This window comes from Dipteris shenzhenensis, chromosome 24, assembly GCF_047967505.1.
Source record: "Dipteris shenzhenensis isolate YYH24624 ecotype China chromosome 24, Dip_SZ_1.0, whole genome shotgun sequence".
Taxonomy (NCBI): domain Eukaryota; kingdom Viridiplantae; phylum Streptophyta; class Polypodiopsida; order Gleicheniales; family Dipteridaceae; genus Dipteris; species Dipteris shenzhenensis.
In genome coordinates, this window is record NC_141619.1 from 15,830,503 (window position 1) to 15,974,681 (window position 144,179).

Here is a 144,179-nt window from a genome sequence, read left to right on the forward strand (position 1 = left end):
CTGAGGATCCCTCTTCATGACATGCCGGATGATCGGCTCACACACAAAAGGCTATCATCAATGCAGTAAAGTTGAATCACGAAGATTGGACTTAAAATGCTTACTTTGTGTTTGTACTTTTGGATTGTCCTTCATGAGCTGAATCAGAATAAATGGTCGCCCTGGGCAACACCAAAAGCATGGTTAGTAAATGCGCGCATGCTTTTACGCACCATTTGCAGTGCATGTCGTTACTCGTGGTCCATCAAGTGAAACCTCTTTCCGATTCCGAATCCCCGCCGACATTAGTATGTTTCCCGACCGTTTTGCCCGTGCTTTAGGTTCAACCAATGAAGCTTTCTTTCTTTCAACGATAAACGCCCTCAAAGTTGCTTTCCCTTCCCTATATATATTTGTCTCTTATCCCAACCGTTTTCATTGCAACCGTTTTCATTGTGCTATCGGTGATTCGGTCTTATCATCACTCCCTCTTTCCTCCATTCCTCTCCCTCCCTTGGCCTGCTCACTTCAATTCGCTAGGCTTTAGTCCTTCGGTAAACCTCCTTTTGCAGGCCTCGTTAGACTATTGGTGTCTGTTTTCCACCGCTGTAGTCCTAATTTCATATACGGTAGTGCTACCCGTAGATGTTCTAGTCCTACGAAAGTCTTGCAAAGCGAGTTGCTCTGTGGTGCTTGCAGCCTCAAAATTGCTAAAAGCCATCGAACATAGAGCAGGATCCGTCACGTCGCTAACATTATTAGAATATGTGAGAGCGAGACAGAGAGAGGCGGTAACATGTGTTTCTATAAGTCGATTGAGGAAACTCCTTTAGGGCTTAATAAGATTCTTTCCGTTGAAAGATTTCTTGGCATATTGGTGAATCGAAGTTGCTGGTTGTGCTTTACATGGTAGTGCGGTTTGCTGGCTGTGAATAGGCACATCACACTCCGACATCAGATTTCCGACAGCACATTCCGAGTAGAGGCAGTCTACAAATCATTTCAATCGAACGAGAAGCCAATGGGTAACAGTAAGGCGTCGAATCCTTACACGCCGAAGAACGAATTGAACGTGCTATCAGCTGACATATCTGTCCGTGTCTGTGGGGACGACGTCTTTATCACTCTGAACGCTCCAAAAAAGAAAGGTCTTTGGCCGGGAATTATGCAAGCTCTTCTCGAAAATGATATAGAAGTTGTCAATGCCACTCTATCGTCCAATAGCGAAACTGAATTTCACTGCATCCACGCCAAGGTAAGGCATATAGTCTTGTAACAGCAAAGGTGTCTTTTAAAATGCTGAATGTGCGCTTACAAACTTTTAGTTGTACGAAGTTTAGCCTTCCTGCTTCTCACCTTCACGACTGGTCCTTGGGTAACTGTTTATACGGTGTATCGATGCAGTTGGCAGCGACATCTGCTTTGGTGAAGGACGATCTGGAGAGAATTTTCGAAGATTTGCTCATGGCTGAGCTGAGAATCAAACCCTGCAGGCTTTAAGGACAGGTATTTTACGACAAAACAGCTAATTTCTGAAGCTCTCGTGGGTCCACGCTGCACGGCCGCGAGGATTCAGGGACGGGATGTTGCACCTTCTGCAACAAAGTTTGCTTATGACGATGTTCGAACGCCTGCTAACTTTCTGAGTCCCGGTCATTTGAATACAAGTTACATTTCGCACCCAAAAAATGTCGCACTGAATCTGCCGTGAGAGTTAAAAGAAAGTGGATCTTCTTACATGTATACCACTGAGCATTCTGTATGCTCAACTTATTATCCACCCACGAGGCATCAAGACAGCGATACCCGTCTCACTAAGCACAATATATTATGCAGGTTATGTACATTTCTCTCGCGCTTCTGCTTTCAAAGGCTTTGCCAAAAAAGCTGTCGCAATGGAAAATGATGTATGAATGGCGGCTGAATGTCGGTTTAATTGCTTAGGATATAGCTCAAGCAATTGTTTGCGAATGGAAACTGAATGCGAGGCATAGATGCTCGTGTGTTGATTGCTTACTTTAGCTCTTGCTTTCCAAAGTGTTAAACAAGTCAGAGTGTATGTGAGAATCTGCATATTAGTGTGGAATAAATGTAGTCTTAAAGAATGCAATTAACAATTCACGGCGAGTTGAAAATAACTGTCTAACGATAACAGACCCGCATGTCGAAGGAGCTTTGATGCGATCCAATTAATCGATTAGGCCCTGTCTTAAGCAGCTACAAGAGATCTACCACGCCCACCCCAAATCAGTGCTTAAATTTGCTGCACACCTCTAGGCTTCATAAAAAATTCAGTGAAGTCTTTGAAAAAAATTGAAGCTTCAAAATGAAGATGACACTCCGTATAAATCCCATTTTAAGCTGAAGATGACAATTGCATAGACTCCGAGACTAATGCCAGGCCCTCGAGATTCTAGAGAAGGCAGACTCACATTATTTGTTATACATATTAGTAGTATAGTAGATAAATTCTAACTACTAACTATATGTATGTACATTATATGTTGAAGTCTTGGAGAATTGCTTGAGCTTCATGAATGCTACGCTGGTGAAATTCTTGGGAGTCATATGAAGCCCAAAATTCTAATGAAGCTCAATCTGCGCAAATTTAAGCATTGCCCCAAATCCCCTTAAGCAGTCGTTGTTTCCATTTGATTTCTAGCTCTTTCTAGCTATGCCGAAGGTTCAGACTATGAATACAACCACAAACAAGCGATGGTGTTGAAACAACGTCCGCTGTGCCACCCTTAAATGCTTCTCGCGACTAACTTACTTTACCAAAAAGCGTTTTTGTCATTAAAGAAATCTTCTCTCTCTATATCTATCTATATTCCCTTATTTCTAAAGTGCTACGTGTTGCTCACAACCAATGCCACGTGTCATATTTCATTATAGTACAAGACATTTTCAAGAGAGTTCTCTGCCATCTTCGGTTCCTCCATGGCTCCCTTTCCCCTTACTTTCGCTGTTGCTAGCGATGGCTCCAGCCATTGCATGCTCTAAAGTCTTCAACCGCATGCCATCACGCAATATTCTTAGCCTCTCCAAATACAATGTGGGTTTCATTGCATTCCAACCCCCCCCCCCCCCCTTAACTACAAAACTAGGTAGAAATGGCATCCTCAAAGTGCAATTTTTACATTATTAAATGGCACTTTCATGCCAACATTTCCACATGCTCCATTTTCTGAAAACGACAACCAAAATTGCCATATATTTTTGCCATTTTTATGTATGAAATATCAACTAAAAGTGGCATATATTTTTTTCGTTTTTAATGTATGAAATGGCGCCAAGCTTTGTTTAACTGGCCCTAGATTTGAGGTTTAAGGTGAAAGAAATGGCGAATATAGGATATAAAAGTCACAATTTCTTACATTGGAAATGGAAAATTCCACACCCTCACCCCTTCCCCCCTTCACCATTCCTCGCTCCCTCTCCCATGCACCCACACCACATGTTGCAAGAGGAGGAGGAGGGAAAAGGAGGAGGAGGGAAAAGGAGAGGAGGGGAGAGGAGAGGAGCAACGTGAGAAAGAGGAGGGGAGGGGAGAGGAGAGGTAGCATGAGAGAGAGAGAGAGAGAGAGAGAGAGAGAGAGAGAGAGAAAACAAGACTTAACCCCCACCACTGAACAAAGAGCATGTGATTAGAGATGGTTGGGTGCCTAAAATACTACCTTGCAGGTAATGAGTGATTAGAGGTGAGTACGCTTTATGATTTACGTATGTGGTAATTACTACCATCTTCATTCGGTGGTGGCCACCAGTGGTGGCATCTAAGATTACCAGCCACGGGTTGGTATTTAGTTACCAACCACCGAAGTGGCCCACAATTACTCGCCTACTAGTTAGCACCACTAGGCTACGCATGCATGATTACTATGAGTGCTGTAAACTACCAGTCTCATCAAGGTTGCATGCCTAGTACAGTGCATGGTAATGAGTGATTAGAGATGATTAGGCTTCATGATTTACTTTTGTTGTAATTACTTCCCGGTGGTGGTGGTTCTCATGAGCCCCATCTATTATGGAGGCTAAGATTCCACTGGGTTGGTACTAGATTACCAACCACCTTATTAGCCGGCAATTACTCACCTACCAATTACCACCATCGGGATTGCATGATCATTGGAGGGCAGTTAATTACCAGTCACGAGCTTGCATGCTCAGTAGAGTACTAGAGGGCATGGTAATGAGTGATTAGAGGTGATTATTTATGTTTGTGGTAATTACTACTTGGTGGTGGTGACTCTCATCAACCACATTTTTTGCGTCTAAGATTCCACCAAGCTGGCAGTTATTACCAACCACTGCAGTGGCCTACAATCACTTACATGCCGAGCACTTGCTTCATGATTACCAGCCACATCATAGTTAATTGCCATTTTTCGTTTGGGGACGTGGTGCCTAATATTCCATCTGATTGGCAGTTAATTACCAAGCAGCATGGTGTCGTGCAATGAACATCGTTCCTTCGGGTCTCCAACCACCAAGTGGCTTGAACTTTATAATATATAAGGTTCATGGAATTTGGTATTTTGCAATGTTGCTCTCATCTGCTGCTGCTCTGCTACTTTGCTCCACACACCCTCCTCCAGCTCTCTTCCGTCCCTTTGCTCCACGCTCTCTCTTCCAACTCTCATCCACTCCACCAATCATCTTCGCCATGCCTATTGTGACTACTACCACCCCTCGGGGGGTTCACCTCATAAAAATTTAGTATACCACATGCCTTCAAAAAGAGGGGTATTTTAATTTAGCTTTCAAATAACAAGATGACTTTTTTAATTCAACTTTAGAGAAAAATCATTTAGATCATAAGTAAAGAGGGGTGACTTTATTAGGGGGAAAATGTTATTGAGTGGTTTTTAAATTACCTCTTGCATGCACGTGATATAGAGGGTTTCTAAGTAGTGCACCCGAGTACCACCCCTCAATGCAACATGATCCCAATGTTATATGCCTTCTTGTATAAGGTGATTGTGTTGCACTCAGTAGGACTGGAAATGCTGGCTCTTTTGAACACCCTTTGTTCCCTTGGTCGATTCCCCCCACATCTGCATGTCACCAGCTTAGGTGAAATCTCAGCTGGTGTGGGGTTGGGGTGGTTTAGAGTCTGTACTACCGACTCCTGGGGGGTGTTTAGAGTACCCATCATGTATGTGTATAACTCCCCAGAAGTGGGAGGGTGGCCCAAAATGTTATATAACTCCCAAAAGATGGCATATCAAAGATCAGAGGAGGCTGAAGAGCTTCCTGGCCACATGATGAACTGAAGAAAAGAAAAGAATAAGATTACCATCGAGCATGCCCTCTTTCCATCATGCATGCAATGATTGGGGCAAAAAAAAAAATAGAGTGACAGCCTGACATTGAGCAAGTATTTACAGACTCCTGCATTATTTGAATTAGAGTGACAAAAGTCCATATCTGCTTTCTCAATGTGAGGCTATTGAACCTTCACGTGGGGAAAAAGAGAGAAAAAGACAGGAAAAGAGAGGGGAAAAGAGAGGAAAAGAGAGAAGGAAAGAGAGGAGAAAAGAGAGAGAGAAAAGAGAGGGGAAAAGAGAGGGGAAAAGAGAGAAAAGAGAGGGGAAAAGAGAGAAAAGAGAGGGGAAGAGAGAGAAAAAGATAGGATAAAAGAGAGAAAAAGAGAGAAGGAAAGAGGAGAAAAGAGACAAAAAGAGACGAAAAGAGAGGAGAAAAGAGAGGAGAAAAAAGAGAGAAAAAGAGAGGAAAAAAGAGAAGCAAAGAGAGGAGAAAAAAGAGAGAAAAAGAGAGAAGGAACGAGAGGAGAAAAGAGAGGGGAAAAGAGATGAAAGGAGAGAATGAAAGAGAGGAGAAAAAAGAGAGGATAAAAGAGAGAAAAAGAGAGAAGGAAAGACAGGAGAAAGGAGAGGAAAAGAGAGGAAAAGAGAGGAGAAAAGAGACTCGGGGGGGTCACTCATCATATGTAACCCTATCACGTGAGTTCAACAGAAGGATATTTTTTATTTCTAAAATTTACAGAAATAAATATACATAAGGGACTATTTTAAATAGCTTTGGGAAAAATTTAGAGATTTGTATAGAAAAGGGGTACATTTTATTAATGAAAAATTTACAGATAAGGGATTTTAGAAATAGGCCTTGAACGCACGTGGTATAGAGGGTTTATACATAGTGACCTCCCCAAGAAAAGAGAGGAGAAAAAAGAGAGAAAAAGAGAGGAGATAAGAGAGAAAAAGAGAGGAAAAAAGAGAAGGAAAGAGAGGAGAAAAAAGAGAGAAAAAGAGAGAAGAAAAAAGAGGGGCAAAGAGAGGAAAAGAGAGGGGGAAAGAGAGGAAAAGAGAGAATGAAAGAGACTCGAAGAAAAATTAGGATAAAAGAGAGAAAAAGAGAAAAGGAAAGAGAGCAGAATTGGTCCCACCTCAAGATCAATTACCTGCTTGATCCCATGCATATCTTCAAGAATGTGGCATCTACCATTTGGGAACATTTGAATGGGACACGAGATTTCATAGGCATAAGGGAGGATCTACGCACCATAGGGATGATAGCTTGGCCACAAGAGAGGCCAAATGGGCATGTCTTTTTACCCCATGCACCGTGGAGGTTATCAAAGCTAGAGATGGTGGCGGTGAAGCGAGCTATCACTACAATTCGTACTCCCACAAGATGCATGAGGTGTTTGAAGGGGGCCTTCACAAAGAGCAAGAAAAGAGGTGTAGAGCAATTATATGGCTTGAAATCTCATGATTGGCACAAGATGCTCCAAGTAAGTATTTTATGTGCATAATATCTTTTTCCTTTCAAGTTTGTGAGTGAATTAGAAGTAAGTAATCAACCATTCCTCATGTGTTTATTTCATACTACATACTAGCATTCCTCGTGGTGCATCGAAGGGATGTGAAGGATTGTCACGGGTTGGGGAGTGTGGGGAGCAGGGATGATGGGAGAGGGAAGGTGAAGGAGTGGGGAGTTGGGAGAGGGGGAAGTGTGTGTGTGTGTGTGTGTGTGTGTGGTGTGTGTGGGGGGCGTTAATGATGAAGAGAGAGAGTAGAGAGAGAGAGAGAGAGAGAGAAGGGGGTGGAAGGAGGGGAGAGGTAACATGAGAGAGATAGGACGGGAGAGGTGAGTGACGTGAGAGAGAGGAGGGGAGGGGAGAGGGGAGGGCTTTATGAGAGAGAGGAGGGGAGAGGGGAGGGGAGAGGTGAGCAATGGGAGAGAGAGGATGGGAGACTCTCAAGTGAGTGACATGAGAGATAGGGGAGAGGTGCCTGACATGATAGAGAGGAGGGGGGAGGTGAGTGATATAAGAGAGAGGAGGGGAGGAGAGGAGAGGCTGGGAGATGGGCAAGGTGACATGAGAGAGAGAAAGGAAGAGGTATGCGACGTGAGAGATGGGAGCTCGAGGGGTGCACTACCTAGAAACCCTATGTATCATGTGCATTCAAGGGGTATTTAAAAAACCCCGCAACTAAAATTTCCTCCCTAATAAAAACATCCTCTTTACTTAAGAACTAAGTGATTTTTTTCTAGAGTTGAATTTAAAAACCCCTCTTGTTATTGTAAACCTATTAAAATTTTCCAAAAAGTTAAAATTAAAGTACCCGTCCTTTTGAATGCACATGGTACAATAAAATTTAATGAGGTGAAGCCCATGCAGATGGTAGGGGACGGGGTGAGAGAGAGGAGGGGAGAGGTGTGATATTTGAGAGAGGAGCAGATAGGTGAGCGACATTAGAGAGAGAGGAAAAGTGAGCCAAGAGAGGAGAGGTGAGCCACATGAGAGAGCAAAAGGGAGGAGAGGAGGGGAGGGGAGAGGCAACGGGAGAGAGAGGAGGGGGGAGATGGGAGGAGAGGAGTAAGGGGAGTGGGAAGGAGCTACATGAGAGAGAGGAGAGAAGAGGTGAGTGATGGGAGAGGGAAGTGGAGTCAAGGAGAGGGATGGCGAGAAATTTTTGAAAAATTTCTCCTCCTCTCCGCTCCATTCTCTCCTCTATCCCGCCAAAGATTTCAATATAGGAAAGAGAGGGATTTTTGGAAAAAATTTCAAATTTCAAATTAGGAAAATGAGGAATGGCAGGAAATTTTTGTTTTACTTTTGAAATCTATATCATGAAGCCACATTTCTTTGGGGGGACACTACAAGGCACAGGCCATTTTTCACCAGAAATACCGACCTTTTTTACACTAAAAGGTTTGTTTTAATGTGCACAAAAGTCATTATTTACGGTGCTATTAACATTGGAAAAGAAATGTTGCTATATATGGATTGCTATATAGTGACTCTAATATCTATATCATGAAGCCACATTTCTTTGGGGGAACACTACAAGGCACAGGCCATTTTTCACCAGAAATACCGACCTTTTTTACACTAAAAGGTTTTTTTTAATGGGCACAAAAGTCATTATTTACAGTGCTATTAACATTGGAAAAGAAATGTTGCTATATATGGATTGCTATATAGCGACTCTAATAAACGTCGCTATATAGACACTGGTAAAGCATCGCTATATAACAACCCTTAACAGAACTTTTAAAAAAAACATTAGTGAGGCTAAACAGGGCCACAGCAAGCCCTTTTTTGCCCCACTAATGGTTTTTTTTTCCATTACAAAAGAATGTTAACAAGCACATAGGTGAGATAAAACTCTCAAAGCCTGTTTGTTACAAAATTTCCCTTGTGAAAGGGGTGATACAAAATCGCTCAAATGAGCTGAGAGACAGAAGCATATACATGACGAAGTATATACAACCTTGTTTGTTACAAAATTTTCCTTTCGAAAAGGGTGATACAAAATCACTCAAACGAGCTGACATACAAAAGTAGATACATGCCGAAGTATATACAAACTACTACTAATACTACTTATATTATTCATCTAAATTCTCATCATCATCGTCATGGTCGCGATGGCCTAATCCTTGGCCCTCGTAAGCTACACCTGATGATCCTTGGCCCTTGTCGAAGCCGTGTAAGCCAAATCCATCGAGAGTTGCCTCCTCGTCATCATTGCTCACCTCCACTGATGATGGGATGTTCAAACTGGCACCCTAAGAGTGAAACCATATTAATTGGAAATTAGATTGGAACATAAAGAATAAAACAATTTAAGAGGTGAGATGACAAGTAGGAGTAGACTTATACCGTGTGAGTAGCCACCTCAACCCAATCAACTGTCGCTCCCGCCGCCTCCATCTCAATAAACCATGACTTCGCTCCGATGCGGAATGCTTGACCTGTCTCTTTGTCTATGGGAAGGCAACCCATCACAACTTATTGTGGGCCCAATTTACAAGAGTTAGATAAAGTGCACTCAATATGTAAGAAAATAAAATAGTATAATAAATTAAATGAGAAGAAGTAGACTTACCACCCATGCCTCAAACAACAGTTTGCCTGCACCAAAGTGTGAAGCACCTACAGCGTCCAGCCATCTCATCGCATTCCTTCTCTAACCATCAAACTTTTGGGGTTGGTCCTTGTACTCCTTCTTCAAAAACTTCTAGTGAAATTTGTTTACCCAGCTAGGTTTAGTCTTTCCCTTTGCAATGGAAGTTCGCAAGGTTGACCTACAATGCTTCAAGATAGCACACATACACTCTTGCATGTAATCCTCATTGAACTTCCAATTTGTGGGGTTAGGGTATTGTCTTTTCAATCCTTTGATGATGAATTCCTTCTTCTTTTTGTCATCCTAGTACTGCCAGTCAGTAGCTGTGCTACTCTTGAAGTGGTGGCTCATCATCCATCTCATGTTGGCCAGCACTTTTGAGCCCTTTTTATTTTCTATTATCTCTCCACCCCTAGTGACTTCATAGTACAGGTCCTTCGGTGGGAAAGGAGGAGTCATGGGAGTGGCAAAGTTAGAGCACTTATGGAGTGAGGAGTAGCAGAGGGAGTGGGAGAGGGCTAGGGACTCTAGTACTAGGTCTCATGACCAAGTGGAGACCTGTAGGGATGTGGGTGTGCTGACTTGTCTACATCTCCCAAGTCACCACAATATCCTCAACCCTTCCTACTCTTCCTTCCCTTATGATGGGTATGCCCAAGTGATGACCCCTCGATCAAAGGGGCTAGAGGGGACAGCTATCGAGTAGGTCCAACCATCAGTGTAGGAAAGGGAATAATTGAGGTCCTCTAGGATAGAAAAGAGAAGAATCTTGCTGCCTCTCCATCGCTCATTTGTGCAACAAACTCATCGAGACTCTCGACGAAGCCATGGGCTGCTAGTAAATGAGTTTCCTTAGGGGTAGTCATCACAGTGCTAGGCTCGAGAGGAGTCGAGCCAAGGGGTAATCACAAGGCTAGGCCCCTTAGGAGTCGACTAAGTGGAATCAATGTCCTCTAGAGAGTACATACCATGATGTCTCCTCCTCTGAGGGTTTACATACTCATGGGACGTGCGACGTGATACCATGTCTAATTTGGGGGGATTGGACAAACATAGACATAAACACAAAAACAAAAACAAACACAAGAGCGGGTAAGAAGTGGAAAGACAATTAATTACTTCAGACAATTATGAAATTCAAACTCAAGAAATTATGAAAAGACTTTTAATTACTTAAGAAAATTAGGAAAGGACATCAACGCAGAAAAGACAATTATGAAAAGCCAAATTTGAAAGGACAAATATTTAAGAAAGACAAGTGGAACCCAGTAAGGTTTTCATATATAAAAAATATCGCCAAAAATACTATTGTTAAACAAGAGTTCTTATGTACAAAAAGAGAGTGCAAAATCTGTCTCCAAAAGTATGCTTAAGCAAAATCTGTCTCCAAAAAGACATTCTCCAAAAATGCCAAAATAGTGAAGGAGTTCTGCTGCTCTACATTATTGTCTGAGGTACTTATTTAAAAAGCCACAAGAAGACTATCTTATAAAACATTTGGATGCAAGGTTCTCCCAAATTCAAGAATTGTTCCCATTTGGCACAAAGTCCAATGCAATGGAATATGCCATGATATGATTCTGGACCCAGTATGCCAGGAAGAATCCAAGTTTATGGCTAAATTTTTCAATCATATAGGAGTGAGAAAACACCTTATGCCCATAAAAACTCCTACACTCCTTGTGAGGGTCAAAATATAGAATTGGGGTCAATAGATTACCTTGTTGCTAATAAAATATGTATCCACAACCCATAATGGTAAGAGCTACATTGCCCATCTACCATCCATTATAATTGGATATGAAATATAGCAAGAATAGGTTTCAACACCCCTCTAAACCCATGAAATGGAGTACTTTGATGCATTTATTTTATCTCCTAAATGGTAAATAGAGACCCATCTTGCACTCAATGTGGATGCCATCAATGGCATATTGAACCAGAGCTGAGTATGAGATTGACCATGTGGAGCTCAGTTAAGAATTGCTACCACATCAAGCAAAGTAGAATAACTCAAGGGGAAAATTCCATGAGGGATCCACATTTCAAATCCACCTCATTAGCCAACCGGATCATGTTCGTCTTCAAGCATCACAAGTCAATGCTATTGATAAGTCTATAGTTCCATTGCCTCAACCACATATCATCTTGAATCACACTCAGCAACATGTTTCCATATAGGATAAGGATCAAGGTACCATATGGATGCATAGAAGCCAAATATATTTTCAATATAAACAAGGCAACTCCACTTCCCAAATCATACGACATCATACTCAAAAGATGCAACAATGGTCAAAACTATTGGCTAGTATGGCCTTAGAAGAGCAATGTTGTGAAAATGAAAGGCATATGTTTCTAGCACTTCAAACCAAAGAAAGCATGGTAAATCAAATGGGACATCAAGTCCTTGTACAAAATGCTATAGTGGAAAGTAGAAATGATGCACAACAAGCAACAATTTGTCTACAAGACAAAGACCTTCAGCTTTCTAAAGCCCTAAGCCAAAATGAAGAGGCAGAGTAATCCTTACACATAATGAAAGCCTCTTGTAATGAGCTTAAAATAGAAATCGTGCTCTTAAAATGAACCCACAAGGAAAAGATGATCAACTAATTGCCACAACTGACACAAGCCATGAGTTGCAACCAAGCGTTATGGAATTCAAATGCCAAGTTTAGATACTAAAGGTTAAATTTTTCCAAAAAGTTAAATTAGAATACCACACCTTTTGAATGCACATGGTACACTAAAATGTATTGGTGAACCCCCCGAGTTCTAGCATACGTGTGTGTGTCCATTGGATATGATGCTTTTCCTAAGACTTAATGAAATTAAGATCCTTGTGCTTGAGAAGTTTTGTGTGGAATAGATGTTATTTTCATGGTTGGGACCCTTCCTTACCCTACCCTTCCCTTCCCTTCCACTTCACCTCCCCTCCCATTCCCCCTTCCTCCCCCCCCCCCCCTCTCTCTCTCTCCCCTCTTCCCTTCCCTTTATCCTTCCCTTCCCCCCCTCCTTCCCTTTCCCCTTCCTTTTCCTCTCTTTCTTACCTCCCTCTCTTTCTCTCTTTTCCCCTCCCTTGCCTCCATCAATAGTCATCACAACATGAATCCCACACCGACACGAATCAACTAAAAGCCCTACGAGCATGCCCATGCCCCATGGACAAGTGCAATGCACTAGTCCCACCATATGTATCAATGGCTTTCCATCAACAACGAGAAGTACATTCCATGCATGCATGTGTAGTGTCTTGTGTGACTCCATATCTATTGGATTTTAGAGTTTTTAAACTCTCAAAAGGTGTTTGGTAATACTGTTATGATATCTTGAAGATTTTAGAGGACTCTTATTGTAAATTAATGTTATGCATGGTCCATACATACATACAGGCATGCATGCATGCATATAATGTTTTCATACATTTAGATGTAATTAAACTATTATTTTTTATTAAATTATAAGTGCAACATTATAGAGAGATATTTTGAAATTTATTATGTGGAAATGACAATGCAAAAAAGTAAACTTTTGATTCTTGAACAACATTTTCATAAAGTAAACTTTCCATTTGGGAAGGAGTTTTAGGATTAGTCCAAATGTAGACATATGAGTCCAAAATCAATGAAATAAGTGTTTGATGCAAAAATCAACTATACCACCATAGAAAGAGAAGACCCAACAATGGTGTATAATTTTAAGAAAAATTTCCACTATTTATTGGCAAATGATTTTTTCTTCTACATAGACCATCACACATTGCTTTATCTTGTGAGCTGTCTATGTACAACATGAAGAATAACTAGATAGCTCCTCTGGTTTCAAGAATCTAGTTTCAAAATAGTGGTCTACAAAGGTTTCCAACACTACATTGCCGATCAGATGTCTTTTGTCAAGTAGGGAGAAGAAGCTACTAGAATAGAAGATGACTTGCCAAATGCCACACTATTTCAAACAGATACTATTCTAGATTGGTGTGTAGATATCATTGGATACCTAATGGCAGGTAGACCCCCGCCAGAATTGTGCCCACTTAAAGCCAAAAAACTCATAATCAAATCTACACCACATCAACTCATTGTCAACCAACTCTATAAAATGGAAAAAGATCACACCATGTACAGATGTGTCATGCCACATGAAATCCCACTCATCATATGTGAAGTGTTGCAAGATGACACTTTATAGAAGAAGAAATAGCAAGAAAAATCCTCTTAGTAGGACATTGGTGCTCAACACTTTTGGCAGATGCTTATGACTATGTCAAATGGTGTGATGTATGCCAAAGAACAATCAAACCCCACACAAGGATTTCAACCCCCTAATGATAGTTACTGCTCAACAACCATTCAAAAAATGGGCAATTTATTGAGGGAGCCATACATCTATCCCCAAAGGGAACACAAGCACGCTACATCATTGTGGCCACATACTACTTCACAAAGTGGGTTGAAGCTAAAGCAACAAGAAAAGAAGATACTAGAAACACATCAAAGTTTGTGTATGAAAATGTGATGACACAATTCAGATGCCCCATTGAAATTGTCTTAGATAGAGGAACACATTTTGTCAATGAGGTAATCTAAGAGCTTTTGTCTAGCTTCATGCTGATCCATAGAAAAATCACACATCACTATCACCAAGGCAATGGACAAGCAGAGTCCACCAACAAGATAATATACATTTTCCTTACCAAAATAGTGGAGCGAAGGGGATTCTTCAACTAGTACAAGTAGCAATGAAATGAAAATGGGAATAGTTATGCAGAAGATGTCATTTCATCTCTTCCTTTGAAACCATGTGAGTAATAGTACAATACTCGAAGTGTGCACGTATGGGCAAATTCACCCGTGCTTCTATCTTGGGTTGCTGAGGAAGAGTTCTCTTAGCATATTCTCATTGCACACCTTAAATGAGGCTCTTTCCAGGGCCACTGATGAGATGGGTCTCTTGAAGATGGGTGGGGTGGTGAGCCTTTCTAGGGATCTGGGGTAGGAGTAGTCTTCTAAGCTTGTAAGGAGGGCACAAGTTACTCATGGCAAGCAAGGGAAATGGAGGAACAAGTGGAGGTGCCACAATGGGCCTGAAGGGGGAGGGGATGAAATCATGGATATGGGCAAATGGCTGTGGTCCTTGGGGTGCCGTGATGTTTTGTTCTTGACTTTGCATCCCATCTCTTTCTTTCTCCTTGATCTCTGCAAGAGGAGAGACCTTAAGCGACAGAACACAGTGCATGGGAAAGAGTAGGCGAAGGAGGCACACTCAGCATGAGGGAGGGGGACGCCTTTGGAGGAGCGACCTCGAGCGATGGAACATAGCACATGGAAAGGGAGGAGAGGCCATGTGGAACAGGAAGGAGGGCAGCATGTGGAAAAGAGGAGAGGGCATGCAGAACAGGTAGGAGGGCGCAAGCAGAAGAAGAGGGTGTGCGGGGCTGTGTGGGAGTGAGGAAAAGGGAAGGATGGAGGAAAAGGGAAGGATGGAGGCAAGGAGAAATGGCCACAAAAAGCATGCTCCCTCCAATCCCCCAAAAAAGGATGTAGAGCCCCAAAAGAAAAAAAAAAAAAGACCTCTTTCTAATCCAACTATTGAGTGTGGAACCTATGGAATGTTTAATTGGTAATGGAAGTTTAAAATCTAGCTAGTTAATGCACATTGTTAGGACAAATATGGGATGGGGAGCCTCCCAGGACCTCTCATTTTGACATAGTTTTGAACTTTTTTGCTTGCAATTAGATAAACAAGGGTGGAGGAGTGTTTTCCAAGAACTACCCCATCTAAGACATTGTCCTAAGGCTCTCAAACCACCCTAGTTACACATTTGAGATCTAGGAAGGGAGAGAACAAGGTGAGCCTAGCACTTGATCCCCCATGAAGATGAATTCAATTCCTTCTCATAGTTTTACTTTTTATGCTTGGTTTAAAAGGTTTGTTTAGCTTTGCCTTTTAAAGTTTTGGTTTTTAAATAGTTTTAGATTTTTAGGTTTGCTTTTAAAGTAAAAGTATGATTTTAAAGTGTAATAGCATGAATCATGAAAAGCATGTATGATGCTTTTGAAAGTAGGATCTCTAGATACTAATTTCAAAATTTGAAACTTGAATTTCAAATTTCAAATTTGAATTTTGCATGTAAGATTTGGTTGCATGGCCAAAACTCCCCATATCCTAGTGCTTTGAAAGAAGCCCACAACAAATCTCCCCAAGTTTGATAGAACACCACAACCAAATCTTCTCAGTGCTTTGAAAGAAGTCACCAAGGTCTCGAAGGATTTGGCCGTGCATCCAAATCTTGCTAGCTTCTTTGAAAGCACCAAGGTCTGAGTAGATTTGGCCATGTGACCAAATCTTATTGCTTCTTTCAAAGCATTAGTGTCTTAGGAGATTTGGCCATGTGGCCAAATCTTGTTGGCTCCTTTCAAAAAACCAGGGTATGGGGAGATTTGACCATGTGGCCAAGTCTTGTGGGCTTCTTTGAAAGCACCAAGGTATGTGGATATTTGGCTTCTTTCAAACCACCAAGGTCTAAGTAGATTTGGTTGTATGGATAAATCTTGATGGTTTCTTCAAAGCACTAGCATCTTGAGAGATTTGGTTGTGTGGACAAATCTTGCTATCTCCCTTTCAAAGCACCATGGTCTATGAAGATTTGGCCATGTAGCCAGATTTTACTGGCTAAAATTCAAAGCACCAAGGTTTAGGAAGATTTGGTCATGCAATGAAATCTTGTAAAGAATTTTCATCCTAAGTCACACCATCAAATATCAATATTGAACTATAACAAATGTTATGTATGCAGGTGCCACATTGAAAGTGGGGGTTAAAGTCAAGTTGCTTGTCAATGGAAAGATTGTTGCCATTGGGACAATATTCTGACAATGTGAGGAGTCTTCTCCAATGCCATTTTTGGTAACGAAAGTCCTTGATTTCAAGAGCTATGTTGATGGATGCCTATGCGATGGGCAAGATGCTTTAGTGGGACACTCAAAGCCTCTCCAATTTTGGTTCTTTATGTGAAATGAAGTTCCTATCATGCAATATAAAGTGCATCCACGATCATTAGATTGGCAACCAAGTGAAGGTGGCATTGAGTTGTGGAAGAGACATCCGGATGGTCACCAATGCTACCAAGTGGAGAGTCACCTTGTGTACCCATGTTTGAGTATGTGAAGGATCACTCAGATACGATAGTTGGTATTAAGGAGTGTGTACACTTTTGGAAAAAATGGGCGCACCTGCAAGGTCCAGAAGCATCTTTCACAAAGTTTTACAAGCCGGTAGTGAAGTACTGGAAAAACATGATTGATGAGCTTGATAAACCAAACAATAGTGTAGAGGGCATGTACAAGAGATTTTGGCCAAAGACGCAACATATTGATTGTGTGCAAGTAGTTGATAATGAAAACGATGAGTTTCAAGGAATTGAAGAGTTGAATGATCTCTACTATGGACCTCAAAGGAAAAAGCCAAAACAATCATTTGATCCAATGGTTGATGTACAAAAAGGACACTTTCTTTTGGTCCGACCAGTAGAAAAAATTGACCCAATTTGGCTAGGCATTGCTCAAACTGATGTACAGAAGGGTAATAAATCTAAAAATTTCAAGAAGGTTCTCATACAATATTGGGCACCTATATGCAAAAGATGCAATGCACAAATTGAGGAGGTGTATGCAAATTGTTGGAACAAGATTTGGATTTGCAATAAAGGTGATCCTCCACGTTGGGAATCTGTTGATGCTATTTTATGGTCATGGGTTCCAAAAGGTAACCTCTCAAAGAAGGTTTCCTTAAAGAGCAGCAACCTCCCCATCAAGGTGAAGATACCAACCATTGCACACAAGCAAGCTTTATCTAGTTTGTCTCATAGTATAGATTCCAACTCTAATGCTGACTCCACAATGGAGTGAAGGTACTTGAAAAGCATGACTTTTTTTTTTTTTACACAACGATAATTTAATTGAATACTGACAAATATTTGGAAGGTATGACACTGATCTTTTTTCTTTATCTTTTTTTCAACGACCAAATTAAGTGTTAGTATGCAAATTTAAGCTGCCCAAATTAATCATGCATGCCAGCACAGTGGCATCTCCAAAAAATCATGCATCCAATGCATGCTACCCAGCTGGGCCAAAAAATTAAATGTGAATTGGTACTTAACTGCAAGCTTGATGATGCATGCAAGTGTGATGGTTGTCATTGTGGTCATTAAATTATTAAATTGGTGCAACCCTTACACACACTTAATTGGTTTCATTCCCAATGGTTCATTTGCCAAATTAAGTCTTAGTGAATGATTGGTAATTAAGTGCCAGCTATACATACTCTCCATGCAAGCCCAATTATTATCATTGTAATTCAATAAATTATTAAACATACTCAAAATCTAATAATCTATGCAAATCATCATTACATTCTGACATTAAGTAGTATACTTGTATCCAATTAATTGATTACTCTGCATGTCCATACATTCTTAAATTGACACCAAATTTGCACCATCCTGCACACTTCCTTACACTGACCCATCTCACTCTCGGCCTTATGCCCTTGCACACTCCCTTGCACTCAACCATCTTGAACTTCTTGTAGCTTGTATCCCCTCCCACAATGGATCCCTGTAGACACAACAAGATCCAAAACTCTCCTCAATCTCTTTTCCAATAAATCCCTTTGGCTCACCATCTAGTCCCCCTACAATGGATCCCTTTATCTTGCCATTCAGCCCCCTCTCAATGGAACCCTCTGGCTCACCATCCAGCCCCTCCCATCTTGGAATAATGAGACATAGTCCCATCTTGGAATAATTAGAGATATTCCCATCTAGCTTTCCTCCAATGTTGGAATTATGAGACACACTCCCATCCAGCTTCAGATTTTGAATACGTGTTCTCTTGCCAACTTCACAAAGATGACAAAAGAAGCAGACCTGAAGATGACATAAGAAGCAAAGGTGAAGAAGGGATATCTTGTTTATCATAATCATCAATCACAAAAATGGCTATAGTCAATCATGCATTGGCGTAAATAGAAATTTAAAAATAGCGAAAGATCTAATAAACCATATTCATGTGCATATAAATAGGAATCAAAAGTGACTAGCCGTGGTACTTCATTTTCATACAAAAAATATTTAAGTTCAAGATAAACTTGCATGCTTTATAGGCTTATTCAATTAACATACCAACATGACATGTGAGTTTCAACTCACCTAAGAATTTTGATTTAAAGATTTGAAAGGGAATTGTATTAAGATCAAGATTTAGATTATGTACATAATGAGTTTACAGCTACAAGGCCAAGACATTGATAGAGAAGTATAGCCTTTCTCCCAAGTCACTGCATGGATATAAGTGAGCGATAAAGAAAGATTGTTTATAAAAACTCTAAATTTTGAGATAGATAATTTTTCCATAAGAAACGAAAATACTTATATTAATTTAACAAGGTGACATCAAAGAGAGACAAAGAACGATAAGAAAAGTGATGAAATTGCAAGTTAGTATTGAAGAAAAAATATATTATTTGTACATTTGTCCGTGTACTTGTGAGGGGATAGTATTTTCCAATTATTATAAGATAAGAAAATTTTCTTGATATTTTAAGGGTAGCAAATGTACTAAAAGGTTTACGATAACAGTTTCATAAAAGGGGGCTTTTACTTTTATGGAGTTATAGAAAATACACATATATGAGGGGGGGTTTTAATATGAAAAGTGAAACTTTCCATACAAAAGCGGTGTTTAAATTATAAAAAGGGATATATCTAAATCTCAAAAATATGTGAGTAGGGGGTTTTATAAATAACCCTCGATGCAAGTGCTATACAATAGTTCTACTTTGAATGAATGCGAATTACAAGAATGTAATTGGAAGATAGTTCTATAGTGCTTTTATGATGCATTGATGGCATGGATTATTCAAATGTCCTTATTACGGGGATATGATTATGAATTTGATAAGTTTTATAAAGCTCTAAATACTTTAGTTTTGACATAATTAAGAGTGATAAAAATAGTTTTTTGTGATAAAATACCTCAAAGAGTAACTCGGGGGGTTCACTCATAAAATGTAGGCATAGCACATGGGTTCAACAAAAGGAATTTTTAAAATTCCCCTTTTATGCATACAACAGGGTATCATATAAAGGGGGTATTCATAGACTGAATAGAAAAAGGGCATGTTTTATTCATGATAGATTCGTAGATAAGGGGTTTTACAAATAGGCCTTCAACACACGTGATATATAGGGTTTACAGATAGTGACCCCCCCTGATAAGAAGAGTAAGGCAACTTATATTCATTGAGTATTCATCCCCCTATTTTAAAAATGATTTTTTTTGGGGCTCATTTTTTTCACTACCAGTCAAAGGGAAGTATTGCATATACATTCCTATAGAGTGCATGTCCAAGTTTATTGATTTTCTATATGGATACATGGACTATTGTACCCTCTCTACAAGATGAACACAAATGCACATAATAGTATGCATTATATGTAGACATACACACAAATTGGAAAATCGGAATTGAATAGATGGTGCGGCATCATGCTCTTTAAAACATACTAAACGAGTACCCCCATCCATTCAAGTAAATACTCTAGTGTTTCAATGTCAGGTGATGGCATATTTATTTCAAATTTGAAAATAAAATACTTTAAAACCTTCAAATTACGAGGCATTTTAGCGTATTTTTGCTTAAAACCTACAAAATGTCAACTAAAACCTTTGAAAATTTTAATAAAAACATTCAAAGGAAGAGGCCACACCAAATTGCCTACACACACCCGAGTGCAGACACATACAAGATTTGTGTTTGTGTTAAGAAAAACCTTTTAGGTGAACATCTAATTAGTGTGGAGGAGGAGAACAATGATACAAATGGACCACATGGCATTAAGTTTAAAAGCAAAATCATATGGCATTATGCATACTTCTAATCAAGTACATGGCTTCCTTGTTTGACCCCATTTTCGAAATGTTAGAGCTCTCAGCTCAGTGCTTCATATAGTAGCTCATTATCAAAAAGGCAGTTTGGATAGTTGTCATAAGCAGTAACGATGCCGCCGCTATTGCAAAAAATTGCTTCCACGCCCTAGACATGAACAAATCATGGAACTCAGCTTCATTCATATGCCACTTGGTCTCACAGTGTTCGTTGATTTCACGAGCCATTGTTTCCCATCGTTCGGAATAACTTCTAGTTACGTTCTCGCACATGCTATTTCACATTTCAACAATTTTCTTGCTATCTATAATATGATTGATCGTACACCATTTTTGGCTAAAACATCTACATCTTGTGGAATGGCTATCAAGCAGTGCATAAACAATACATACGCACATAACTCTCGCTTGGTTTCGGACTTGGACGTAAGCTCATATGCCATCAAATTCTTGAGTATGATTTTTGTTGGATCAAAGATTGTGATCTTTGGGAGTTCAAGCATAGAAGTCACTTTGATGAACTTTACTGATAACGTGGTCCCACCACTGTGAGCCCTGAGTTTGATTCCAACCTTGAGTAATTCTAATGCTCTCAAAAATGGCAGAACTGTTCGATGGGATTCATTGGAAGAGTGTTCGGCAAAGCAACATCAAGCCATTCAGGTAAATACCATTCTTGAGTCTTCACAAGCGTTAGCCTGCACCCTAAAGTTCATAGAGTGACAACCCTACCAACACCTTGTAATTTCATGCCAAAACATCACCGCTATTGCAATGACTCCTGCACTTAGGCTATCTCTCCTTTTGTTGCGTTCTATTGAAGCCCATAGACTACTCGAATTGGGATGATTAGACATTTCTTCCACTCTGCATGCATCTTTTGAGAGTTTCTATAAATAAAAAGGACATCTGTGGAAAGCAGACGGGATGCAAGATGTTTAACAAGCACATCATACACATGCTTGATACAATGCAAGTCAATGGTTGCCTAAATCATCCCAGTGGTTGCTTGTGATTGAGCTTTGGGATAGTTTACTTGTTTCATATACAATGGAAGTCATGTAAGCAGCCATGTAGGCTGCCACATGTCCTAGGTGATGCCCAGTGTGGGGAGTCCCAATCCCCCACCTCCTAGCCACATCATACCTCCTCTCCTCCCCAAAAAGTCCTAGGAGGGATTGGAGAGGAGGGTCTAATAAGCTCTTTTATATCCAAGGCCCCCAAGAGGGCTCCAATGCTTATGGGATTCTCGGGGGGGTCACTATGCATAAACCCTCTATATCACGTGCGTTCAAGGCCTATATTTAAAATCCCTTATATGTAAATTTTTCATTAATAAAATGTACCCCTTTTCTATACAAATCTGTAAATTTTTTCCAAAACTATTTAAAATAGTCCCTTATGTATATTTATTTCTGTAAATTTTAGAAATAAAAAAAATATCCTTCTGTTGAACTCACGTGATAGGGTTACATATGATGAGTGACCCCCCCGAGATGGGATTTTATATCCCCAAATCCATGTGTCACAGGTGTGAACCTCCTTCACTAAACCATGCTCCACACACTATTTGAGGGGTGAAGGCTACCACCTCCAACACCCCCCTGTGACCAAACCCCGAGGTAAACCAAACTTGGTGCTAACCAAACCCGACCATGGCCAACACAAGATCGAGTCAGGACCAGCCACCAATAAATCCCATCGGTACATCTACCAAATGCCATAAGGGAGTTTGCCACATGAGAGCATTCAGGAAGGAACAACCATCATAATGTCACACTTTTCAGCCTCCGCACGAATCGCAACAATCCGCCGCCACAAAACTTCCAATCGCCACATGCTGTCAACATGGGGGCTATTGGGATATCTCAAGGTGTATGCCTCAGGCACACCTTATGTTTCTATGTGTGAGTGCTAGAGGCACAGTTAGGTGCCCACAAGCACAGTTAGGTGGTGGAAAGCCACATAGGATGATTGAGAGAATCTAGGAGCAGATTGAGGAGATGATTGTGGAGCTCTGAGATCATCAGTGATGTCAGTGAGCATGTATGAGGTGCCTACTTAAGGACCTCACTCTTCTTCATTCTAAAAGCAAGTAATGCAAGTATTCTGAGTTTGTGTCCACTCTTTGCTTTCCTTTCAGCTTTCCAACATGGTATCAGAGCCATTTGATCCCCCTTGAGCCCATTTCTGCCACATCATCATCTTCTTCTTCATCTTCTTCTTCTCCATTTTCCTCTTTCTTCCCAAAATCTTTGAGAGCTTGATTCTCCACCTACAAACGACCATTGCCCAAACCCTCTGAGCTAAAAACTCCTCTAGTATGGGCGAACTTCCACCTGCAAGCAATTGAAAAAAAAACGTCTCTGTTGGCTGCCATTCTCCAAACAACGAATTTCTTCTATTGCTCAATACTCCCTGCCTGCTCTGCCATTGCCTGAGCCCTTTTAGGAGTAGATGGGTGACCTCAAGACAAAGATTTTGAGCCATTTTTCAGGTCATTTGGTTTAGTAACGAGGGAGAAATTGTCAAAACTCAGGTTCAGCCTGTAGCAACTCCCTCGGGCAAAAGTGCACACCATTTCGTCCAACCTCTGTGCTGGACCCTCTCTGGTATATGAGCTTTCTTTTGCTTCAAAAAGCCCTCTTTTCCTTGCTTTGAAGAGTGAGCTACAAGCCCTCCAAGTTCAGCCTTTTAGTTTTGACAGTTTTGGACAAGTTTTTGAAGATGATGCTACATAAAACGCTACTCTAGCATTTCTGGTTTTTTGAAACTTTCAATAACTTCAGTACAAGTGTGGCTTCAGTTTTGTTTTGAATTGCTAGACCTGGTTTTGATTGGAAAGTATTCAATTTAGCCACCTCTATGAAGCATGTAAGAAGAAGCATCATTGTTGAAATTTGGTCACAAGACTTTGCTACATTAAATGCTTATATTTTGAAGCATTTCAGTTGTTATTTTAAGCTCTGTAAGAGAGAAGACACTGCCCAATACTTGGGTTAGACCCTCTCATGGCTTGCTTATGCAAAATATGTGAAAAGCCAAAACGTAAAGCAATGTCTTGTTATGCTACAAAGGATGAAAATGCCAACCTGACTTCCTTGTTGAAGATTGCCAAAACAATGGTTTCCAAAAGGAAGCAACTACAAAGCCAAAGATCTACCCTCTCATGGCACTTTTATTTGACTCCAAGTACAAGAAAAAGATGAAGGTCAGATACCTAAGATATGCTTCTCTACACAACTATGGAGATGACAAGATAATTTTTCTCTTGAAGGATATGATTTTCAGATCCACTTGTTCTATCATAGTACCATCTTATAAGGCACTAGACACTGCCCATGTGGTAAGACCTTGCCTTGACATGGATATTTTGCCTCCACAAGATGAGACATCCCATGAAGATTATGCATTTTAAACACATCTCTATGTATGCTCCAGATCTCTCTTTTTATGTCAAGGTACTCAGCCTGGATAGTCCTCCAAAATGAATGAAAATAAACTATTATGTTTTGTGTGTTTTGTAAACACCTCTGGTCACCTTATGATGTAGGCCATGTGTATGTTTTGTTCCATGGTACCTCCTGCAGACATTGTGTGCATGTACATGCAGGGGAGATAACTATTGAAAGGTCTTTCTGTATCCCTTTTTGTTTACCTTACACCCAAGGGAACCCTTGCTAGCATGAGAACCTAGCCATAGATTTATCCTTGACCACCATGAGATGGCATGAGAAACTATGAGACTAGATGTATCCTTGACATAGCCTGAGGCATTTCCTTGAGGGGGGGTTTGTTGGGATATCTCAAGGTGTATGCCTCAGGCACACCTTATGTTTCTATATGTGAGTGCTAGAGGCACAGTTAGGTGCCCACAAGCACAGTTAGGTGGTGGAAAGCCACATAGGATGATTGAGAGAATCTAGGAGCAGATTGAGGAGATGATTGTGGAGCTCTGAGGTCATCAGTGATGTCAGTGAGCATGTATGAGGTGCCTACTTAAGGACCTCACTCTTCTTCATTCTAAAAGCAAGTAATGCAAGTATTCTGAGTTTGTGTCCACTCTTTGCTTTCCTTTCAGCTTTCCAACAGGGGCCGCGCCCAATAAATTCCCATAGTCCACAGGTCTAATGCTTGCTCTGATACCACTATAGGAAGCCATGTAGGCTACCACATGTCCTAGGTGACACCGAGTGCGGGGGGTCTCGATCCCCTGTCTCCTAGCCATGTCATACCTCCTCCCCTCCCCAAAAGGTCCCAGGAGGGATTAGATAGGAGGGTCTAATAAGCTCCTTTATATCCAAGGCCCCCAAGGGGGCTCCAATGCTTATGGGATTTTATATCCCCAAATCCACGTTTCGTATCCGTGAACCTCTTTCATTAAACCATGCTCCACACACTATTTGAGGGTTGAAGGCCACCACTTCCAATAGGTCAGTGGTTGCCTAAACCAGCCCGGTAGTTGTTCGTGATTGAGCTTTGGGATAGTCTACTAGGCTGTCCTAGACTTAATGTGATTGTCCTAAACTAGCCCGATGGTTGGAATATCATGCAACCATGTGGCGGATTCAGCTCAAACACTAGAACCAGGCTGGCTTGGACTTAATATGATTGTCCTAAACTAGCTCGATGGTTGGAACATCATGCAATCGTGGTTGGGTCAGCTTAAACACCAGTTATGTTATTGTCCTAATCCAACCCGATGGTTGGAATATCATGCAACCGTGTGGCTAGTTTAGCTCAAACACTAGAACCAGGATGGCTTGGACTTAATGAGATTGTCCTAAACCAACTCGGTAGTTGGAACATCATGCAATCATGATTGGGTCAACTCAAACACTAGTTAAGGCTAGAGGAAGTAGGCACTGGCCAGAGGAGGTAGGCACTAGCAACGAAATGCATTTTTGTTGGTTTAGGACTACCTGCAACCCCCACAAAATATAACCTTTAGTAAATCCCAAACAACCACCTTGTTTCAGTAAATCCCAAACAAGGAAAAATGTAAATCCCAAACAATATACTAATCCCAATCAACCACCGAGATTGTTTTAGTGAAAATGTCTATGCTTGAGGGACCATCTAATTCATAGGTTCAAATTAGCATTTAGTCAGAATTAGACTATAATAATAATGATTGTGCATGAGGGACCATCTAACTCATAGGCTCAGATTTGCGTTGAGCTCGAATCAGACAGTAATAACGATGACTTTGCATGTAATTCATAAGCTTAGATTAGAATTCAGTCGGTTTATCAGGCTATAATAACAATAGTTTAGAATGAGAACTAGCATTGAGCTCAAAGATAGACTGTGAGAACATATCACACTGTTAGAATTACCATGTAATCGCACGTCATGAGCAACCATCTAACTGCACATCATGGCTAGACGATGATGTATATGACTGCCTACTCTAGGCTGGGCTACCAGCAAAGCTATGTGTATGTGCCACCGCTCCTCCCTCCTCATCCCATTGAATTATTATGATCTTGTCTCCGATGATCGAGAAATTCTCCCATGGCAACCATCTAAGTGCTCACCATAGCTAGACGATGATGTAAATGATCGCATAGGCTAGGCTAGGCTACCAGTAAGCTGGGTGCATGTGCCACCACTGTGGGGGTTGAAGGTCACTATGCCTTAACCCCGGTTATGTACAATACTCAAACACATATATAAATGAATGAAAAAGAAGATTAGGGTGGTTTTGCACCCACCAAAGCTTGTGCTTTGTCTCTCTCTCTCCTTCTTCCATTCTTGCTTCCGTTGAGAGCACTCTCAACTGGTATCAGAGCCCGGGTGATCGAGCTGAGCGTGTGTGAATGCTTGAAGCTGAGCAGCTCTGTGGGAGGAAGGAGAAGCTCTGTGTGAAGCTTTGTGGGCGACTATACTTGCATCCGAGTGTGCAGAGACCTTGAAGGAACCTTTGTAAAAGTCACTTTGGCTTTGCGAAGTGGTTTTGAGAGCCTATTAAGTGGTTTCAAAGAAAAAGTCGTTTTTTGAGCTTTTCCCTGTTCCGTTCGATGACAGAGACTCCGTATTGACTTGTAGAGGCAACTATTGCTTGCTTTTGGTGTCCACATTACTTTAGGAGCTTGGAAACACCTTCATTCTTGAATCTAGGATCATTTCATTGGATTTCTGACTCACTGTGTCAGTTCTTGCGTTTTTTGCCCGAGTGTTGGAACTCAAGTTTGGAGCAACCATTTGCAGATCTATCAGTTTCAGTGGACTCAGGAGGTCCTAAAACTTCTATGTTGCTCATCATTCGCACTCCGGTGGAGTTTACAGATAGCTCTATTTCCAAAAACGTTTTTCAGCCCGTGTGTTGGACCCAGTGATTGAGACCACGGTTTCCAAAACCGACTATCCCATTGCGTTTCGGATGCCCAAAAACCCCTACCTATTAGTTCTTGCGTGATTTGGTGGAGGATTTTCAGAGTTATAAATCTCTGTGTATTCGATTTCGTCTCTCTGTTATGCATTTTTCATACTAAGGTTTTGAAACCTTAGATTTATGCCACATGGCAATGGATAAGTGTTGACTCCCATTTCTCACTCATCGGTTGGGATTTTGGAGTTCTGGCAGAAGAGAGATATTTGTAGATTTTCTTGCTGAGTCCGATTATGCAATGGCGCCCATGTTTTGAAGCATCTCAGGTTCTATTTTTAGTAGCGCTCATTACCGTGGGACTATGATTTCTTGAGCATACCTTATGCAGATCACTCTGGTTGCAGTTTGAGCAGTGTGCGCTCATTCGTGGTATGCATTGGGTTGCAATGGATGATTTATAGGCCATTTGGATGCATTGCGGTCCTTGTTGGATGTGCTTATAGGCCCAAATTGCCTTGTGGGATGCTATTTTTTTTAATGGACGCTTTGCACATGGATGCTATTTTATGCTGAGGGACAGCTTTGACACATTGTTGGTGATGCACTGATAGTGCTATGCTCTCTTGGATGAGATATTATTGATGCATATGCCAGTGGACGGTGTTTATGCTTGAGTCATTTGGCACTTATTGGCATTTTCTTTTGGGCCAGATTTGCTCATATGGATGCATAGTATATGCACATGAGTCAGATGCATCTTTTGATGCTTTGAGCTTTGATATTTCACACTATTGTGGCATACACATTTGGGTGCACCTGGTATTTGGTGTGATTCTCTCTTGAGGCACTAGCATTTGGGATTTTGCTTTATTTGCATCATGGCATCCTCTTCCATGTCTGAAAAGGAGTTTTTTAACATTAAAAAGTTTGATGGGACAAACTTTTCTTTATGGAAAGAACAAATAAGGGATGTGCTTATTCAAAAGAAGTAGATTAAACCCTTGGCAGGGATTGAAGCTAAGCCTACAAATATGTCTGAGGATGATTGGAATGAGTTGGATGCATTAGCAAAGTCTACTATTAGACTTCATCTTGCAGAGTCAGTTTATTTCACAGTAGTAAATGAGCAGACTATAGAAGATTTGTGGAAGAAACTGTGTGCCACTTATGAGAAGGAAACTGCCTCTAATAAAGTTTACCTCATGAAGAGGTTGTTTGAGCTGCAGATGAAGGAAGGGGTCTCCATTGCTTCTCATTTGAATGAATTCAATATTATTTTCAGCCAACTTCAGGCTCAGAAAATGAATTTCGATGCGGAGACTAAGGCAATATTTCTCTTATGTTCATTGCCATCCTCATGGGATACCTTCCGTACAGCTGTCAGTAACTCTGCACCTGGTGACGTACTGAAATTTGATGATGTTGTGGGTAGCTTGTTGGCTGAGGAGATTAGATGGAAGTCTATGGATGGCAATAAGCAAGATGCAGCCTTAAATGTGCAAAGGGGCAGATCACAGTTCAAGGGGAAGTCCCAAGAAAGAGGGAAGTCTCGTAGCAAATCCAAGGCACGGAACATTGAGTGTTACCATTGCGGCAAGAAGGACCATATGAAAAAGGATTGCTACAAGCTAAAAAGAGAGGAAAAGGATAAGAAAAAGAATGCAAATTGGGGTGCAAATCAAAAGGAAGAGAGTCCAAGGGAGGACAAAGGAAAAGTGAAGATCGAGGAGATCAATGCAGTCACACGTGATAGTGACAATGATGTTCTCTTCATGTCTAGTTTATCTGCAGAATTGCTTACCACTTCAGATGATGCATATTCCCAAGATTGGATTTTGGATTCTGGTGCTTCATTCCATGTTACTCCCCATAGGGAATGGTTCTCCACTTATGACAGTGGAAAGACAGGTTGTGTGCATCTTGGAAATGACTATGCATGTGACATAGTGGGAGCAGGTGACATAAAGTTTTCTTTTGTAAATGGGTCTGCATTTGTTTTGAAACATGTGAGACATGTGCCTAAGCTGACCAAGAGTCTTATTTCAGTGGGTCAGCTAGATGATGCTGGTTTTCACACCACTTTTGGCTTTCAGAGTTGGAAAATTCAGAAGGGCTCTATGCTTTTGGCCAGGGGTGCCAAGTGTGGGACTTTGTATCCCTTACATGTATCAGGGGTATTTGATCATGTTGTTGCAATAACCGAGCAGCCAAGCACTTCTTTGTGGCATTGCAGGTTGGGGCACATGAGCCAGAATGGAATGAAACTCTTATGCCGTTTGGGTTATGTACCGCATTTGAGTTTCTCTGATTTTGAATTTTGTGAGCATTGTCTCTATCGGGAGCAGACTAAATCAGCCCATAAAAGAAGGGGAAAGAAAGAGTTTGAAATGCTTGATTTGGTGCATTCAGACATATGTGGTCCCATGCCTACACGGTCATTAGGCGGGGCTGAATACTATGTGACATTCATTGATGATGCAACTAGGAAAGTGTGGGCTTATGCTATAGCTCAGAAGAGTGATGTGTTCCAGGTATTTCAGAAATGGCTGGCCTTGGTTGAGAATCAGTCAGGTAGAACGCTTAAATGCCTACGAACTGACAATGGTGGAGAGTATCTCTCTCATGACTTTCAGCATTTCTGTGATACATGTGGGATTAAGAGGGAGCTCACATCCCCTCGTACTCCAGAGCAAAATCTAGTTGCAGAAAAGATGAATCATACCATTCAAGAAAGGTTGCAATGCATGCTTTCCAATGCAAGTCTTTTTGGTGGTTTTTGGGCTGAGGCAATGAAGACTGTAGTGCATGTGATCAATAGATCACCTAGTAAGAGTTTGGATGGTGGTATTCCTAAAGAGGCATGGAGTGGCAAGAAGCCCTCTTACTCTCATTTGCGTATATTTGGGTGTGAGGCATATGCACATGTGCCAAAAGAGCTTCGAAAGAAGCTAGATCCTAAGTCTAGGAAATGCATCTTTCTGGGTTATGGTGAAAGTGGAGAGATGGGCCATCGTCTCTGGGGCAATGGAGAGGCCGAAGGCCATGCACATTGCCAAGACTCAGATTACGGCCCCCCCAACAAGTCGAGAGCACTTTGCTCTAAAAATACTGAGGCCTTCGTCAACATCTAGGGGGAACCCATATAGCACATAAAGAGGCCCTCTATGATCATGTCATCGAAGATGATGACATTTAGATGTGTGGGGAATCGACTGTGGGAATGAAGGGTCTCAACTAGTGCTAGCATTTCTACTCCACGTGAGTGGAATGCAATCAACTTATTTGAGAAGGTAGATAACCTTGGGATCATAGGGCATTGAGGGGGGGGTGGTAGTAGGCATGTTGAAGATGAGTGGGTGAGCAATGATCAGATGAGTGATAAGAGTAGGAGAAAGGAGCGTGGAGAAAAGTAGAGCAGGGGTAGTAAAGAGCTAGAGGAGTGGTGTGGAGCAAAGTAGCAGAGCCCATGGAGAAAAGTAGTAGAGCATGGGCAAATCAGAGCAACATAGTAAAATGCCAAATGCCACGGATCTTACTCAGGGGGTTCACTACTAAGAAACCCTATATATCACGTGCATTCAAAGGGTATTAAAAAAACCCTCAACTAAAATTTCTCCCACTTTAAAAACACTCCTCTTTACTTATGATCTAAGTGAATTTTTTCAAAAATTGAATTTAAAACCCCATCACGTTATTGTAATTCTATTAAGATTTTCCAAAAAGATGGATTGAAATACCCCTCCTTTTGAATGCACGTGGTAATTAGGTGAACCCCCCCTGAGGGATCTTATATGTATTTTAAAGTTGGAGCCACCCTAGTGGCTGAGCCCGGGGTTCCATCCATATTAATTGCAAGCCACCATGGTGAAATCTCAGGCACCACCCTAGATGAGATGGTAATCATGAAGAAGATGCCATGTGGTGCCACTTTGGTGGATGGTAATTAATTGCCAGCCCGATGGAATCTTAGCCACAACATAGGTGGTTGATAAGAGCCACCACAATCGGCTAGTAATTCCCACAAAGGTAAATCATGAGGCTCTAATCACTCTTTACCATGCACTCTAGTTCTCTATTGAGCATGCGAGCTCGGTGACTGGTAATTTTTAGTGCACTCATAGTGATCATGCATGCTTAAGTGCAGTGGTGGGTGAGCAGTGGCATGGTGGAATTTTAGCCATGACAGACGTGGCTGATGACAGCCACCACCATTGGGCAGTAATTCCCACAAAAGTAAATCATTAAGCCTAATCACCTCTAATCCCTCATTACCATGCACTCTAGTACTCTCCTTATCATGCAATACCAGTGACTGATAATTTATTGTAGTCGTAGTAATCATGCATGCAAGCTCGGTGGTGGTTACTGGAAGCTGTGTAATTGTGGGCCACTGTGGTGGCCGATAATTAACTGCCAACCCGGTGGGTCTTAGCCACCACCACAGACGTGGCTGGGAATCTTAGATGCCACCACCTCTAATCATTCATTACCATGCAAGTCACTACTGCCGCCTTGAATTATTCAAAATTGGGTCTAACCACCACAGTGGCTCTCACCTTGATAGTAGTTGGGCTACAACCACCACGGTGGTTGTCACTTTGATAGTGTAGTTGGGCTACAAACAACTATTCCATTACCTTAACCGTTTTGTCTTCTATCCCTCAATCTCAAGCCTCCACTATTCCATTTCCTTCACTACTTAATTTTCTATCCCTCTCGACCATTTCTTTCTCCCTTGCAATCAGACTACAAACTCAAGCCTCCACTATTCCATTTCCTTCACTGTTTCATCTTCTATCCCTCTCGACCATTTCTATCTCCCTTGCACTCTTCTTGCAACTTCTATCCCCTCTCATAATGGACCCTACATAGTCCGAGAGCTCCTCACACAATCTTTCTTCCCCCCCCTCTGCAACACAATGTGAGAGCCCCTCCTCCCCTGATCTTGAGATCGTGACATATGGTAGCTCCTCTCTCCTCTTCAAAATCCCAATTTGGATGCCCTCTAAAACTTCACCAGGTTGGTACAAGAGGTGAAAGTGAAGGAGGGGCAACTAGTCTATCAAGGTCAGATGATTACCATCAATGAAAGTGTGATTGAAAATGCTCTAGGAATTTCTGGAGGCATTTTGCAAGCACAGTGAAACTAGAATACATTCCATTTCTCCTATTGGCCACATAAATTTTGTTAGATCATTCACCTTGATGCAAATAACTAGCTTGCAATGTCTAAAGATATACAATCCTTTGGATTGGCATTAAGCATGGCCTTTGAAAGATATTTGACAAGCTTTATATTAGTTGATCATTGCTCATGATGTGGTAAAACAAGAAAACTTAGAATGTCCCTTTCTTCATGATAACTAACTCTACATAGCATTGACAATATCCAACCCAAGGAAAATATATTCGATGCAAATGTCCAAGGCCTTTTTGTTCTACCATCAAATAGCTTAGGAGCTAGCCAATGCTTGCTAGCTAGCTTCTCTCTTTCTTTCTCTATTTGGTTGTTGTAGTTGCATTTATTTCCTCATTTTTCTTGCTTAGAAAGTTCTTCCTTGAACTCGATGTATAGGTTGCATTCCTCCAATCATAGATAGCTATCCATACTTGGTTGTTACATCATGATCCCACAAGACATTACCGCTATGCAAATCCCACCTTGTGCATGCAAAGCTTGCAAGCCTACACACAAGGCAAAAGAAAGTTCTAACAACTTCTTGTACTTGTTCAAGACTATTTTCTAATGAATTATGTTTGGTTTTTTGGAAGAGATTATGTAGCATACCGCCATTTAAATATGTCATGAAAACCAAATGTGGTGGCCTTAGTGATATAGCAATGGGTCACACTAACACACCATACTTCACTTGCATAATTCCTTCCCTCATAAATGCTACCATCTTCATCTTTAGAATCCCTATAATTTATTTTTTTTCAACATTATGAGATAGTGGATTTATACCTTCTACTCCTCTTATTCTTGCTAAAAATAAATCTCCTTTAGAACCAAAACTAAGTTGTTTATCTAAATCCACATCATATACAGTTTCATGCAACCAATCTACATAATAATGGTTGGGAATTGAGGAGGTTCTGGATTAGATGTAGTTCCTTCATCCACTACTTCATTAGGATCCATAATCTCGTTATCATTTCCATACACTGTTTGGTCTATTTTGAGGCACTCTTTCTTTTCGCTAGCAAAGATCAGTTCAAGTGCACTATTTGCCCTTTTTTCTCTTTCCACATTTTATCCCACACTAATCATTTCTCATTTGGGAACATGGACTTATCGACTTGCTTTGCATGGTAGCTTATATTCCCTAAGATTGTTGTAATGTGCTTATTTACCTCACCTATCCAAGCTTCGTTTGTTATATTTTTCAGCTGGGATCAAAAATTAATACATCCCTATCTTGTTTATTCATTTTTTAGTTTGGGAAGCTTATTTTGGTTGCTTGTTGGTGTTTCAAGTTGATAGGAACGGAGTAAATTTGATTGCTAAGGTGTGTGTGTAGTCTAATCACCTTAAAAAAACAATAAAGCTAAGGATTTTTGTCAAGTTTTGAAGTAGTTTCGTGTTCTAGAATTTGCCTTTTTTGAGTTTTTTGCATTCTGACTCCCAAAAAGTGTATGTTTTCAAGTTTTTTTTCATTGGGTAGGTAGATTAGGTATGTAGCACCCCCCATCAAAAAAAAAAAGGAACAAAAACTGCAAAATCACCCAATCTCAACCGGCCCATCTGAACGTCCTTTGTTGTTTCTCCTCCATGTCCAAAAGCATCGTTGCATTTCGGGCATCTTCAATTTTTCCTGTCCAAAAGCAAAACCCACATTTTGGACATCTCCTATCTTTATTCTACGCGGCCATCCAACAGCCATCGCCGTAGTTCTACTCATCATTTGAGCTAGAAATATATTGAACAAGTGCATCAATGACACCCACCTTACTCAGTCCCAAATTATCGCTTTCAGGTAACTCTTTCTACAATGGTGTCGTCACTCCACTCAAACCAACATCGATAGTCTCTAGCTGCCTCTTCCGCAACCACGTTTTCAGCCTGTGATCCTGCTCCAGATCCATCAACCACTGCAAAGGATGCGGCTTGGATCTATCCACCACCTGCTGTTCAGGCCACTACTCTGTGGGCAGCACCTCATCGATCCAAGCACATGGTGGCAACTGCTGCTGCTAGCGTTCCTGTGCCGTCGGTGGTCTCTAAATCACCATTGGTTCATATGAAGGAGGATTCGACAATCCAAGAAAAGGTGTGTGCTTATTATAAAACTTCCTCAAAACCTTATCTACTTCTTTCCACCATGGAGGATGAGGAGTTAGTGACAAACTAAAGGAGTGGGCACACAATTCCAACCACAGACATAGTGAATGCCTCTACCACTTTAGCGCATCAACTCTTTTGTTGTTACAAACAACGACTTCCACAATGCCATCTGCCAACTCTTCAGACTCAGAGTAAGATCCTAAGTTATGTTTGTAATTTTTATGTGGATGGGTATCATTTGCATGGGGTTGGGCATGCATGTTCCACAATTGTTACCATGCATCATGCAAGATTGTTGAAATATGTATCCATATGCTTCCATCATATGTGCACTATGTGTCTGATGTGAATATGATCCTTTGCACAAGCCTTAATTCAAGCAAGGCCCTTGTTTTTTCCCTGAGGGGTTCACTCTTCATAAACCCCATATAGCACATTTGAGCAAGCATGTGTTAATATTATTGTAATCTTGCACTCTTGCAGTTTCTAATGTAAATAATAAACCCCCTCTTGCATGCATACATTTTTAAATCTTAAAATTTTGACACTAATCCAAAAATATAAACATATAAATTATACCTATTTGCTATTACATAAATTCCCTCATGCATGTAAATGGCATGTAAGGCCCCCTATTAAAGAAATAGCCCTTTGTGCACTAAAACTCTATGTTATGTGTTTTTAAAGTGAAACCCCCAAGGTTCTTTTAAAGTTTGATGTGGATCGGGTATAATTGCATGGTCGGGCATGCACATTTTTAAAATACTTATGATGCATAGTGCATGAGTTTTAAAAATATGCATCGGTGTGCTTCCATGATAAGTGTGTATGTCCAATGGGTATGGTATGTTTTGTAGGCCTTATGATAGTAATAACAAAATTTTAACACATTTTTTATATGCATTTGAAGTTGTGTTGGAGAGAGATATTTTTTTTACACATCAGTTAATGGGGACAATAGCATTGTTATTGTCCTTGTTGGGAGAAGGAATCCAAACCTGCATTTCCCCCCCACTTTTTTGCACTTTTGTAAGTTTTTGTGTGATTAAATCTCTCGTTGAGGGAGAACAAATCTTGTGATGTCTATTGTGATAAATTGCTCAACAAATGACTCAATTTCACTATTCAAAGATTCCATACACCTATTCTTCTTTGACCCAAAGCAAGTGATGACTATGCTAGCTTCATCTCTTTTGAAACTTTGTCACAAATAAAAAATCTTCAATCAACTCCAAGATAATATTATCCCTCTTCAGCAAGGTTTTGAGTGCTTTGAACCTGCGAATATAATATTGCACCATCGTCATAGGGTCTGACCATATCAAGTTGCATATGTGATGAATGCACTTGAGGACATGTCTGTGCTTAAATACAATGGAAGGGCTCATAAACAGTCTGTTAAGGGTTGCCATATTTTCCTAGTGGTGGGTGGAGAATGTGACAAAGAATTAGAGAGAGCCTAATTGTTTGACCATGGTAAAAACTTTCTTCTTTAGTTGGTGCTTGTAGTCAGTGAATGTGCAACGTTCTGTGAAGTCATGGTGGTACCGTATTCTAGAGTGCATCAATTTCTCAATGTTGGTTTCAAGAAATGCATTATTCACTTGAAGTGTTCTCCATCATGTTGGACCTTTTGTCATGTGTACCCATGTTGATGAAATTACTTGTGGGACCATGATGTTCATAGTTTTGAAGAAAAGATTCTTTATGCATAAAGCAAATTGTCAATCTATGTTCCTCAATTCCCACCTTGTAATATCCTAGTGGAAATTGTTGTCATATATGGTCCAGTTGTTTCAAGGGTGTTCATTGAACAATGTTGGGAAAGACATTTCCTCACAAAATTGGTGTTTGAATATTCCCAATGGGGAGAACCCTTCCGAAGGAGCAACATCTATTGTTTTGTCCTCAAAGTCAACTACTTGCTGATTAGTATATGTCGCGCATTCAAACTAGGGCCGCAAATAGGACAAGCATGGTACCTTGTGTTTTAAGTCCTACATATATGCATGGACACATAGCTCATTAGACATGCATAGATCACACCATGATAGAAACATAAAGGTATCAATAGGCATGAAAAAGCATGTACCTATGCACTCCCCAAATCCTGAATAGTCATGCATGGTCGTTGTGGGAGAGGAGAGCACACACAAAGGGATAAAGAGACACCAAAAGTGGTGGAGCAAAAGCTACTCCAGCTTATTCCTCTATCATATACATATGAGTATATATGGGCACTATAAAAGTGGGTGGGCACACTGCCCTTTACCCCAACAACCTCCCACTTAAAGGCAGTGTGCCTTTAAGGGAGTATAGTACACATATAATACAATCAGCCATAGGCTGAAAAACAAGATGACCAGACTGTCATCCTATGCCCATCGGCACTTTACAATGTGCAAAGTGCATAGAGGATAAGCTGCTAGCAGACATCAAGTTTGCAGGATAGAAAATGACAAGTTGTAGATGCCTGTCAACCAAGACCTCATGCCATATCTCACTAGGAGAGTGAACTCTCACCACCACGTGCTCCTGTGCTAAGTCCATAGCACCCGAACTATCACTGTGCAAAGAAAATGTCTCTGTACCATGTGTGACCATAAGCACATGCCCTACAATAGACCTCTGCTGGTCTACCCAACCTGCATCACCTGCATGCTGCTCCTGGAAGCATAAGGACCTAATGTCCACAACCACTTCCCTACTGCCATAATCATGCTACCAACTCCCACTGCAACGGAAGCAAGAACCGGAAGTGTAGCCCCAATGGCAAACATGTGAGAACCAAGTCTCAACACAGTCATGGATGCATGAAGTACTATGGCTGCCATATCAACCATAACTTGCTGCTCAACTGATCTGTGATTGTCAAACCTGCAGTGTTTCAAGTATGGAGCCAATACAGGCAATGGAGTACTCAGTAACTTCCCCCTCTCCATACTGAAACAACCAAGTATCTGACAAACATCATCAAGACCATGCAGCTCCCACTGCAAAGCATCCCTATCCATAAGGAACCATATGGCAAGTAACCTCAGAAGGATAGCAACCTCCTGAATACTGATACCATAACCTGTCTCACTGCGCATCACATCCTAAGCTCTCATAACAGTATCAAACCTATGAAGCCAAGCTCGAGAGGATTGCTTCTGGCCATGGAGGCACTTACGAAGAAAACATATCAATGATTCCTACCCATGCGCAATATGACCCGAGTCAATAACTGTAGAAACCACATCTGTCGTGGCATAACCAGCCAATGGATCATACCGGGCATCATTAGCCAAGGTATCCTCCTCACCATGCATAGCCTCATCCTCATCTGCAAGAGGCACTCCACATCCTGGGAGTAAATTGTAACTGTCCATAGAAGATGCATCAACAATCTCCATAGGAGTATAAACCTATGGAATACTAGAGACATCTGACCGTCTCTGACCAAAATCAGGAAGTAATCATGGCTGTCCCAAGTTTATAACCTGCTCACCGTGGGAAAACCCTCGCACTCTAAGGGATATGGGCTGTCCCTGCATAGAATTTGGAGGTATCAGTGCACTTACACCCTCCTGGAACACCACTCTCTTGCTATCCATAGTCCTGGGCTGTCTAAACATAGCATCCTCTCTGAAATAGACATTATGGCTACATATCAACTCTCTAGTTGAAGAATCCCATAACCTGTAGTCCCTACTGGACTCACTGTCTCCAAGGAAGATACACCTCCTCGATCGGGAACCATGAGCATAAGCCTTGCAGCCAAACACACGTAAATGCTCATAACATGGTGCCCTGCCTGTCAAGAAGTCAAATGGCACTTTACCATTCAGAGATCTCCTGGGTGACTTGTTAAGCAAGTATGCAGCTGTCTTACATGCCTCAGCCCAATAGCATTCAGTAAGACCTGCATATCGTAGCATGCTACCAATCCTATCTAATAGAATCCGATTTATGCCTTCTGCCAAGGCATCATGAGCAGAAAGATGAGGAGTGGTCAACACCCTCCTGATACCAAGTGTATCACATAGATGCTGAAATCTAGAAGAGGTAAACTCTGCATCACCATCAGTCATCAAGCTCAATAGCTTCTTTCCTAACTGATTTTCAGCATTACCCAAGAAGCGCTGAAATGTATCATATACATGATGCTTTTGCCGAATCGGATATACCCATATGTACTTTGTAGCAGCATCAATAAATGTCACAAAGTAAGAGGCGCCACCCAATGAAACGGTAGGCATAGGCCCGCAAACTGCACTATGAACCAACTGCAATGGTTCAACATACCTCTCACTGACTGTCTTCCTCACAAAAGAGGATCCTGACTACTGATCATCATCACAATCATGACATAAAATTTGAGAGACATCCATAACAGGAATGTATCTCAATGCTGTAAGGGCTTCCATACCTGCAGTAGACATATGTCCAAGTCTGGCATACCATAAACTAACTAATGGCTGCTTACTAATCATAAGCATCTTATCTTGGAAACCTGATACATGCAATGCATAAGAGAATCCAACCCGTGATCCCCTAGCCATAACCAGATTGCCTCTAGCAATCTTCCATGGGGATGATCACCCAAAGAGACATGATAACCTACCTCAACCAACTGTCCAGTACTGATCTTGCTTGTAGCAAGTCCTAGTATATGTCTAACCCTCTATAGAACAAGAATAGAGCCACTAGGCATAACAAGGTGGATATCCCCATAACCATAGACATCCATAGAATGATCAATGCCCATTAAACCACTCTCCATAATGCATTCCTGATATGCACTGAACCATGACCTATGAGGGGTCATATGACATGAAGCACATGGATCTAACATCCAATCACCGAGAATGGGTACATCAGTGGCCAAGAAGGAGGTGTCAGACATAGACAAAAGAATGCCTACATCACTGCTACTGTCAGTGGAAACCTTGGCATCCACGCCTTGAAGCTCAACATGCTTCTTCTCCTTCTTCCTGTCATTCTTAACCTTGCTCTTCTTCTTGTATTTTCTCAGCCATTTCCAGCAATACTTTTTCATGTGGCCATACTTTCCACAATAGAAACATCTAACACAAGTCCGAGAGCTAGACTTGCTCTTGGAATTCCCCCTTGAACATGACCTATTTTTACCAATTGATCGACCTTTGGAGTGCATATCAAGGTTGTATTTCAGCACATCAGGCATGTCAACTCATCATGTTGTAACATAACACTATCATGGTCATACATCCGGCATATATGAGTATAGAACTCATATGCATGGCAGTCTACATCCTGTACACCATCCTGTACCTGCAAGTAGACTGACTTCGAGAGTGATGACTAAATGATAGAGCATGCTTGCTCATCCATGTCATCCCAATCACTCTGTTTAATGCTATTAGGCTTGACACCTTTGCATTGAATGGGCTTATGCTGCCTCTTCTACACTAACACATCATAAATCTGCTCTTTCCAATACTGAAAGTTTGATCCATCCAACCTCTCAATATCAAAGAGGGCACTACCAGCTGTAGATGCCATATTTGTGGCACAATAGCTCACAACCAAAGAGCAGTAGAGTGCAATAGGCAACCCAAATGACCAAAAATAATAGTGTTGTCCAAACCAATCAGGTCTCCAAATAAACTGGCTGATCCAATGCTTAAAAGCACTCAGCCATAAAGAGGCATAAACAAGAATATATGCAGCCCAGTAACCTGCTAATACCTAGCAATCCAAGTAAGAAATGCACTAAACCAAATGAGCAATGCCTGCTCAACCAATAGCAATAGGAGCCCAACTCAACTATCCATAAACAATAGTGTGGCATCCACCAATGCAAATCCATAATGCATCGAAATGGCATTTACTGCATCACCAATGCATCACCTCAAGTGCGCAATCCTTTGGCGACAAAATCAAGCATTCACCACTTGCCAAATGTGCCAAAATGACTTGCCAAAATGCCAATGATGCCCTTGGACTGAAGTGAGATCCCAATCACTTTTTGTAATTTACTGTGACTTCCTAATTCACTATTGTGCAAGAGAAATTCCTACAACAATACCTCACAGCCACTTTGGGCAAGATAACACACTATCCTTGTTTTTGAACAGTGATATCTTTTCACTGGAAGACCGGATGCCAAAGTTGTAAACAGCAAAGTTGTAGCTTGTAGAAAAATCTACAACTTGTTAGTTGACCTCAAGAGCCAAATCCTTGTGGATTCTCAGATATTTTCACCTGAAAAATAGCTTCCTGCACATTGGTCACAAATAGACAGTAGACTGTAACTTTTTGTGGTCTTGTAGAGGCTGTAACTCTTGCAGCTTATACCGGATCAGCTTGCTTCCAAAAGCAGAGTTGTAGTATGTTCTGTGAACTACAACTTTCTAGTTCGGCACAAAGTGCAATTCTGCACCAGGAAAGAGATATTCAGTCCTGAAAATGACTGTTTTGTCATAAAAAACAGCAACAGCAGCAATTGTAATGTCCTGACCAATGGCAAACACAATGTCATACAATCAGCCCCGAATATGGTAATAAATCAGCCCCAAAATGCTGACAAACCAGCCTTGAAACAACTCCAAACAATGCTAATCTGACAGGATCTCAATACATCACCGTACCACCGTATGTATCCAACATAGGCAAATAACCATGCATCCAACGAACTGTTAATGCATCTCAACCAGGCATGTACCACTGTCAAAGCATGTGTCACTGCCACTCCCAAAGTGATGTACCTGCAAGAAAGATATGCAACCCACTGACTAGACAAAGAGAGCCGAGCTCTATGACGGGGGAATGAAAGAGGCCTGGGAGATGATTGTATGGTATGAATGCAGGGTGCTCGAAAAAAGGAGTGTCGATGAAGACCACTTGCTGGCCAAAACCACTCAATTCCATAGTATAACCAGTGCCAAAACCATCTGAAAACAAATGCATTAGCCTTGCAATCCACTACACTGCATGATCAATGCATACAGCATCCAAAACCGGCCCAAAACGACATCAAATTGCATCCAAAAAATGCATCAAACGGGGGCTCGAAATGCAACACTTTTGCACTCCGAAAATCAGCAAAAAATTGCTTAAAACAATGCCCGAGATGCCCTTTCTCTTCGCCAAATGTAACAAGTACAACAGCCCCAACGATTACTATAAATTCTTTAGTATTTTGAGAGGTGAGAGGGAGAGTCGCCAGCTCTACACAGAAGGCTCTCCTTCTTTGCTTGTTTTCCGTATCGCCTTCGAGTCCTCAAAATTTGTATAATGACTCCCTACATGAGGAGCATGTTTCACACTCAGGAAGCATTGCCGTGTAGCAAGATTGCTTGGACTCCATTATACAGGTGACTTTGCAGCTCAACCCTTCACAGTTGGGTACTTAGAAATTGCTACTCCGAGCAATCGCTCGTTTAGCACTGATGCCACAACAAGCAAGGCAAGCCATATGCCGTTGCCATCCTCTTCACCGTTGTACCACAGTGCCTACAACTGCTTCTACGAAGGGCTCATGATCTCCAATGAGTATGCTCCGAGCGGCTCTCTACTATGCCATACCAGCAACCTTCTACAGCCCTCGCAAGCCTCTCCTTCAGACCCATGACAACCAACGCCTCCAACAAGCACACAACGGATAGCGGTCTCCTTCACGGCTTGCAGCGCCTTCTTCAACAACAAAAGCCAAGCTTCTGAGAGCTTCTCCATGACTGAATTTCCAAGAGTCCATTGCCAAGTAGCACCCACGCCTCACGAGCTTCTCCTTGGCTCTGATACCAGTTGTGGGAGAGGAGAGCATACACAAAGGGATAAGGAGACACCAAAAGTGGTGGAGCAAAAGCTACTCCAGCTTATTCCTCTATCATATATATATGAGTATACATGGGCACTGTACAAGTGGGTGGGCACACTGCCCTTTACCCCAACAATAGTCCATATCAAAAATCCCCTGATGCACATGTCTACAACTTGCTAGAAATATCAAAGAGACGTATGCCTCTCCATAGGGTCTGCAGCTCCTCGATCAAGGGTGCAATGTACACATCCCTATTTTTGGCCTTGTACTTCCCCGGCATAAGTAGGGCAAGCATGAGGTGTCCCTTATTTATTGTTAGCCATGGCAGGATATTGTAGTTCACCAAGACTATGGGGCATGTCGACCAAAACGTGGAGCATAAGCCGAAAGGGTTCACCCCATCCATTGCGAGCTCGAGATGTAAATTGTGCGATCCCTCGTAAAGTCCAGCCACATGTTGTTTATGTGCTTCCAAGAAGCACAATTTGATGGGATCCTCAAAGTGTCATTGGTGGACTGGTGTGTAGCATGCCACATCATCAGTTGCACAATGGAGTTACATCTAAACGTGTGTTGTATTTTGGGGATGATGGAAAAATGTCTCACGACCTTCACTGGGATCGTCTCCTCCAGTAAGTCCTATCTGTAGCACTGTTCTCCACACTCCAACCAATTAACCAAATCGCCATACTTGCGATGAAACAAAATACAATCATTAGGGCAAGCGTGGATGGTGTCATAATCCATCCCAAACATCGTCAACATATTCTCTGCTTTGTCTCTGGAATTGGGAATAGTATTTGGGATAGACAACATCTTCTAGAGCAGCAACCTATTATAATTTGCATATCTAAGAAACTTGTGAATGAGATACTAACTAATTAAAACAATTAGGAACGAGATACTAAGATCAAGGTTCCAAACCTCAACAAGTTTGAGACACTTGTGTTTGACAATCCATACTTTGTGTGCAAATTCAAGATTGAGAGGCAAGCTCATAGTTTTGACATGCTCGCACCATCATACAACAATGTTGATGCCAAATATGACATCACGATCTCATGCTCAGACATCTCATCCCCATCTCCCATGGTGCCTCCAAAAAAAGAATCCATCATGTTCATGAAACCCTCATCCTTCTCTAGAGAATCATCGTCAAGATCATATTGATCAAACTATGGTGATGGTGCACGTGCTTCCTCACTGCACTCTCCTCATCTTGTATAATATAATGACGCAAGGTTAGTGTGTGCAACAAGGACAAGCAATATAAATATCTATGAATCATTAAAATATCATTTGTTTGCCAATCTCCACTACTGTGGGGAAGTACAAATTTTATAAGATTGTAAATTTACATTTGCCTCATGTAGTTCTTGAATGATGATATACATGCCTATTATATTCAGATGATTATTGTGCAAGGATTTCTCCTTTAGAGTTTTTTAGATGCTGCTCCTCCAGCACCCTCATAGCAAACTTCTATTGCTATGGTTTTAAGAAGGTTTGAATTGCTTTTAGAATGTTTCAATGTGCATCATCCTTTATCTCGGCTTCAAAATTTCTTTTTTTGTTTCACCAAGTGGAGCCACTTTGCTCAATGTTCCTCTATTATTTTGCACATCAATGGCTATTGCTCAATTATGGCAATGCTTAGTTTACATTAAAATCACTTTATCTTAGATCTCATCCAGGGTTTAAGCCTTCATTTTTAGATGTGATTTATTGTCTTACTTCATCAATCTGATCTCTTATGTTTCAACGGTGTAAGTTGATGGAATGTAAACTCACATCTGACCACCTTGCAGTAGCTAATGGATCATGGCACCAAGGGGAGGTGTTGAGATATGGTGCCATGAGCACATAACTAGAGGCTAAGATATGGTATAGGAAAGAATTAAAGTAGCCACCCTAGGATGTGGACTACATGATATGGAGATGTAGATCAAGGATATCCACAAGGAGAGATGTGTATTAGAGGATCCCACAAGTGTTGACTATTCAAAGGGCCCTCTCTATATAAGATGCCTATCATGTATTATCGAGTACACACATTTGGATTAGATTGAGTATTGCCTACCATGTGTCTCTCTCATGGAGTTTCTTCTCTGGTTTGGTCGTCCGTGACCTTTATGCTCATTGAGCGATAGATTAGGCTAAGTACGATCTGCACTTTGTCATGGTATCAAAGCTCCCTTGCCTTCCGCTGAGGCATTGCAATTCTTAAGAGTGCGAGAGAGATCGAGAGTTTGAGATATTGAGTGCTTCCATTCTTTCATTCCATTGATGAAAAAGGATTTTCGTTCACTTGTTATAAAATTTCCATCAAACAATTCCATTCATGTGAGAGAGAGGAAGAGAGATCTATTCTTCTTATTGTGAGAGTTTCACTCTTGAGAGTTCTACTTCTCTTAATCCGAGAGAGAGAGAGAGATTTCTGTCATAGATATTTGTCCATTTGATATGATTGTGAGAGAAAGTGCCTGAGAGAGTTCTGTTATTTGTTTTAGAGATTTTAAGAGAGCAATTGTGCACCTACGAGCTACAACAATCTAGCCAAGGCTTTGCTCTAGCTCTACTAGCCTCATCGAGCCTCATCGAGCCTGTACACAGTCGGCCTGCTACCTGCTCCCTCGACTCAATGCATCTAAGAAAAGGCGTCAACAGCAAGGGCAAGAAGGCAATAAGCAAGAGCTCACATAGCTCTACAGCGCAGGCCATCTCCAACAAAGCTTGCAAACAACGCAGCAAAACTAAACAACGACCTCAAAACGACCATTAACAGGCTTCATCGAGCTGGGATCGCCATTGTGATCTGACATCGAGGCTTTGAGAGCTCCCTTCTTTCCACTGGCATGATCCATGCCAAATACCACAATCACAAAGGAGGTATACAAGGCTACACATTCGGCAGCCTGCCAGAGGTAGACTTCCCCGCTCATGTAGACGAAGGAGAGGAGCGAGACTGCAACGAGGTAGAAGCAGACGTCTCTGACGAAGGGGAGAGTCTTCAAGGCAAAAGGCGAGGCAGCGAGGGCAACGAATCCAACGACAGAAGAGGTGAGGAAGAGCCCAGTGCTAAGGATGGCACCGAGGCCGATGGGGGGGTTTTATACAAGGCAACGCACAAGCTCCTACACAAGTGATTAAGCACCGCCGGCTCCGCTCTTGCAATGCCAACGACTCCAGCAGCAGAAGAAAGGCAAACTACCATGATAGCAATGATTCATGGGCGGATGATGCTCTGGGCAACGACGAGCACTACTCCAGCCGACTGCAGATCCACATCACATCCTAGCTTGTCATCGACTAGCTCTTAAACGATGCCATCTCCATTCCCTGCTTCTCCAAGGTCTCATACCTTAAGAAAAGCCACGTGGCAACCATGGTTAATTCTAGTTAGGTTTAATGGTCTGTGGTCAAAGTTTTGCCACGTGGCAAATAAGACTCAATCCTGGTCTGGTTAACTTAACCCACCATGGTTAGAGTTAGGGTTAGTTATGCATGCACAGTCAGCAGTGCCACCCAAGCACAGTCCCTATGTAAACACAATCCTGCATGCGGCATATGAACCCCTGTGCCACATCATCAAAGGCCACCTCTTCTTCACAAAAACTTGGACAAGGCATAACTTGCAATCCAAGAGGAATTTGCACACGCTCCAAGAAGGAAATGTGATCGTCTTTTCGAGCTCTACGTGCCTATCAGATTAGAAGCATTGTTAGCAATTAGACACTACCAATATTGAAAGGAATCCATTGGTAAGACCTTTGCAACAAATGACAAATCAAAGCATGAATGCACACATCACTGTCATAAGCATGCCGAAAGTAGAAGTGCATGAGATGACCATAGCACAGAACATGGAATCCACACAAAGCATTAAGGCACATGGAAGAAAAAAGCAACATTCATCAAGCTACGTCAAGAAAAGAAGTGAACGCCATCAACATAAAGCATTGAGAAGCAACAACCTTACCACCTTCAGCCCACACATTTGTAAATCAAGCCTGACCACCTGAGAGTAGCTATGAAAGCACCCAAGGGAGGTATTGACATGTAAAAGCCACACTTGATCACCTTATATAGCAAGGTATGCACTAAGGGGAGATGATGGAATGTAAACTCACATCTGACAACCTTGCGGTAGCCAATGGATCCTATCACCAAAGGGAGGTGTTGAGATATGGTGCCATGAGCACATAATTAGAGGCTAAGGTATGGTATAGGAAAGAATTAAAGTAGCCACTCTAGGATGTGGACTACATGATGTGGAGATGTGGATCAAGGATATCCATAATGAGAGATGTGGATGAGAGGATCCCACAAGTGTTGACTATTCAAAGGGCACTCTCTATATAAGAGGCCTATCATGTATTTTTTAGTACAAACATTTGAAATAGATTGAGTATTGCCTACCGTGTGTCTCTCTCATGGAGTTTCTTCTATGGCTTGATCCTCCTTGATGTTTATGCTCATTGACTGATAGATTAGGCTAAGTACAATACGCACTTTGTCATAAGCCTTATCTTTGAATTGTAATTTATTGTTCTACTACAATACCCTATTGTCTTGTACTTTACAATTTTTTGAGCAATCCCTGTGGTAGCTTACTTTGTATCCTATTCTATGAAAATTTAATGGTGCTTGAATACTAGTTTCTTTAACATGTAGCTCAACTCTAGGGAATTTAGTATTCATAGTTGGTACCAAAGGTTTAGTTCAAGAAATGTAGTCGTGCTTTGGAACATAGGTGATGTACCAACATATTGTGCATGCCCCATTCTAGCCACTATGGACTCTAGCACCTTGAGTTATGAGTCATTTTTATACCATAGTTCCATAGACTCTCTTCATGTAAATTACTTGACACATAGTCCCTTCTCAATATCCCTAGCTGTTAGGAATTCCAGTGTGAAGTAGAAACATAAATTGGTTAGCAAGGCTACGTGACCATAAAAGTGCAAATAATGACCTTTTTGTAAATAACTTGACATCCTACTCCCTTCTCAATGTACTATAACTAATAGGAATTGCACTGTATAGTAGCGATATAAATTGGTTAGCAAGGCTAGGTGACCACAAAAGTGCAAATGTTTGATAGGTCAGCTAATAGGAGGTTGACATGTGGTAGGTTAGATAGATTGAGCCAGACAAATAGGATAGACCATTATCAAGTGGAGTGTCCTAATTTGATGCTAAAAATGTTGCTTATAGAAGTCTTGTGCTTGCCTCTTACATTCCATCTCTAGAGATACACTCTTTCCATGGATAGTCCATCTCCAAAATATCTTGTTCCTTGTCCTTCAAACATTGAATAATTAATTGTGTAGCAATATCTCTTCTTTTGCTTTCCTATTCCATCCATTCTCTCCTTGGCAATTTCATTAGTAGCTTCTACATTGAATTTTCTTATTCATAATGGATGGAAACTATAATGTTTGAAAGGTTTTCCTCTATCTCTTTTGATTTTTGTTGATATGGCATTTAGTATTTCTTACTTGTTCCATAAATTTCAATCATCTATTGTGATCTCAGTGCAATGTTCATTTCTTTCTCTTCTAAGTGACTACATAAGTACTTTATGGTAGAATCATCATTTTCAATTTTCATCTTGAGAATTTTGTATTTTCCCTTGAAGAGCATTCATAAACTCCTTAAATAATTGATTTTCTTGTCGTAGAGTATGATTTTCCACCGCAAGTGATCCAAATCATTCTCCTTCTCTTAAGGCCTATCAAACAATTGCAAAATCTCTTTGCCTTTGTCTTCCTATAGCTTACATTGGATGCACAGGCCTGTTAAGAGCAAAAACTGGTGGAATTAGTTTAGGTTTGTATTTTGGAGTAGTGAAATTGGCTCTTATTTATAAATGCCACTTTATCTTTGGGGACATAAAATGTAATCGGTTTGGTAGATTGTTTTCTTCCAAGTTTTGGCTCACTACAATGAATGATGTCTGATTTCAAAAACACTTCAATGTAGTATACTAAAGCAATCAAACTAGAAGGATAAACTTTTTATCATGAAGTGTATTTTGTAACCATTGAAGGGCATGAAAGTATTTGGTGTGTTTTGTTAGTTTTATACCACATGCTTCACATGTCTATGAGTCTCCCCCTTTCCTTCACATTCTCAATGAGGTCCTTCTGGTGTTTACTTTTGGAGGATTTGTTTGTCAAGATCATAAATGGATGTGGTGTGGTAATGGATTTTGGAAGGGGTTTGGTTTCATTTTTCCCTTCCATTGGCCTTGATAATTTTAGGCCATAACTTTGCATTAGTAATAAGGTCCAAGTGTAGCATAACTAACATGTTGGTAAATATAATTTGAATGTAGTGTCATAGTGATTTTGAAGTATTTTTTGGATTGGTTCATGTGGCATTGTGCTTTTCCATTGAGTAAGATTACCCTACATGAAGAATTTTGCCATGATGGTACATCATTCTTTTTTGTCAAGAAAAGGTAGGGTAAGATATATAATCACTCATATGGAAAAATCAAGTACAAAAATTGCAATAAATTATGAAGAACCAGGGTAATACCCCTAAAAAAATAAAAAATACACCAGGCTCTATAGCAATTATTAGAGCGATAGGTACTACCCAAAAATCAAGAATATATGTCTTTCAAGACTGATATGTTGAGAGACAGAGTGGAGAGCAAGGTAGGGGAAGGAATGAGGAAGGAACTTCTATTTAGGACAACCATACTTACTAATTTTGAACATGTAATGACACTCCTAAGTGTAGAGGAATTTATTCCTCCTTTCTTGTCTCTCTCATGAAGAGTCCTAGACATGATCCTAGTGACCCCACTCTACTTGGAACTATGATAAGGACTCCATGTTGGAAAAATAAAGGTCGATTACGCACATTTGAGCCTCCATATGAGGAGGATGTGGAGGAGGATGAGATACTTTGAGAGAAAGAGGAAGGGGAAGAGATATGGATTCCATATGGGAAAAACCCAAGTCAATGGTTGGAGGTACCTTGGAGGAAGCAAGGAGGGCTTGTATGGGCTTGAATAGGTAGTTTTAGGATAGCCGACAAGGCATGCATCGTAGGTTTTAATGTGGGTTGTAGTAGGTGTAGGGTGGGAATAGGGACCAAAGGTGAGGGGTGTAAAACATTGGCCTTATATAGGCAGTAGATTGTTAAGTTTATTGCATACTAGGTCAGCAAAGTGTAGGCCTAAGTTTCTTATAAGGAACCATATTAAGTTGGTTTGTTGGAGCCATTTGGATGGCCAACCAAGTTGGTGGGTTGGTTGGTCCAATAAGCCAATATAGATCTAGGATACTGGCCTATAAAATCCAGCCCTCTTGGTCTTATTATAGTCTCCATTGAGGCATCCACTTGAAGGGGAGATTAGAGTAGCAGTTTACAAAGACTTGAGACTTAATCTAGAGGATTTGGAGCACCAAGGGAGGAATCTAAGTGCTACAAACAAAGAGATCAAAGGTGACTTGGTACTTGGTTGTCTATCAAGGTACTAAGGAGAAAGAAGAAGGCCTTCAGTATAAAGATTTCAAGAAGAAGGCATAAGATTAGGCAAATGAGGAGGACAAGTCTGAGCTAGAATTAGCCAATGTGGTAAAAGAAGAGTAAAAGAATAAGTTTTCTTACCATATCTTACTAAGATGAGTTTGTAGACCCAATAGTGATAGTGTACATGATAGGCATTGAGGAGTGGAGCACATAATGCTAATTTGTGATGGAAGACAGAAGATCTTAAGACCAATCTAGTACCACCAGCAAAGGCTGGGTGTCTCCAGCTTGGATTCACAAAAGACAACATCTGCAAAGGCAAGAATGGATATTATACTTCTAGGAGGTACATGGATTTCTTCCATAGAAAGAAATAGGAATAATCTTTAGGATGTGATTTCTAAAGTTTACTTTGGAATGCTTTTTTGTATAGGAGTTCCCCATTCCTAAGAGGATGGAGGGTGCAAGCCTCCATATAGAAAGAGGGGGAGTTCTCATTGTCGAGGCATGTGATGCATGCCACAAGATTGCCATAGAAGTTGTGATCATGAGGCTTTACCATGGATCTTCAGAGATGCTTTTCTAGAAGGATCAAGTGATTAACTGTCGATAAGAGATTCAAAGAGATTCTTCAAGGGCATAGAAGGAGCGGCTGCATCAACATGCGGGTGTGGACCCACTATGGGTCTCTGAGAGGAGGTGTTGGAAAACAAGGAAGGGTCACCTCTGCACTTGTGAGCCCCCATATGGGGAGGACATGGGGAAGGATGCAATACCGAGAGAGAGAGAGAGAGAGAGAGAGAGAGAGAGAGAGAGAGAGAGAGAGAGAGAGAGACTTCAATGCAGTATAGTGAAGCAATCATGCTAGAAGGATAAACTTGCTATCATAGAGTGTATTTTGTGTGACGGATATCAAAAAACTCTTTTCCATTGTATAACATGTTGTCTTGCTAGGTTTTTCTTATCATATTTTGAGACCTGGGATAGTAAAAGCATGAAACCATTGAAAGTATTTGGTGTGTTTTGTTAGTTTTATACCACATGCTTCACATGTCTGCGAGTCTCCCCTTTTCCTTCACATTCTAAATGAGGTCCTTTCGGTGTTGAGTTTTGGAGGTTGTGTTTGTCAAGGTCATAAATGGAAGTGGTATGGTAATGCATTTTGGAAGAAGCTTGGTTGGTTTTTCCCTTTCGTTGGCCTTAATAATTGTAGGCCATAGCTTTGCATTAGTAAGAAGGTCCAAGTGTAGCATAATTAACATGTTTGTAAATATAATTAACATGGTGTCCTAGTTATTTTGAAGTTTTTTTTGGATTGCATTGTGCTTTTTTGTTTAGCAAGATTACCTTAAGTGCCAATTTTTGCTATGAATCATTCTTTTTTGTCAAGAAAAGGTAGGTCAAGATATATAATTACTCCTATGGAAAAACCAAGTACAACAATTGCAAAAACTCTACCAATATCCTACCATCTGGTGTGATACTTTACCCCCATGCCCGTGGTCATATCCGTATTTTTTCGAGTGTTGTGCTACATCTATCATGCTGCCCATCGCTATTTTCATTATGTCAATCATCACTGTTATTATTCTACCGCCCATTGCTATTGTTATTCTGCTGATCATAGCTATTTTGATCCCCACGCCTGTCGCTATAACTATACCACTGATCGGCGCATTGGTGAGCATCTCGCCAACTCCTTATCCCACCACCCATTGTCTTAACCTTATCCCTACACCCGTAGGGATACCACTCACGTCTTATCCCGTCGAACACGTGGCAAGATTTATCTCGCCGATCACCGTAATGCACCTACTCTACCGCCCCGCACGTTTCACTCACTCCACTGCCCATCGCTATACCAATATCCTGACAGTTGGTGCGATGCCTTATCCCTATATCCATCACCATAGATCTATCCCCATGACCATCGGGATACCTCTAGGGTAGCCTAGGAATTAAAAAATTACAAAACCTCAGTTCATCCTACGTGTTTGCAAGACCACAGGCCTCTAAAGCCCCATTCACTACTGTGGCCTCTCTTAATTCCCCTGCACCTTTAGTTGCATCCAAGCTGGGAGGTACATTCTCCAACATGTTTGGAAATTTAGGTCGAATAGAGTCGATAGACATGGAGAACCCATTTGCCGACATGTCTACAGGAAGGGAAGGTCATCAACATCCAGCCCCTGAACCACAAACCGGGATGGAGACCACCTTCGCAAACCCAGGTTCCTCTGCCTATGTGAGACCTTCCCAACGGGAACACATGGATGATGAAGATCCATGGATGAGGTAATTCCAAAGGCGAGACCCCAGCCAAGGGGATGCTAGGAAACTCCAAGGAGGGGTGCCTTATGAACCCCCAACAATCTAGGTGCCACCAACCCTCATCAACTATGGGGCACCACAGTTTTCACTTTATCACCCATTGCATGGAACTAACATTCCCATGCCCCATGGCCCACCTCCGCCAGGAGTACATCCCTTCCCATCCATACCTATTGCATTGATGAATGTAGGCCTTGGCACATCTATTCCAATGCTGGTACCACAACTACATGGATAATACCACTAGGGCCAGCAGGCTTAAGGCCAGCCCTGCATCCCATCAGGCCCATAGTAGCAACACATCACCTCTACCCGCCCTAGTGTTTCCCACAAGAAGTGCAAAAGCCTTATGCATTATGTTTGCAAAAATGTCAATATTGTTTTTCATTTCCCTACGATGACCCAGAATTTGCATTATTTTGATAGCAATGAATCCATCATCTACTTTTATGAGAAGCTACAATGCCTACTCAATGAGCTTACCTTTTTCATGCGAATCCCTCGAGGAGCTAACCCATAGAAATATCCAAGTTAATGACCAAGTTCCTTGCAGAAGGAGACCCGGTCTCCCACATGGAGCAATTCGAGCAAATTTACGAAGCTTTTGGTGCTCTCAAAGACCTAGAGATGGCCAATTCAGCTTGGATGGCAAAGTAGGCTAATGGTATAGGGCTCTCACCCTAAAAGAGAAAATCAACTCGGATACATTGAGAAAGGCCTTCATTGTGGGGTTTTCCCCCAACGGCCATAAATGGAGCCCAATGAATCAATTATATGGGGTAAAGCAAAAGCATAAGGAATCCCTAAGGGATTACATTGCCAGGATTAAGCACCTCAATGAACATTATGAACTGTACAAGCGGATGAGTGACAAATGATTGTTTTCCTTCTTCCTTATCGGATTGGTAGACCCGAAGCTGCACGACCACCTAATGGTGATGAATCCTACCTCCTTCAATCTATGAGGCAAGGTGGCCATCTACATATGTGACAACATGATGGACAAGGAAAATTCAGATAAAACCCTAGATCCCTCAGAATTAGCTCCATCCATTAGGTCTTCAAGTGTAGAAACAATAAAGAAGGAGACCAACGAGCCCAAGGTCTTGGATATGAGTGTGTTGGCCTCCAATCTACTAGATCAGCTATGCCAGTAGTAGTGGAGGACAAGAACCTCCAAGGAGGTACCGAGCAACCCCCGCTTGTTTCCACAGAGAGACAATGTATGGTGTGGGATATGCAATGGCAACCACCCCTCCAATGAGTTTCCATGCTTAAGGGCAAGGCCGGCACTCTACTGCACACACTGCCATAGGTGGGGAAGCCATGATACCTCCCAATGTCAATTTTTGAGGTCCCTCCCCCAACCTTTGTTTCAATTGAGAACCCCATTAGCCCTAACAACCCCACCTAACCACCTGATCACATAGGGTGGCCCTCTAGCTAGTTTTATCCAATACAACAGCTCCATTACCACCACCCATATTGGGCCTGCAACCACCATTGCCTCTTATAACCCCAATCAATCAAGTGTTGGTAGATGAAGTGCCCAATGACTGGGAGGAGATCGATCTAGATCACAGACCTCACGATTACTACCCCTACAAGGAGGGAAGTGGCACCCTTATCCACTACCTCCCGTCAGAGGATCAATATGTTCCCGTATTCTAGACTTCCCCCGTGAGCGCAAGGGCAAGAGACCTAAACTCAATTGATCAAATAACCCCACTCCAATGTTACACCTGCCAGCGTCCCCATAGAGCAAGCGAATGCCCCTATCGAGGTACTTCAAACCCTCCGGTGTCCTGTTTCAAATGCCAGGGACCACATTTCTTGAAGGACTGTCCATACAACGATCATACCCCCACTGCTCCAACCATGACCAAACCCACACCCTTATGTGTAGGGTGTGGGACCAAGCATCTATTACAAGACTATCCCACAAGGAGATCGACAACCCCAATCATCCTGCCAAAGAGTACTAGTCTTAATCTACTTAGCATCGGACAAGGCTAGGTGGCCGTAGTGCCCCTACAAGTCATCATGAGGATGCAAGCCAAGGCATTAGGCAAGACAATGAGGAAGCTCACAAGGAAAGGTGAAGGGCCCCTATCGCCAAGTCCCAAGATCCCCTAACACCCCCTAGCCTGGTCCAAGAAGGCCATTCGGATAGGTGATGGCCCTGACCAGGTGCTCATCTAGGATGGTTATGATGAGGAGACAACTACTCTTGCCTCCTCCTCTGCTTTCAAAAATGCTTCCACCCAAAGTGACCCTTAAGTGTCTCCGAGTCCAGAGGTAAACAATATAGTATGGGACCAAGGCCTATCATCCCCCCTTGCCCTCCTATAAGGAGACCTATCCTGACCCAGTTCTAGAAAAGCAATACTTAAAAGATGCCTAGAACTTGGTACGGGACTACCAAGAGAAGTTCGAGCATCGACTTAAGGCAAGTAGAGGGTCAGATACTATTCATCCATCCCACTTGATGGGCCATCGAGGGGCTAAATCACTCAAGGTGCTCGAAAGAGTGGAGGAAGAGAAATACCTCAGCTTCAATTAGTCAAAATTCATGGATCTGATGCAAAAAATGTTCGAGGACGACCCAGTACTGCAAACCTCCAGGAGGAAGGAGGTCTATATGGCTTTGAGGACCTATTGCCCTTGGAGAAGATGCTTCACAAGAACCCCGAGATAGTGTCGTGGTGGCTGTTTTCCTATCGACAGAGGTAAAAATGCCAATCGCTTCCCTACTAAGAGGAAATTTTATCCTCTGGTGCGATCTATCCAATTGTATGAACATGCTGCTCTTTCCCCTAGCACTTACCAGCCCTAAGCCCAACCAATCGGACACTATAAAAGGGGCAAGACCTACCCAAGGTTCCCATCAATAAACTAGGCCAGTACTTTGAGGGTGATAACATGAATGCTCCTATACCAAAATGTTATAGTCTACCAGAACCAAAAGGTTGAAGCCATCCTGGATGGGGGAGAGGGAGTGAGTGTGTGCACCAAGGAATGTTGGGTTAAATGGGCAAAACCCACACTCAATCAAGCCCATCTGGTAGTAAAGTTAGCCGATGGGGAAACTGCTGAGCCCTTGGGAGTGCTTACTGGCATAAACATTAGGGTATTTGGATTCACATACCCCATTAGGTTCGTAGCCATGGACTTCACTCAGCAGCCAGGATATGAAACTATCTTAGGTAGGCCCTTCTTGTGAATGTCTGGACTCATGCACAACTGGCATAATGATAACATTTACTTGCAGCACAAGGAGCCATTCATGAGATTGGACTTGAATACCTACAAGGCCCATCCATTGTGAGGTCACTTCTTTGCCGCAGAATCTGACACCACCACCTGAACCACCTTCGTGAAGCTATTCCAACCCTGTGACAAAGAAGAGGATGAGAAGGAGTTTGATTACCTCTGGTATGCACCTCTCCCTGAGCCAAAATTCTCACAGAACTGGATGCACATCTTAGCAAATATAGATGTCCCAGAAAGAGTAGGGTTTTAGATCACCACTCCAGAGCTCGAGGGCCTGACTCTGGTGGTTCCCCTAAGAATGTTTAACATGCTCAAGCCCCGAGAGGTAAGCAAGGAAATCGTGTGGGTAAAAGTAGATCTCCACTGGCTATCATGCATGGGGGCCATGACTTCTCACCAAGAATTCTCCTCTAATTGCAGAACCAAGGTGAGTAAGATACCTTCCCCCATCGGCTCTATAAGCGCAATGGAAGAGCCCCCTTCAGGTCCCAAACCCCCTATATCCAAAAGCATGGCTAAGTCCAAAAGGACCACTACTCCAACAAAAATAAAGGAGGAGGTTGAAGAAAAAGAGGACCTACGTCATGTACCAGCCCATTACAAGGCCTACATAATTGAGGATAATAAGATCCTATACTAACAGGCCAAAAGGTATCGGGAAGACAGATGCTCTCAAGGGTATGATGCAACAGCCCCGATCAAGGAGGTAAACCTAGCCCTAGAAGGGTAGGACCCCCAACTCGTATTCATCACCGATGATCTCACCCCAATGAGGAGAATGCCTTAATAGCTCTCCTACAAGAGTACAAGGACTGCATGGCTTGGAAGTACAGCAACATGAAAGCAGTTCCTACCAAAGTAGTGTAGCACACAGTCCCCATGCTAGACAATGCCAGGCTGGTACATCAACGCTCCTACCCTATGAATCCCAAATACACACTCATAGTGAGGGAAGAAATCCAGAAGCTCATTAATGTGGGATTCATCTATGAGATTGAGCATACGGACTGGGTATCGCCCATCGTAATAGTCCTCAAGAAAAGTGGAAACATTAGAGTATGTGTGGATTTGAAAAAGGTTAATGTTGCCACTAGATGTGACCACTACCCTTTGCCATTCACGGAACATGTTATGGAAATGCTAGCCAGAAAGGAAGCTTATAACTTTCTAGACGGATTTTTGGATTACAACCAAGTGTCGATCACCTGCAAGGTCAACCTAAAACTACCTTTGTAACTGAGTGGGGCATGTATGCAGCCAAGGTGATGATATTTGGATTAACCAATGCCCCTGCCACCTTCCCATGGATGATGATCATGGTATTCAAAGAGTATCTAAGAGACTTCATGGAAGTCTTCTTGGACTACATCTGAATGAACTTGAAGTGGGATGACCACCTAAAGTACCTCAGGCTTGTCCTTGAGAAATGCCGCTTATACTGCATATCCCTAAATCACCTTAAGTGTCAGACATGGTGTCATTCTTCTGGGTCAAACATGGTGTCATTCTTGGCCACATAGTGTCCCGGAATGGAATATCTATGGACCACAATAAGATTAAACTCATCTTGAAGTTACCACCCCCCACCAACACCAAAGGAGTCCAACAATTTACTGGCCACACAAGCTATTGCAAAAGATTCATCTTGTTCTATGTGAACATAGCCCGTCCATTGTACAAACTTCTAGTATCCTTTGAGTGGACTGAGAAATGCTAGACATCCTTTGAAACCCTCAAACTAACTCTAGCCATCACACCAGTATTGAGGTCACCCGATGCGAATTTAATATTCCACGTCCATATCAATGCCTCCAACTTTACCATTGGGTGTGTGTTAGCTCAACGCGAGGAGCATAATCTGGTTTACCCAGTTTACTTTGCAAGCCACCAACTAAATGTGGCTGAGGTTAACTACACCACAACTGAGAGGGAAGTCTTGGCCATGGTCTATGCAATCAAGAAGTTCAGACACTACTGCTAAAAAGTTTGGCTTCTTAATGGACCACCAAGCATTGCTATACCTAGTCAACAAGCCCTGCATGACTGGATGCATCACCAGATGGATGTTAATCCTTTTAGAGTTTGACTTCATAATCGCTATATGTAAAGGAAAAACCCACCTCTTGGCTGACCACCTGTCGAGAATTCCAAATGGTGAAGCCCCAATGGGAGTAGAAGATGATCTCCCAGACGCTTCTCTCTTCTTCCTTGGCATCAATGGGCCGCTGAAATCGGCCACTACTTGGCAAATAGATTACCTGTGCGCCAGGTTCTTAAGATGGATAGAGCCCGCAAACTCATTAAGGATGCATCGCCATATCAACTGATAGCAGGCCAACTATACCATAAGGGCAAGGATGACATCGTATGAACATGTGTGTGCAAACATGAATACATCGATGTGCTTGAAGAAGCCCACTTAGGAATCACAAGTGGTCATTTTGCCACTGATGTTATAGCACATAAAGTGTTGCACGCTGGTATTTGGTGGCCGACACTCTTTGGAGACGTGGCCAAATTCATAAAATGATGTGACCCCTACCAGCCTATTAAAATCCCACTCAAAGCGGACATGATTCCCTTAACCGAAATCCTGACCGATCCACCCTTTGAAAAATGGGGCATCAATTTTATTGGACCCATAAGCTCTGTAGCCAAGGGAACTAGGTCTAGATACATCATCCTGGATACCGATTACTTCACCAAGTGGGTAGAAGGGAGAGCCACGGTGAAGGCCAATGCAAGATCCACCTCCAAATTCTTATATGAACAAGTCATCATGTCGTTTGGATGTCCATTGGAGTTAGTCAGCGACCAAGGAACTCACTTCCTCAACAAAAAGATAGCAATCTTGACTAGTGAGTTTATGATCATACATAGGAAGTCAATGCCATACTACCCTAGGGAAAATGGCTTGGCTCAGAGCTCCAATAAAACGTGCTATAAGATCATCACATGCACAGTAGAAGCCAGTCATACTGACAGAAAGCATAAGCTCATAGCAACATTATGGGCCTATAGAACCTCCTACAAAGTGGCCATGCATTGCACCCCCTTCAGCCTAGCCTTTGGGGTGGAGGCGGTGATGCCAATGGAGTATGTAGTGCCTAGCCTTCATCTTACCATTAAGGAAATCCTTACAGAGAATACATTAGCAGAACGGCTAGTTGACCTCGAAAGGTTAGAAGAGACAAGGTTGTGTGCAGCCTACTCTCTCTGGGTAGAAAAGGACCAGCATAAAAAGTGGCTCAACTGCAAGCTCAAGAAAAAGGACCTAGTAGAGGGAGATTTGGCACTCCTATATGGTGTCCATAATATCAAACACAAGCTAAAGTACCAAGGTATGGGTCCCTACTGTGTGGTTGAGATCACTCCCCAAGGGTCATGCCGAATAGCCACCCTTGATGGGATAGAAATGGATGGATACATTAACGGGAGCAAATTAAAAAGATACTATGGTCCACTCACTCTCTCCACCCTTCAAGCTGTGCATAGAGAAAAAGAACTCAAGGCTGAGGTGGCTAGAATGAAATGCTAGGCCATCGAGGAAGCCAAAGTCCATAACGCTAAGCTCCGAAAATGTAAGAAAATGACACTAGTTAAGGCAACGACTGAACAAATGCAACCAACGGATGAGCTAATAGTCAGCTAGGTTGCTTGTTCAACTGTAGGCTCCACGCATGCGCATCAAAGCACTCGTAGATCCAGGAGTGAGCCACAACTTTATCTCTTGAGAGGTATGGGAAAAGCTACAGGTACCCCTAACCCTCACCATTGCTTCAGTAAGAGCTATAAACAGCCAATGCCTACAAACTTTGGGTTTTGTGAACTTAACTCTAATGGTTGTTTGCCATGAAGTGGAAATACAATTTTATGTTCTCTCCACAGAAGAAACTAACAAAATATTATATTGGGAAGAACCTGGTGCTACATCATGAACTATTAAATCAACTAGTGCACCCAGACTGCTTCACTCAAAAATGGCAATAGAACGGCGGTAGTCCTACTATGTGGACCAAGTCTTACTCCTTTAGTTCCATCTCGCTGGTCCACAACAACAAAGATACATAAGAGGGCAGACCGGAAGCCCCAACCACCTCCAACACCCCAACAAAAGAACCACCTCGAAGGGAGAAGAAAGCCAACTGCAGTGGTAAACTAGTGCCATTTCCTGCTCCACCACCACTACCATCCTCCACTTGGGAAATTTGTGAACAACAAGTACAAGAGGCTATCCTCTATGTCCAACCTCACTTCAATCAGACCCGATGTCGAGAGGAAGTCCAAGCAACACAGAAGACCCCAGTCGCTCCAGGAACATCTCTTCCGAAACCATCTAGTACAAGAAGAAGGCCACACCACCAGATCGTGCTTCAAGCCTCAAGTCCAACCCACCTCATCCATCGCCACATCCCCCCAACAACTTTATAAGCGCCAAACACTTGGATGGCCAAGGCAAGAACGTTGCTTGGGTCTCAAAGATGAGGGTCCAAGCTGCGAAGGTTTTGAAGGCAGCAACACAAGAACTTGTGTCATCCCAACAAGTAGCACCATAAGGACCTACCGACAAACTGAATGCAGTAGACCAGCTCCAGAGTATCGAGTACGCACTATTACCACAAATAGTTTGACTCAACACAAATATCACAAAGGGAAGCCGCGGAGTAGCGCAACCGACCCCTCCCCTGCAAAGTGTTAACAAGAACCTCCCTCTGATTCCAAAGGAAAACCCTCGAAAGTAATTGCGATTGTACCACTTTCAATGGTACCAACCCACTCACAAAAGCAAGGGTCTACACTATGGGTGGTCTCACAAGAACCCGCTCCCCCCAAGAAAATGGACCATGCTGCAACAACAAAGCCCAATGCCAATGTGCCTCTGGCATCCAAGGTAAAACGCAAGCTGGACTCTTACTCTACTTGGCTTCTAACATGCTATGCAGCCACAGGGCATTCGCCCACATTGCATTCCTCATAGTCATCAAGTCCAAGTCTAGGTGAGTATGTATAGTAGGCATCTCACCCAATGCACCCACGTCCCACAAGTCACTGCCGAACACACGCACACACATGCATCCATGGTCAACACTAGATCATTAGGGTCAGTACATCCATTTTTGTATTTGGTGACCATTGTGCATGTTGGCCTCACAATCATTCCCACACTACACAAATGCACTCCACTCACCCCCTCTCCCCCCCCCTTACAATCAGTCTCGCACAACGCACAAATGCACTCCACTCACTCCCTCTCCCTTGCACCTTCACACCCCTCCCCCCTCTTTCACTTCTCTAGACAGTCAATATCTTGTGGACCATCACTATAGAAGTATATCGTAGACCGTCGTTGCTATCCTAGATCCCGTCGAGTGGCACCATCAAGTATTCTATCGGTCGTTGCCAAAGAAGGATACGACAGACTGTTGCCATCCTGGATTACACCGACCATTGCCATCATCAGATCACACCGACCGTTGCCATCCTATATCACACCGGTTGTGGTCTTTTTCATATTGGACCACCAGTCATCGTTACCAAAATGGTACCCCGCCAACCGTTGCCATCAAAATGATCCTGACGGCCATGGGGATGCAAAATCTATATAAATAGGCCCTATCCCATTGGGTTGTCACCATAGTAGCTTCCCCCAGACTCTTGCAAAATTTGTCCTGAATTCTCACAACTTCGTGCCCTCTTCCAAAGCCATCGAGAACAGCCTGTTTATGTCCTCTTGCTCTTCCTCATCCATCGACTCCCTCATCACTCAACTTCCATCACTCTTTTCGATGAATCCCAAACATAAGCTCTTTGAGTTTGAAATAGACTTGGGACTCCGCCCCCGCCCTATCCCACAAGCCACTCTTCCTTCAGATTCCCAAAGCACTCCTTCTGTGACACTCTTCTTGCCTTCCAAGATCCCCATAGAAGCTCTGCAAGGGGAGGAAGAGGTATCCAATAGACATGCCACCCAACAAGGTACAATAGTATCTGATACGCACCCCTCAAGATCAAGGAAGCGCGCCTTGGCTCCAACAATAGGTGAGTACAAGGTCGTGTGCTCCCAATCACACTTTCCACTTGGAGAAGGACGGCTCCAAGAATTGGATGCGTGCATTGTGTTATGGGGGTCACGACTACACCCTCCACTACCATATGCAGCCGCCTATGCAGCAGCTAGAGGTGGAGGAGGCAATCAGATTCAGAGGCTTGATTAGAGTGGCAAACCACCTTCCATGCCACCTGGACAAGAAGCTGCTGGCAAAATTCCTTCAAGCATACAAAAAAAACACCAACATTGGTATGGCTTGCTTCCATGGAAAGCAATAAGAATAACCTTCACGGTGTGATTTCAGAAGTTTACTTTGGAATACTTGTTTGTATAGGAGTTCCCCATTCCTAGGAGGATGGAGGGTGCAAGCCTCCATATAAAAGAGGGGGAGTTCTCATTGTGGAGGCATGTGATCCTTGCCACAAGATTGCCACAACAGTTGGTGATCACGAGGCTTTACCATGGATTTTCAAAGATGCATTGCTAGAAGGATAAAGCAGTTAACTAATGAGATATTCAAAGAGATTCTCCAAGGGTGTAGAAGGATTGGCTATATCAACATGTGGGTGTGGACTCACTATGGGTCTCTAAGAGGAGGTGTTGGAAAACAAGGGTCACCTCCCCACTTGTGGGCTCCCGTATGGGGAGGCATTGGGGAAGAGAGAGAGAGAGAGAGAGAGAGAGAGAGAGAGAGAGAGAGAGAGAGAGAGAGAGAGAGAGGGGGGGGGGTAGGAACACACACACGCACACACACGCACACACACACACACACATACAAGAGTTGATAGACTACCTTCATTGATGGATTGGGATTGGCCCATAATGTGTCGGTGAAAGGGGGTGTTGGAATATAGCTGGTTACCTTCCCATTTGTAAGGCCCCATGTAAGGTGAATGTGAGGGATGTGGACCAATGTAGGATGGACACACGAACATCCCATTGGCTATCATGAGGGAAGCAAACATTAAAAGAAGAGACATGAAATGTGTTTGCTACATGGGTAGCACAGAGGCTTCCATGTGGGCAACATATCCAAGAGATATATTTGGCTTGAGATATTTTGCATAGAGTCAAAGTAGCATAAAGTCATGGGAACCTATAGTAATCTATGACCATGCCACATGGCATCTTGTAGATTGTGCAAGAACTATACAGAGGTGTCGGAAGCATATCTGATGGGTAGATTAGTGAGAAATAGGAGCATGGAGGTTTGGGTTGCCACATGGTAGTTGTGCATGACTTTTAGAGGGATATTGTAGAGCAAAATAGTTTTTTTAGGGGCTATTGGAGTCCCTGGCAAAAGTGACACAATAATTGGATATGTGGTATCACCTTTGGAGTAGGTCTAGGTCTTGCATAGGGATTGGAATTTATCTATAGTAAGTCAGACTACTAGGGGCTACAAAGAGTAGGCCTAGGTGAACTAATATATGGAAAATAAGTTGACTGGTTAGGGCGGGTTGGCTAGCTCATTGGCTGGCCAACTAGATTAGTGGGTTGTTTGGTCCACTCGGCCAATTGAGGGCTAGGATACCAGCCTATAAAATAAATCCCTCTTAGGTTCATTACATCATCGGATTGGAGCAGTAGTTCAATCCAACTTGAGCCTTAATCCAGGGGATTTGGATCAACAAAGAAGGTGGTCAAATTCTATAGACAAAGTGTTGAGATATCGAGCTCCACTCGTGATATGCCAGGGTGACCGTTGTGCATTTATGTCACCGACTTGTTAGCTACAGATGCAGTTGGTACACTACCCATGAATAATAGCTGGATGACAGCTATCTTTATGTACTCTAGTTAGTGGCTCAGTTAGTATGCCACCTAGGTTAGTTGAGTTTGGTTTGAGACCCACATATAGGGTTCATCTATTCCTTTTTGTATGAGAGAGTTTTTTGGCTTTCACAACTAAGAAGAGGAAAACTGCTTTTAGTCTCCACCTTTGTGTGTATTCCCCCATTGTGTACGTGAGAAAGCTACAAGTGAGACTCCTTACCTCTCTCCCTCTATCTTCACATGGTATCAGAGCTCGGTTCGTGGTAAGGAGCTCAAGGAAGCAAACCAAGTTCGCAGTGTCTTGGTAAGAGGATCAGTGTTGCTTTCCTTTTTTGAGTTTGGGAGCAAATCTCTGTAGGTAGCACAGTCAGAAAGTGCAAGAGTGCACTGTCTCAGATTGAGACGCCCTTCGCGATGCAGCGAGAGGGTAGTATATGCTATGGGGAAGGGCAAAGCCCTGGGTTTCAAGGCTCGTTTCAGGGCTCATTTTAGTGGCGGAAGTTTTTCCCCATGCACTCAGAAAAGTGGCCTGTTTTGGTTGCGTGACCATTGTTCTGCAGGTCAGTGAAAAGTTGCCGCTGAAATTGCATCGTATGCCTATGCACAGAGATATTGGGAGTGACAATATCATTCTTATTGCCTGTTGATTCAAAATCGTCACTAGGAAGTGACTGTGTGGTCAAATACCACTTTTGTCAGTTTTGAAGATTTGCCTTGTGAGGCAGAAGTTGTGTTTTTTGCAGTGTGATGTAATGGCGTCTGACTCTCTTTCATAGATTGTCACTGAAAAGCTTGACAAGAACAACTTCCAAGCATGGAAGTTTAGAATGACAAATTTCCTTATGGGAAAAGGCTATTGGGAGTTCATTACAGGAAATGAAGAAGAACCAGTTCTTCCTAATGTTCCCAATCAACAGGAAATGCAGGCATTTAAAGGCTGGCATGAGAGAGCCAGAAAAGTTATGTACTGGCTGTCTATCAGTATTTTAGATTCTATGATTGTGCATATTCAAGATGCAAGCACGCCAAAGGAGGCATGGGATACTTTGGCAAAAATGTACAGCACAAATACACAAGCCAGGAAAATGCAGCTCAAGCAGGAGTTGCACAATGTGCACAGAGAAAATATGAGCATCAATGACTACCACATGAAGGTGAAGAAGATTGCAGATGCACTTGCTTCCATTGGGTCGCCAGTGGAAGATGATGATTTAGTTTCTGTGACCTTCAATGGTCTAGGAAAGGATTATGCACAATTCTGGACATCCATTGCCATCCGTGAAAAATTTCCTGATTTTGAGGAGTTGATTGCTCTTCTAATTTCTGAAGAGCAGAGAAATGGTGGTGCATCTTCTTCAAGAGGAACTTCAAAAGAAGCTATCTTCTAGGCAAATGCTGGAAGAGGTAGAGCAAGAGGTAGAGAAGGCTGATCTAGAGATCGTGGCAGAATATGCAGCAAATTCAAGAAAGCCAGTCCTATGGAGGAGGGCGTGGTAACCTTAGAAGCAGGGGGAGCCAAAGAGGTTGTGGTGGATGGCAGATAGGCCAAAATGCAAACAGCAATGTTGAATGCTACTATTGTGGTAAAATGGGTCATATGGCTAAAGACTGCTACAAAAAGCAAAATGACATTATGAATGGAAAATTGTAGCAAGGCAATTATGCATCCTCTAGTAGACAGGGTGATGACAGAATTCAGCATTTGTTTATGGTGTAGCACATGACCAATTCTGTGACAAGTGCAAAAGAAAGCAATGATGTGTGGTATGTTGACTCAGGTGCATCAAACCACATGACAGGTCATGCAGAATGGATGCAGGATGCAAGGAAACTGGAAAAACCACGATTTGTGGAGACTAGTGATGATACTGCACATCCTATTGTGCAGATTGGTAAAATTCCTTTGTCTATGCAGGATGGGAAAAAGAAATACCTGTCTGATGTATTTCATGTTCCGAACATCACCAAGAACCTGGTTTCTATTGGTCAAATGGTTGAGCAGGGCTTGCAGGTCAGATTTAATCCTCATGGATGCTTTGTTGAGGATATGAAAAATAAAGGTCGCTTGATAGTAAAAGGGAAGAAGAAGGGCAGGATGTTTACGTCGGATGCGGACATGCCTAAATTGAGTGCAGCAATGTTTGCACATGGTACCAGTGTATTTGCAGATATTGATATCTGGCATAAACACAGTGGTCATGTTAATGTACAACGACTTAAATTAATGCAGGCCCAAAATATTGTTGCGGGATTGCCCAAGTTCAAGGTTGTAGAAATGCATAAGATATGTGAAGCCTGTCAATTTGGAAAACAAGCAAGGAAACCATTTCCTAGACATGTTCAAGAGAGTAAGAGGCCATTGGAATTAATCCACTCTGATGTGTGGACTACTAAAGCTGCATCTATCGGCGGAGGCTGTCATTATTTTGTCACTTTTATTGATGACTACAGCAAAAAAGTTTGGGTGTATTTTATGAAAAAGAAAAGTGAAGTGCTTGGGCATTTCAAAGCCTTTAAAGCTATGGTTGAAAAAGAAACACGCTTGCAAATAAAATGCCTAAGGTCAGATAGAGGGGGAGAGTACCTCTTAAATGAGTTTGCAAGGTTCCTTCAAGAGCATGGCATAAAGCAGCAATATTCATGCAGTCATACCCCACAACAAAATGGATTAGCAGAAAGGAAAAATAGGCATATTGGAGAGGTATCTCGTGCCATGCTCAACGAAAAAGATCTGCCAAATTTTTATTGGGCTGAAGCAGTTGCTACAGCATCTACATAATGAATAGGACTCCCATTGTAGCAATACATGGCATGACACCAGAGGAGAGGTATACTGGTAAACCAGATATTTCTCATTTGAAAGTTTTTGGCTACATTGCCTATGTTCATGTGCCAGATGAGTTGAGATCCAAGTTGGATCCAAAAGCTGAGAAGTGTATCTTTATTGGTTATTCTCTACAGCAGAAAGGGTATAGATGCTATAACCCTTCTACTTGTAAGTTTACAGTAAGCAGAGATGTTGTTTTTGATGAGATGAGCAGCTGGTATAAACCAGTAAATGTGGTTGATGATGTAGATGCACAAAATGGTAATGCTGCACAAAATTCCCAGTAGCAATCACAAAATATTAGTGGACTTGTAGTGTCCTCTAGCAGTGGTTCACATACTTTGCCATGGACAGGCAGATTGAGATCAGGAGAATCTCCTCAAAGCAATACAGATAGTGGTATGCAGGTATCATGAAAAGGAAAAGAGAAAGTAGATCAGCCCATGGTTGATGTGAATGCAGGTCACTCTTATGTGGATGGTGAATCCAGTGGCTTAGAACATAGCATTGATGATGAGTTGGGTATTCCTTCTATTGTTATACCTAGAGTAAGGAAGACCAAGGATGTTTTGAGAGCATCTGGTAGAGAGCCTATTTTGCATAGGTCTATCAGAGTCAAGTATCCTGTGGATAGGCTGAAATATGATGGAATTACAGCCATTCACTATGCCTATATGGTTAAAGTGATACAAGAACTAGAACCCACTTCTTTTGAGCAAGCCATGGGAAAAGAAAAATGGGAGAAAGCCATGGATGAAGAAATGGATGCCTTGGAAGCAAATGCTACATGGGAATTGGTGCCTTTGCCTAAAGACAAGAATGCAATTGGCTGCAAGTGGGTCTATATGGTGAAGCACAATGCAGATGGTTCTGTGAGCAGATACAAGGCAAGATTAGTTGTCAAGGGGTATGCACAGACATATGGCATTGATTATGAAGAAACATTCAATCTGGTTGCAAGGATGGCAACTGTAAGAGCAGTCATTGCTATGGCTGCATCGAAGGGATGGTCTTTACATCAGATGGATGTAAAGAATGCCTTCTTGCATGGTGATTTGCAAGAAGAGGTCTATATGGAGTAGCCACCAGGTTATGTGCATGCTGTTCATCTTGAGTTTGTTTGTAGGTTGAAGAAAGCCTTGTATGGCTTGAAGCAAGCACCCAAAGCATGGTCTGACAAGATAGGACATTATCTTGTCACTATTGGCTTTTAGATTTCCACGGCAGATCTCACTTTATGTGAGAAAAATAGAGAAAGGTATTATGCTGCTTGTCATTTATGTTGATGATTTAATCATCATAGGTGATAGTGATGAAGATATCCTTCATGTGAAAATGCTATTGAAGCAAAATTTTGAGATGAAAGATTTGGGAGAGCTACATTACTTCTTGGGCATTGAGGTGATTAGATCCACAAGTTCATCATAGGTGATAGTGATGAAGATATCCTTCATGTGAAAATGCTATTGAAGCAGAAGTTTGAGATGAAGGATTTGGGAGAGCTGCGTTACTTCTTGGGCATTGAGGTGATTAGATCCACAAGTGGGATATGGCTCTTGCAGAGGCAATATGGATTGGACATGCTATCCAAATATGGGATGACAGGCTGTATGCCTATTCCAGTTCCTTTGGAGCAGAATGTGAAGCTGAGTGCAGATGCAGGTGAGCTTCTAGAAGATCCTACTATGTATAGATGCATAGTAGGAAGTTTGATTTGTATGACTATTACCAGGCCAGAATTGAGCTATGCTGTTGGGTTGGTAAGTCAGTTTATGCAGGCTCCAAGGAAACTGCATTTGGATGCGGCTAGACACATACTGAGATATGTGAAGTCCACATTGTAGTATGGACTATTTTATGAGACTAGGGTTCAGATACAATTGCATGGATACATTGATGCTGATTGGGCTGGTAGTATTTTTGATAGATGACCTACCAGTGGAGGAAGAAGGGAGGAGGAGAATGAGGGAGGAAGGAGGAGGAGGAGGGAAGAGGAAAGAGGAGGAGGGAGGAGGAAAGAGGAGAAGGGAGGATAATGGAGGATTACAAGAGAGAGAGCAGTAGGGAGGAGGTGGAGGAGGAATCAAAATGCAATTTGGAATTTCTTGCATTTGGATGCGGCTACACGTACTGAGGTATGTGAAGTTCACATTGTAGTATGGACTATTTTATGAGACTAGGGTTCAGAATCAGTTGCATGGATACATTGATGCTGATTGGGCTGGTAGTATTTTTGATAGACGATCTACCAGTGGAGGAAGAAGGGAGCAGTAAGAAATTCCAAATTGAAACTTCAAATTCAAAATGAAGCCGATGATGACACCGACCAATCAACACAAGATCTATTGCTACAAAGCACCAAAATAGTATACCAAGATCTTATTACAACACTTCAATAAGCAGATCATCTACAAGGATGAGATTGCATTCATTGCAACCACTTGCAGCTCAAAATGCTACATCTAGTCACTAGTCTTCATAGGACCAGGCCACTAAGCCATAAGACCCTCTAATAAGTATGCCAAAAAATTGATGAGGATGAGAAGAATGTATTCTATCTATCAGTACATACAAACCCTCCTATAATTAAGATCAGATACCATACTTCTATATGAATGCTTAATGGGAAGTCCTCCACTTTGAGTAGTAGCAAGGCTCTTACCCCTGCTACAACAAGCATCATGAATCTCCTTGGGATATATCCTCCCATGATTCCTACATTGAATCTGACAATGTCTTGGGATATCCTCTTGTGATTCCTATATTTAATCTAACAATGCCTTCGACAAAATTTGATAAAGATCTACCTGAGAAATATGTGGTCTAATCAATCCAACCTTCCCTATCTCACCACCTTTTGCTATGATATTCTCACCTCCCTCCCTAACCCTAGTAGCATCCTCTGTACACTTCTTGAAATCCATGCTAATGTAAGAAAACAATACGTCTGTGCTCAACAGATAATAGGATCTCGTATGCAAGAGAGAAAAGTAGATAGTATGGAGAATCAAAAATTTGATTACTATAAAACTGATACAATAGATGGTGCTACCTCCCAGCCGTGCACTCCTATGTGAGAAGATTCCACGGCATGCTAGAAACAATAGAGGACACAGGCTGGATGCTAAGGAATCAGGGTTGTTGTAGCCAATGATGATAATGGGCTTCACGGGCTTGCTCTTATATAGCCACCGGTCATAGTCGGTTAGACCCAATTGGGTGACCGCGACCCAGTCCGCCAAAAATGGCCGACTGGAGGTCGGTCCCGAAATAGACCACTGACCACACAATAGAACTGTGGCATAGAATAGAGCAACTGACCTATGGTTTTTGTTCCGCCGCCCAGAGCCATCCGGGATCATCTGGGGCTTCAAACGGGCCTTGCAACTCGAGAGTGGGCTACCTCGGGAAATGCTCCATCTACCCTTAGTGTAGTCAGTCATGGGATGTCTTCCTGCACTTGCATGTAGCCTAGTTGGCAGTGTGCCAACTCTATCTAAAGCCGTCCATCCATCATGCCACACATGGCCCCCATCTGGTGTCCAAACTAGGACCTATCGGATAACCGAGCTACTCAAATGCCTTCTCCTCATATGAGGGGCTTACAAGTAGAGTTAGCTGGTTCCCGCATAGTTACTCGAGAGTGGTGGAGCATTGATATCTAACACGCCCCCTCAATGTCCACCCGCAAGTGAACTTACTTTTTTGGCCCAATGCCAAGTCGATGAAGATGCCTCTCTAGCAAGTCTCTTCCAAGAGCCTTCGTGAAGATGTCCGCAGCATTCTTTGTAGTCAGACAGTACAGCAAGTCGACCTCTCCATCCATGATGAGCTCACGTACAAAGTGATATTGAATCTCAATGTGTTTTGTGTGAGTGTGGAACACAGGGTTCTTTGCAATTGCCATGCAACTTTGATTGTCACATGATAACTACGTAGGCTTATTTTGCACTGCACCCATGTCCCCTAAAATCCTCCTCAGCCTTACTGCCTAACAAGAAGCAAAACATGCTGATTTGTACTCAGCCTCGGTAGAAGAAAGAGCGACTATGGGTTGCTTCTTGTTGACCCATGACATAGCTCCAAATCCAAGTGAGAAACAGTAACCTATCACTGATCTCCTGCTATCCACGTCTCCTGCCCGATCTGAGTCACAAAATACGGTCAAGATGTTGTCCTTGGTATAGGTGATGCCATAAGCAAGTGTGCCTTTGATGTATTTTAGCACCTACATCCCTGCCCTCCAATGGTTCTCCCAGGGCTTATTGGAAAACCTGCTTAGTACACCAGTTGCAAAACTGATGTCTGGCTACGTGTTGCACAAGTAAATCAAATTTCCCACAAGCCTTCTATACTTCGCTTCGTCCACCAGTGGTGATGAATCCTTGTTTGAGAGCTTCACGCCAACCTCCATAGGGGTGCCAACTGTCTTGCACTCAGCCATGCCAAATGCCTTTAGTATCTCTCCAGCATACTTCAGCTATGAGATGAAGATCTGTTTTGGCTCTTGCCAAACTTCAATCCCCAAACATAAATGCATCAGTCCGAGGTCTATCATTTCAAACTCTCTTCCTAGCAACTGCTTGCCTACGAGATCTTTTCTTCATAGTTCCTTGTTATGACAAGGTCGTCCACATAAAGGACCACGATCATACACCTGCCTCCTTCTCTATGGATATACGAATTTGCATCAGGGCTCCTCTTGAACCCGTTTTGCAAAAAGTAGGCATCAATCCGCTGGTACCATGCTCGTGGGACCTGTTTTAGCTTGTAAAGTGCCTTTTTTAGTTTACAGACTTTACCTTCTGAACCAGGGATCACAAAACTAGTGGTTGTTCCACGTATACCTCCTCCTTGAGATCTCCATTCAGAAAGGCAGATTTTACATCCATCTGAAACGTGGGCCAACTTTCCTGTGCTGCTAAAGCCAAAACACTGCGAATTGTGGTTAGTCGAGCTATGGGAGCAAAAGTATCCTGATAATCAAAACCATGTACATGTGCAAATCCTTTTGCCATGAGCCAAGCCTTGTACTTATCTAACGTGTGGTCAGACTTATACTTGGTCTTGTACACCCACTTGGTGCCGATTACCTTGCATTTTGGTGGTCGATCCACAAGATCCCAAGTGTTGTTCTTCATTATGGAGCCATACTCCGACTGCATAGCCTCCATCCACCTATCATCACCTTGTGCCTCTTCAAGACACTTGGGTTCTTCAGCACGGATCACCTCTATCATCAAAGCGTAATTGACCAAGTGTTCCTGCACCCTTCTTTGCTCCTCTAATCTCTTGGACCGATGGTGTTCAGATGGTTCCTCCTCAATGGCTGGAGGTTTTCTGCCGTCCAAAAGCTACTTTACCCACTTTGGGAATGGTCAATGCCATTGTGGTTCTGCAGTCTCTTCTTCCTCTTCTTTATCTTAAATCCTCCTTGTGAAGATAGTGGGAGAGAAGGAAGAAAGCTCACTTGCGGCTTTCTCACATACACAATGGGGGAATACACACAAAGGTGGAGGCTGAAAACATTTTTCCTCTTCTTAGTTGTGAAAGCCAAAAGAACTCTAGTACAAAGAAATAGAAGAACCCTATATGTGGGTCTCAAACCAAACTCAGCTAACTAAGGTCGCATACTAATTGAGCCATGAACTAGAGTACATAAGGATAGCTGTCATCCAGCTATTATTTGTGGATGGTGTACCAACCACATTTGCAGCTAACAAGTCGGTGACATAAATGGACAACGGTCACTGGCATATCATGAGTGGAGCTCGATATCTCAACACTCCCCCTCGAGCTCAATCCCAATTCCTACACACCAAGTAGGTCTCTGAACTTGGCAGCTTCTCTGTGCCCAATGCCTTCGTGAATATGTCAGTTACCTGATCCTCTGTGCTGATATAAACTAGATAAATAAGACCTAGTAAAACCTTCTCCTGCACATAGTGATAATGCACCTCAATGTGTTTTGTTTTAGCATGATAGACTGGGTTATTTTCCAAGTGTATACTGCTCACATTGTCACAATAAATGACAACTGGCCCATCTATAGACTGATGCATATCATAGAGTAGCTTATGCAACCAAGCTACCTCACATGCAGCCATTGTTGCACCCCTATACTCAGCCTTTGTGCTCGACAAGGCAACTGTGACTGTTTCTTGCTGCTCCAAGTGACTGCAACACTCCCAAAAGAGAACACATATCCAACCCAATCAGCATCAGTGTATCCATGCAACTGTATCTGAACCTCAATCTCATAAAATAGTCCATACTACAATGTGGACTTCACATACCTGAGTATGCATCTAGCCGCATCCAAATGTGGTTTCCTTGGAGCCTGCATAAACTGACTTACCAATCCAATGGCATAGCTCAAATCTGACCTAGTAATAGTCATATAAATCAAACTTCCTACTATGTGTCTGTACATAGTAGGGTCTTCCAGAAGCTCACCTGCATCTATGCTCAGCTTCACATTCTACTCCAAAGGAACTGAAATAGGCTTACAGCCTATCATCCCATATTTGGACAGCATGTCCAATCCATACTGCCTCTGCAAGAGCTGTATCCCACTTGGTGATCTAATCACCTCAATGCCCAAGAAATAACGCAGCTCTCCCAAATCCTTCATCTCAAACTTCTGCTTCAATAGCATTTTCACATGAAGGATATCTTCATCACTATCACCTGTGATGATCAAATCATCAACATAAATGACAAGCAGCATAATTCCTTTCTCTGTTTTTCTCACATAAAGTGAGAAATCTGCCTTGGAAATCTGAAAGCCAATAGTGACAAGATACTGTCCTATCTTGTCAAACCATGCTCTAGGTGCTTGCTTCAAGCCATACAAGGCTTTCTTCAACCTGCAAACAAACTCAGGATGAACATCATGATCATAACCTGGTGGCTGCTCCATAAAGACCTCTTCTTGCAAATCACCATGCAAGAAGGCATTCTTTACATCCATCTGATGTAAAGACCATCCCTTTGATGCAGCCATAGCAATGACTGCTCTTACAGTTGCCATCCTTGCAACCGGACTGAATGTTTCTTCATAATCAATGCCATATGTCTGTGCATACCCCTTGACAACTAATCTTGCCTTGTAGCTATTCACAGAACCATCTGCATTGTGCTTCACCTTATAAACCCACTTACAACCAATTGCATTCTTGTCTTGAGGCAAAGGCACCAATTCCCATGTAGCATTTGCTTCCAAGGCATCCATTTCTTCATCCACGGCTTTCTCCCATTTTTCTTTTCCGATGGCTTGCTCAAAAGAAGTGGGTTCTGGTTTCTGTATCACTTTGACCATATAGGCATAGTGAATGGCTGTAAATCCATCATATTTCAGCCTATCCACAGGATACCTAGCTCTAGTAGACCTGCACAAAATAGGCTCACTTCCAGGTGCTCTCAAATCATCCCTGGTCTTCCTTACTCTAGGTGTAACAACAGAAGGAATACCCAACTCATTATCAATGCTTTGTTCTGAGCCACTGGATTCACCATCCACATAAGAGTGACCTACATTCACATCAAACATGGGCTGATCTACCTTCTCTTCTCCTTTTTGTGATACATGCGTACCACTATTTGCATTGCTTTGAGGAGATGCTCTGATACAATAGATGGTGCTACCTCCCAGCTGTGCGCTCCTGTGTGAGAAGTTTCGATGGCGTGCTAGAAACAGTAAAGGATGGAGGCTGGATACTAAGGAATCAGGGTTGCTATAGCCAGTGATGATAATGGGCTTCACGAGCTTGCTCTTATATAGCCACCAGCCATAGTCAGTTAGACCCAATTGGGTGACCGACCCAGTCCGCCCAAAATGGCCGACTGGAGGTCAGAGACCACCGACCACACGATAGAATCGTGGTGCAGAATAGAGCAACTAACCTACGGTCTCCGTTCTTCCCAAAGCCATCCGGGATCACATCTGGGGCTCCAAATGGGCCCTACAACTCGAGAGTGGGTTGCCTCGAGAAATGCTCCATCTACCCTTAGTGCAGTCAGTCATGGGATGTCTTCCCACACTTGCATGTAGCCTAGTTGGCAGTGTGCTAACTCTATCTAAAGCTGTCCAGCCATCAAGCCACACATGGCCCCCATCTAGTGTCCAAACCAAACCTACTGGATAACCGAGCTACTCAAATGCCTTCTCTTCATATGGGGGCTTACAGGTAGAGTTAGCTGGTTCCCGCGTAGTTACTCAAGAGTGGAGCATTGATATCTAACAGCTAACCACTATTCCTTACCATGCTCTTTGCCCATGCCTCACAACAATTCTTTCTAATCCAAGAGTCCCAATCTTATCATGCGATAACACCAAACTTGTTCCCACCACTTGAAAATCCTTCTCTTGAGGATTATCAAATTTTCAAGTCCATTTATCCTACCCTTCCTCCACCTCCTACCAACATCCCTCCTCCCTCTTTCTCTCATTCACTACTTGTTTCCACCTCCTGTATGTCCCCTATAACCTTTGCCTCTCTTCTCATGACCACATATCCCTAAGATACGGGAGTTGAATACAAAAACATATAGGATTCCACTATTGGATAATCCCATATTTGACTTGTGGAGGCAATACCTAGTCATACAGTCAATAGGAGGATGAGATCTCAACAAAATTTCCATGAGCATTCACCAAGCACCAATTACTCCAGACATAAGAAACAAATTGGAACCACTGCCAACAAGGTGTAGACCAAATTTGCTCCAATAAAAGTATTTCTTTGAGTACTTACAAGCACCATTGCTCTTTCATTCACATCCCACATTCAAACTGGTATCCCATCTCTACAAATGGGATGACAATCTACTTGATCTAGACAAGGAAGATGCACCTCGCAATTGGTCCCTCATAAATAGATACTCCAAGGTCCAATGGACAAGACAAGAAACACTAATCAGAGATTTAAACAAGGATGCATCGGAGATGCGAGGAAGCTATGACAAAACAATCAAGGAAAGTACCAAATACACTTATGCTCTCACAGTCATTTGGTCGGTGGCCCTCACTATTGATGACCATTTACCCATGACCAGTTTTAATCCAAAGGCACTGATAGATGCTCAAACAACCAAACACCTCTTTCAATGAGCCACATCTCTTGATGGATGGTATGTTTTTCTATTTGAAGAAATGATTCTTAATATATGTCTACAAATTGAGTAGAGAAACTATGGAGTTTGGTAGCTACAAGGGAAGGATCACCAAGAAGTTTGCATAATACATCATCGATAATAGTTCTAACACTATACACAGTGCCGATTGTATAATCAAACATAACCCGAGGATAAGTAATTAAATAGGTTTTGGGGAATGTTACCTCTATGGAGCCAAGGGCCAATCGTGTGGAGTAGAGACAAAGCTCCACTTGTAATATCTTGAGCTTGGAATACAGCTTGAGAAATCTAGTGAGATAAGGATAGCCAAAATACTCTCTAGAAAAGATCTCGTCATACTTGTAAAATCAATATCTAGAGAGATTAAAAGACTTCCCCCCTTGAGACATCTTCACAGGTACCTTAACAAGTGAAGGGACCAAAAGCATAAAGTTGGGGGTAATAAACTTCATGCACCTCTTCACTTCTTGCTACTTTTGAACTGAGTGACAAAGATCTTTATCACTAGGAAAGGGGAAATAAAACAAAGCTTTAATTCCAAGAGACCACACCATACTTTCCTTCCTTAAAGGAGAATGAAGATGGTAACATCCCAAGTGATGTTGTCCTCTAGCATAGGGAGAAGGAAAGGATCAACGAAGGGTGGAACAACTTACTCAACCTAGTGGCATAAACAAAACCCTCTTGAATAGAGCATCTCCTCGAGCAATGGAGAGGAGCAAAATACATAGGGGAAAGATCCCCCACACTGTGGAAGAATCTCTATCAATAGGAATACCAAGAACTGTGTCACCAAATGTAGAGGGTAAAAACTCCATCTCCGAGATCAAATAGGAGAGAGAAAGAGATCCTACAATCCAAGCATGGCACCAGAGTGCCTAGAATTTCTTCCTACTACAAAGGCAAAGAACAGGAAAGACCCATACTCTTCCTTCAATCAATGAAGGGAGACAAAAGAGCTAAGTGGAAGTGGGTTGCTTCGCTCCTTTTATGGAGATTTTGTCACCCTCCTTCACCCATTACAATTGCTGCCTATAAATTCCTTTCCCCATCAATCACATAAGCCCGTATGTCACCATCCATGTCCTTTTTAAATAATCTTGCCATGTGTCCCATCAAAAGATGCTCAAGACTCTTAAAATATTGAGAAAGTCAAGAGTCTCTCCACATGGAGCCCATAGGGACCCTCTCTTTTCCAAATGTCCACATCCTCGTTATTCCACATAGGAATTCTAGAAGGATTCCTCTTGACTCCACATGCTTCCATACTCCCCCACATGCCTTCCAAACACTTGGCATGTGATCTCTCTTACATTATTAGAATACATGGACATGAGACCCACTCTTTATATGACTCACTCTTCCTATTTTTGAAAAACCCCACAATATCCCATACACAAATAACTATCATCCCATACCAAGGTATTTATCATTCATACATATGGTGTTTACAATGATCCATTCCACTCATCCTCTCAATCCCATTCAATGTCTTAGAAAATAGAAATAAGTGAGAGCCACTAGGCTATACTTGATAATCATGCTCTTATCAAACATAGAGAAAATCAATACCAATGCCCAATCAAACATATCAATTTTTGGCGTCACATCTTTCCCCCATAGTAGATCCTCTCTAGTAACAGAGAGGGTCTGCTGGCCCTTAAGGAGTTCGAGCATAGAAGAATTGAAGGTGATACTCAATGGTACATCCAGGTATCACCATGCCATCAACATCCTCAAGCTGATCGCTTCCATTGGTAAACTTCTTCTTGACTCGATATGGTCCCTCCCATCGGCCGATAAAGTTTTTGTCTAGCTGTTTGTCCAAACGGCTATTAGATCTCATGACCAAATCTCCTTCTGCAATATCCTTCTTCTTGTATAATTCATGGGCCTTGTGCCATTTTGAGAAGCTTCAAAGTTTTTTAAGGCCTGTAATCTACATTCATCCAAGGCTTCTAGCTATACCAAGCATAGAGCATAGGCATCCTTTTGTCCTTCTACTCTTGCAACAGTAGTGCAAAGACTATGTATCTCCAATTCAATGGGCAAAATTTCCTCTCCCATACACTAGTTGGAATGGTGTAAATCCAATAGCTAGATTGTGTGTGGTTCTTAAAGCCCGTAAAACTTCTGCCAAGTGCCTATCCCAATGCCTTTTCTTGGTGTCTACAAGCTTTCCCATTGAATTGCACAATAATCCATTTGTATTCTCAACCAAGCCATTACATTAGGGATAGTATGGAGTGGACATGCTATGATTTATCTTTAGCTTATGCACCACATCTTTAATTAGTTCATTTCTAAAAGAGGTTCCTCCATCACTGAGAATTTCCAAGGGACAACCAAAGTGTGAACAAATTTGATCAAAGAGAAATTTCGCACCTATATTTGCCTTGCTATTGATTGTGGCTTTGGCCTCAACCCACTAAGTCGCATAATGTGTGGCCACTAATAAATAATGCTTGCCTTGATATGAGCAAAGGAGTGGTCCCACAAAGTCTAACCCACACCTTTGAAAAGGTCCTTATGTTGGAATAGTCTTCAAGGGCCCACGAATCAACTATCGCCTTCCAAACTTTTGGCATATTGTACAACTTTGACACCATTCATATACATCCTTATGGAGGTGTGGCCAAAAGTAACCTACATTAATAATCATCCTAGATGTGCTGGCCGAAGAAAAATGACAAGAGCATTTATGATACATTTCTAGGATTCTCCTAGTTTAAGTGGGATGGACCACCCAACAGAGCACCTTATCTTTTTCCAATTTATAAATAATTTCATCAACAATAGTATAGGGACAAGCCTTCCTTACCAATATTTGCTTCTATTGTGGAGTTAAACCTTCAGGAAACATGCCTTCTTCCACATATTGCTGAACATCTTGTAGTTCTGGCCATCCAATATCTACCAGAGAAACCACCCCTCCATGTTGTATTGTAATGGGTAGCTAACTCATCTGCCATTTGATTTTATTTTCTGTTTATATGAACAAACTTGCAAAAATCAAACTGACTACATAGTTCCATAGCCTTTTGATTAAGCTCCTTCAAATGAGGACTTCTTGTCTTGTAATGCCATTGCATTTGCTTTATAATAAGCTGGAAATATCCTCTCAATTTAACTTGACTTTTAAGACAACCCTCCAAACCAAGAATCAAAGCATTATACTCATCTGCATTATTAGTTGCGATACCTGGAATCTCTTGTCCTCTTGCCCATACCTCTTGACCTTTTTAATTCATAAAAACCATCCTCCCAGATTCTTGTTGTTAGCATGAAGGACTTGAAGACCGATTAAAATACAAAACAAAAGCTGTTGGTGGTGTCTCCGGGCTTTCATCTTTAATGTTCTCCTGACATTTCTTTTCTTCTCCTAGATCCTCCTGACTTGTGAGAAAATTTGACAGTGAACCTAGTGGTATTTTCACTGACAAAAGAGAAAGATAACTCTTGAACCATTTTGCAAATCTCCCCCCAGGATTAGTGTTGTAAACTAGATATGCTAATACAAACTAAGATGTAAGGAAGAAAAATGGTCGAGGTAATAAATAGGAGTGAAACTTTCTGACTGAAAACACCAAAGAGAGCTCTTACTGCTCCATTTCTTCATACCTAGTTTCCATCTCTATAAGCTATCGGCTTGCATAATAGATGGGTTGCATTCTACCTACCTCTCCTTTCTATAGCAATACAACACCAACTAAATGCAAAGATGCACTCTACCTGCCTCTCCTTTCTATAACAATACATCACCAACTGAATGCAAAGATGCACTTGGATTTACATTAAAGTCTTGGCACAAATTAGGGGCTTCAATACAGCACCAACTAAATGCAAATATGCACTCTACCTACCTCTCCTTCCTATAGCAATACAACACCAATTGAATGCAAAGATGCACTTGAATTTACATAAAAGTCTTGGGACCCCAATCAAGGGGCTTCACTATTGGGCCCTTACTCATGGCCTCTTTAAGTTGCTGAAAAGACTCCTATTGCTCCACACCCCATTTGAAAGAAACTCCTTCACTTGTTAGAAAGTTAATGGGATGCACTATCTCTGTGAAATCATCACAAAAGCATTGATAATGCTTGCTCTTTCCTAGAATTCTGTGAACACCGTTCACACTGTCATGACTTAGCAATGACACAATTGCTTAAACCTTGTTAGGATCCATTTGCAAACCTTCTTCAGACACAAAGGACTGTATTTTATCACTCTTGCTCGTGTTTATTAAGCAAAGAATTTTAAAAAGCTACTTTTGATCAAAGTGATGGTTGCTTTAGATATCTCCATCTGCCTTTTTTGAGGTACAAATAAAAACAAAGTAAATAGTTTACTAATAATTTAATTTAAATATTTCCTACCAGTTCTTTTACAAATTAGAAACTAAATTAATCCAATTCATGTTAAAAAGATTAGCAATTGAGTTGAGGAAGATTTTGAGGTGGCAAGGTGCATTTGTATGCATGATTACACATTCTTTTATCAATGGATTTTCTATCAGTCGAGTTGAAGCAGTTTCCTTCTCAGCTCTTTTGTGTAAAATAACCTTCTTGGGCTAGGGAGTGCAAGGGTAAGGACATGCTAGAATGAGAACGTGTAAGAGAGCATGGATTCAAAGGAGATCAACCACATGAACACACTTTTGAGCTTGAACACTAAACCCCAAAGTGTGGGAGCTTCATTCGATTGAGAGAGATTTATACATGTTGGTCTCTACATAATCCGTAGGCACCGCCAAGGTGGGACATATTTTGTAGGGGACCTTTTGGACGAGAGTACCTCCAATTTATGGGGGGCCCTTTCGGGTCTCTACACAAAGTGGGGGAACCTCATGAGTCCCTACAAAAAGTGGGGAGACGTTTAAGTCTCCACACAAAGTGGTGGACCTTTTGAGTCTCTACACAAAGTGGGGGGGACCTCAAAAAGTGTAGGCTTTTAGCATTTCTCTCTCTAGTTTTAGTATTTCACTCTCTAGATCGTGATTGTGCAAGTATGATTGGATCTTTTCTAGAGAATTTTTTGGCTATCCTCATCCTTTAATATTCATCATACCATCTTTGCCACCACTCTACACACACAATGATCTCATCATTGTTGCTCTAGACTGCACAAGTTTTGTAATCCATGATGATGAGGAATATCACTTTCATGATGATATCCTTGGAACATATGAGAAGGGGCATCCTAAAGAAACCCCCATATCAAGGAGACAATTTACAAGGGATGGCAAGAGAAACACGGGTTGTATGCTTGTTCGCCACCCACATGCAAAGGAAAAAATAATTTCTTTGATTGATCACTTGGATGCTAAACTTAAAACTATTGCACAGGAATTGGAGAGGGAAAACACTTCATTAACAAATGCAATGGTTAGGAAAAGAGTTGGGAAAGTGTAAGTGCAGTTGTGAAGCAACTTAGAGTGGAGAAGGAGTAAGCAGAGATTGAACTATGATCCTTGCAGCTAGACTTTATAGAATCTTATACAAAGAGGATGTTTGAGCTGCAATTGACAACTGAAGATCTCTCTAAGACCGTGGCACGCTTGGACATTGGGCATGCTGAGAATGACTTTTTTGATGCCCTGGCATGTGCATCTAACTTTAACTATCAGTAGTCCCATCTTGAGTTGCATTTGTATATATTCATTCAATAATTCTACGACTTGGTCCATGTTGTATCATGTCTGCACGCTGTAGTTGACCTGCACTGAGAGCTAGGAGGCCAACATGCTCTGGCTTTGCAGATGCTACATGACCTGAAGAGCAAGGAGCATGTCTGTACCTACCCCTCCTCATCCCCAACATGTAGTAAAGGGCCAAATCAATGTTGCAAGATGGTGCATAGGTTGTGGGATGTCCCTTGAGCATGATAGTGCCATGATATTAGTTAGCTTGCCATGCAAACATAGCTACCATGTTCTACGCTTTGTCACAACTTGCTCCATGGGCTCATCATGCAGGACTTCCGGTTGCACCTACGTTATTGATGATGCTATGAAGACCATGCTAGGGATTTTTGTGGATAATGATACCAAAAAACCTCCTGTTGGTATGCAATCTGCAACAACTATTGACAAGGATGTATTTGGTAAGAAGCATGATGTAAGTTTGAATGTCTCAAGTTTGCTAATAGAGGTCAAATTCAACATACCTATGTTTTGAGAGAAGTTGTGATATTACCTCACTTGTATCTTAGCATATGTCACATATCTTTGAAATATATGTTACAATGTCAGTTAGTGAAAGTGTGTTGTTAGCAGGTGTGCTATTAGCACATATTGTAAGCAAAGCATAATTTTCCTCGAAGTCTACAACTAAGACAACCACATTATCAGGGAATTTGATAATACACTCCTTGAATTGAAGTGCCTGTCATCGGGCTTTGTAGTTGTGTTTGATAAATTGCTTCATTTTACTTTTCAAGAACAAAAAAAACCCAACATTGCATGTCTTTGTTCAAAGATCTTTCCTCTTCTTCTTATTTCCATGCTTGTCTACAGTAGCCACAAATTCAAATACTTTCCCAGTGATGGTTTTCCCTTCCTTCATTGTCTCTAAGGGGTAGTAGGCCAACTTCTTCATGCCACAATCCTTACATTCACCCATTAAACACTTTCTACGATGGAAGGTTGCATCATTATGTGTTGGACAAATCAATGACTCCCACAAATGAGTGACACATTTGTAAGTGTGTAGAGTAGATGAACATATGTTGCTTGTGTCATCACTAGTAGAGACAATACATTTGCATTGACATTTCAAATGAATGCCAAAATTTTTCTTGTGCATCGCATTTAGTGCATCTTTCAGAAAGGACATCTGCACATGGTTTTCACAGCAACAGGTGTGCTACTCAAACCTATATAGCAAACGATTTTAATATACATAGATGCCATGGGGCACCAACTCCCTTTAGTATGAAAAACCTATCAAAATCTTGAGTATGAGATGAATTTAACAATATGCCATAAGTAGAAAATATTCAAATTAACATGGTTGTGCTCTACACTAAAAGAGCTTCAAATATGCCTTTACACCTTCAAATTTGGGTAACACATGAGAAAGTTACATTAATTTGAAAGGAGATGGGTTTTCATATTTTAGTATATTTTTTGTTTTACCCCCCCTCATCCAAAAGACCCCCCCCATTGGGCATCACATATTATAAAAAATATGTAGAAATCTTAAAAAATTGCATGTTTTTCAAGGTATATACCTTATATTTTGTGGGAGGGAAGACTTGAATTTTTCATTATTTTCCCTTGCATATTTGAAAATTTTAAAGAAAATCCATGTATATTATATATGGACCTGGTCCCCCATACCTTGGATTTTGGACGAGGGTAGTAACATATTACATATTGAGTTGGTGCCCCAAGATAGATGCACAACACCATGTATGCTCTATAGCACAATATTTATGCTATTCAACCCGCAAGTCCTACCTCAGAAGGCTTCAGATTTCATTGTTCCCACTGTCAATTTCTTAGTCAAGCTAATAGAACAGCATTTCCTAGTTGTGACTTTGAATGATGTAGAGATAATTAACTTAGATAGGGTAGGACTTGGGCAAAAAGATTTTATATGACGGTTGTTTTCAAGGACTTAAAAAACAAGCCCCTAGCATCATACTTCAAGTTCTAACTAGCATTAACTAGCATATGACAGTCCACATCTTCAGCACGTGAAAAGAAACCCACTATATATCCCCCATACACTTAGGAGATAGTAATATTCTTTTTTATCATCTCTTCCTCTTCTTCTTGTTCCACTTGCTACCGAAGTGTACTTGGAAAGATCTATAATTTTATCAAAGGCTAGCACACAACACAAGCTTTCATGAAATTATAGATCTCTTGTACACTTAGGAGATAGTAATATTCTTTGTAATCATCTCTTCCTCTTGATCTTGTTCCCTTCGTTGCTAAAGTGTACTTGGAAAGATCTATAATTTCATTAAAGGATACCAAACAACATAGGAAATTTGCCATTGTGGCCATGTATGGGGTTTCTTTTCATGTACCATGAGGATTGGGACTCTAGACAATAGGGCAAGTGAGGAGACAAAGATGAAGATGCCCAACATAGTGAAGAGGAGACAAAGACTTCATGCTTGTGAGTAATGGAATATTTTATGTAGCACAAATACAAAAATGTGGAACTAAGAAATGCTTTGTACGATGAACAATATAAACCAATAATCCATACAACTTACAGAGATTCTGGATGCAGACATCAAGGTTGCAGAATATAGGGAGGCCCAAGAGATTTACGAAAAAGTTGGATTCAAGTTATGATCTAGTGACTACCAAAGCTTCAAGAAAGCTTGATTGCAAGGAGATCCTGACAAGATTGTCATAGCCCCTTCAATGTAGTCTGAAATTATTTGTGTTGTTGGAGAGAAAGCGAGTGCACATGAGAGAATACTCTGACTCTACAAGGATTCTTGGTAATGGAGTAGGAAGGAAGAAGCTTGCGGCTATGTGTGAGAGAGAGGTAGTCTAGCCTACAGTAGCAGTAGAGTGAGTGAGAGGGAGGAAAATAATTTCTTAAAATGGAAAAAGCAGGAGGAAGATTGCACCTCCATTAGAGAGAGAGTTGGTGATGGAGAAGGCAGGATGGATACTACACCTCTGTGCATGAGAGAGAGAGAGAGAGAGAGAGAGAGAGAGAGAACCTGTAACTAAAATTCAAATTCAAAAGATAGATACACTCCACGTATAGGCTAAGTGTAGCTAGCAGTTAACATTATGCTCACTTACAAACAAATCCAAAAAATGCTATTCAATTGTGCTATTCCATGGGCATGCTAAATTTTGAGTGGGTTACGTGCTTCCATCCATGTGGCCTTTTCCATTATGTGTACTGGATACAAAATTGGTTCACAATTTTCACTGACATGATCGCCTATATATTGAAAATGTTAGCCAAAGGGTCTAGAATCATATCATGGCGTATTTCCCCGCTTTGTGACTTTGTGTTAGGTGGGAAAAAATCTTGAATCTTAGAGAATCTTGCATCCAAATGTTTCTTTGCATATTCTTCTTGTACCTTTGGGAATGAGAAAGCTTTCTGCATTGTGGATCTATTGAGGTAGATTTGTAAAAACTTTTCTTTATACATTACTATGTGGTACTTATCCTTCTCCAATTCTTTGCTTTTACATGATGTTATGGATTGAAAAATATACTCTGTCATAGTAAGTGTTGGTAAGAAGGATTGTAGCTTCTCAAAAAGATTCCCTAGGCCCTTTGACTATAAGAAGTTGTATGCATCGAGCCTGACATGGCAAATGTTGAGACTCGTGGCCATACAAGTTGTATTTTTCCCTCTATTTTTAGCTCTCTATTGGCTTGGGAAGCAAATTATTTTGCACCTACATCCTACATTGTTGATGGATCTATCTCAAGTTTCCCTAACTCTAGGGTCCTCAAGTTTTGTGGCATATCTCCTTGGTGCGTTGCATTTATTTGCTTATCACTATCACTATCTAGAACCCCCAACTGTGGTTGTTTTGGTGTTTACCTTTGGGTTGGTGATCCTGGATCATGCCCTTGTTTTCTCCCATCTTAGTGGGATGCCTTTAGCATAACATTTGACACATGAATTACTCCCAGTCTGACAATAAGAATTTAGTGCCTTGTTGCAACCGTGCATGTTTCTTTTATGAATGGTTGATGCATTTTATTCTTTTTGTGATGAGGGTGCCATGTGTGTGGACCAAAGAAAGTAACTCTTTGGTCTTTTATTTGTGCAATTTATTCATGGTGCTTGAAACGTATGGGTTCGCATGCATGACTAATGAGGTAGGAGTTCCTCCTATATTCTTAATTTGCTAGGGAAATCATAGAGTAGCTAGGACTCAGTCAGCACCTCTAAGCCCTAGGTTGAAATCAGTTGAAGATACCTATATGTGCAAAGATGTACATATGCTAGTGAGTTCTCCTCAGGGGGGTCACTTAGTGTAATATGTCTATATCACTTGCGTTTAGGGATTCTTTTCTAAATCCCTATGTAACCTATTTCTAGTTACATTTCCCAGTATCCCCTCTATAAATTTTGGGAAAATTTATAAATCCCCTTCTGTAAGTATATTTATTTTCCTATAGGAATTTTAAAAGTCCTTATCTGAGTCATACACTACTACTTTTGGAGTCACTTTAGGTAGGATGAGACATTTAGAATGCAAGATGTCTACATCACCTACATTATTTGAATCTACACAAAAAAAATTGAGGTACCAACTACAATAATGGGCAATGCATAAGTTTAAGCTGGATTTGTGTCTTGATGATGCCATAAGGCAAGAGAGACAAATAATAAAGACATATGTGCAAAAATTAAGAGGAACAAATATCAAACAAGACAAATCATGTGTGCCATACACCAAGAGCAAACAATTGTGCAAAGTCACTTGAAACACATAAAGAGCTCAAGAAACAACCTTTATAAAAATACTACATGAAAGATTGGGAGCTTTTATAAATGTTGTATATCTTTCAGTTTTTTACAAAACCATATGTATGGGTGTTTCAGCTAGGGCAAGGGATGATAGATTTGCCAATTTTACAAAGCATTTGATGACGATATATAACATTTATTTCTTACCAAATACAAACATCTAGAGCTTTCTTATGTGAAAGATTGGAAACTTGTTTAAACAATGTATATCTGAGACTTAGTAATTTCTTCCATGTCTTTATTGTTAGAGAAGAGAAAACTAAAACACCATGCTTTTGGCCACATTCACGATTGGCCTTGCCACTTTTCCCATGTCTTGATTGTTAGAGAAGCAAAAGATGGAAATATCATTCTACTTTGTCACATTTATAGAAGACCTTTTCACTTTTTTTCTTCAATGAAAACCCTTACTAAGTCATATCAAACCATGGTATTAAAACCATAGAGGCTACATTCATACAACATCTTGTTGTACTCGATGCCAAAATAGCATTTGCAAACTTGCTTTATGGCATTCATATAAACAAAAGTACATAGGCGGTTGCAAATTACCCACTTGTGTGATTCAAGGTCCTGCAAAATAGTAATTAAAAAAATCCATCAAGACAAATCAAACTAAACTCAACGTATAGTAATAATAGTAATAAATGTAGCTTTTCTCATATTAGAAATACTATAAAGAAGAAGCCCCTATCAAGTGCGTTTAATGCCCCTTTACAAAGTCATTGAATACATTCCATTTATTCTCATCTAAAGTATACTTATTGCTATTACACTCATAGGTGAGGTTTGCCAATGCAATTACGCTCTCAATATTTATCATGTCAAGGTCTGTAAGGTCATATGTGAAGCATCTTGAACCTTTTTCCTTTTGATACAACCCAAGTTGGACTTCTACTCCAAAAGGTCTATCTGAAATGTTGAACCCTCTCTTATATTCCACAATGTACCCCCCACCAATCTTTGTCCTCATTTTTTGAACTCGTCCAAGGTACCGTATAGCTTGTGTTTTCTTTTTTTGCAAAGATCTTAGATTGCATTTCCTTTTTCTTTTCCTTGTTTTGTGTTCTTCTTGAAAGAATACGGCACAATCGGAACCTATTCCAAATAGGTTCTCATTTGATGTAGCAAGAGGTATATATTCCTAAGAGTAGTATACTCCTTGGCGAACCCTTGTGAGTCTATCTTTTGAGAGTGTGGGATTTCCATTAAGTTGGCTTACCAATGTGGACTGGAAGAGAGTTTTATCATCAATGGTAACAACTGGGCTCACTGCTTCTTGTTCATCTAGGAGAGAATCCACCACATGTCTGATTTCACTTATGGAGGCATCGTTGTCATTGTCATCTATTTCTGACACATGATCTACTTGTTGGTCTTCTTCTTTAGAATTAGATTCTTGTGAATATGCATCTACAAATCCATTTGACCAAGGTTCTATCCACCACCACTTCATATTCTCACCCTTTGGCTACATATGCAAACTTTCACACCTTTCATGAGCACTTTTCAGTCCCTTCTTCAATGCTTCGATGATTTTATCATTAGTTGACACACACTCATAGTCTCCTAGATTAGCTTCTCGCATGTTCTCTTTGAGATTCAATTCTCTCCAGACATGTTCTTGCTTCCTATGTGCCCTTGATAATAGAGGACTATCCTCTTTGCATTCAAAGTGTGCAAGCCTATTCATACTACCTGCACTATATAGCATATCCATCAAGTCATAAGCGTGTTCTTGTCCCATCATGCTTCCAATCTTGCTAAAGAAGATTTCAATTGCATTTGAACCTCTAAGATGTAAAGCACACCTTAGGCATGGACAAAATTCTCTAAAGTACTTGATCAGTAGGACCACAAAATGGCATGAGAGTTGCACATCTAAGAAAGCTTCCTTAGTTATAAAGTTTCTATTCAACGTATAGTTGGCATGATGAACAATCCAAGATCTCCAAATTCGAAAGAAAAAAGAGACTTTGCCCACAAGATAGAATCGATCCACAAGATTCAAATGTGGAGATAAGAAGATGTCGATGTAGTCTCTAGCATTTTCAAGATAAGCTTGTGTACCTAGCATGCTCCTCTCTTTTCTATGAATTCTGTTGTTTTCCAATTCTCCCAAGCACCATTGCACTTGTCTACTGCATATTCTTTGAGCTCCAGCCCAATTTTGGTGGTCATCTCGCCTAATTTCTCCCTCCCTTAGCATATGCTTGTCGATAGAAAAAGCATCATACACAATAATGACATGATTTAAGGTGATCCAAACAATAGCCAATTGATGCTTAGGCTTGTCAAGAATATTGACCAACTTTTTTCCATTATGTACAAAATCTTGATCATGCAGCCCAAAAACGTGATTTTGTAAAACTTTTGCTGAGAGAGGCCATCCATCCCATTTTATCCCAAATCTACTCCCTCTTTTATCTAGATAATCAGAGATCATCAATGTTCTTCGCCGACTATCACCATCAAATGCATGTCTAATAATTGGACCAACTGTGGTCTTTAGCTTCTCATTCCATAAGTTTAAAATAGCATCCCATTGCTTGCGGACAAAACTTGCATCAAATCGGCCACAAGTGCAATGAAGTGCAAGAAGCAAGCGTGGGAGCGCATCATGCGGATTCGCAAGAAAATCTATTGCACGTCCACCAATGACACAATTTTGAAATGCATCAATAATCTAATCATATCCTTTTTGTCCTTCTCCCACTTTGATCATGCATGTAGTCATGCACTCATGATCATCTACTTTATATCCATCAAATCCCACAAGCATGTCATCCTTTGGATTCCACCTACAAGCAATAATAAACACAAGTCTGTCAGCTCATATGCAATCCTCTTGCATTAAAAAACAAGATTTAGAGTATGAAAATAATTTAGAGAAAAAGGAGGTTACCTTATCTGCTTCTTTATTGCAGTTTCATCTTTCACTATGATGAAGGGAATCCTTGACATGATTCCATGCTTTTCTTTTTCTTTTTCTTTTTCATGAAGTTTAGTGATTGCATAAAAAATATATCCATGTATACCAGGTACAAACTGAGTAGCAAGTCTTTGCCCTTACTTTGTCATTGATAAAGAAGGTCCATTAAGGTTGGAACTCAAAAAGTCATGTAACCTTGGAACTCCCCACATCCTTGCAACCTCAAATATTGCCTTTGTATTCTCACTGTATCTTCGTCTTGCACTTGACTTGATTATGTTTGTGGCAACATCTTGTAGAAAGTCCCATAAGGCAACTTTACCACCAAACTTTTTCAATCTATGGGCTTCGATTATATTGTTGCAAAATTGTTTTACATCCTTTCAATTGAGAGACTCTATGATAGCTTCTCTTAAAGTGCAGACTCTTATTGAAAGAATGGCAACCTAAGACTTTGTCCACCATAGTTTCTTAGAAAGGTCTCTTCCTCGCCTTTAAGCAAAAAGAGTTGCATTTCTAAGCTCACTCTTTGTAAGATAATATAGCCTTCTTCCACAACCGGTACCCCTATCTCCTCTCTTTTTCTCAACCTTCTCTTCTCTGTACAATCTCATTCTAAAGTCAACAAGTTTAACTATCCCCTTGCAATGGTGGCATGTAAAGCCTTTAAATGGTTGCCCATCTTGTGAAATGCATATGCAACTTATGTGACGAAAGCATCCATCCACATGAGTGTCAGTACCTCCATTATTTAACGTCACCTTAACATGATGCTCTATAAACCAATACTTCCCACCACATTGACCATCAAGAAAGGCTTTATCTTGACATACTTGTTACCTACTTTGACCTCATGGCTCCAAAGACCCCAACATAGCAAGTCAAAATTTACAAAAGAAGATTCATTTTCTCTATTAAAACTTGAATCAATAGAGAAAGCACTCGTACTTGGGCTTCTAGTTTTTATTGAAACCAAAAAGTTGCTACGACATCTTTGCTTTGGATCATGCTCCTTATCCTTTCGAGGACGCCCTTGCAAGCCAGTGAGTGCTATTTTTGGATTTTCATATTTTCTCATGAGCAACTTGATATGAGAGTTTAACTTTGTGTGTTCATTGAGAACCGTGTACAAATATGATCTTGGAAGACATAAACGCAACCATGCATCATCATATTTGCATTGCACCTTCACCAAGCTTTTGTCCTTAAAAGCATGTATTATTATAGCTTCAACAACCTCAAAATCCCAACCTCTTCAAACGATAGGAGACGAGTAAGAGACTTAATGTAAGAAGATGGCAAATACTAATTGAGGAATAAAGAAACGAATAATGCCTTCATTTGTCGACATAAAAGAATTCATCTTCTGTATCGCATCTTCTATCTCTCTTTTTTCATCCTTTGTCGGTTGATGCACTACTTTGGGTATATCTTATTTTTGTAGTCCTCGAGCAACCATATACTTGAGCTCATGCTTTTTACTGTCTAATATGTGAAATATCATGAAGTTAGAGAAGCAATTGCATGTTGCATGCTTGCCTTCTATCGATCCTTTACCACAAAGTTCATTACACTCATGACACCAAATTCGCACATGGGGCACCCGATTGAAGTCCTCAGAATGCAACTCAAACTTATCATCCCTTAACACTACCATTTCCTTTAGCTTTGATCTAACTCTATCAAATTCATGTTGCCAAAGTTCAAGAATACTTGGGCTCAATAATCTACTAGAAAGCTTTAAAGACATGTGCACTTGGGCATCAAGATTTATGTCATCAGCTGGTTGAGTGCAATGTCTTTTACATGGATAAGAAGTTTCCTCTATGCGGAATAGACTTCTCTTGATGTGCATTAAGAGTTGATTATTGATTGTCCATCGTTCCTCTTACCATTTGGTTATTGTATATTCATTCTCAACAAACTCAAAGGGACGTTCCAATAGAAGCTCTCATCACCTTCAATTTGTTCACGAACATGCGAGAATGTGTGATGACTTGTGTCTCTTGTCACCCTAACAACACCTAATTCCTCCTTTTTATCATAGTCAATCACTTGAATCCTAAAAAAAGATGCCATGATAGGAGACCGATGTACTTCAAAATAAAATGAGAACCTTAACTATAACCTCCCTTCCACCTGTGTGTGCATGACCTACAAAATTTAGATTGCCAATTTGTGCATGACTGTGAGTTTCAATTTAATCATTATAATAAAAAAATTTGTGCATGACTCATGGGTTTGAGTTTAACCATAATAAACACAAACTCTTTCCAAATTAATACACAATTCTAATACACAAATATAAAATTTTGGAAAAAAATAAAAATACATTCTAAGACACTTTACACTTAATTAAATTCAAATACTATAAACACATATACTAGTATCCAGAATGCAAGAAGTTACAGCATGAAGATAGAAATTTGAACTTTTAAAAAAAAAAATTTATAATTCTTTATGAAACTCAAATAGTATAGATGCATATACTAGAATTCAAAATGCATTGAAAGAGTAACATTATAGTTTATAGACATAATTGTCCAAGAGTAGCTTTATAATAAAATCGGATTAATAAAACTAAGGCATCATCTCAACTGCAGGCCACAAATAGGCATGGGGTTGTGTTAAATCTTGCTAGTCGATTATTCATTTCGGCCAATGTCATTCTATTTTGTTTCTCCACAAACATATAGTTAGTTGCATTGAAATAAATCTACTGCAACTTGCCACTCCATGCTGACTATTTTGTGTAATCCTCTTTGAAGTAGTATTCCTTACACTCCTGATAAAAATTAATAACCTCTTTAATCATGTATCCCATGGCAAACACATTTGATTCTGTACAGTAAGCATTGGTGTTCTCAAGGTCGAATATTTCTGGAGCTTGCCAAGGCCAGAGTTGTGATTTTGTCTTATTGTTGTATCTTCTTGATCTTATAAGTCACATCATCCATATCTGAAGTACACTTCACAAAATTAACAGCTTCTCTTGATTTAGTGTATCAAAGAAGCAATCCCCAATCAATGATGCCGACCCGTGGACTATGATACTTGGTAAAATCTAGCATGACATTGAAAGGGTGTAGATCACAATGTATCATGCCTTCTTGGTGTACAACTACTAATGCATCAACCAATGCATGTATGATGTCTGGGGTAGCTTCCACAAATGCCTTTAGTCTTGTAAGCTCTACATTACTTAGTATTGGATCTGGTTCTCTCCTAGTGACTCCATAGCCTTTCAAGCATAGCACTTGCTTTCCAAAAGTCCCTTTCTCAAGGGTAGCTGCATCATCATGTCTCCAATACTCCCTCCATTGAATTAGGGAAAAATATTGATCAAAGGTAAGCTTTTAGTAGATCCTATGCATCTGACAATCCTTGGATTAATATTTGCATTCCATACTCTTTTTCAAATAACTGTAAGGTGTGAGATATGTTCCCTTTGTAGCGCTTCATTGCATAAGTAATACTTTGAGGAAAGAAGGAGATGCCATTTAAAGTGACTTTAAAGCACACTCCAAATGAGCCAGCACCAAGATTCTCACCCTCCTCTATAGCCTCATGGGGGATACCTAACACAATTGAACAATCACCATTCCTAAATGAATGTGCTTTGTGAGAAGCATCCCTGTGACTACCCTCAATAGCTAACCATGCCTCAGAAGTTGGATCACATGAATGTTTTAATTTCTCATATTGCACTCTCTTTGAAATAGTGAATTGTGAATCTATGTCTTTTGCCCTCTTGCTTCTACCCTTATCCTCTTTCCACTTCAAATCCCAAAAACCTAAAATTTCCATGTCAATATTAGGAGGCAAGTCATCTCACAAGTCTTCTGCACATTTCTTCATATTTCCTATGATGTTGTTGATCAGGTGACATACTCCACCTTCATTCATTTCACTCTTGGGCAGTGTCTCTCCCATTGTGTTGGCTATGACCTCATTGTAGAAACAAACTATCCGTATTGCATTTCGAGTTATGTCTGTATTTGCTCCTTGCTCATCTTACTTATCCCTATACAAAGATGCTGCCTAATGACTTTGAGCCAATTTTTCCTTTGCTCTGCTTGCATCTTTTCACAAAAGGATTTCTGGCAAAAGATGCATGAAAAAACCAAGTATTGAGAGGGAATCTAAAATATATTCATATTTTAATAATCAATGAACACAAAGTCAATTACAATAAAGAACACAATGAACTCCATTCTTATGAAATTTGTATCATGCTTACATAGGCCTACCATTTGAGTGTGTGGAGAAGTGTGTGTTAGACTCTAGAGATTATCAACATTGGAAGATTATTTCAAATAATATCCAATGGATGATGACCCAAAACTGATTAAAGATAACATTCAACTTGGAATCCTTATACATGAGCAGCTTTCAAAGACCCCATGGATAGGCATGAATCAAAGACAAAAATATCATCGGCTCTAGCAATGTTACCTCGGATGTATGAGCATGAATCGGGGAGACATTGAGCTTTCATTACATGCATTTGGAGGTGGCTGTAGCATGAAAAATGCTTTCTAATAATGGACGTATGTTCCTGTAGCTTAAAGTGATGATTGATGCTATCTAGTGAGTGAAGAACCTCATCATAGTCTTTCTCAAAATATCCCCATCAAAACATTTATTTTTATTTGTTCTCCTTGGAACCACACAACCGTTAGACGTGGCCACATAATCCATAATTTTTTCCTCCCATCCATCAATTTCTTCCACCAAGTGGTCGCTCTCCACATATTTGTATATTTATTGGGAAGTTTACAACCTCTACACACTAGCATTTATGCAATGGTCCCCTACATTCTACACAAAATATTTCCAAAGAGGACAATGATGCAGGTACAGGTAAAAGAGGAATAGCGAAGAGTGAAATGGAAGCAAGGCAAGTAATGAATCAAGGGAGATGAAATCCTCTAGAAAGAAGGAATGCATGGTTTCACCAGCATGGTAGGGGTATAAAGTTGAAGTTGACAATGCCCCTAAAGAGTGCAAAGCAAGGCGTTCTTTTTCATGTGGAAGAAACTATATACCTTTGAGTTATGATTGCTTGCTAGCAATAAGAATCCTAAAATTTGCTCACAATTTGCACCTTCACAATTAATGTCAGGTCTTTATTGAGGATGGAAACTTGGTAGAAGAATACCAACATGCAAATCCAAATCTCAATGCTACTTATAACCAAGGTGGTGATAGATGAAGGAGTCTAACTAAGTTATTATTTTACCAATTGCAACAACGCATGGGTTTCCCATTAGTCTATTAATTATACTAGATCACAATTATTTTAAACTAAACAACACAAACAACCATTTCATATGCAAGCTACAATGACATGAACATCGAATCAAATGACTGTCAAAGCTTGGACAATTACATTTAATAATGTTAAGTACAACAACACCAAAAGTTGAATAAATGACCAAGTGTCAAAGTCAAAACTATCATACAACACTGATAACCTACAACAACATTGAAAGCCAAATAAATGACCATGTGTCGAAGTTTAAACATTTGTTTTATGAAATAAGCGTTGTTGAAGTAGTATGGGCTGCATGGGTCTTGCCACTGCTGCACGATCATGCAAGCCATGTGATGCACGTGGTGCTTGTGCAGGCAAGAATGGAGATGGAAATCTATCTGCTTGTGCAGATAGGTTGTGCATTCTTGGTGCAAGCGAGTATGCGGGAGATGGAAACTAATCTGTATGTGTGGTAGGAAGCACAAATGGAGAAGCAAAACATGTGGTGAAATGTGGGCATGCATGTGGTGGGAGATGTGGACCGAGAGGAGGAACTTCTTCTAGGTATGGAAGAACTTGGGAAAAAGGGATATGGGGAAAGACATGCTGTGGTGTGGCTACATTGGTGCTTGTGGCTACGTTGGGTGCAATGCGGCATGTGACTAGGGGCATGGGTGCATTGGTGCTTGTGGTTGCGGTGGGTGCAATGCGGCATGTGACTGGGGGCATGGGTGCATTAGTGCTTGTGGTTGCAATTGTGCTTGGGGGCATGGGTGCATTGATGGAAGGGAGGTCGAGGCACCTCCTTTGCCTTTGAAACCTTGCCACGCATTCTTGATGTACGTGACCCTAGCATCTACAACAGGACCCTCTCACTTTGTGTCACACGAGTTTATGTCTCAATCAATTTGACCAAGGCATCGTCGACCCTCCAACGCGAAGTGGTGCAAATACTAGTCTATAGACTCTACTGTAAATACATCTAAAAATCGGTCATGCAAGGTCCTCCCTCCATGCTCTGCCATTGTCCTCGCCAAATTCTGTACGCCACTTTCACCATCTTGGAAAGCTGTCTCAATGATATCCTGATCGACATTCATTAAGAAGTGTACATTCTTGTTTTTCAGCACCTTCCTCTAAATCTTAGTGAGATCAGGTTGCTAACACTTCCTCTTCTCACCTGCGTGAGCCATCTCATATGCAGTAAGCTGCAACACAGAATTCAAAGAAGAATTCAGTGCCAGTTGTAATAAGAAACTCATTAAGCCATAACAACTAACAATGCAAGCAGTTTATGAAATTACCTAGGTGTAACCTCTCAACTCAAGCTTACATCATGTAACAGACTATAGAAAATCAAAACACAAAAAATAAGTGTGTAACCTACACAAAAAATGACCTAGGTATAACCCTAATTATGGACTTCACCATCTAACACTAGGCTTCAACTGCAAACACACAACTATCAAGGGACAGTTGAGTACCAGACTAAGTGTCTAAGAGCACATCGCATGATATCTAACTTAGACTGCAATACACAACTATCAAAGGATAGTTGAGTGCGAGACTAAGTGTCTAAGAGCACATCACATGATATCTAACTTAGACTGCAACACACAACTATCAAGGGACAATTGAGTGCCAGACTAAGTGTGCTTAAAAACATCTCTGAACTTAAACTGTAATAAACAAATCTCAAGGGAGAGATGAGTGCCAGAATAAGCATCTATGAAAACATCACTAAGCTTGGACTGCAACACATAACTCTCTTAAGAGAGATGAGTGCCAGCCCAAGAGTTCCTACAAACAAACATTTTTATACAAATTGAGACTACAACACACCACTCTCTTTAGAGAGATGAGTGCAAGCCTCAAGTAAAAAATAATTATTTATATTAAAATTAAAATTGCAACACATGACAAAAACAGACTACTGCAACACACAACTCTCGCAAGAGAGATGAGTGCGAGCCTGTCTACACACTAAAATACAATACAAAATAAATATTAAATAATTTAAAAAGACTACAACACACCACTCTCCTAAGAGACATGAGTGCCAAGTCCTAAACAAAACAAAACAAAATAAACACAAGCAAGGGTGCAGTAAGGTACCTATGAAGAGAGTTAGTAGGTATCGTAATAAGCAAGCAGGAGGTAGTAGGTAAGCAAGCAAGAGGTAGCAGGGCTGGCAAGCAAGTGGCTAAGGTGGCAAGGAAGACAGGTGGATGTATTCATATGAATACCAAAAATGGCAGTGGCTGCAAGTTTATACTACGTTTATTCGTACAAATAAATTGGGCTATTCATACGAATAAAGTTATTCGTAGGAATAGGTTATTCGTACGAATAAAATAGCAAAAAACATTTGAAATGTTTTAAATCGTAAAAAACGTGTATTTGAGCATTTTTTTCGAATAAAAAAAATATACGCCCAAATTAATACAACTTAGCCTACCAGGAGTACATACGTGAAGAAGGAGGGCTATCCGTTTGATTGATTCACTGAGATTTTATGCACATTTTCTTGATTTGGAGTGGATTGTTCTCTTATGAGCCAACTTATTGTCATACTATGGCTGCGTGTTTAGTGTAATGGCATAAGTTGTTTCTAGTTTTTTATACATGCATCGGTTTTGTAATAAGTCCTTGGGACACTCTTCAAGAACATTGCTACAGTGTAATAATTCCTTGGGACACTCGTCAAGAACATTGCTGCAATAAGATCCTTTTCATTCTTTCTTAAATCTAACGTAGGCTTCTTTTGTATTACATTATAAATCATAGCAAATTTTGACTTTGTATTTAATTGGGCCCTCTAATAAGTGGATATTTATAAATACATTTAAGCTTGTATAATGGTGGCTCCTTTCATAATTACATGTTCACATATATATTAATTAATAAGCTCTTGAAAATTATAGGCATGGATTAGGGATAAGCATTGTCATTATTATGAGCAGGTGGAACCCCATTTGAAAACAATGGGATTGCCATGTTTGGTTATACCCTGTGGTGGTGATGTTGGCTCATAGCTTGCAACCTTCTCCGCTTGGTTTGTAGCCTTATGCAGTTCTAGCAAGACTTTCTTCACTTAGTGATGCTTCACGCTTCCCTTGCTCGAGCTACTTTTATGTGCTAGTCAACTATGGTGCTTGCTTGCTAGGCTAGACCTAGACTCCTTGGGAGTTCATATCAATTGGATCTTACTTCCTACTCCACTATTCCCATATAGCGCTCGATCAGGTACATTAACTAGTGTTTTTGGGATGGTTGATTTTCGCTTAATAACTGTAGGCACGGCTATGTCTGAGCTTTTTCCTCCACTCTAGAAATGCAAAGCAAATGCTTTTGGGTGTTTACTCTCTACCTTATCCTACTTGTTTCCCACTCCACTATTCCCATATAGCGCCCGCTCAGGTACATTAATTGGTGTTTTTGGGATGGGTGATTTTCTCTTAACAATTGTGGGCACGACTGTCTGAGCTTTTTCCTCCACTCTAGAAATGCATAGTAAATGCTTTTGGGTGTTTACTCTCCACCTTATCCTACTTGTTTTGTAATGACCCCCACTATCATCTCATAATGTTTAGCTTAATGTGTGTTGGCATTTGACAACCAAACTACCTCTCAAAAAGCTTTAGATTGTGCTACTATGTGGTGTTGTATTATGTTGCTATGATGAGTCTACAGGCTCTCAGTAGTTCATTGATGTTGGAATTTATTTCTTGTCACTACGTACAGCCTTACATTTTCTCTTACCATTGCTTCATGTTTTAACAGAGAGTGCCCTCATGTAACGTATCCTTACCTATGCTTAGTGTAGTCCTATCCATGATTACTAAATGGGATATTGTTAGCCCACATAGCTTTGGGTACTCCCTGGAGCATGTATTATACAGTTGCTTTGCTCTTGATGATATTCATGAAAGATGTAGCTCTCGGTACTGCCAAGCATGCATATGGGCAACTCACCTTGCTCTGTGAGGTCACCCATGATAACCTCATGTATTATGTTGTCCAACTGCGTGGATGCCATGGAGATTTTGACGAAGAATTTTGGTAACACTGTTATGATGCGTATTGCTTATCTGCATGGCTCCATTCATTTAGCTCCCTTGTTTGTTGGCCTTCTACTGGCTCTCTTTATTTGCTCGCGTACCCTTATTCCTACCTTGTGTTACTACATATACATGCTTATTTATAATTTTCATCTTTATATATAGGTATTTATTTATTTATTATTTTTCTATATACTTATATATGTAAAAATTAGCTTATTGGCGTTTCTTTTATATACTTGGTTGATGCTTTTGTATATATGTATTGCTACTTTTTATGATTTAATTTTTATTACTAATAAGTTTATTTTGGACTATTTCTCTCATAATAAACCCTTTGATCAAGAAAATCCATTGTGTATTTAGCCTTTGTATATTATTACCATCAAGCCCACTTATGACACTTATTCTACAAATTATTTGAACACTTTCATAACACTTTTAATACCTTTTATTGGTTGTTATGAAACTCAGCTTTTGGAAAAAAGACAAACTCCCTTGTACTAATGTTTGTTATTCATGCAACTGCTAGAAATAAACCCCAAAAAATTGTGCGTACAAGGTTTGTGTCTCACAAGTGCTACCCCTACCATTAGAGCCTTCTCTTCCATGCCATTTAAGTCAAGAGAGAAGCTCTTCAGAATTAGCAATCAATCTAGAAGCAACCATTAAAGGGCCCATTAATGCAATCCCATTGATCAACCACCTAGTGGTCAAATACAAGAGTATGCATACTAGCCAGCATAAGGACCCAAAGAATCATGCACCAATGCTATGAACTACACAAAAAATCAGCCAACATCATATATTTTCTAATAAGTATATGAATATGTATGTTTAAGATGGTCAAACCTCCCTACATTTTTGGTGTACAAAGAAATTCATGTCAGAGAACCCTGACTGCCTTCTTATCATGTTTGGATTTTCAAACATATCCATTGGTTTTTACATGTAAGCCTTTAAGTGCTTATAAGAAGCAACAATAAAGGCAAATGAAGCTCAATATAAGCCATGGTAGTGGACTGCACAATCCTAAGTCTCACATACATATATGCAAAGAGTTTCCAGTAATCAAGCTTTTGACATAAATAGTCCTTCACCCATGCGTTCTGATCTATAAACAAAATATTCTAGCTCATTCCATCTACCAAATGTCTAAATAATTAAGTATAATCTTATATGTTTCCTAGACACAAAATACTATGACATTGTGATTGGAGTGGAAAAAACTTAGATTTTTAAAATTTTATATGGTAACTCTCTGCGACCAAACAAGGAAAAAGATTCCATAATAGCCAATAAATCTTGCTCATTATTTTTAGGATAAAAAAGGAATCTTTTACATAAGCTTGTGCCACAAAATGGCTATCATTAGGTAATTGTATCCCAGCATCCAAGGCAGTGAGATGATCCAAGTATTTCAACATAGGATGAGTGGCAATGGCATAAAGCAAAGCAGTTAGATCACATACTTGATGGACCAAGTTCCCCAAAATCTAGTGAGGCGGGAGATTACATCCTAAAATGCAGGAAGTAGGGTTGTCCCAATAAAGCTAGTAAACTATTTTTGCATTTTATTGCCAAAGCCCATCTTGGCCATAGCTTTTCAAATGAAATCAGGATGGTATAATTGAATCTTTTTCCACATCGCCTTGCAAAAGAAGGACATCTTGTTGTGTATACTTAGCATATTCAATACCTATATATGCATTTGCAATGTTACTGGTAATAGTAAACTAGTAATATGCTTTTCTCATATAAACCCATATTGAGCAGGATGTAAACCATAATTGAGGATACCCTTGATTTTATTTGCAACCATCCTTGAAATAGGCTTGTAAGCGAGAGGCATCAATGTGATAGGACAGCAATCATTTAGAGACTCGTACAACTATTACTTCGAGAGCAAGTCAACCATTTTTCCCAAGAATCCCAAGCATGATTAAACCATATATAACCAAGTTGGAGAATGATATCCCAAAAGCCACAAAGAATTCTAATGTGAGTTCATCCCACCAGAGATATTCCCAATGACCACAATCATGTAAAGCATTAGAGAGCTCCTAACTTGTCAAAAGTTGTTCCAGTTCAACAACTTGATGTGAATCCATGATAGCATGAACATTTGATACAAATGCTTCTGTGGGATAAGTCGGGGGACCATGAGGGAAAGCAAACAAACTCAAAAAATGAGCGGCACATGCTTCTGCAAGCTCCAATCTAGAGCATGCCCATTGCCATTTCAAAACTTATATATATTATAATTCTATCTATCATGATGTAGACACTTGAAAAAAGCTTTAGATGAACATCCCTTGTCTAACAAGGATTTTTGTCTGGCTCTTATTTGCTACTTTATGATCATTGAGCATTAAAGTATGCAAAGCTTCACATAGACTTTGAAAGTCATGATTTTGTAATTCTCTAACTTGGTTGAGCTCAATGAAAACATGGCAATTCAATTTTGCTAATGCAGCTTTTCATCGTTGCTGTGATAAAAACCATTTACCATAATCACTAATAACATATTGTGTCTTGTTTCCAAAAGCATGCCATGCAAAATTTAAATCCATCTGTGCATGAGTAAGCAAAGGAGTGAAATGCCTCGTTCATCCTACCAACCAAAAATTCATGCTATAAATAACTATTGTTGATAACCAACAAAAGCGCTTGCATGGCAAAGGGACTTCAAGCCATATGCCATTGAGAAATCAACATCCACACTAGTGCATGATTCGAGGCCTAATATGCATGATCAAGCCATCAAGTCAAAACATTGAATTGCGAAGCAAAAACCAAATACCATCAATCCAACCTTAACCAAATATATCAACTTCAAGGAGGCACTCCACAACATCATTCACCCGTAGGATCAGTCAATGCTACAGTAAGACAGAATATACATGTAAAGTATGCCATAACCTGCAACGTGCCCAAGACTCCCAATTAAATTGTGTTCCTATATTGCAACCACACGAGGCCTAGATCCTTGAGTTATTGTCCACATCTGGTGCCACACACACAACACACATGTGCGCACACGCACGCACAAGGGCACAAGCGCATGCAAGCACACATATGCATGCGTACGTGTGGTATTAGTAGTATACTATATTTGGAGACAATGGTAGACATAGAATGATGGCAGTACCATCTTTTTCTTTTGTGAACGCCTTTGCAAGAAACCACTGAAAGCTTCACAGTTGCAAAACCTTCTAAATAGCACTTTGACCTTTGACATTACTCAAAATACAACCGACTTGAAGATGGATAACCCCAACGTTTACAAGGAAATAATTTAAATTTGTAAGACAAGTTGGACACATTTGTTAGCACTACCTTGCAAGGGCAGTGCTCTACTGAGAGTTTTGCTTTTTGGACACCTCATGCCTTGGTTAACGACTTTCTATTCTAGTCTCTCTCTCTCCTTCCCTCTCTCTCTCCCTCTCTCTACTTCCCCCAATCAACTCTCTCTCTCTCTCTCTCCCTCCCCAAAACAAGTGGACCAATCAACAATTCATAATAAAAACTGAAAAAGATTCGGAATTTTGCCCATCTCCAAAGCTGAAGCCTTCACTAAGGCCTACCACACACGAGGGCGATATACTCCAATGCTCCATAAAAGCTTTAAAATTCGAAATAGTGAAAATAGTCACACACACAACTTCGTATTTGCAAACGGTTGCATTATAGCACTCTCAAACTTTCCAGTGGTTCCACACACAGGCTTCCATCGCAAGTGCTACAAAGTAATCATCCATTCATCTTCACGTTCATTTGCATTTTGCAGAACATAAAGGCAGTGCTCATCATGGGTACTTGTACTCGCTTGTTTTGTTATCAACATCTTCACAATAAAGATGCGCCAAAACATGCTAACAGAGTAAAATGGCTGCACAAATGAGAATTATATGGTCAAAACGCTGAGCAGATGGTCTATTACAATGGTCTCACAGCGGAGGCTTTCCCTATGCGGTCATTCCTTTGGTGCAGGCAAAGATGGAGACGCTTTCCACACGAGTTGGCCACAGCTAAAGGAGGTTAAGGACATGCTTACCCTTACAGATGCAATATTTAAAACCAACAATCTAATACATATGTATGTGAAGCGTGGTAGCATGCTCGATGCTCGCGAAGTTTTTGATCGCATGCCTAAGCGCAACGTGGTGTCCTGGAACATTATGATCCTTGGTTATGCCAAACAGGAAGACGGCGTACAGGCTTTGGACTTGTACACACGTATGCATCGGGAAGGTTTCCAACTCAATGATCGAACCCTTGTTGCTGCATTGAAGGCTTGCAGTAACCTGGCAGAAGAGGGAAAGCAATTTGAAGATATATTCATAAAATTAGGGTGGCTTGCAAAAGCTAGAGGCATCCATTCCCAAGTAATTAAGTGTGGCTTTGAGACAAATGTATTTGTAGGAACCACCTTGGTGACTATGTATGTGAAATATGAGGGCATAGAGGATGCACGGGCTGTCTTTGATGACTTGCCTTATCGTAATGTGGTCACGTGGACTATCATGATACTGGGGTATGCTGAGCACGAAGAATGTGAGGAGACTTTAGAATTGTATGCACGGATGCACCAGGAAGGTGTTCAACCAAATGCTCGAACTGTCCTTGGTGCATTGAAAGCTTGCAGTAGCCTGGCAGTGCTGGAAGATGGCAAGCAAGTTGAAGGGAAATATTGTGCAAGAGCAGGATGCCTGGTGAAAGGTAGAGCCATCCACTTCCATGTAATAAAGAATGGCTTTGAGTTAGATGCATTTGTGGGGACAACCTTGGTGAGTATGTATGCAAAATGTGGAAGCATAGAAGATGCACGGTGTGTTTTTTATGAGCTGCGTCATCCTAATGTGGTTACATGGAATACCATGATTCTGGGTTATAGTGAGCAACAAGACAGTGCATTGGCCTTAGAGTTGTATGCACGGATGCACAAGGAAGGTGTGCACGCAAATGATCGAACCTATGTTGGTGCATTGAAGGCTTGCAGTAGCCTGGCACCCCTGGAAGGGGGAAAGGGAGTTGAAGGGAAACTTATAAAAATAGGGTGCTTGGCAAAAGGTAGGGCCATCCACTCGCAAGTCGTACAATTTTGCTTTGAATCAGATGTATTTGTGGGAAATGTGTTAGTGAATATGTATGTGAAATGTGGGAGCATGGAGGATGCACGGAATGTTTTTAACGAATTGCCTTATCGTACCGTGGTTACGTGGACCACCATGATCCTGGGGTATGCCGAGCAAGAGGAAAGTGAGGAGACTTTTAAACTGTATGCACAAATGCAAGAGCAAGGTCTGTTACCAAATATATTCACCTTTGTTGCCATCCTGAAAGCATGTGGTAAGAGAGCAACACTGGAAATTGGTAAGGAACTGCATTCTCAAATTAGTAAAGTTGGTTTTGAGGCTATTGGCATTGTGGCAAACAGTCTTATTCACATGTATGCTAAATGTGGGAGCATGGTTGATGCAGAACAGTTGTTTAATGCAGTGCCCTCGAGGGATCTTGTGCAATGGAATGCATTAATCACAGGGTATGCCCATCAGGGAGAGAGTGAACTCGTGTTTCATTTCTTTGATAGAATGAGGTGGGAAGGCATACAGCCTGATGGGGTCACATTTGTTAGCATTCTCTCTGTATGCAGTCATGTCGGTCTAGTGGACAAGGGACAGGAGTTCCTCCAGGTTATGAGGAGCTGGTATGGCATTATCCCAACCATTGAGCATTATACTTGCATGGTCAATCTCCTTGGTCGTGCAGGCCGAGTGGATGAGACAGTGGCAATAGTGGAAAAGATGCCCTTCCAACCTAATGCTGTTATATGGTTGTCCACGTTGAGTGCTTGTCAAAAGTGGAAGAATGTAGAGCTTGGCAAGCACGCCTTTGAAAATTTAGTGAGATTAGTCGAAGTATTTCCTCCAGCATATGTCTTAATGGCAAACATTTATGCTGATGCTCACATGTGTGAGGACCATGATAAGTTGAGAAGATGAAAAACATTGCTTGAAGGAACCAGGATTGAAGGTTCTAGTAGATCTATATGCGAAGCTTACAGCTTTTTTGTTCAAAATGGGGAAGGGAGCAAGTCCCTAGTTCGCATTATGTGCTAAGCAAATATGATGGTAAGATGCACGGTTTTAAGTACAGTACCAAAACCTGGCTAGCAATTTTGCAGCAGAGGTGTTATTAAGAATCTTCAGGTTTGTAATGGTTCTGATCCATCTAACTGCTGTTGTATCAAAGATACAACTATGCAATTCTATATGCAGAAATGGGAGTTGCACTGACAAATACAAGGATGGAAAGTGTTCTGGTAGGGACTTTGTAGCAACTATACATCACCTGCAGAGACGGTCCCTCTCCGTGGGGCCTGTTCACCAATAGAATCTGGCTAGCAATTTGCAGCAGAGGTGTTATTAACAGTACCAAAACCTGGCTAGCAATTTTGCAGCAGAGGTGTTATTAAGAATCTTCAGGTTTGTAATGGTTCTGTTCCATCTAACTGCTGTTGTATCAAAGATACAACTATGCAATTCTATATGCAGAAATGGGAGTTGCACTGACAAATACAAGGATGGAAAGTGTTCTGGTAGGGACTTGGTAGCAACTATACATCGCCTGCAGAGACGGTCCCTCTCCGTGGGCCTGTTCACCAATAGAATCTGCTGTTCTGAATGGTGAAGTGTGTTGTGAAGACAAATCTTGATCATCTTTAAGCAGAGGAGATTGTCTGAAAATGTAGTCAGATGATTCTGGGGAGGGAAACATCTGTTCACATCTAAGGATATAGTTTTGCATGCCAGTGGAGAGGATGTGCTAAGGCCGTAAGTATGGGGCAGATGGGACTAGAACAACTATACATCGCCTGCAGAGACGGTCCCTCTCCGTGGGCCTGTTCACCAATAGAATCTGCTGTTCTGAATGGTGAAGTGTGTTGTGAAGACAAATCTTGATCATCTTTAAGCAGAGGAGATTGTCTGAAAATGTAGTCAGATGATTCTGGGGAGGGAAACATCTGTTCACATCTAAGGATATAGTTTTGCATGCCAGTGGAGAGGATGTGCTAAGGCCGTAAGTATGGGGCAGATGGGACTAGAACAAAGGGGTTGTTTGTCTCTCACCCATAAGACTAGGGGTTCTCACGATGGTCATTCCAACCAGCGATCCTACTAAAAAATCAAATTTTTGGTCCTCAATTCTTGGTTTAGCTTGCTCTACAAATATTCCTAATTGCCTTTAAGACTGACATCTATCCATGCATCTGAATGGTGAAGCTGTCATCTGGCGGTACTTTTAGGACCTTATATCATCATGATCACAAGAGGAGGAATATGGAAGATGCACATTATATAAGAGGAGTATGGGAAAATGCACATCCATAGGAGAACATAGCACCAACTTAGATGTTAGCCATAGGCTCCATAGATCTAGATGCTAGCAACAAGGTCATCCACAAGTCATCAAACATTTAGATAGGGGCCATAGGGCAACACAAGTCCATACGTCAGCCATAGGTCATCCATAAGGCTAACACAAATCGAAGAGAAGCCATCATATCAGCCCATAAGACTAGCACAAAAGATGGTGCAGATGGAGAATGAAATGGACAAGCAAGCACATAACTACCAAATGCAACACTCCACCATCAAAATCAACTGGAACCATCACTGTAGAAGCGTAAATTGGATTCTATCATCAGTGATGTACTCTGGCTGTTGGATTCGCAGACCCTCTTCTATCCTCCTAGACCCTCTTCTTAGATCCCAAAACCATATCGAATCTTGTCTACCTTGTCAAATCTCATTCTGGGCCTCAGACTCCTCAAATCTGGCTACCCCTTGCTTCTCGATCTCCTTACCTTGCGAGGTCTTCGAACCAGCCCACAACCATACTTTGCTTATTCCTGGATCATTCCTTATTTATCTCTTGCTTCATAGATTCCGAACTGTCCTGGGTCAATGAGTTACCAGATCTGTCCAAATCTCTATATTGGGAACCTCTTCTTAAGCCCAAATTGACGTCCCATATCAGCACCTTGATCAGTTTACTCCACGAATTCCTAGATCATGGATCTCTAGACCACATCATTAAAAAGAAATCCTGAACTACAGTATCAATCCGAGTCCTTGATCCCAGACCTTGCACAGATCTTCCATTCTAGCAACAATGCATCCAAAATTCAACCCCCTAAAATTAGAAATTGAAAGTCAAATCCCTGAACCTCCCTGAAAACTGAATCTCCCCCTAGAAAATTAAAATTGAATTTTGAAACAAAACCTTCATTTATAAACGTGAAACCATATCACATTTGAAAGTTTCAGAAAACAATTCATCTCCTCACAATTCAGTTTCTCACATCGTAGCATGAAATCTAATTCAAAAGGGCAAACTGGATACTCCTTCCACATAACTCCTCTAGATCAAGTTCAACGCAAGTTCATAACAGAGTGAGTGAGCTGAGTGAATATAGGTGCATGTGAGTAAAATGGATTGCATTGACAACTTGACACATGCATAACACAATAAAAGGACAAGGTGGGGATCCCAGTATGGCCCTGCCTTTTGGAGTGTCGTTATAAGTCCAAGTGTAAGTAGCTCGATAAATATTTCGAATAACTTGTGAAAAGAAATGATAGGTGTAAATTACAAGGAAAGGAAAAGAGAAAATGCAAGTGAAGGTGAAGGAATATCGGGAAAGGTAGATGAGTGAAAGAAAGGAGAGAAAAGAGGTTAAAAGGTGTGTGTGTGTGTGTTGGATGGGCCATTAAAGGGGACGTGCCTATTTTGGCAAAAGTAATATAAATGTGGTGTTATACAAGAGACAAAGAGAGCCTCCATCTTTAGAGAGGAGTATCTAACAAAAGACAAAAGCTTTAGGATAAAAGACAAAAGCATTTAGGACCTCCACAAGCAAACAAAAACCTTAAACCTTAAACACACTAGAAGCCCTTAAACTTCTACTAACCCACATTTAAACCTCATACTAACCATAATTTGCAAGGTCAAATTGACCAAATGAACTAACTTTAAAACTATGGCCCTAATTAGCAACTCACTAACAAAGTCATCCCTTGGGACCCTTTCAGTAATAAACCTGTCTTGGAAAACCTCACTAGGAGATGCAATTGTGAACTACTAGCTAGCAGCAATGTGAGAGTAATGGAAGTGAATAAAAATGTAAAACCTCATACATCAGTTGAATTATGTCAATACTCTATTACTCACATTTCTCACACATTTTCTCACTCGTTAGTAAAACATACTCTAATCCACGACTAATTACCCATTACTCCTCTTTTTGCTTTATGGCAAACCTATGCCAATCAACCTATAAAGCATTATCACTCATTAAAATAGGTGTTGTAGTTCCTATAACAATTCAATCATATGCGTGCTCCCCGTGCTAGCACAAGAATGCAGTCATATGTGACAAACCAAATATAGCGCTTGTTACATGCTACTCCCTCTTCAATTGAGTGCTTGTGAGATATATGTTCTACGCGAGTGCACCATCAAATACTACTCCACTTCAATTGGAACTAGAACCCATGCATACGTTAGGTCGTCAACCCTCATTGATCAAGATATTCCCTCTCATTAGACAATTCCAAAAAACATTCTCTTGCCTTGACCACCTTCATACTCTCTTAGATTCAATAATCAATGGCATCCCACATCAAATAATTCCATAGGATTTGATGCCATAGTGTCCAGAAGTACACATTACATCCTAATCTGTGCTAGTGCATGTGTAAAACCTAGATGGGCTATGCAAAGTCCAATAAAGTGCAATGACATGGGAACGTGTATGTGAACTAAGCAACCCTCCCTATGTGTGCAAAAGAAATCACCTTAACTTAATCATATAACTCATCGGGCACTCATCCCTACTACAATCCATACAAGAGATAGGTGATCAAGTAGTACCATAATACCATTCACACATATTCAATTTTAATAGCTTTAAATAAGATCCATAATTCTAACAATAAACGTAAATCTTCCACTAATATTGACCATCATCTCTATACATCACATATCGATTATCCTAAGCTACCATGTTTTTTTGTAATTCTAATACTCTATGGTCCCATCCCCAAGTGCGGAATAAAATTTCCCATTGCAAAAAGGAACAAAAAATACATACGTAGGAAGAATTCCCAATATGTACTCTACCAAACAAGTGGGGTTCAAGAATCACTTATGATATCTCAATCAGAATCAGTCAAATTGTAACAATAACAATGATATAAAATAAAATATTTTCAAAAATTCACAAAATGCATACACTAATGCAAAAAAATAAAAAGATAGGGAGCCTTAGTTGCAAATCCAAACAAAATTCCTTGTCCTTGGGAATGGAGTTTTTCTCAACATACAACATCTCTAAGATGAGCTCCATTGATAGAATCAATAATATCAAACCATTATTCCAAAAACCTTAGCAACTAAATCCAAGACATTATATACTAATTAAGTCTAAGATTGATAAAGTATTAGTAGTTGTTCTTGTATGTGTTATATCATAGAGTGAATGGGTATTACTCGTTACCATTATGACAAGAAAATTGGAGACCTTCGACTTTGTTTGGGTTATCACAAACTTAATGCCGCCTCCAAAAAGGATCACTTCTCTTTACTATTAATGGACATTGTGTTAGATGACATAATAGGAAAGGACTTATATGCCTTTATAGAAGGGTTTAGTAGATATAATAAAATGAATATCCAATTGGATGATGAACCTAAGAGTACATTTGATTTAGAGTGGATAATTATGCATGTACGGTTATGCCACTTGGGATGAGTAATGGCCCACCCATTGGTGGATTGCACCATATCAAGTTTAATAGAGTTTCGCAATGGATCATTCCAACAAGTAGATGTGAATGTTGTTCTACTTACTTGTGATATATTCTATGATGATAAATCTCTGTAGGAATTCCCTTTGGATCCTTATACAATCAAGATAAGACATCCTTATATTTTGTGAAGAATTCTACGTCTCTCTCTCTCTCTCTCTCTCTCTCTCTCTCTCTCTCTCTCTCTCTCTCTCTCTCTCTCTCTCTCTCTCTCTCTCTCTCTCTCTATCTATCTATCTATCTATCTATCTATCTATATATATATATATATATATATATATATCTTAGATACTTATGGATTAATCATCCAAGGATCATTAATGCAAGGAACCTTGAGCATATGTTGGCGTCTCTATTAAATTTATATCATCCCTGTTATGCTTTTTGAAATAAGGAGGTGGTATTTTCTCATCATTTTCTACATTATTTGTGATTTCTTTGTCTTTGATAGGTTTGATGGATCATGGGCCTAGATTTGCAACTAAGGCTCCCTATCTTTTTAGTTTTTTGCATTAGTGTACGTATTTTGTGAATTTTTGAAAGTATTTTATTTTATATCATTGTTATTGTTACAATCTAACTCATTCTTATTGAGATATCATAAGTGATTCTTGAACCCCACTTGTTTGGTAGAGTACATATTGGGGATTCTTCCTATGTATGCATTTTTTGTTCCATTTTTGCAATGGGATGGGACCATAGAGTATTAGAATAATTGTTTTTTGATAAAGTCAATAATATTATGCCAAAAACCTTAGCAACTAAATCCAAGACATTATATACCAATTAAGTCTAAGATTGATAAAGTATTCGTAGTTGTTCTTGTATGTGTCATACCATAGAGTGAATGGGTATCACTCGTTACAATTAAGTCTAAGAGTGTCATACCATAGAGTGAATAGGTATCACTGGTTACCATTATGCCAAGAAAACTGGAGACCTTAGACTTTGTGTGGGTTATCAGAAACTTAATGCCGCCTCCAAAAAGGATCACTTCTCTTTACTATTCATGGACATTGTGTTAGATAACATAATAGGAAAGGACTTATACGCCTTTATGGAAGGGTTTACTAGATATAATAAAATGAATATCCACTTGGATGATCAGCCTAAGAGTACATTTGATTTAGAGTGGATAATTATGCATGTACCGTTATGCCACTTGGGATGAGTAATGGCCCACTCGTTGGTGGATTGCACCATATCAAGTTTAATAGAGTTTCGCAATGGATCATTCCAACAAGTAGATGTGAAGGTTGTTCTACTTATTTGTGATATATTCTATGATGACAAATCTCTGTAGGAATTCCCTTTGGATCCTTATACAACCAAGATAAGACATCCTTATATTTTGTGAAGAATTCTACGTGCCTCTCTCTCTCTCTCTCTCTCTCTCTCTCTCTCTCTCTCTCTCTCTCTCTCTCTCTCTCTCTCTCTATCTATCTATCTATCTATCTATCAATATATATATATATATATATATATATATATATATATATATATATATGTATATATATGTATATATTAGATACTCAATTGTGCGTTTAGCTTCACTATCCTTGGCTACTCATCCATTCCTAGGTTTATTTCTTGCACATTTGTAGGTTTGGATTAATCAACCAAGGATCATTAATGTAAGGAACCTTGAGTGTATGTTGGCGTTTGTCTTAAATTTATATCATCCATGTTATGCTTTTTGAAATAAGGAGGATGGTATTTTCTCATCCTTTTTTACATTATTTGCGATTTCTTTGTCTTTGATAGGTTTGATGGATCATGGGCCCTAGTTCTTCCATATTAACCCCTATGTCCTCAATGACTGAGAATATGTTGGCCTCTCAATTACCTTAATATCCTCAACGTATGCTTTGTGAAATAGGGAGGATGCTCCTTACTTTTTCCTCCTTCTTTCTACATTTTTAGGATTTCTTTGTCTTTGAAAGGCCTTGGTTCTGTTCTTGCAATGGGAATTATTTGCTATTTCTTTGTCTTTGATAGGTTTGATGGATCATGGGCCCTAGTTCTTCGATAATTAACCTCAATGACTGAGAATATGTTGGCCTCTCAATTACCTAAATATCCTCAACGTATGCTTTGTGAAACCTCTTTAACTTAGAGGGTGCCTACGTTGCTTTAAAATTAACACTGAAAGCATGCATGTTATCGGTTAAGAAAATAGAGAGACTAAATTCTATTGCATATCCATAGTAATAAGGCTTTTCCTTGGACTTTCTTTTTTTTTTCTTTACTCTCAGTGTTATGCATTGAAGGAACAACAAGAAAAAGGCATAATACCAAAGTAACAACTTCTAATGGATGAAAAGAAGGCAAGGAAATTAATTCTAAAAGCTACCCCCTATCAAGTAATTGCAGGTCAACTATACAAAATGGGCAACGATCAAATTGTAAGAAGATGTGCTATGCTGCATGAATCTTGCCAATCGTAAGAGACGTTCATGAAGGCATAGCAAGAGGACACTTTACATGGAAAGCAATAGCACAAAAAATTCTCATGGCAGGATATTGGTGGCTAGCCCTTTGGGAAGATGCTTACAATTACGTAAAAAGATGTGATGTCTACCAAATAACAATTAAACCCTAGCACAAGTATTTCAACCCCCTAACAACAGTTCCTCCAAAAAAACCATTTGAAAAATGGGGGGTTGATCTTGTGGGACTCATACATCTAGTTGCAAAGGGAACATAGGCACGCTACCTCATTGTGGCCATGGACTACTACACAAAGTGGGCTGAAGCTAAAGCAGTAAGAAAACTTGATGCCAAAAGCAAAGAAAAGTTCTTGTTTGAAAATATGATTACATGGTTTGGATGCCCCATTGAAATTGTGTCACATAGAGGCACACATTTTGTCAATGAGGTGATCGAGGAACTTTTGTTTGGCTTTACGGTTATGCATAGAAAAAGCCCACCCTACTATCCCCAAAACAATGGACAAGCTCAGTCCACCAACAAAGGACTATTTATCATCCTCACCAATCTAGTGGAACTAAAAAGATCTGACTGGGAACACTTATTTCGTTAATTTTGGACTCATATGTCTACATTTAGACTAATCCTTAAAATCCTTCCATCTCTGTACAATGTTGTACTACTAATGCAAAAACTACTATTAAATCCTAATTTTGTACTACTAATGCAGAAACTACTATTAAATCCTAATTTTGTATTTCTTATTTTTAAGAATAAGATTCTTAAATTTAAAAATCCCTTGAGTTATTAGTTTAAATACATGAAAAACCACTCTCTTGAAGATTCACAAAATTTTAAAAAGGTATACATAAGAGATCTGCAAGACTCTTTTTAATTTCAATGCAGAAAACTATAACACTCTTGAATATTCAATAAATTAAAAGGTTTATATAGACATGAGACATGATGGAAGCCTCTTTTATACTCTAAAAAATAGCAATATCTATGGTTGCAATTTTACATTATCATAAGTTTACAAGAAATATTGCTCTGGATGAGTCTTTGTACAAAGGATCTCCTGTGGCCTTTTCAATAATTTAATTTTGCATTTATAGTGAGTTAAGTACAAGTGGGCGATCCAGACATGAAAGGATTTGCTGTGGCCTTTTCAATAATTTAATTTTGCCTTTACAGTGAGTTAAGTAGAAATGGGCAATCCAAACATTAACTTGTTCGAATGTCCTTTCTTTCATTACAGAAATGGGTGATCCAAACATTTGCTTCTTCAAATGTCCTTTCTGTCATCACTTGTCGCTTGGGTGCCATCTTCATTCACTCTCATCTGACCACCATCATCACCTTCAGTCTTTCTCGATGTTTGAATGGTGTTATCATGGCCATTCTTCATTTGCACTATCTCCTTCTACTTTCTCCTTGGCGAGCATCTTTATGAACTCTCTAATGTGCGAAATAATTGGTTGCGGTAATTTTATTTTTCTTTTATCATACCCCATGTGCTTCTTTGTTTTCTTCGTCCTTGATTTCCAAGAGCTAATTACAACAATAGTGTGTTCCTTCCAAGAGGGCTTCCAATCAAGAAATCTCTGGAGCATTGCCTCTTTGTATGTAATAAAATCTTGTAAGCCTTCTATTTCACCTTTTGATTTCTCGCTGAATTTTTTTATAGGAGCCCATGTTGGATGCATTCTTTTGCTTACAATTGAAGTTAAGAGACTGTACGGTTCTTCAGGTTTGCATGTTGTATCATGAGAATAGTGTTGCCACTGCATCACTAGTTTTTCATCCTTTAAGAAAAAGAGAAAGTAGTGTGGACCGCTATGCCTATCAGGGCATCACCACCTTTTTGTATGAAAGGTAGAATAAAGCTCTTCTAATCATACATCCTTTCAACCATTGAGCATACTGTACCTTCCTTGAGGCCACCAACTTGCCTCCCATATTTTCTTATCAATTCATCCATCATCTCCATGTCCTTGTGTTTTAGTTCTCTTAAGACCGTGCTAAATACCTGATCAATATTCTCATGTGTGTGCCCAATGAACAAAAATCCAACTTCAATATCATTGAAGATTCTATGAGTGATTAGCATTGAGAAAAATGCAAAGAAGAGTACATTCTTATTCTCTCGTCCATAATTGTCTACCTGTACTCTCAAAGTTGCTGGTAGGCGATCTTTTTTCATGTACATTGTGAATTACCTTCATAGCCGATGTTACAACTTGATTGCTAAGTTGCATTAATTCGCTCGAATTTTTTTTTTCGATTTAAAAAAACACGAAAAATCATGATTTTTTCGAATTAAAATGAATCCAATGATTTTTCCTAATTTATTCATACGAATAGGTTATTTGTACCAATAAACCTTTATTCGTATGAATAAACATATTCGTACGAATAAACGAGGTTATTCGTACGAATAAACGAGGTTATTCGTACGAATAAACGAGGTTATTCGTACAAATAAACGTAGTATAAATTTGAAACAATTGTTATTTTTTGTATTCGTACGTATACATCCAGTTGTATTCTTGAGCCACCTGCTTGCCACCTCTTGGTTGCCTACCTGCTACCTCTTGATTACTTCCATACCTAGCAGCTCTTGTCATAGGTACCTTACTGCACCTTACTTTTGTTATAGTCTTTCGTTAGTAATCAATGTTTCTCTCTCTCTTGTTTTGTTTAATACTGGCACTCATCTCTCTTAGGAGAGTTGTGTGTTGCATTCTTTTTAAATTGTTTAATATTTATTTTGTATTGTATTTAAGTGTGTAGACAGGCTGGCACTCATCTCTCTTGCGAGAGTGGTGTGTTGCAGTCTGTTTTTGTCGTGTGTTGCAATTTTAATTATAATATAAATAATTATCTTTTACCTGAGATTGGCACTCATCTCTCTTAAGAAAGTTGTGTGTTGCAGTCTCAATTTGTATAAAAATGTTTGTTTGTAGGAACTCTTGGCTTGCACTCATCTCTCTTAAGAGAGTTGTGTGTTACAGTCCAAGCTTAGTGATGTTTTCACAGATGCTTATTCTGGCACTCATCTCTCCCTTGAGAGTTGTGTGTTACAATCTAAGTTTAGAGATGTTTTCAAGTACTTAGTCTGGCACTCAACTGTCCCTTGATAGTTGTGTGTTGTAGTCTAAGTTAGATATCATGCAACGTTGTCTTAGACACTTAGTCTGGCACTCAACTATCCCTGGATAGTTCTGTGTTACAGCCTAAGTTAGAAATCATGCGATGTGCTTTTAGACACTTAGTATGGCACTCAACTGTCCCTTGATAGTTGTGTGTTGCAGTTGAATCCTAGTGTTAGATGGTAAAGTCCACGATTAGGTTATACCTAGGTCATTTTTTGTGTTTTGATTTTCTATAGTATGTTACATGATTTGAGGCTTGAGCTTGAGTTCAGAGGTTATACCTAAGTAATTTCTTAGACTGCTTGCATTGATTTTCTTATTGCACCTGGCACTGAATCCTTTTTTGAATTCTGTGTTGTAGCTTACTGCATATGAGATGGCTCACGCAGGTGAGAAGAGGAAGTGTCAACAACCTGATCTCATAAAGTCTCAGAGGAAGGTGTTGAAAAACGAGAATGTACACTTCTTAATGAATGTCAGTCAGGACATCATTGAGACAGCTTTCCAAAATGGTGAAAGTGGTGTACAAAATTTGGTGAGGACAATGGCAGAGCATGGAGGGAGGACCTTGCATGATTGATTTCCAGATGTTATCATAGTAGAGTTTATAGACTAGTATTTGTACCACTTAGCAATGGAGGGCCGATGATGCCTCAGTCAGATAGATCGAGACATAAACTCATGTGACACAAAGTGGGAGGGTCCTGTTGTAGATGCCAGGGTCACGTACATCAAGAATGTGTGGTGAGGTTACAAAGGCAAAGGAGCTGCCTCGACCTCCCTTCCATCAATGCACCCACATCCCCAAGCACAACCGCAACCACAAGCATCAATGCACCCATGCCCACAGTCAGATGTTGCATTACATCCACCACAACCAGCATGTGCAATATTCTTGTCGCTCCCTTTGAAAGGGACAAGATTTATGCATGTAAGGTGCTGAGGGTTTCTGTGTCCGTTGATGCATTGAAGGCCAGCACATTAGAAGAAGCCACATGCTTGGACGATGTCGTACATCCGGGCAATAGGTCTAGTCCATGATGATAACCCAATTATACTATTTCCGTTCTGGAGTGGAAATCATTTGGAAAGATGGCTAACCTACCTCAGACATGACGGAAAGCGACCATCTCTGATGTTTCACAAAGATGATGCGAAAATGCTTGCTAGAGCTCCACGGGTCTGTCAGCATGTATTTGATATTTTAAGTGCACTAGTTTGCACTATTCATTACATGCACCAACACAATGTCCTGCATAATGATTTGCATGCGCAAAACATTATGCTACACTTCTCGGAGTCATCCGAGGAGGTGTATCTAGGCATTTGTGATTGGAGAATGATGACCCCATGCAGCACTAGAAAGCACTATCCCACATTACTTAGTGACAGCCCCAACATTGTGCGAAGCTCCATTGCTAGGTTTTGTCATGTTGCTCCAGAGTGCCTTTGCACCAATCCCCCACCTTTCGATGTTGCACAGGATGTGTATGCCATGTCTCATCACATCCTGAAAATCTTGGACATTTGTGCACCATTGCCAAGTACAGGGCCCGCAGAAGCTCTAATCGGGCGTTTATGACGATTTGCAGTTCAAGGAAAGTCAACTGAACCGAATAGACATCCAAGTATTTTAGATTTTTGTGGGATTTTTGACATTGCTCCAAGATGTGGTATATAGCTCAGTCCAAACCAAGGACTTGAGCTAGCCAATGACTGAGTCTTTCTTGGATGCTGGGATGTAACATGAGTGACCGATCATAGAACTTGTAACATTTTTAGTTTTATATATCATCCAAGTTTGGATCCACTCCATTGTTCGAACAGTTTGTATATTTACAGTGACATGATAAATGATGCGATAAGTAATGTTTAAATATTGTTTGTATAAGTAAATGATGCGATAAAAACGATGATCCAATTGTCAAATATGATAAATCATGCAATAATTAATGTTTAAATATTGTTTGTATAACTGAATGTTGTGATAAAAGTGATGGTCCAATTTTAAAATATGATAAATGATGCGACAATAAATATTTAAATATTGTTTGTATAGGTTTAATATTATTTAATTGTTCAATATTGTTTAAATATTTAACTTTATTTGTAGTTACAAATTAATTTTATCTTGTTGTCATTTTTTAGGCTAAGGATGAGCATGGAGGGAGAGAACTTAGAGAACATTCTCCTGCAAGATCCTCCCCAACTAGAGCAACCTCCAGTCCAAGAGGGTCCACAAGGTGCTTTTGTGCCTCAAGAGGCTGATTTAGCATACCAGATAAATCATGCCGAGGCTCAGGCTATCTTACAAGCGCAAAGAGAGATGCTAGGCAGAGAGGGACTAGGTATTTTTGCTACTGGTCCAGTGGATGATGATACCATGCAAGGCGACCCGGTCTCTCTTTGACAAGTACAGAGACTATGCCCATTAGAGTTCATAAGAAACACCTTGTTTCTTTGTTCAAGAAGTGCTAGGAATAAATATGCATAGCCCAAGTTGGCAAACTTGTGGCACAAAACCCTAGCCCACATCCTTCTCCAACGATTCATAGAGGTGGAAGGAAGCATCCCCAATAACTAGCAAATACCCATGTATTTCATCCAACAGGTATATGTCTACGACGTCTTGCATCGACGCGTGGATTGGAATGACAAGCATCACTTGTTAGGAATAGGAAAGGGACGTCCTGCAAAGCGCAAGCGAGCAAGGATAGAGAACAAAGAGCCCATGTCTCCCTCGTGTGCTAACTCTCCAGGCACACAGTGATCTTGTTGACTTGGCCACATCTACCATACCGAGGAGTTACAAAATCACATTGCATCACAAGCCAAAGAGATCGAGGACCTACAAGCACGCGTACAGACATTGGAGTTTGAGCTTGCATGCTACAGACAGTCCTTTGGAGATTTGGATGCAGCTGAGGATACCGATATTTTTTATTTTGAGGACCTCACTAATATAGATTCGTAGGGTGCAAGACCAAGCACTCAAGAAATGATAGATGTGGATCCTACTGCATAATTATGTACATTGTAAACTTCAGATATAACTTTATAATACTCTTCTTCTGCAACGATGGTTCAAGTGATATAAGTGAGTTAAGTGGACTAAGTGATTTAAGTGGTATAAGTGATCTAAGTAGACTAGATGATTTAAGTGACTTAAGTGATTTAAGTGGACTAAGTGATTCAAGTGATCTAAGTGAATTAAGTGGTATAATAAGTGATTTAAGTGGACTAAGTGATTTAAGTGGTATAAGTGATCTAAGTGGACTAGGTGATTTAAGTGATTAAAGTGATCTAAGTGAACTAAGTGGTATAATTGATTTAAGTAATTTTCTATGGATTTAAGTGATCTAAGTGAATTAAGTGGTATAAGTGATTTAAGTGATTTAAGTGGACTAAGTTATTTTAAGTGAACTAAGTGGTATAAGTGATTTACGTGGTTTTCAATGGATTAAGTGGACTTGTAAAGTTAATGCAGAAATATTAAAATATATCGACGTGAATTAGTGCACATAATAGCTAGATCAACCCTTGAGACTTGAAAATATAAACTTCGATTGCACATATTCGATTATTCTTTCCAAATTTCTGATGTTCCCTTCGATGTGCCTTGAAAGTATTTGCAAGTCACAAGGTTGTCTCTAACTATTATGTATACCAAAATCATCCACAATCTCAATAATTACAACACATTGCTTGTAGCCCACAAGGTTCTAGATTTCAATACAAAAGGAGACGAGATGGATACGAGCATATGTGCTCTCCCATCACTTGACATATTCTCCCATCCATCCCCTCGCATACAACATCATATCCGATATAATTAGAGCTTCATCCACCGCTTCTATCACCTATCATATTCTTTTATCACTCTATATTGCATTCAACATAGGTACAATATCGTCTATCTCTTCGACTTCGCTGTTGTCACTGAGTAGCTCAAGCTCGTCTTCCTCTTCACTAAATGCACCCTCAGTAACTAATTCTATAGTCAATCATTGTCCAACAATTCTCATTACAACGGCTTCGCTTGATGCCCTAGCCATAACATTAAATCCTTTCAACAATCGTAGATTTCCAAAGCAAAATACCAAATCTACAGCTCTTGATGGCTTTAAACGATTGAATCTCTTAGAATGAATAAAATCATATGCACTCCAATTTTGCTCACATGCACCTGATGATGCAGCAATAGAGAGCACACGAGTTGCAACATGCTGTAACTCCAATGTCTGTCCACCATATTCCTTCCAACAAGTAGGTGCAATAGTCGTCTTAATAGCATCAAGATTCCAAGGATCTCCAAAAGAGCCTTTGCGATTCGTATATCTCACTCGTTGCTGGTAGGCCAGTTTTCCTTGATCTCCAGGAAGTAACTTTTTACAAACCTCTCGAAAGTTACTTATGACCTCAGGCTTCTGTGATTGAGCATGCATTTGATATTGTGGATGTACTGTAAACGCAACTCCATGCAAAGGGGTGTGCATTTGCTTCCATCTCTTATCGGCCAAATATACCACTTGTTGCTTCTCCCTAGGAGCAAAGCGCACAAATTCTTTAACCTGTCGTATTGCTTCTGACATCTTCTAATACACTTTACTCATAACAAAGGCATCAGCATCAACCATCCTCAATATTGTTACAAATGGTTCTACACCTTCTTTTATTCTTTCAACATTTTTCCAAAATAGAGATGATTGTACAAGATGTACACATTTAGAGCCTGGTCTGGTATTGCATACTGTGTCTTTTTTTCTAGCCAATTCGCCCATCGTCTGTCAGCAACAGTCTCGACTAAAGCTTGACGCACTTCCAATAATCTAGCAAGAACTAGAAAAGAAGTGGCAAATCTAGTTTGACAAAATTGCCTGAGTTGCTTCACAGAGTGCTCTATGAATACTGCATGCAAGTATTGATGACTCTTTATAAAACTCACTACGACATTAGCATCTTGCAGTACTAGTTGCACAAATGGCAATTGTCCAACATCCTTCAACAATAAGTTGAGAGTATGAGCATCACATGGCACCCATGTCAAAGTGGGATTTTGTCATGACCATCTCACCTGCGGTCTTGTAATTTGATGCATTATCTATTACTAATGCAATAGCATTCTCACTGCCACCAACTTTGCGGATTGCTCTTTCGTATATTTTTACAATATATGCCAAAGTTTTTTCTTTTAGAGACGTATCAATACTCTCCAAAAACATAGTTCCCTTGGGAGTAATGCACATTACATTTATCAAGGGCCTAGCCTGCTTGCTAGTCCATCCATCAAACGCAAGAGTGCACCCATATATAGGAGTAAAGTCCAATATCTTTCTTTTTAAGCAATCCACCATAGTTTGTCTAAATCTGTTTAGATGATCGGTACGCATTTTATTATAATCTGGCAAAATAAATCCTGGTCTAGCACATGATTTCAAGGCATTATGAAACGTGTCATCTCTCATAACATTGAATGGTATACCATTTTTAACAAATGCTTCTGCCCATCTTAAGTGCTCTTCATGCACTTGTTGTCGAAGAAATCCATCCTCCATAGAAGATTGTTCTCCCTTTTTTCTCTTCTTTACCTGATAGACATTAGTCGCATCAAAACTCACTTGCGACCCACTTGCTAGCATATCTACATCACCTTCATGTATGGATACACTCCACCCATTTATTGGTGCTTCTCCTTCAATCGTCTTATCAACCTTAGTGCTCACATCTTGTTGATTTGCACAATTTCTTATTAGGGTCGGATTAATCACTTTCTTCACTTTCTCTAAATACGATTTGCATAACGGAAGAACATCAGACGGAGTGCATGTGCAAGCTCCAATGTCACTGCCTATTCTGAGAAAATGTTGCTTGATGCAAGTAGAACCACCTATGAAATTGTGTCCACAATATTTACACTGCAAGAAAGAGACCGAGGCATGTACTTTTTGTATCTCCGTCACGTATGACCAAATCTTGCCGCGCACCGTGCTTTTGAAGTTGCCAAAAACAAAATGCAAAAAAAACTAATTTGAGTATACACTAGAAACATATTGCAATACATATTTTATAAAAAACAACACATATCCTTTGAAAAACACATTCAAGTATGCAATATATTAATTGTCATTCAATCACACTCTTTTAAAATAATTCACATTCTATTGAAAGAATATTAAATATTCATTCAAAAGAAAGTGAAAGAATGAGACAACTCTTCTAATAACTTTTAAAACTTTCAATTCATACACTTTTTGTATTCTTTCACATTCTATTGAAAGAATATTACATATTCATTCAAAGAAAGAGTGAGAATACAAACACAATAAAATCATATTTCTCACATGAGGTCTAGGGAACTGAACGAGAAGTTCCTAAAACTCCTACATACAAAATTCCCACAAGAGATCTAAGGAACTCAACAAGGAGATCTTAGAACTTCCACAAACTAATTTAATAATTTCATAGACACAAAAACTGTAAGAAAATAATACAACGTCTGTGCTCAATAGATAATAGGATCTCGTACGCAAGAGAGAAAACAAGATAGTATGGAGAATCAAAAATTTGATTACTATAGAACTGATACAATAGATGGCGCTGCCTCCCAACCGTGCGCTCCTGTGAAAGAAGCTTTGATGGCATGCTGGAAATAGTAGAAGACGGAGGCTGGATGCTAAGGAATCAGGGTTGTTGTAACCAGTGATGAAATGGGCTTCACGAGCTTGCTCTTATACAGCCACCAGTCGTAGTCGGTTAGGCTCAATTGGGTGACCCGATCCAGTCCACCCAAAACGGTCAACTGGGGATCGGAATAGGCCATCGACCATACGATAGAACCGGTGCGCAAAACAGAGCAGCTAATCTATGGTCTTCGTTCCATCCGGGATCATCTGAGGCTCCAAACGAGCCCTACAACCTGAGAGTGGGCTGCCCTAGGAAATGCTCCATTTACCCTCAATGCGGTCAGTCAAGGGATGCCTTCCTGCACTTGCATGTAGCCTAGTTGGCAGTGTGCCAACTATATCTGAAGCCGTCCAACCATCAGGCCACACATGGCCCCCATCTGGTGTCCAAACCAGGACTTACTGGATAACCGAGCTACTCAAATGCCTTCTCCTCATATGGGGGGCTTACAAGTAGAGTTAGCTAGTCCCCGCATAGTTAGATGAGAGTGGAACATTGATATCTAACACCCCCCCTCAATGTCCACCCGCAAGTGAACTTACTTTTTCGACCCAATGCCAAGTCGATGAAGATGCCTCTCCAGCAAGTCTCTTCCAAGAGCCTTCATGAAGATGTCCGTAGCATTCTCTGTAGTCAGATAGTACACCAAGTCAACCTCTCCATCCATGATGAGCTCGCGCACAAAGTGATATTGAATCTCAATGTGTTTTGTGCGAGCGTGGAACACCAGGTTCTTTATAATCGCCATGCAACTCTGATTGTCACATGATAACTGCATAGGCTTGTTCTGCATTGCACCCATGTCCCCCAAAATCCTCCTCAACCACACTGCCTTGCAAGAAGCAAAGCATGCAGATTTGTACTCGGCCTCAGTAAAAGAAAGAGCAACTGTGGGTTGCTTCTTGCTGACCCATGACACAACTCCAAATCCAAGTGAGAAACAGTACCCTATCACTAATCTCCTGCTATCCACGTCTCCTAACCAAATCTGAGTCATAGAATCCGGTCAAGATGTTGCCCTTGGTATATTTGATGCCATAATCAAGTGTGCCTTTGATGTATTTTAGCACCCGCATCCCTGCCCTCCAATGGTTCTCCCGGGGCTTATTGGAAAACCTGCTTAGTACACCAGTCGCAAAACTTATGTCCGACCATGTGTTGCACAGGTAAATCAAGCTGCCCACAAGCCTTCTGTACTTTGCTTCATCCACCAGTGGTGATGAATCCTCATTTGAGAGCTTCACGTCAACCTCCATAGGGGTACCAACTGTCTTGCACTCAACCATGCCAAATGCCTTCAGTATCTCTCCAATGCCAAATGCCTTCAGTATCTCTCTAGCATACTTCAGCTGTGAAATGAAGATCTGTTTTGGCTCCTGCCAAACTTCAATCCCCAAACAGAAATGCATCAGTCCGAGTCTGTCATTTCAAACTCTCTTCTTAGCAAATGCTTCGTTTGCGAGATCTTCTCTTCATGGTTCCCTGTTATGACAAGGTCGTCCACATAAAGGACCACGATCATAAACCTGCCTCCTTCTCTGAAGATATACAAATTTGCATCAGATGGGCTCCTCCTGAACCCGTTTTGCAGAAAGTAGGTATCAATTCACTGGTACCACGCTCATGGGGCCTGTTTTAGCCCGTAAATCGCCTTCTTCAATTTGCAGACTTTACCTTCTGAACCGAGGATCTCAAAACCTGGTGGGTTGTTCCACGTATACCTCCTCCTTGAGATCTCCATTTAGAAAGGTGGATTTCACATCCATCTAAAACACGGGCCAACTTCCCTGGGCAGCTAAAGCCAAAACACTGCGAATTGTGGTTAGTCAACCTGTGGGAGCAAAAGTATCTTGATAATCAAAACCATGTATCTGTGCAAATCCTTTTGCCACGAGCCGAGCCTTATACTTATCCAACGTGCCATAGGACTTGTACTTGGTCTTGTACACCCACTTGGTTCTGATTACCTTGCATTTTGGTGGTCGATCCACAAGGTCCCAAGTGTTGTTCTTCATTATGGAGCCATACTCTGACTGCATAGCCTCCATCCACCTATCATCACCTTGTGCCTCTTCAAGACACTTGGGTTCATCGGCATGGATCACTTCTGTCATCAAAGCATAGTTGACCAAGTGTTCCTGTGCCCTTCTTTGCTCCTCTAATCTCTTGGACCAGCGGTGTTCAGATGGTTCCTCCTCAATGGTTGGAGGTTCTTTGCCGTCCAAAAGCTGCTTTACCCACTTCGGGAATGGTTGTTGCTGTTGTGGTTCTGCAGGCTCTTCTTCATCTTCTTTGTCTTGAATCCTCCCAAGCACCGTTGGGGGAGTTCGGTCTGCTACAAGTGGCGGTACTGGATAGATATCCTGGTCCTGGTTGTCTGGGAAGGAAGCATCCTCCTCCAATTTATGCGGCTGTTCTGAGAAGACCACATCGCGACTTATAATTACCTTCTTGGTAATAGGGTTATAGAGACGGAAACCCTTCACCTCTTGACTGTAGCCCAAGAAAATACACTTCCAGCTCTTCGGTTCCCATTTGGTCCTGGTAGCATCAGGGACATGCACAAAACAGTCACATCCAAAAACTCTGAAATGTGCAACTGAAGGTTTCTTACCAGAAAAGACTTACAGTGAAGTCATCACATTCACAGCCTTCGTGTAGCTACGATTCAGGATGTAAACTGCAGTGTTACATGCTTCAGCCCAAAAAGTCTTTGGCAAATCTTTCCCTTTCATCATACTCCGACCCATTTCACAGATGACGTGCATATTGCGTTCTACTACTCCATTTTGCTGTGATGTATGTGGTGGGGGTTTCTGCCTCTTGATTCCGTGACTTTTGCAGTAACTTTCGAATTCAATTGATGTGAACTCTCCACCTCTGTCTGATCTCAACTTCTTCACCTTCCTCCCTGTTTCTTTCTCGACCATTACATGCCATTCCTTGAACCTACTAAAAGCCTCATCTTTAGTCTTTAGGAAGTATATCCATATCCTTCTACTGTAGTCGTCGATCAACGTCATGAAGTAGTAGGAACCACCCAAAGCTTCCGTTTCCATCTTTCTGCAAAGGTCCATGTGAACGAGAGCTCTAGAGGAGCCTTTGCCCTACTGGCCTCTTTAGGAAAGGGATGCCTATGCTACTTACCCATCATGCAAGCTTCACATACATCGGGCAGATCTGAAATTTCTGGTAGGTCATTCCACTTTTATGCATCTCCTTCAAAGAACTAAGGTTTAGATGACCAAACCTCTCATGCCACAACTTAGTGTTCTTCACATCCGCTTGAGCACTGAAAGTGAGAGTTCGTAAATGTTGTTACGCTGTGTACCTTTACCAATGACCTTCCCTTGAAGATCCAGAATCTGTGCACCATTCTTATCGAATTGAACTTTGAGGTCCCGATCCATGATCGTGGAAATGGGCAACAAGTTCCTCTTGATATCTAGCACATAAAGAACATCGGACAACTATTTTATAACTCCATCTGACTTGAGAGCAATCGTACCTTTTTCTTTTGCTGGACATTTTGCATCATTATCGACTGCTACCAGAATGTCATTCCCTATCGGCTGTAGAGAGGTATACCAATCCTTCCGACTGGTCATCTAGCACAATACACCATTGTCAATGATCCACGGTTCATCCGTGGGTACACGAACTGCCTCCGTGCAAATCTCCTCAATTGCGATGAATAGCTCTACTAGTACTGCCTGCGCGCTGTTGTTGGACTCTTTCTTTACTCCGTTCTTCTCATCTACAATCTTCTTTTGGCACTCATTCTGCTTGTGCCCTACCCCTTACCCTTACCTTTCTTTGATTCAGTCCAGAAAGCCGAATCTTCTCTAGTCCTCGTCTTTTGATGCATCTCCTCCTCCAGAAGCATCGCGCTAAAATCCTCAAAGTTGAGGGGTGGATTTTTGTTCTGCATATTCAGCGCCATAACAAGACCAACGTACTTTGGTGGGAAAATCCGTATTTACCTTCGTGCTAGATTCTCGCTGGTGATGGTGATGCCAATCGCAGTCATCTAATCACGCAAATTCTTCACCCTAGTGATGAATTTCTCCGCTGCTTCAGACTCAGACAACTTCTCGTTTGCGAGTTGAGTCTCCAGATTCTGAATCTGCATTTAATTTGTGGTCTCGTACTGATTTTTCAAGACCGTCCATGCCTCCTCCGCTATGGTGACATGTTGAATTAACGCCATGATGGAATCACTAACACTGCAGACAATAGAACTATCTGTAGTTGGTACTATCTGTTGTCATGCATTGGCTGGATCTAGTCTCACAACCAGCCTCACTTTCACCCCAGTAGCACTGTCCCAAAGCTCGTATGTGCTTAGGATGGTCTTCATCTTGAACTTCTAGAGTGGATAGTTAGAGCCGTCCAACTTTTTGCTTTCACTGAACAGTGGGATTCACAGTCTTGCAGGTTGGGCCATCTCTCACAATCTGCTCACAAATAGAAACACACTACCAAATCTTCTTGCTAGAGTCTAGGCTCTGATACCATGTAAGAAAATAATACAACGTCTATGCTCAACAGATAACAGGATCTCGTACGCAAGAGAGAAAACAAGATAGTGTGGAGAATCAAAAATTTGATTACTATAGAACTGATACAATAGATGGTGCTACCTCCCAATCGTGGGCTCTTGTGAAAGAAGCTTCGATGGTGTGCTAGAAATAGTAGAAGATGGAGGCTAAATGCTAAGGAATCAGGGTTGCTATAGCCAGTGATGAAATGGGCTTCACGGGCTTTGCTCTTATATAGCCACCAGTCATAGTCGGTTAGGCTCAATTGGGTGACTGACCCAGTCCGCCCAAAACAGTCGACTGGAGGTCACTCCCAAAATAGGCCACCGACCACTCCCAAAATAGGCCACCGACCATATGATAGAACTGGTGCGCGAACTAGTGCGCGAAACAGAGCAACTAACCTATGGTCTCCGTTCGGCCTAGAGCCATTCGGGATCATCTGAGGCTCTAAACGGGCCCCGCAACCCGAGAGTGGGCTGCCCCGAGAAATGCTCCATCTACCCTCATTGCGGTCAGTCAAGGGATGCCTTCTCACACTTGCATATAGCCTAGTTGGCAGTGTGCCAACTATATCTAAAGCTGTCCAACCATCAGGCCACACATGGCCCCCATCTAGTGTCCAAACCAGGACCTACCGGATAACCGAGCTACTCAAATGCGTTCTCCTCATATGGGGGGCTTACAAGTAGAGTTAGCTGGTTCCCGCATAGTTACACCAGAGTGGAACATTGATATCTAACAAAAACAAGCCCATTTCTCACAAGAGATCAAAGGAACTCAACAAGGAGATCCTAAACTCCCACATACAAAAATCTATTCACATGAGATCTAAGAAACTCAACAAGGAGATCCTAGAACTCCCACAAACAAATTTCATAGACACAAAAACAAGCCCATTTATCACAAGAGATCTAAGGAACTCACCAAAGAGATCCTAGAATCCCACGTACAAAAATCTATTCACATGAGTTCTAAGAAACTCAACAAGGAGATCTTAGAACTCCCACAAGCAAATTTCATAAACACAAAAACAAGCCCATTTATCACAAGAGATCTGAGGAACTCACCAAAGAGATCCTAGAACTCCCACGTATAAAAATCTATTCACATGAGATCTTAGAGCTCCCACAAACAAATTTCATAGACACAAAAACAAGCTCATTTATCACAAGAGACCTAAGGAACTCACCAAAGAGATCCTAGAACTCCCACATACAAAAATCTATTCACATGAGATCTAAGAAACTCAACAAGGAGATCTTAGAACTCCCACAAACAAATTTCATAGACACAAAAACAAGCCCATTTATCACAAGAGATCTAAGGAACTCATCAAAGAGATCCTAGAACTCCCACGTATAAAAATCTATTCACATGAGATCTAAGAAACTCAACAAGGAGATCTTAGAACTCCCACAAATAAATTTCATAGACACAAAAACAAGCCCATTTATCACAAGAGATCTAAGGAACTCACCAACGAGATCCCAAGGAGATCTTAAAACTCCCACCAACAAATTTCATAGACACAAAAACAAGCCCATTTATCACAAGAGATCTAAGGAACTCAACAAAGAGATCCTAGAATTCCCACGTACAAAAATCTATTCACATGAGATCTAAGAAACATATTTCTCACAAGAGATCTAAGGACCTCAACAAGGAGATCCTCAAACTCTCACAAAAAAATTTATCTCACAAGAGATCTAAGGAACTCAACAAGGAGATCCTAGAACTCCCACAAACAAATTTCAAATGCATAAATATCTAAATTATTTTTACGACAAGAGATTCAAGGAACTCAATAAAGAGAGCCTAGAACTCCCACAAACAAATTTCAAACACATAAATATCTAAAATATTTTTATCACAAGAGATCGAAGGTACTCAATAAAGAGAACCTAGAACTCCAACAAAAAAAAGAAAAGACCAAAACCAAAATCCAAACAAGAGATCTCAGGAACTCAGAATGAGATCCTAAAGCTCCCTAACAAAAATCTAGCTTACTTCAGACCTTCTAGATTTCTTTCACAACCTTAAGGACCGTTCTCCTTCTTTTTCTTTTTAGATCTCTTATGCTCGACTGAGGAACCAAGCGTGAGATAAGAAAAATTAGCAAACAATGAGATTATATGCAAAATCGAAGGAACGTATTCGTCGTGATACAAGTTTATTCGTACGAATACTTATTCGTGCAAATAAAACTTATACATATGAATATGTGCTGATGACGTGGTGATTTATATAAAAAACGTGACATGTCACTGTTTTTTTAATCGATTTTTTTTTCCATTCGAATCATTCGAGCGATTTTCTCGATTTTTTCGAATCACGAATTTGAATTTTTCTACTTAGCTTGATTGCTATCATGTAGATGCAAGGAATCAATCCATATGTTTGCAAAAAACTTAAATCCATGCACTAACACTCCACATAGATGTGTCTTCAAAAAGTATTTTCCTTGTAGCTTAGGTGGAGTGCTAACGAATCGAGGTAATATTGTATTTTGATCCATACCATCTACAATAACACACATGTACTCATTTGATGAGAAATAGCTTGCTCCTTCCAAAATGCATATTTTATTCTAGAATGTCAAATAAGTCCATGATGAAATTCTCTCTTCTTTTGTATGCTTCTTTTTTTTCTGGAGATGTTATACTCTCAAGTGCTCGCATTAGATCATCACAGTCGTTGCACTTTGACATTTTTGCCTCTTTGGGATTTTAACATGTCCAAAGCTCTTTTTCCAAAGAGTATACAAAGTATGAAAAGATGCCGAAGCATGCCCTCTTTGCCTTTGTGTTTCTCCAATAGAGTTAAATACTTCTTTTTTTATCAAACCTATCGAAGATGTATTTTAGATAGATGGGGTTGCAGTAAAGCATTTTTATGATTGTAAATTGTTGCTGCCGCAACCATTGAGGCTCTTCAATGTTAAATTTTACTCTAGACTTTGCTTTATTAGCCAAATTCCAATATGTGCCATGTGCTAATCCTGTAATAATGTGATATGCATTATTACAAATACTTTTTCCATATATAAGAGGCCTTATCTGTTGTCCTGAACTTCGCTTTCTCCTGTCATTTACAAGAAAGCAAGAGAGTCTCATGAGCAGGTATTCATTTCTTCTGCACTCCTTTGCCAGACATGTTCTCTACAACACTTGATGTCATGTAAGTTAATGGATCACATACATCTACGCTTACAACATGTAAATCGCATTGCTTTTAGCATAACATCTTCATTTATTACTCTTATTCTCTTTGGTTGCTTTTCTAGATCTGCCTAGACTCGCTTTCGTTTCATGCATGTTTTGGTGCCTTTTGTACATCCTTATTTGGATTTGTATAGTTCTCCTTGTAAGATTTATTTATCACTTTATTTTCATGGAATGTTGCATCCTTGATCTTATCACTGTGACAGTCAAATTCAAATACCGAATAGTCCTTTGTTGATCTCATCCCTGCTTTTGATACATTTGTAGAACGATTTACATTAACTGTTTCACAGTCAAAGTCAAATACTGAATAGTCCTTTGTTGATCTCATCCCTACTTTTGATACAATCGTAGAACCATTTGTCATAGTAGTGATAGAGTGTCCAGAATGATCTTCAAACTCATCTATTCCTAAGAGAACATCACTCATTGATGCACTTTTTATGGATTTCATAACTCCATAGTCTTGAAACTCCTCTACTCCTAAGAGAACATCACTCATTATATCATCATGCATGATTTCCATAATTCCATAGTTACTTGGTTTGACTCCAAGAACTTTATCAACATCCATGAAGCCATCCATGCTTGATAAGATATCACTTTTGACATCTTCACCCAAGTTCTCAATGTGCATGAACTCATCCACTCTAAATAAGGCATCACTTGTGAAATCTTTTTCTTTCTCGGTACCAATGAACTCATCAACTCCTGATAAGATGCCAGTGCTATAGTTGAGTGCATTGGAATCATCCATTTTTGAAGGAATAGAGCTTGATACATTGGCATATTCTTTCAATTCTTTGATATTGTAGTACACATTATGTTTATCATTAAAAACCACATGCCGAGTCTTTCCAATCTTTAAAAATTGCATCTTCCATCTTAAATCCTTACCTACCTCATAGTAGGGACCATCCAATGAGATTGAGTTATCATCCATACCATTATCAATAACTTTTTGAATTCTCATGTGCGCAAATGTCCAGTGTTCCACTTGTTTAAATCCCAAGACATGACCTTTTGCTGTGTTCTTATTTGTAAATGATATCATTTGTAAAATATCTCCAACTCTAAAATCCAAAGATGTGCACTTTGTATTCCTGATGACATGTGTTGGATAAGTCTCATCTTTGTCCCATGCAATAAATGCTTTGTGTTGGAAATATTATAGGGCATAACATCTCTAAGGATTTCCATATCCCCACACTGCTTTAGCTCAACATGTGCACTAAGAATCTTTGATACGAGAATTGCCACCTTATCTTCATCAAGTCTTCTAAAGTGACAAATAGAATTTGGATCACTTTCATGGATTGTAGCAAATGGAACTACTTCTCTTTTGCAACATAGAATCACCTCCATCCCTGGGATAAAATTTGTAGCCATCTCCTTTGTGAGCTTCCTTTGCAAAGCAAGTTGTAACAAACATTATAAAGAACATTAGTCTCTTTTCAATAATCTACTTTATTAATTATTTAAACATTTAGAAATTGTTTAATAAATATGGGAGGTCTTATTTAGAAATCTGGGTTTTCAATAAAGGAAATAGAATTCAATAATTAGCAATTTCCTAAACCCAAACTCTCAAAACCCTACACCCTAAACTAAATGCTAAACCTTAAATCCTAAATCCTTAACCCAAACACTCAACCTTAATCCTGGCTCTCTAAACCCTAACCCTAATCCTAGCTCTCTAAGCCCTAAACCCTGACCCCAAAACCCTAAACCATAATTCTAGCCCTTAAAACCCTAAACCCTTAACCCCTCATCCTTAATCCCTAAACCCTAAATCATAAACCCTAATCCCTAATCCCTAAACCCTAAATCTTAATCCCAATTACAGAGGTAGAGTACCACCTTACATTCAGCAATAATAGAATCAAGCACTAGCAATACTTGCTAATCAAATAGCAGTGGCAAGGCCAACACAACAAAGGTATCAAAATGCAGCCCCAAGAAGGCCAAATCAACAACCACAGGGGAACCAGCAGTAGAGGCAAATGCAAGATGAAGCTTGCAACTAATGTGGTATGGATGGCCATAGGCAGCCCTCAAAACCCTAAACCCTAAATCATAAGCCCTAACCCCTGATCTCTAAACCCTAACCCCTAAACCTAACCCTTAAATCTTAAACCCTAACCCCTAACCCCTAAACCCTAAATCCTAATCCTAAAACCTAAATCCTAAACCCTTAGACCCTAAGCCCTAAACCCCTATATCCTAAACCATAAACACTAACCCTAATTCCTAATCCCTAAGATGTAAACCTAAATCCCTAAACCCTAACCCCTAATATTTTGTAAACCCTAAATCCTAATCTTAGACCTCTAAACCCTAAACCCTAACCCATAAACCCTAAACCCTAACCCCTAAACCTTAAACCCTAATCTTGACCCTCTAAATCGTAAACTCTAACCCCTAAACCCTAACCCCCAAACCCTTACTCTCAAATCCTAACCCGTAAACGCTAACCCTTTATCCCTAAACCCTAAACCCTAAACCCCAACCCTTAATCCTAAACCCTAAACCCTAAACCCTAACATCCAAACCTAAACCCTAAACCCTAAACCTTGACCCCTAAACCCTAAACCATTTTCTAATTCAAATTAATTTCACTTAAGACTAATAAGAATTTAAAATTCACATTAATAAAAAGTTTAAATTTTGACAAAGTAAATTTTGATTAATCTAAACTCTAAATTCTTATTAGTTTGAATCCCAAAATATAAAATTTAACTTTATGAAAAATGTGAATTTAAATGCAACATTTAGAAAATAAAGCTTCGAATAAAAAATATAAAATTTAAGTAGAAGTAAATTTTAATTCTCCCTAAAAGGAGTGAAATTAAACTAATATATTGAAAATGTAAGCTAAACTAAGTTAAAATTTTAAAAAAGGTGAGAAATTTAAAATTCTACTTTCTATATTCCAACACAAAGTACATTTTTTAAAACTATATTCCATAAGTTTCAATTGATAAATTAAACTAGTAAATTGAAAATGTAAGTGAAACTCATTTAAAATTTTAAAAAAGGCAGGAAATTTGAAATTCAAGTGTCCACACGTTTGTCTTTTCACACATCAAGGTCAATAGTTTTGTTTTCAAGTTTCCACACGTTTGTCTTTTCACACACCAAGGTTCATAGTTTTGTTTGTTCAAGTTTCGACATTTAGTCATTCTTATCTTCTCTTTAGTAACCTCTAATCTCCCTCCTTGATCCTCACCTCTACTAGTCCTATATCCATCATCATCTCTAATCTCCTTCAATATCTCTCCTCTAATATCCCTTATTGATCATAGCTCCCACATCCCTCCATCAAGGCCTCTCTCCTCTAATATCCCTCCTTGATCGTTGCACACTCCTTCGTCGTTTCTCCTCCTCTTTGGTATGATTTTCTATCTCTCTATTCCTCATTTCTATCTTTCATTCTCACTCTCTCCCTCTCTCTCTCGTACTCTCTCTCACTCCCTCCCTAGATTTTCATCTCTCTCTCTCTCTCTCTCTCTCTCTCTCTCTCTCTCTCTCTCTCTCTCTCTCTCTCTCTCCTCTCCTCTCCTCTACTCTTTCTCTCCCTCTCTCTCGCACACTGCCACCTCTTGCCCTCTCCTCTCCTCTCCTCTCCTCTCCTCTCCTCTCCTCTCTCTCTCTCTCTCTCTCTCCACTGTCGCCTCTCTCTCTCTCTCTCTCTCTTTCTCTCTCTCTCATGCTACTGTGACACAGAATTTGGGGACTTAATTCTAGTCACTTCTTAGAGTCAAAAGAACAAGAAGGAAAGGAAAATAGACGAATCAAAGCAAGATAAAGATATAAACATCAAAGGTGAGATCATAGTTTAACATGGGAAAGAGGAAAGGTTGAGGGGAAGCATTGATTTCTACCAAGAGTTCGGTGCCAAACGTAAGAGCAAGCCTCTATTGGAAGAAAATTTTCATACTAAGAACTACATGGATGTAAGTGAAGGGGCTGAATTGGTAGGGCACATTCTGACATATGGGGTTGTTGGGTCGCATCATCTTGATAAATCTCAACACAAGAGAACCCACAATTATTGAAAATAAAAATATAGCTATCATAGCATGGAAATAGCTTTTCTTTTGACACTCAAAACCCAAAACAAAGAATGCATGGTTGTAGGGTTTGAAAATACAAGAATGTTGACATATAGTTCACGAAAAGTGGAACAAGAGATGAGAAGTTAGGACCATTTTAGTAACATACTCCAAAACTGTCCCAAATCCAAGTTTACTCTGTTCTGCACACTGTAACATTTTCTCAGCAAATTAGAACATAAAAGTAAAGACATAAATGATAGATCTCAAAGAGATGAAGATTTTGATATAGGTGTTGACCAAAACGGAATAGGGAGCAAAAAGTTATGGCTGTTTTACGACCAGGTACCAAAACAATCCATGAGTGACTTGAGCAATAGGAAAAGGCAACAATTTCTCTTACTGAAGGGGTTGCTTCCGTAGTACATATTGGAATGAGGTCGTCGCCCTGAAGGGTAGATAATCCCCTCAAAACAGATCCCAAAACAAGCCATACATGAGCACAAACGGAGCTCCCGAGCGAAGAGGAAAAAAATATGAGAAAATGGGAAAAGAAGGGAAGATCTTGGTTCTAGAAGCCAGGAAAGCTTCCCAATGGGAGAAAACTACAAAGAAGAGAGGGTCTAAGGCTCAAGGGGAAGGAGAGGCATAGAAGGAGCTAGATACAAGGCAACGGCAAGGCTACAAGGAGAAAATGAGATGCTTGAAAGAGAGGGGAGGGGCTTCTTTTATAGTGCAAATCTCACATTCCTTCACCCTGTTACATTTGCTGGCAGTAGATTCTTTCACCCCTTTGTGACATAAGAGCATGGGTCACCATCGATTGTCCTTTTAGGAGGATTTTGACAAGTGTCCCATTACAAGATGCTTCTTTATCCTTTTGAGTAGAAAAGTCAATAGTCCTCTCACATGGAGCCCAAGAGGACCCTCCTCTTTTCCACATGTCAACATCCTCCACATTCCACATAAGAATTCTAGAAGGATTCCTTTTGACTCCTTACTCCACACTTTTCTACATGCTCTCCATGTGCACTCCCTATTATTTTAGTACATTATTGAGTCCATGTAGGATTTTGGCCCACTCTAAATATATGACTCATTTCTATTTTCCAATTACAAAGCAAATAATATATCTCCCAAACCATTCTATCCCTATACCAAGGTATTTATAATTCATACCCGTGGTATTTACAATGATGCACTCCACTCATGATCACCTTTGCAATCACTTTCACTAATTATTCTAATTAGTGTCAAACCCACATTAATGATTACATGAAATAAAGTAGTCAACATCAAAAGATTGACAAGCCGCAATGAGAGTAGCTGCAAAGAGCCATCTCCTGCCACCTTCTCCGTCACACTTCTTGGTTCTCATGTCTTCGCAGCTGGCTTTTGTCACCTTGCGCGTCCCACAAGTTTCAAAAGAAAATATCATTTTTTGTTGTCACATCTTTTTCCCCCCCAGCAGATCCCCGTGCTTGGCATGGGGGTCTGCTAGCCAACAAGGTGGTTGATCATAAAAGAACATATGCCAATACTCACAAGTGCATCCTGGGTATCCTTGCCTCGATCAAATACATAGTGTACCATTGGATAAAGAGAAGGATTTCCTTGATCAGAGGTACAAGATATTGCTGGAGAAATATAAGAGGTCCTTGATCAAATACATTATGTGAAGATGTATCATGTGCAAAACTATAAATGCTCTTTATATATTAAAGATAAGCATCTATCTCCACATCCAAGTGAGTAGAATCTAGCAACCATTGTCTATATGCACACAACAATGGATTAGTATACTTGGATACCATCCAAACTTCACTTGAATGGTGTGTGAGATTTACCTCCTTATTGACAACTTCACAATGTAGCTAGTGATTAGCAAAAGGAGAAGACATAATTCAAGCATCTTCGAATTCCAAGTACTCAAGGACCCCTGCATTAGCATCACATATTTCTATGTTCTCCTCTTCCAATAAGGCATCTCGAGAATTTCATAGCATTCTTTGTCATTTTCTATCATCATCTTAGATTCCAAGTCAGCATCATTTGCAAGTGTCAACATTGCAGGAGCCTCAACATCCTTAGGATCACTAGCATAAACGTCGTCCTTCGGGACTATGTGGCTCTCTTGATTAATAGCAAATATGGATTGCTTGCTCTCGCTTTTGCTCTCGCTTTTGGCTCACTCTAAATATATGACTCATTTCTATTTCCCAATTACAAAGCAAATAATATATCTCCCAAACCATTCTATCCCTATACCAAGGTATTTATAATTCATACCCGTGGTATTTACAATGATGCACTCCACTCATGGTCACCTTTGCAATCATTTTCACTAATTATTCTAATTAGTGTCAAACCCACATTAATGATTACATGAAATAAAGTGGTTGACATCAAAAGATTGACAAACCGCAACGAGAGTAGCCACAAAGAGCCGTCTCCTACCACCAACTTCTCCATCACGCTTCTTGGTTATTATGTTTCTGTGGCTAGCTTTTGTCACCTTGTGGGTCCCACAAATCCTTCCACAAGTTTCAAAGTAAAATATATTTTTTGTTATCACACTACTGTGGCAGCGGGACTTCCTCCTCCTCTTCCTCTCTCTCTCTCTCTCTCTCTCTCTCTCTCTCTCTCTCTCTCTCTCTCTCTGCACCTCCCTTCCCTTCCTCCTTCTCTCTCTCCACCTTTCTCTCTCTCTCTCTCTCTTTTCTTTCTCTCTTTAAGTTTTCTCTCTAGAATAAAATTTTCAAAGAATAAAATTTTTAAAAAAATACATGGAAGAAAGTTGGGATTGAAAAGTATGGTTGTACTTGCTTTTGCTCTTTCTCCTCCTCTTGCTCTTCCTTCTTGAAATGGGAGAAAGAATGAGAAAAGGAGAGTATATATAAGAAAAGCTAGGGTTTAAGTGGTTCTCTCTCATTGGTCCCTACATCTCATTGTCTCCTCTCCCATTGGCCTTTCCATCATGTCCCTACACTCACGATATGCAGTCAGCTTTTCTTTCACTTGGCTTTTGTGAGATGAGCGAATTCAAGCAAGCGAATGAGCTACAAGAGAGAAAAGGCAGAGATGACAAACCATGTTGTAGCTTATCTCTATTCCATAAGCTCTGTAGATTGAGTCATATGACAGGCTATCAAAGTGGATGATCCACTCATTGGCAATGTCAATGTGACCACCCGTTTTCATGGGCCATTAATATGTTGACAAACCTATAGTACACAATGATCCCCGAGGGGATAAGAGTGTGTGTGTGTGTGTGTGTGTGTGTGTGTGTGTGTGTGTGTGTGTGTGTCTGTGTCTGTGTCTGTGTCTGTGTCTGTGTGTGTGTGGCCCACCCCCAACCTAAAGGGTAAGACCACATGGTGGGAAGTAAGCCCATCATGTGGAACTTACTCCCCACCTACTGTTAATAAGTAAATAAAAGTAGATCTATATGATAAGTGTCAAAATGAAAAAATAATGTCAATAGTAAATGCATAAACCACTTCTTCAAAATACATATAAAAGTTAGTAAAAAATAAGGTGGATCACAACATGACTAGGGATAATCCATGCTAAAGAATTATCCAATGGATGTGAATTAATTGTATGGCACTAACCCGACCAAAGGCTAGTTGGGAAATCAAAGTGTGTGTTTAGATTAAAAAGTCCCATCAATAATTGAGTCATACAATTAATTTCATCAATTGGATAAAAAGTTTAAAAAAGGAAAACATATAAGGAAAAAATGTTTGAGACATCTAAATTGAAAAATGTTTGCAAAAAAATCGATCAAAATTAAGAATTTTTTAATAATATTGAGTTTGACAAACATAATATTGAAAAAAGATGTTGAATCCTCAGGCAATCTAGGTTTCGAGGTCGGGGTCCACTTACCTGCTAGCACCATCCAAACAAACTAGGTGTTAGAACATCATAGTTACATTTGGGTAGACAGGTAATGCCTATTTTCCCTAGCTTGTTATCGCTTTGCCTAGGAATATAGATAAAGATATGGATTCTTAAGTGAAGTTTAAGTCACAAGTGGAGGAAGGAGCAAATGAGTGCATGGGTTAAGAAGGGATTAGAGAAGGTATGGGACGATTAGTGGGCTTGGTATATCGGGTGGTTAAAAACAAAGAGTAAAGGGAAGATTTCACGCAGTACATAAAAGAATAATTCATAGTTAGGGAGGTATTCGTGTGTGTGTGTGTGTGTGTGTGTGTGTGTGCATGTGTGTGTGTGTGTGTGAAGAAATAAGTGTCTGTGTGTGTGAGATACATTTACTAATCAAATTTATTTTATTTGTGTGTGTGTGTGTGTGTGTGTGTGTGTGTGTGTGTGTGTGTGTGTGTGTGAAGACTCAACCAAACCCCGTTTCATAGTGAAATGAAACCAATTTTGGTAGTAGAAACAAAAGAGAAAACTACTTTGAGACATTACAAAAAATCGAGAGTAGACAGGGCAATTTGCAAAAGACTTATAGAATGCATGACTGTATAGACAGATTGTGCTCTGATAAGTCGTCACAAGCATCACTTTTATTAAAGAGGGGAGTCTGCATACCTGCCACAATCCAACAAGAAAAATGATGAGAACCATATTTTGACTTAGTTGGGAAGACAGGTGTCATAAACACCCCTCTCTTGTTATCGCAATCACAATAAAAATAGTTGCTCACACTATAGACTTATAAAGCTAATTTTAATATTATGCTTTAAGTGTAAAAATGATTGGGGTGAGTTTAAGGAAAAGTAAATAAATGGTTATGTAAGGGAAAAAAAACTTACTATATTTAGGTGTGTGAACATAAAGGAGGGGGAGGGGAGAAATTAACGATTAGAGCAATAAATGTAATTTTAAGATTTAGAGCATAAGGGAAGGAGAATTTATAAGAAAGAGGAGCTTAAAGGAAGTTTGAATGTATTTTAAAAAAGTGATTAATAATTTTAAAAAAGAAGAAATTTAAAGAAAGAAATTCAATGAAAAAACTTTAAAGAAGAAATTTCAAAGAAGGCAATTTAGAAAAAGAGACAGGAGTGATTAGTGAGAGGAGAAAATAGGGAGATTGGAAGAACCAAGGGGAAATTTAGAGAGAAAGAGAGAGAGAGAGAGAGAGAGATTAGGGAGAGGAAATAGAAAAATATATAAAAAAGCAAATAAGACAAAATAGGGAGAAAAAATAATAGGGAAATTGTAAGAAATTTAAGAAAAAAAATAGGGAAATCTTAGGAAGATTTTAGACAAAATTAGAAAAATAGAAAAATAATAGGATTAAAAATATTTTTATTTAGAAACGGGTTTTAGATTAGGAAAAAAAGGGGGGGGGGGGGGGGGGTGAAGTTGAGAAAGGGTGTGAGGGAAATTAGAAGAAAGAGAGGGTAAAAGTAGAGAGTGTGGTAGGAAGTTTCATTTAAAGAGAGAGAGAGAGGGAAGAGATAGTTAAAAAAGTTTTACCAAAGGTGTAACAATGGAAAGAATGTAAGTTGCATGGGAAAAAGGAAGAAAAGGATTGTGTGTGTGTGTGTGTGTGTGTTTCCTATCCAAAACTAACCTATCACTACTACAGAGTCCCAAATCATCAAATTTTTCCATACTTCACTCATAGTATTGTAAGCAGATATCAATTCTAATCCCCATTCAAGCAAGGCCAATGCAAGTAATTCAAAGATATATGTGTCTTAACTTGAAGTAATTGAGTGGCTATATGCAAAAAATTGTTTCCAGCTTTCCTTAAAATGAAAATTCTAAAGGTGCTTACACAAAGCAAGTCTTATACATGTTATAACAAAATTGTTGATTAATTCCTTAATTGCAAATATTAACTTGCATCCTTACCTAACCGTTGCTCACACTATCAGCAACCAGTAATAAATGGAGCTCAACTTCTTAGATCAATAACCATGTAAGATCCAATATAAGGTTGGGTTATAGACTGCATGAAGTGTAATGGAGCAGTAAGTCAGTAGTGACAAAGGCATAGTAATACTTCTTGTACTTCAAAATTCAAGATTGATAACAAAAGGACTAGAACATAAAAGTTCTTCCCATTAGATCCATTACAAAAATCCAAAATAGTAAGGGCCTAACATGATGTCTTTCCAAGACTAACTCCATGTTGCAAAAACATGGAAGTCAAAACATGGAAGTCTACTAAAATGGCTTGCCAACACAATGTAGTAAACCACCCAAACCCAACTATAGCATCCAAGAGGAGTATTCTAGAAATCTTGTAGAAAAGTACACCAACTTGTGGGGATTAAAGGCCACTGTGCCTTAACCTCGGTTATGTACACAATATCAACAAATATATATATGAATGACATAGAAGATAAGGGTGGTTCAACACCCAAAAATCTGTGTGTTCCTCCCTGGCTCTCACTCTCTCTTGTTTGCTGCTTCCATTTTGTAAACTCACAACTGGGCCAAACTTTTCTATGGAAAGAATAAATATGGGATGTACTCATTCAGAAGAAGCAGATAAAGCCCTTGGAAGGGATATTAGCTAAGCCTATAGCTATGTCCATAGATGAGTGGAATGAGTTGCATGTGCCTAAACTGACCAAGAGTCTCATTTCAATGGGTCAGCTAGATGATGCTGGTTTTCAGCCCATATTTGGATTTAAGAGTTGGAAATTTCATAAAGGCTCTATGTTTTTGGCAAGGGGTGCCAAGTGTGGGACATTGTATCCCTTATATGTATCAAGGGTGTTTGATCATGTTGTAGCAATATCCGAGCAGCCAAGTACTTCTTTGTGGCATTGCCAGTTGGGGCACATGAGCTAGGATGGAATGAAACTCTTATGCCATTTGGATTATGTATAGCATTTGAGTTTTTTTTACTTTGAATTTTGTGAGCGTTGTCTTTATGGGAAGTAAACTAAATCCACCCATAGAATAAGGGAAAAGAAATAGCTTGATAAGCTTCATTTGGTGCATTCAGATGTATATAGTCCCATGCATGCACAGTCATTAGGTAGAGCTGAATACTATGTGACCTTCATTGAGGATGCAACTAGGAAAATGTGGGCTTATGCTATGGCTCGGATGAGCAATGTGTTCTAGATATTTTAGAAATAGCTAGCTTTGATTGAAAATCAGCCAAGTAGAACACTTAAATGCCTACAAAGTGACAATGGTGGAGAGTATCTCTCTCATGAGTTTTAGTATTTCTGTGATACTCATGGGATCAAGACGGGTCTCATGTCCCCTTGTACTCTAGAGAAAAATCCAATTGTAGAAATGATGAACCACACTATTCAAGAAAGATTGCAATGTATGCTTTCCAATGCAAGTCTTTTTTATGGTTCAGAAGGAGTGCAATTGATCGTTGCCTCTACACTAAAAGAGCTAAGGATAATAAGATGTTACCCTTGGCAATATATGTGGAAGATATGCTATTGGCTAGTAAGTATACTTATGAGCTAGATGCATTAAAGGCCAAGTTGCATGAGGCCTTTGACATGAAGGGTTTGGGACTTGCAAGTCATATTCTTGATATGCGTATAATGTGTGACTGGAGTAGGAAACTACTTTGGCTTTCACAGAAGGAGTATGTTACAAAAGTATTGTAGTGTTTTAATATGCAAGGGGGGAAGTCAGTGAGTACTCCATTGCCTCTGTATGTGAAACTGAGTCAAGTAAATAGTCCCAAATTAGATGAGAAGAGGGCCATGATGCCCAATATTCTTTATGCATCATCGGTTGAGAGTCTAATGTATGCTATGATAGCTACTAGACTAGTCATCACATTTGCATTGCATTTGTATGCTATGATAGCTACTAGACCTTCATCTAGTGTGACAACTCAATATGTATTATGTTACTACCCTCGTCCAAAATCTAGGGTATGGGGGGACAAGGTGTCCATAAAGAATATGTATGGATTTCCTAAAAAGATTTCAAATATGCAAGGGAAAAATATGAAAATATCAAGCCCCCTCTCCCACAAAATATAAGGCATATACCTTGAAAAATATGCAAGTTTTTAAGATTTGTACATATTTTTCATAATATGTGAGGCCCAAGGGGGGGGTTCTTTTGAATGGGGGGGGGAGGGTAAAATGAAAAATACACTAAAATATGAAAACCCATGCCCTTTCAAAATATTGTAACTTTTTCATGTGTTACCTAAATATCAAGGTTTAGACATATTTGAAGCTCTTTTAGTGTAGAGCACAACCATGTTAGTTTGAATAATTTCTACTGATGGCATATTGTTAAATTCATCTCATACTCAAGATTTTGATAGGTTTTGTTACTAAAGGGATTTGGCACCCAGGACCTGTCATTGCATTTGCATTAGGAGTTGTTAGCCGTCGGTATATGGCTAATCCAAGAAAGAGGCATTGGATGCAATTAAGTGAATCATGAGGCACATGAAGGGTAGCAAGGAGATGTGCATGTGCTTTGACAGAGGATAGATGCATCTACTTGGATACACAAATTCAAACTATGCGGGAGATCCACTTCTGGTTATGTGTTCACCTTTGCAGATGGTGCAATATCGTGGATGTCTCATGCACAGAAGTGTGTTGCCTTGTCTAACATAGAGGCCGAGTATGTTGCAACACAGAGGGTTGCAAGGAGGCTACATGGCTTGATTGGCTAGTGGGAGACTTGGGGATTCATACAGGTGTACCAACATTGCATCGTGATTCCATGAGTGCTATTCAACTAGCATCGAATCCAGTATTTCATGCAAAGACCAAAACATTCAAGTCAGGTACCATTTCATCAGTGAGGTACTTGAGGACAAGTGCATAGAGCTTGTCAAGGTTTATAAAGATAATAACCCTGTAGATATGTTGATGAAGAGTCTACCTAGTCAGTGGTTTGAGTATTGTCATGTCTTGATGGGCATTGGATAGTATGTCCATAGTTGTTCTCCCTTAAAGGCACATTGTCCTTTAAGTGGGAGGTTGTGGGGATTAAAGGCCACTGTGCCTTAACCCTGGCTATATATACAATACTCAACACATATATATGAAGGAAATAGAATATATGGGTGGTTCAGCACCCACAAATTTGTGTGTTCCTCTCTGGCTCTCACTCTCTCTTGTTTTCAGCTTTTGTGTTTGTGTGTGTGTGTGTATGTGTGTACAAGACATATGCAAACTGATTCTCTACACTATTGAACATTAATTTAACTTAGTGATGCAATACATATCAAATTCTAAGAATTACTTGTAAAATAATACAATGCTTCAAATTGACATGCGGTATTTCAATCAAATAGTAAATTTCTTTTTCTAATACTATCTTTATAGAAATTTACAAAAATCTAGATATCAATCGAAATAATACTAATGATATAAATACCCTAGTATACTCGTTGGACGTTGTGAGATTTGGCATATCAATTGTAGGAGAGATACTAACTTGCCACCCTCCAAAATAACTTTTTTTTAGAATAATATATGTTACCTTGGGAAGAAAGGCTGACAACGCATCTCCCTAGTTGTTATCTATGTCACAACTAAGTACAACAAATTTCACAAATAATGACGTTATGTATAGTATACGTCTATCTGATGGGATCCAGGATGACTCGATGTAAGCCCTCAGCTCCACATGAGATAGTACAGGCAGAGTTTGCCATGACATAAGGTCTAGGTGTTGAAGGTGGAGTGGTTTTCTTGAATTTTTATTTTCCTCCTATGGCTCCTTGGGCTCTCCCATATCCCCTGCCACAATAATATGTCGGCTTCGGGCAAAAAGGTGTTTTTTCTTTTCTCATCTGGTCATCCTCGTAAAAAGTGATGTGCCCAGTAGGCTTGAGGATCCTTTGTATAAATTGGATTCCTTTGCCATCACCCCAAAAAGAGATCTACATTTTGGTCTCAACAAAGATTTTCTAGTCCTCTTTTTATGAATTCTCAAAACTGTGCAAAGACTATCAATGCCTTGACTATTGGTCTTGTATCATTTGCAAACCACATGATTAGCATCAGCATTTTGATTTTTAAGGACTCACATTTCTTCAAGGAATCTACATTATTCAATAAGGATCATGCTCCATGGTCAAACTATAGAATGTATTATTTGCATCTCGTTGTTTTTGGGTCGAGGCATTTATTAATACATGGACGCAGAAAGTCCATGTTTCATCCAAATGTTTCCTCTTTTTTTCGTCCACTCTGTACCTTGCAATTTTTGACTCATGAGAACATGCAATAAGGATTCACATCGATCAGCATATCGAAATGGCTCATATTGAAGCCTGTTGTCAGCTTGTAGTTCTCATCAATCACATATTCTTGCACCTTTGCTAAATCTTTGGAGTGTTCTTTAAATTCACTTTCTTCTTTTTTGAAGTCCTGCATTATTGCCCACGTGTCAATAGAAATTGATGCTAAGAGTGAGTAGTCACCAAGTTTCCATGCTTTATTAATCAATGTTTAATTTATTTCCATCTGTCTCTTAGGAATATAAGTGTTTGTATATGGAATTTCGTTGGGCTTTAATGGTAAGTTATCAAGAGGTGGAGGAGTATGGTGTCTTTGTGTAATAATCCCTCTTTCTTCTTAAGTCATACATAGTTATTAGGCTATGAGTGCCCACTGGGCAAGGAGATGTGACTGCACATAGTCTCTCTTTCCTTGAATATGTAGAAGACACATCCTTTACTCCATGGATTTCAAAAAACCTTTTCATTAACTAGAGAGTTGTAATCATAAAATGTTCTTATTGTTTCTCATCTTGGATTATCAACTCTTCAAGTTAATTTTGAATCTGCAATAGCTTTATGAGTGAAATTTTTTTGTCCATGCGATTCAACTGGCACAGTTTACACCAATCTTCTCCTTCTAGTTAAGCCATTAGAGGAGATTCGAGGTCATTTTTAAAGTATTTAAGTCAAGCTCATGGACTTTCTTATGAAACTCTGGGTCTGATATGATGACTAAGACGCTTGGGCGGCTGGGGCCATTAAAGGTGTATCATATCCCAAAGGCATCAAATCTGCATACCAACCATAACACTACATACATGTGCATTTGTCTTACTCACCCATAGAGGATACCTTTAAGAAGTCCATAAGCTTTGTGTGTGTGTTTACAACACATATGCAAACCAATTCTCTACACTATTGAACTTTAATTCAACTTATTAATTCAATACAAATCAAATCTAAGCATTTAATAATTCAATGCTTCAAAATTGTCATGCGATATTTCAGTCAAATGGTAAAATTCCTTTTTCTAATACTATCTTTATAGAAATTTCCAAAAATCTAGATATTAATTGAAATAATATTGATGATATAAATAATCCAATATACTCGTCGAACTTTGTGAGACTTTCCATATTAATTGAAGGAGGGATACTAACTTGCCACCATCCAAAATAACATCTTGTTAGAACAATATATGTTACCCTGGGAAGGAAGCTTTAGAATGCATCTCCCCAATTGTTATCCATGTCACAACTAAGTATAACAAATTTCGCAAATAACGATGTTATGTCTAGTGTACATCTGTTTGCTTTTAGTCTTGTCATGTGATCTGGCATTGTGAAGAAATATTACTAGGTGTGAGTAATTCTATGCACCATCGAGTGTACCTTATCCAATGCCATTTTGTTGTTTAATATGTTGTAGAAGTTGTTGATGAGTGTAGTGTCATCACTCTGTAAGATGTATTTTTCCAATCTAACAACAAATCCCTTGTTTAGTATGTGCTTTGAATGTCCAGTACACATTAATTGCTCATATTCCATCATGGCTATGGACTATAATCAATCATTTTTGGCTTATCAAAGCAGGCAACAATTTCTTTCTAACCTTAGAGAAGTACTCTACCATCTAAAAAACAACCAAATAAGATTATACACACACACACTCTCTTTCTCTCTCTCTCTCTCTCTCTCTCTCTCTCTCTCTCTCTCTCTCTCT

General features: G+C 40.3%; 2 protein-coding genes and 1 pseudogene across 2 annotated transcripts; 2 read left to right on the forward strand and 1 right to left on the reverse strand.

The window, feature by feature from the left end:
* Window positions 1-342: 342 nt before the first annotated feature.
* Window positions 343-1,947, forward strand: LOC147886275 (uncharacterized). The gene is made up of 3 exons (XM_087395924.1): window positions 343-533; window positions 916-1,234; window positions 1,384-1,947. Exons 2-3 carry the CDS (start codon window positions 1,001-1,003, stop codon window positions 1,477-1,479), a joined length of 330 nt encoding a protein of 109 aa, XP_087252050.1. The 5' UTR covers window positions 343-533; window positions 916-1,000; the 3' UTR covers window positions 1,480-1,947.
* Window positions 1,948-8,841: 6,894 nt separating this feature from the next.
* Window positions 8,842-87,816, reverse strand: LOC147886276 (uncharacterized; annotated as a pseudogene).
* Window positions 87,817-101,273: 13,457 nt separating this feature from the next.
* Window positions 101,274-103,334, forward strand: LOC147886277 (pentatricopeptide repeat-containing protein At3g05340-like). The gene is made up of 4 exons (XM_087395078.1): window positions 101,274-102,282; window positions 102,472-102,633; window positions 102,814-102,874; window positions 102,986-103,334. Exons 1-4 carry the CDS (start codon window positions 101,274-101,276, stop codon window positions 103,332-103,334), a joined length of 1,581 nt encoding a protein of 526 aa, XP_087251204.1.
* The last annotated feature ends 40,845 nt before the right edge of the window (window positions 103,335-144,179 follow it).

Bases quoted from the DNA above. Each gene is read 5' to 3' on its own strand.
- LOC147886277 (XM_087395078.1), top strand. From the start codon at position 101,274: ATGGTCTCACAGCGGAGGCTTTCCCTATGCGGTCATTCCTTTGGTGCA. The intron at 102,634-102,813 runs GTCTGTTACCAA...TGGTTGATGCAG, and splicing joins TGCACAAATGCAAGAGCAAG to AACAGTTGTTTAATGCAGTG. The intron at 102,875-102,985 runs GTATGCCCATCA...CTCTGTATGCAG, and splicing joins TGGAATGCATTAATCACAGG to TCATGTCGGTCTAGTGGACA.
- LOC147886275 (XM_087395924.1), top strand. From the start codon at position 1,001: ATGGGTAACAGTAAGGCGTCGAATCCTTACACGCCGAAGAACGAATTG. The intron at 1,235-1,383 runs GTAAGGCATATA...GTATCGATGCAG, and splicing joins TTCACTGCATCCACGCCAAG to TTGGCAGCGACATCTGCTTT.